This window comes from Mustela putorius, unplaced genomic scaffold (assembly GCF_011764305.1).
Source record: "Mustela putorius furo isolate JIRA1106 unplaced genomic scaffold, ASM1176430v1.1 tig00000095_pilon_pilon_pilon, whole genome shotgun sequence".
NCBI lineage: Eukaryota > Metazoa > Chordata > Mammalia > Carnivora > Mustelidae > Mustela > Mustela putorius.
Window position 1 is genome coordinate 39,401,541 of NW_025421280.1, and position 143,359 is coordinate 39,544,899.

Below are 143,359 nucleotides of genomic sequence, written 5' to 3' on the forward strand. Positions count from 1 at the left end.
TGCTCACATTTACAGGGTCTTTCCCCAGTGTGTGTCCTCCTATGTACTTGCAGGCGTCCAGGAGTCGAGAAGATTTTCCCACACTGCTGACATTTGCGGGGGCTTTCATCATTGTGTGTCCTCATATGTGCTCGAAGGTTTGCAGGAGACTTAAAGGCTTTCCCACACAGCTCACATTTGAAAGGTCTTTCCCCAGTGTGTGTCCTCGTATGTACCTGTACGTCTCTGTGGCACCTGAAGGCTCTTCCACACTCCTTACATTCATAGGGTTTCAGGATACCGTGTGTGGCCATGTGACGTTCGAAAGCTCGATGCTTTCTGAAAGTTTCACCACACTCCTTACATTCCAAGTGTCCACCCTCGGTGTGCCATCTCACAGTATGTACTACAAGAGTGTGGTGACGAATGAAGGCTTTTCCACAGTGCTGACAATTATAGGGTCTCTCTCCACTGTGCTTCCACATGTGTTCTCGCAGGCATGAGTTATACCTGAAGGTCTTCCCACACTGCTGACATTCATACGGTCTCTCCCCCGTGTGTGTTGTCATATGTTCTCGCAGATTTCCAAGATATCTGAAGGTCTTCCCACACTGCTGACATTCATAGGGTCTTTCCCCAGTGTGCGTCCTCATATGGACGCGCAGGTTTGTGTAATCCCGGAAGGATTTGCCACACCGGTTACATTCATAGGGTTTCACGGTACTGTGGGTGATCATGTGGCGTTTAAAATGTTCAGACTTCACGTAAGTTTTCCCACACTCCTTACATTCGTAGGGTCTATCCCCAGTATGTGTCCTCATATGGACTCCATGGGCTGTGTGATATCTAAAGAGCTTGCCACACTCCTTACACTCATAGGGTTTCTTGACATTGTGTGTGGTCAAGTGATGTTCAAAAGGCAGATGCTTCCTCAAACTTGGCCCACACTCCATACATTCCAAGGTTCTGTCCTTCTCATGTCTTCTCATGTGTGCTTCAAGGGAGTCGTCACCAGGGAGGGCTTTCCCACATTGCTGACATTTACAGGGTTTTTCCCGAGTGTGTGTCCTCACGTGTCTTTGTAGACGTGAAGAAGACTCAAAGGCTTCTCCACACTTCACACATTCATAGGGTCTCTCCCTACTGTGAGTTCTCATGTGACGTGTAAGGTAGGACTGATACATGAAGACTTTCCCACACACGTCACATGCATGGACTCTCTGTCCACAGTGATCCTTCACATGACCCCGAAAGGATGACCTGCAAATAAAACTTTTTCCACATTTCTGGCACTCTAAAGATTGTTTACTACTGCGACTCTTCAAGTCTCTCTTCAAAGCTCCCCCAGTGTCCTGAGGTTCATAAGGTTTCTCTCCAAGGCCTGTGTCCACGTGAGGGCTGGGGCTCGAGACACAGCTGCTGGCTGACCCACGTTCCTCACGGGGACTAGGTTTGTGTCCAGGGTGGGATCTTTGTGGATTCTCAGGGAAAGAACCATCTGTGAAGGCTTCTCTACACTTGGCGCAGTGACAGGACTTGTCTCCAGTAGGATAATCCTCATGTACGGTAAGACTTGTCATCTGCCTTCTGGTTTCTCCACATCGATTATCTTCACTGCTTTCACAGACCCGCTTCACCAAATGACCTCTGTTCAAAATGGGAAGGTACACTGTTATGGAATAATGATTTTAATTGATCTCTTTATTAATGATCTACTGATCCATATTAATGATTACTTGATACATAATGGCCGTCTTCAGTGAACGGCTGTGTTTGTGGCACTGTCTCCATGGTTACAGTGAAACAAGCTTAATGTACTGGCTGAAGACTGAAATACTGACAGAACACTCTAGGTTTCTCAGATGTTGTTTTTCTCACCATTATTTCCAAGTGAATTAGTTTTCAGATGTTCAGTATCTAGAATGCATTCATTAAAACTTCTTCATGTGAAAGTCTGGATCATACCATTACTGAGGTGTGCTCTCGGCGATCCTATGATCTCAAGTTAGTCTCACCGTCCGCCCTGAGCCCCTCCTTCTCCTGTATGAGTGTGACTTACCTCAAACACCTTTCCTTGGTTTGGGTCTGATCTCCACTGTTAGGAAATTTCCAGTTTGCTCCAAAAACAGAGCACAAATCATTTCTTGCAAATAAGATGGTCTCGGCTTCACTGGGGAGCTCATTCTGCAGAACATTCTGCTGAGGACTTGATGCACTCCTTTTATCCTGACTTATATCAACTGCAAAAATTAGGAGCAACGTTCAATTTCTTGGGAATGACCTGATGTTTGAAGGTAGGAAAACAGGCTATAAGTTGATTTCTAGTCATTACTGATCCCAAAATGGAAACGAGGTTCATCAGGAAGAATAGACAAGTAACCAAAGAAAAATCCTCAGGACCCTAGTGATTTGGGACTTTGGCAATAAGAGGAAAAGTCTATGTAGGGCAGCCTATTTACTCAGAAATACTTCAAAATCCATGGCGACTAATGTGGAGGGAAGTATTATCAGAAAAGTAGAAAGGAACTGGGCAAGATACATAGCTTCACACCCTACTTCTACAAAGGAACACAGAAAGGCTTGCCCCGTGGGCAAGGATGGATGAAATGTCTGACAGGAGGCCAGGGGAATGACAAAATCACCCTTCTCAGCACAAGGACGGAGTCCCGTTTCTAACGGACATGCACAAATGCTGTTCCCTTCTCCCTTCTCCGACGGAGGGCTGCTGGACCGTTCTGAAGGCACTGAGGCCATCGGGGGAGCCTGCCTGCACTGCCCCAGCTGCCACTGGGAGGTCGGACGGTGGGTGTGGCCGCCGAGAGCTCCCCTTGAACAGCCCAGCAGGGGGTAGGATTTGAAGGGCCACAAGCAGTCTGGAAGATGGGCTCTTTATTCTTCGAGTTCATTGCTGATGGTTAAGTGTGGACTTTTTCTTCTTCTTGCTGGAAGCATAGTGACCACTCATTTTATGGTCAGGTCCCAACACGGTGTTTCAACAATCATCCGCATCACAAAATTCTTGACACATTAAGTGTAATTAAAATCTGTCACTATGGAAAACTAATACAATATTGTGACTGTATTCCCTCTGCTGTACTTTCCATTCCCACATTTAGTTTTGTGTGTGTGTGTGTGTGTGTGTGTGTGTGTGTGTGTTCCAATATTCCCTGTTTCTACCCCACACCCAGTGCCCCACGCAACAGTGCCCTCCTCCATTCATTCGCACCTTCGGTAAGTGCCGCTCTGGACCACTCAATCCCCTTCATCTATTTCTCCTCTCCCTCCGTACCCTCCAGTGGCACAAACACCAATTTCTTCTTGATAGTTTTAAGTCTGTTTCTACTTCCTGTTATTTGTTCATTCACTTTGTTATTTAGATTCCACACATAAGTAAAATATGGTGTTTGTCTCTCTGACTTATTTACTTGGAAGAAAACCCGCTAGTTCCATCCACATATTCACCAACGGGAAGACGTCATCCTTCTTCCATGGCGGGGCAATCGTCCCTTATATGCGTTTTCCACATGTTCATTATCCAGTTCTCCCACTGACGGAGGTGCGGGTCCCTTCCGTATCTTGAGTACTGCAAGTAACGCTACGATGAACGTCAGTGTTTTTGGTGTGGGTAAATGCCCAGAAGCAGAATTGGACGATACGGTCCTTCTGTGGTGTTCTGTAGAAACTCCGTACTGCTTTCCATGTGGGCTGCACCAATTTACCTTCCCACCAGCAAAGATGAGTTTCCTTTTCTCCACATTCTCACCAGCACTTGTTGTCCTGTTATCCTTGTCCTTCTCATACAGCCAACTTGGCTGCCTTGAGGTGGTATCTCACTGCTGATTAGATTTTGACTTCCCTGATTATTTTCTTTTAAAGATTTTATTTATTTATTTGACAGAGAGAGAGATCACACGTAGGCAGAGAGGCAGGCAGGGAGAAAGGGGGAACCAGGCTCCCCGCCGAGCAGAGCCTGATGTGGAACTCGATCCCAGGACACCGAGACCTTGGCCTGAGCCAAAGACAGAGGTTTAACCCACTGATCCCCTCCAGGCACCCAGTCCACATCTCTCTTACCAGCTTGTGCTGCTTGGGACAAAGATGTTCCATCAACCACTCATTGTTCATTGCCTCCGGGTATTTTGTGATTCCTCCCTGACCTTCTCTGTTGACCCACTGGTGTTAGTAGCATGCTGTTTGGCCTCAATATATTTTGCTTATTATTTTTTTTTTTTGGTAAAGATTTTTGAAATTTATCTGTCAGAGTGAGTAGAGAGGGGGCACACACAGGGGAAGCCACAGGCAGAGGGAGAAGCAGGCTCCCCACTGAGCATGGGACCGTGACCCACGTGGGAGGTAGACATTTGACCAACTGAGCCAGCCAGGCATCCCAAGCTGCTTCCTGTTCTTATTACTGACATGTAATTTCATGCTGCCATTCTACAAAAGCATGCCTCCTAAGATCGCAGTCTTCATAAATTTACTGAGACTCATTTCGTGGTCTAACATACGAACTATACTGGACAATGTTCCATGTGTCCTTGAAAAGAACGTGAATTCTGCCATTTGGAATGGAAAGATCACTATGTCCACCTGGTGCGATGTCACTGGAATCTACTCTTTACTGATTTTCAGTCTGGGTGTTCTATGCAGGCACGTTAGTGGAGTGTTAAATCCTCCCACAACTATTTACTATCATCACTTTCTGCCTCTATTTCTCCTAATATTTGCTTTCTATATTTAAGCGTTCCCATTGGTTCCCATTATATTCAACTGTTCAACTGTTCTTGTCTAATATGTCTATCGTCATGTCATGGCAGTCTCTGTCTTGTCACAGTCTTCTTTATGACGCGTACTGTATCTCATGTAAGTATTTGAGCTCTACTTTTTAGCCCACTCCTATTTTCGTGGAGAATCTATTTTAGTCCACTTGACTTTCAGTCCATATTGTGTCTCCCTTTTAGGCAGACAACACATGGGTTCTTTTTTTTTTTTTTTTTTTTTGTCATTCAGTCAATGTATGTCTTTTGATTGGAGCATCTAGTCTGTCTACATTGAAAGTAATTACTGAGAAGCATGTACTTCTTGTAGTTTGTTAAATGCTTCTTTTTAAAATTTAAGATTTACTTATTTGAGAGAGAGTGAGAGAGAGAGCATGAGAGAGCAGGAGCTGGGTGAGGGACAGAGGGAAAAGGAGATGACTGCACTCTGAGCAGAGAGCCCATATGTGGGGCTGGATCCCTGGTCCCTGAAATCATGACCTGAACCAAAAGCAGATGCTTACCTGACTAAGCCACCCAGGTGTCCCTACAGCCTTTCTCGCTTCCTTTCTTTTTTTATAAAAGAAATATGTAAGCCCAATGTGGGGCTCAGACTCATGACCCTAAGACCAAGAGGCCAACGCTCTACCAGCTAAGCCAGCCAGGCTCCCCATATTTCACATTTGGTCCTATCTATGCATAAACCTAAAGATACAAATGATTTCACTACTTTGGTGTTTTAACCATCAGAATAGCTTTCTAAGTGACTTGTCTACTAATCTGATGTTTCCAGTTACCAGCAAACTCTTATATCCTTTCATAATTTTCCCGCTTTTATTTACCGCCTTTTCTTTTCCACTTAAAAAATAAGTTTTCTTTCCCACTAAAAGCAGCACATCATGATTTCTTATAGGGCCGATTTAATGGTGGGACGTCTGGGTGGATCAGTGTTTTGAGCATGCAACTCTTGATTTTGGTTCAGGTCATGATCTCAGGGTCTTGAGATCACGCCGCACATCAGGCTCACACTTGGTGTGGAGCCCACTGAGATTCTCTCCCTTCCTCTCCCTCCACCCGCCACCCTCCTTGTGCGTGTGCGCTCTCTCCTCATATAAATAAGTAAAAGATTTTTTTTTTTTAAGATGGTTGCCTGGTGATGAAGTTCTTTATTTATTGTTTGTTGGGAAACCCTTTTATCTCTTTCAATTCTGAGTGATGGACTTCCTGAGTAGAATATCCTCGGTTCTGGGTTTTTTCCCTTCAGCACTCTGAATGTATGATACCACTTCCCACTGGGTGCCATTTCTCTCCTGAATAATCAGCTAACAGCCTTATGGAGTTTTCCTTGTAGTTTAGAGTTTCTCCAGCTGGTTTCAGATAATCTCTTCATATTTCCTTTTTTCTCCATTTTATTGTAAATGTGGGTGTGCACCTCCTTTTGTTCTTCCCATTTGGCCCTGCTGAACCTCCCAGACCTGAGTATCTGTTCCATGCCCAGATCTGAGAACTCCTCACCCACAGTTTCTTCAAAGAAGTTTCTGCTCTTTCTTCTGTTCTCCTCCATAGACCCCCATGATGCAAATGTTCTCATCACTGCTGTGCTCAACAGGTCCCTGAACTTAATACGTCAGTTACTCATTTCTCACCATTACTGTAATTCTGCTGTTCGGCTTCGTTGCTTCCTACGTTCCCTCACCTTCCAGATCACGGGGAGCTGCTGGGCTAAGGATACCCCTAGGGTATTCCTCACATCAGTTAGGGGGTTTCTTAGCTGTGATTGGTTCTTGTTTGTATTTTCTATCTCCTTGTTGTAGTTCTCACCATGTCTAGCCACTCTTCTCCCAAGCCTGGGCGGTATCTACCACTACCTTGAATTCTTCTATCTGGTAGATGACTTAGCTCTCTATGATTTAGGTCATTTTCAGTGCTTTTATCCTATTATTTTCTTTGCAACAAATTCCTCTGTCTTCTCCCTGTGCTGGCACGTATTAGGTCAGTCAGCTACATCTCCCGGTCCTCAAAGCAATGGCCTTTCCAGAAGACATGCCTCGGTGCCCTCCACCACAGCATACCCCGGCCACCAGGACCAGGTGCTCCAGGAGTGTTCTGCTGTGGGCCCTGTGTGGCCGCCTGTCACGGCTGAGACCCAGCTGCTACATGCACACTGTGTGGGGCTCGCACCCCTGCATGGTTGGCTGAGAAGTCCTGCTGTAGCCTTGCTGGGGCACTGATGGATGGGGGTCACCCTCAATATGTCTGTGTGCAACAATGCGTGGTGACTGCTGTGGGCGCAGAGGTGGGCAGCAGTGGGCAGCTGAGAGGCCAAGGGACCAAAGGCCTGAATGCGGCCAATGCAGGCTCCCTGGTCGCTGTGGTTAGCTTCTTCGATCACGGGACAGGAATCACGCTGGAGAGGCGGCCATCACACTTGGGGTTGCCTGACAGGGGTGGCAGGACAGGAGTCCCAATGGGGAAGACATCAGTCCCAAGGGAGGCTGCCACCAAGGGTGGCTGGACAGGAGCTACTTTGGATGGGTACCTCCAAGACAAGTGGGTTAGACGGGGTGGGTGAGTGGGAACCAGTGCCGAGTGGGGGGAACCAGTATAAGCAATGCACATGTGACCGGTCAGAACTGGCTCCCAGATGCAGCTGGCTATCCGGGGGACGGGCTGCAAGACAAAGGACACCCGTCAACATGTCAGTCCCTAGACGGCTCTCTGGGCCTCCAGTGTGTGCCCTAAAATTAGGCAATGAATCTTCACACATGACGCAGGGACGTTTCAACATGCAGCTGTGTGTTCCGTCTTGTGCCAATGGATAAGAGTGTGCTCTCTGTCCGTTGTCTACAGCGTCCATTCTTCCTGGAGTTGCGCCCCACTGATGTTTTAGCTCCCAAACTTAAGACCCACTGATTTTAGAAGGCAGGTGTCCCAGGCCCTGGTCTTTGCACTGTGGTCCCCAGGGCCAGGACGCCTGGTGTGGGGACTCATTTCCTCACTTCTCTGTACCTGGGAGGTCCCACACACTCCTCCACATAGCCGCACTGGGGCTGGGCTTCCAACCACATCTCTGCCCCACCTACCCTCTCCCATGAGGACTTCTCACAGGGACTAGCTGCAAAAGATCTGTTCTGGCGGCCTTCAGATCATTTTGAGACTGAGTCAGAACACAAGCGATTCTTGCCTCAGTGTGTCCAGAGGAGCTAGTGAGCTCGGGATTCCCCTACTCTGGCATCTTCACTTCCTCATTAAGTGAGGGTTTAACTGGAGTGACGTCACCGAGCCCGACAGGTAGCAACCCCCATGTAACTTTCATAGGAGTGAAAAGTACACAGCAGTGCTCCCTGCCCTAACGGAACCCTGGAGACCACATTCGCGTTTAGAAAATCAGGGAGTCTCAGACCTGGATCAAGAGTAAAGAGGAGCCGATTTAACACAGAAACTCTGTTTTCACCAAAACGTATGTGACCCTCGGTAGATTCCATGAAGGCTTGGGCCACATCTGTCTCTTCCCCATCGTATTTCCATTCCTCGGCTCCAGGAAGATCAGACACTTGTAAGAAACACACATTGGCTACAAGGTTGGAGACGGGGTGGAGCCACGCTTACCCAGGAAGGCCAGGTTCCTGCAGGTCTCCAGCATCACATCTCTGTAGAGCTGCCGCTGACCACGATCCAGCAAAGCCCACTCTTCCCGGGTGAAGTTCACAGCCACATCCGCAAACACCACTGTGTCCTGGAACATCCACATGTTCTTTTGCAGCAATGTTCCCTCCTCACCTGTGTATGTGGGAGGACGCGGGGGCAACAGGCAGGGAACGGCATCCCATCCTAGGACCGAAGTCACACCCATGCGGAAGTGACAACATGCAAACACATCCACGGCACTGCCCTCAGTGATGGGAAGGGCTGGGACCCTGAAGCAGAGGGTGATGACAACAGCTCATACAGACGTACATACACCCCAATATAGGCTATTTGTACTGAAAATGAGCAGATCTGAGCACACTTGCAGTGTAAAGAATGAAAAATCAGACAACACATCTCTGACTTGTTCAAAGACAATTATTGCCTTGTCAGCCCCAAGAAGTGGAACCAGATGTCAGGATGCTGTGAACATACAGATTCCAGTGCTGCTCTCACTGGAAGGCAACAAGATCAAGGAGGCTAGCACAGTCCCCTCTATCCCGGCAGAGGCAGACATCACCCTGTCCCTGGGTTAGGTGGACAGTGAGCAGGAACACAGGGCCTGGGGCCTGGCACACGCAGTGCATAAGAGAAGTTCCAGTTCCTAAAGAGTCACGGAAATCAGCAGGGATTTGACCATATACCCCAGTGCCCAGAATGCAAGCAGAAGCGCGCCAGAAAGAGGAGCCCCTGAGAGACTGATGGCCACAGAGCCCAGGGTGACTTTAACAGAAGGGGGGGAACTTAATGTAGGGCTGCTTTCCAGCAATAAGCTAGACCAACGGGAAGATAAGCATCAAAGCAAAAGGCCCACAGCGACCACAGCTGAATGCTAACCGGCTCATGAAGTCACTACCTGGAAATGGCCAGAGGCCCTAAGCAACCAGCATACTTTTTCCAACCAGGCACAGTTACCAAAACAGGGAAGATTCCATAGGATCACACACTCCCTCACGGTCACCCCTGATTCTCGGCCCTCGGCACCACCTCAAGGCAGACGCTCTCTTCTGCTGTCCTGTGTGCTGCTCCCCTGTGGTGTCTTCAATAAACTTCTATCTCCTTGGTCTGTCTCGGGTGAATTATTTCCCCACCCATGCCACCAGCTCCACGGGATCAGGCTGCCCTATGTTTGGCGTCCTTCAAGGGCGCCACTTTGTTCTGACACTGTATCCCCAGAGTCTTTAAGAATTTTGTGGGAGTTTCCCTCGGTGACGATCTCCAGCTGGGACTGTTCCTTGAGAACATCCAGAGGCCCAAGGAGCGCTCTATGGACTGCCTTTGCCCAAAAGGGTGAGGGATTTCCCCCCTTACCCCTTTCCTCCCTCTTTCTCTTTTTAGTCCTTCGGATGGTCTAACCCTAGTGCTCCACTGACAACAGAACGTCTTGGGCTGTGCGTGCCCGTGTGGGCAAAGGACCCCTTTCCTATTCTCTCCCACTTCATCACCTGAGCCCTCCACTCGCAACACGTGGCGCAGCTGGCAACAGCTGCTCCTGCAAAGTGACCCCGCATGGGGAATGTACTCTCCCAGACCCTCTCCTGAGGCCTGCTGACTCTCAGCAGCCTCGCTTCTTAGAGACCAACCCCTTAATTTCTTTGTTCCCTTATATTCAGCTGCCATTTGATCTATAGCCAAACATGTTCCTATGTGTCCCAACGGTGAGTCCTCTCCTTGTATGACCCGGTTTGGCCACCTGGTGTGTGGCTCTGGCTACTGCCGGAAACGATGCAGCGGGGCTTACTACCCCCATCTGCTGCAACCCCTCCTTGGTGGGACAGGCCAATGGGCATCAGCAGCAGGTCTTTCCCGTTATAGGAAATAAAGCGGCTGCTTCAGGGAGCACAACTGCAGTCATAAGCCTTATGAACAGAATAAAACCCAAAACCCCATGATCACTTCGACGGACCCAGGAAGCCATCTGACGAACCACACGACTCTGTCTTGACAAGAGAACTCAACCAACCAGGAACAAAGGGGACGGCCTCACCCTGGAAAGGGGCAGCGGGGGAAAGCCCACACCTAACACCTGAGCAGCCGCGGCTCCGAGGAGGATCTGCCAGCGGCCGACAGGTTCAGGAGATGCTGGACGGTTGTCCTCAGGGGCACGAACGTGGCCCTGCAAGCAGACACCCCTCAGACCCACTAGAATAGCTACGAGGTCATGCAGGCGCCAGCCGGGGAGGAGGTGAGGCAGGGGCAGCTGTCACGCATCTCTGCTGCTGGGAATGCCAAACGGTGCGGCCACCTGGGAAGAGTCCAAGTGGTGAACGTCGAGTCACCGCGCGCGACAGCGGCCACCACCAGCTCGCGCTCGCCCGCGCTCAGCAGCCGACCCCACAGCCAGCAAGGAAACCCGCGCAGCAGCCCGTCCGCTCCCCAGAAACGAGTAAAGGAGACACGACTAAGATGGAGTCACGAGTCCGCAGAGAAAGCACCCGAACCCTCCCTCAGGGCCAGGTGCGGAGTAACGCGGGGAGATGCGCGCCACCAGGCCGTCCTGCACCGGGGGAAGGAAGATTGTTTTTCTCTGCGTGGCAACAGTCCAGCCAATGAGAGACACTCACGGCTCAGCCAATGAGACACACTCACGGCTCAGCCAATGAGAAGTCACAACACATGGACTCTCCAGCTTGCTCCAATGGATGCTCTGTGTGGCGGCCCCGCCCTGTGCCCCGGCTCCTCCGAGAAGGAACCGCTCCCTTTCTTTCCCAGGCTTGCCTGTGCTTTTGCTGGGGGCTTCCTTGTCCCCTATTACGATTCTCTGATATTCCCACATAAACCCATTTTTCTATAAGACTTTTAAATTTTTTATTTAATTTTTCATTTATTACTAGTTTATTATTTATTTATATTACTATTTATTTATACATTTATTTATCATTATTTCTTAGGTATGTATCTATGAGCGCAGAGGGAATCTCAAGCAGACCGTGTACTAAGCACAGAACAAGGCTCAATTTCGACGTCAAGATCAGGACCTGAGCCAAAATCAAAAGTTGGACACTTAAGAAACTGAACCGCCTACCCTCCCACCACCTCCCAGTCTGTCCGAATCACAAAGAAATGGAAAACAAACAAACATACCAGAATAACAAAAAACAAAAACAAAAACAAAAAACCCTCCTTCCTTAAAAGTTTGACGAGCACAAAGGGAACACAGAGACCAAGTGTCCCCCAGGCCTGGAAAGAGCCAAAGGCGATCAGACACAATGAATCTCTCCTTGCCGCTCAGAAAGTACTCAAAGGCCCGCGTTCCCTCCCCAGGTCCCAGCCCCAGGCCCCCTGCAGGGCGCACAGGCTCTCATATGAGGCCCTTCGCCCCCTCCCCGCTCCCAACAGCGACCTCGGCGGCGCGATCCTGTCCGCGGCTCCGCCCCCGGCCCCCAGGGAAGCCCTGGCTCCGGCACCCGGGACGCCGGAACACGTACGAACTGCTCTGGGCCGCCTCCCGCCGCCTCCGCGGGGAGTGGGTGTCCGGAGCCGACAGGCGGTCCGAGCCGGGTCCCCAGCCGGAAGCCAGGGGCCGGGACGGCGAAGCCAAAACCACACTCGCACCGCCTGTGCTGCCGGCGGGACACGGGGGCACCGGGTGTCACCGCCTCTGCAGAAGGATTTCAGCAAAACGTCCCCAAATCACGCAATGAACTGCAGCGCGTCTGTCACTGTCTCGGCAAAGAGGCGGCTTAGACACACGCCCACGGGTGTCAGCCCCGAACACGGACCGAACCGTGGCCGGATGCGCGGCCGCGGCCCGACGGGCGCCGCTCGGCGCGCCCCGTGCCTGTTCCGACGCACCCGCAGGAGCCCCGGGCCCCGACATGCAGCCAAAGTCCCTAAACCCCCTAACGGTACCCCCGCGCAGCAGCCCGCTCCGGTCCCGCGGCCTCTCGGCGGCTGCACACCCTTCGTCGGGCCCCGTCGTCCCGAAGTGACCGGACCGAGAAGCGCAGGCTCCGCAGCAAGCGAAACCCACCGCGGCCGTCCGGGGCGGCCCAGCCCCGCGCGCGCTCCTCCCGGCCCGAGGGAGAGACCCCCACCCCCACCCCGGGGGAGCGCACGAGGTCCCGCCCGGAGGGTCCTCTGCGCGCCCGCTGCCCGGTCGGCGCCCACCGTCCCCCCGCGGGACCGCACACCGTCCGCAGCCCCAGGCCTGCCCGCCCCGCGCCGGCCTCGCTCCGGCTCCCCCCGCCCAGCACGCAGGTGCGGCCCGACCGGGAGGGGAGCGCCCCGCCGCGGCCGCTCCTGCTTCGCTCTGGCCGGCGGAACCCACGCTGCGGGCCCCGCGCTCACCATCTTGGCGTCCGGCTCCCGAACCTCTCCGCGTCGGTCCTGCGCCGCAGACCCACACGTGCGCCGCTCCGCGCCGGTGAGCTCCGCTCGCTGCCCCCCTGAGCCACACCTACCAGGACGGGGTCCTCCCTCGGGCCTGATTGGACGGGACACAGGCCCCGCGCTCCGATTGGGCGACTCTTCGGGTCCTGCGACCTGATTGCACGGGGATTCGAAGTTACTTCCCCACGACCCTGATTGGACATTCCTCCGGGACATCGGGCTCGCCGCGCCGTGATAGGGCAGCCTGCGGCCCTTTACCTTCTGATTGGGCTGCACTCCCGACACCGCCCCTGGGGACCCACACCAGGCTGCGCTCCCAGGCCCCGCCTCCCGCATCCTGACTGACAGGCCGGCGCTCCACACGTGTCTCCCCTGCCTGCGGGGAGTCGGCTCCCCACCCGGCTGACTCCCGCCGCTGGCCGGCCGGCGCCCTCCCGCCCCCGGAATCCGACGCAGTCTCCCCGCGGAGCCTCCCGCGTGCGGCGCCCGATCCGGACTCGGCGGAACGGAGCTGTCCGTGGTCCCCGCCTGGGCGAGGGGACGGAGCCCCTGTCCCGCGTGCTGGAGCGCAGCCCGGGAGCCGGTGCCATCACGGGGCGCGGAGGTGGGGGTCAGGCCTCCGGGGTCTCGCCCGGCGCCGGGTCCCGGCGTCTGGATTCCAGCCACCCCGGCGGGGAAGGGGCATCTCGTCGTGGTTTGGGCTCGCGTCGCGGTCCTTCGTGACGCCGAGCATCATCGCTGCGTTAGCGGAAGCTGTGATGTCGGTGGGGTCGGCGCGCCTTCAGCCAGGCCCTGTCGGGTCCTGCTCTCCGATCCAAGGGCTGTTTGTGGATTCCGGTGGACACAGTCTCACCGTCTGTGACTTACAAACATGTCCCCCCCTTCTCTGGGTGTCTTATCCCTCCCAGGTAATGTCCTTGGATGGACAACGGATTCATTCTACTGTCACTCGTGACAGGCAGACGTCGGGCCACCTCCTATCCGGTGGTCTGGCGACCTCCTTACCAACTCCTGTCCTTCCTGCGCGCTCAGAGACTGGGTAGGTGGCCTTGCTGCCAGTGGGGAGAAGGACCCGGGTTCAGTTACGATGCCAGCGGGGCAAGGCCCTGGGAGGGCGGGCCTCAGGTCTCGCACCAAGAGGGTTCTTGTCTTTGTGCAAGAAGTTCAAGGACAAGGGCCCCTGGGTGGCTCAGTTGTTAAGCCTCTGCCTTCAGCTCAGGTCATGATCATGGGGTCCTGGGATGGAGCCCCCGCATCGGGCCCCTTGCTCCGCAGGGAGCCTGCTTCTCCCTCTCCAAGTCCCCATGTTGTGTTCCCTCTCTAACTCTCTGTCAAATAAATAAATAAAATCTTTAAAAAAAAAAAATCCAAGGGCAAGCCATTTAGAGAAAGGGACAAGGATTTACTAAGCATACAGGTGAGAAAGGAGGTGGTCTCTCCTCCCAGGGGGGAAGGGGATTCCCTTAGCCTCTAACCAAAGGCTTTATAAGTCGTGGTTTGGGTTTTTTTTGTTGTTGTTGTTGTTGTTGTTGTTGTTTGTTTTTAGATATATTTATTTACTGAGGGAAATGGCAGAAGGAGAGGGAGAGAGACTCTCAAGTGGACTCAATCAAGTGATTGCAGAGGCCTATGTGGGGCTCCATTCCAAGACCCTGAGATCATGACCTGAGGCACAGAGGTCCCCTGTTTTGTGTTTTGTTTTGTTTTGTTTCAATGAGCTAACCCTACAGGGAGGAGCTTCCCCTTTCACTTTGGGTTCATCATTTACATGGAGGTGAGTTTTTCCTTTGTCTTAGAGTTGGGGACATACCTACAGGGAACAACTTGGAGCATGTGCAGGCTCTCTGGCTTTCACTGCTGTAGGGAGTGGGGTCTAGTCCTTCTCCTTGACTCCAGTCTTGTGACTGTTTTCATGACCTGATGACTTTTATATTAAGGGTTAGCCTAAAACCAAAATGGCTTTACGTTGGTCAACTTGTCTTCTGGGTGTCCCTCCCTTACCACTTGCTCAGGTACAGCGGGCCTTCCAAGACCATGCACCCCCCCCAATACCCTGCAGAGCTGGTGGCCTTCTGGTGCCTCGGATGCCATCTGGCCAAGAATTAGGGTGTGGACCCCTGGGGAAAGTGGGGACCTGTCTGGATACCGGGACCCCAACCCCACAGCCAAGGGTGGGAGCTGGGTTGGGGTCCCTAAGGGTATTGGGAGACCAGGTATACAATCCATTCAGGTGGGAACCAGCCCCTCCCAGGCAACTCCCACCCCCACCCCACCCATGTACTCACCATCTCACTGCCTTCCCCCAGGAGGGCCCCAAGTGCAGGTGCACATGAAGGCTAGGCCCACCCAAAGCCACAGAGAGGAGCCTGGGAGCGCTCCCTCTTGGATGGTGCCTGAGCCCCTGCACCCTGACGGATCTGCTCTCCCCTGCTAGAACCTGTGACCCGGCAGAGCTTCGGACCCCAACCTCACATCTCCTGATGGGGCGGCCATCGAGCACGGGAGCTGGGTCCCTCCTCCCAGACTGGGATATCCTGACTCAGTTTCCCCACGGAGCTCCCCCTTGTCCAGAGCTGGGACAGAGGGGACAGGTCTGAACGCGACAGGAGGGCCTGGGGACTTCGGGTGTTGGGAGTCAGTGTGGGAATGAGGTCTTCATGGCTCTGTGTCCTTCCTCTAAGAATAGAGACACTCAGCGGTGACGTCACCGCATGCAAGGCAGGGCCCGGCTGTTTTGACTTGTGACCTTTGATATACTGAGGCCTGGCCCTGCCCCTGCATCTCTGGAGCTTGACCAAGTGTTCCCTGCAACCCATTTCTTACCGCAGAGTTCTCAGGCTCTCTCCACACAGGAGTCCTGAAATTTGGGTCCCCTCCAACACCGAGGAAACACTGGGACTGGGACCCAGCACCGGGTCTGTGAGGTAGGAAAGATGTTAGGTTTCGAAGCCGACAGCCAAGAAAGAATTCTTGAGATGTCTTTGGTGCAAAAAGGTGGTTTTATTAAAGTACAGGGAACAGGACCCTTGGGCAGAAGGAGCTGCACTGGCGCCATGAGGAGCGGCCCATTACATCCATGCAAGTTGGTCCGGTGTTAGGGAGAGCGTATGTCTGGAAGGAATTCTGGAAGCAAGGTCTCCAGAATCTAGAGGGTGTAGCTGTTGTTGGGAAAAGTGCCTCATTACTGTTTTGTAAACCCTGAGTCATGAAACCCTTCAAATGTGCATCAGTGGGTTACTCGGTCGTACGTTTGTGGGATGAATGCCAACATGTATCTTGGGGAATAGAAAGAAAGGAAGTTTCCAAAGGAATTTTTATACCTTCAAGTAGACTTACAGGACCCTGGGGGGTCAGGCTAGGATTGCCTTCTGCCCTTAGCATAGTATCAACATCAAAGCCGTTGAGTCCCTAGAGGAATGTCACCCTGCTTGTTTCAGGGACCTGTCACCGGGCTGTAAGTAGTAAGGAAATGTAATGGTTTCTCTTCCACCTTTGTTTCCCACAGCAGTCCGTTTCTCCCGAGAGTGAGAACACCTTGACCACAGGAGGCCCTGTCCTGTCCAGCCATGCTGGCCCTGTACTCCTCTGGGTGCCCCCATCAGTCCAACTTCCCCTAATACATGGAAGAGGAAAGCCCCTTCCTGTCTGATTTGAGATGCTTGTACCTCTTGGATCGGTTTATTGTCACCTGAGTCACGTTTCTCCTTATACCAAATCCAGATCTGTTCGCTATTAGACAGACATGCATTTACCTCGGAAACCCACTGCCTCTGGAGAGCTTGGTGCTCCTGGGAGTTGGGACTATTTAAGAAGCAAAATTCGGGGCACCTGGGTGGCTCAGTGGGTTAAGTGTCTGCCTTCAGCTCAGGTTCTGGGATCGAGCCCCACAACAGGCCCCTTGCTCGGCGGGGAGCCTGCTTCTCCTTCTACCTGCTGCTCCCCCTGCTTGTGCTCTATCACTCTCTCTGGCAAATAAATAAGCAAAATCTTTTAAAAAGCCGGGGTGAGGGGGGTGGGGCGAATGGGTCGTGGCAGGTCACCTTCCTTTCTGGGATGGCAGGGATCCAGCAGCAGGATAAGAGCAGCTCATTCCTGACAGTTGGGTTTATGATTCCATTTCTGGGAGAGGCCAAAATGGCAATGAAGTCGTGGTTTGGGGACAGGAGCTGAGTGAGTCACTCCATTCTGGTCTTGTCTTAGTTTTAGCAGCACCCAGGCCCGGGAGCAGGAAGTCTTTGGACAACCGCTGTCATGAGATGTACTTAAAACTTTCAAGTGGACACTATATACTGGAAAGAAGTGTATTTCAGATCGCTTTTTGAGCATTTCCCTAAAAGACTTTTAAGTATAAAAGTATGCTCTCCCTGTTAGGTGGGCCGCTGGCACGGGTGGCAATTGTCCAGAGAGGAGAGAAACACTGAAGAGTTGATTCATTCTGCAAGGGAGGAGAGGGGCCCGACATCTCAAGACATGTCCGCCCGAGTTCCTGTCCACCTGGGCCAGGCCCTTCCCGGGTGTGACGGGACCGCAGCTGTGTCCATGCAGGGTTGGGGGGGGGTACGGAGGGGGGTCCCGGGGCAGAGCAGGAGGCGGCAGTTTCCCCGGGGCTCTGTCCAGGGCTCCTCTGGGAAGCAGGTGTGCTCACGTTAGAGAAGAGGTTGTTGTGTAGTTGGGGTCTACTCCCTGAGAATGGCCGGCACCGTGACCTAGGAAAACAGAGTTAGGGACGTGGCAGACCCCTGAGAGTTTGGCCTGTAAGCACGGCTAGGGTGGCAGAGGGGACTTGAGCTGGCTTCCTTTCCCAGCGCCTTCACCACATGTGGTGACATCACCGGCGATGTGTTTCTTCTTAAACAAAGATGTTGGGGGAATCATCATAAAGACATGACCTTAAAAAAAAAAAAAAGACATGACCTCCTGGGGTGCCTGGGGGCTCAGTGGTTAAGCTTCTGCTTTCGGCTCATGTCATGATCTCGGGGTCCTGGGACCTTGGGGCTCCCTGCTCAGCAGGGAGTACGCTTCTCCCTCTCCCTTCGCCCCTCCCCGCTGCTTTGGCACTCTCTCTCTCTCTCCCTCTCTCTCTCAAATAAATGAGTAAAATCTTAAAAAGAAAATGTAAAAAGAAGAGACATGACCTCCAGATGTCCCAAGACCTTGACGCAGGTGCATAGAGCCTCCTCCCCCTTCCTCGGTCCATGCAGTGCGCGCTGTGCTGGCCTTCTGGGCTCCCGGAGGCTGTCCAGAGGACACAGCCTTCAGAGGGTGACGCGCCATGGAGACTGAGCACAGTTAAGGCGTCTCTATAAAGATCTGGAGGGCGGGTGAGGGGACCCACTCAGCTTGCTGCAGCCCCACAGACGCCTGTCTCGTAAGTTCCCTTTACTTGGCAAACAGCCCTCTACCAAGCTGGGGGGACTCGCCTTTCTTGGGGTCTCTCTCTGCCCCTCGACTACGGGGGCTGGTTTCAGATTACAGTTAGGAAGCTCCCAACCAGGCTCCAGAACAACAAGCGCAGTGAACTGGAGGCCTCCCTCCTGGGGCTGATCCCTGACCGGCCCCCGCCCTGCAGGACACCAGGCCCTCCTGTCTCTGCCCCGCTGGCCCAGGTGCCCCTCCACTCTGGACAAAGGGTCACTCCATGGGGAACCGGATTCTGAAATTCCTGTGCTGGCAGTAAGTTTCCAAAGGGCTTTTCATATGTTAGGACTTAAGGATCCTGGAGGTCTGACTAAAGTCAAGCTAAGATTGCTTTTTGCCTCTAGCAAAGCATCAACCGGGGGGGGGGGGGGGGGGGGGGGGGGGGGGGGAGGCTCAGTGGTTTAAGCCTTTGCTTTCGGCTCAGCTCCTGATCTCTGGGTTCTGGCTTCGAGCCTCGCATCGGGCTCTCTGCTCAGCGGGGAGTCTGCTTCTCCCTCTGCGCCTCCACTCCCGCTCTCACTTTCTCAAATAAATAATTTTTTTTTAAGCATTAAGATGAGGGCCGAATTGAGTTCTTTGAGGCACTTCATGCTCCACCCGCCCCGGGCGGCTGCGGGGGACAAGGGGGCGTCACCTTCTCTGCATCTCTTCTGCCTTTGTGTTCCTCATCATTAACCACCGGCCTCAAAAGCTCTTCGGGCCCAGGGGTCCCGCCCCCGTGTTATAATAAAAACTCCATTTTGCACCAAAAATGTCTCAAGAATTCTTTCTTGGCCATTTGCTTATGCCCCCCCCATCCCGGGGGTTTCCCACCCTGAGTCCCTGTCCCCCCCCGCCCCTCCCCCGAGGACTCCCGCGCACTCCTGTCCTGCTGACTTGTGACACCATCACCACCTGAGGACCTGGGTTTCAGGTTGACCGTGAACTCTCAGGAAAAGAGCCCAGTGACACAAGGAAGCCTGTTCCGTGGCCCCTCAGCCTGGTCCGTCTTGCTGGGGTCCCAGGTCCTCCCCCACATCCCACCCCTCCCCCACCCCAACCTCCCACCCCCCCTCGACGCCTCCCCCCAGCTCGTGGCAGCAGTGCACCCTCTCAGCCACTTTCCCTTCTTGCAGCCTCTTGCTGCGACCGTCACGCTTGGTTTCGTCTCCAGGGGCGACCATGGCAAGTCGGCCCCATCCTGGAGGAAAAGTGCTGCGCCGTGGGTGCTGGTGACCGCCGAGGGAGCAGGAGGCAGGTAAGGGCACGAAGCTGACACCCCCACCCCGACCCCTGACTCCCTCCCGGGGAGAAGTGTGACATTCCTCAGGCATTCCTGCCTGCCCCAAAACAAAGGGAGGGGGAAGCCAAGGGTTAACAGGCAGAGATCTCCGTCCTGCAGAGTCCGTTGACCAAGGTCTTAGGGGCTTGCCAGGAGCGAGCCTTCTTACCCGCAGCTCGGTAACTCCCCGAGACCCAGAGATTTGGTTTCCTGGAGCCCTAGCCTCACCCTCCCCTCCGCGGTGATGTGAAACAAAAGCAGAAGGGAATGCAAATAAAATTAAATTTCTCTATAGCCTGCAGCCCCTCGGCACATACCGGAGAGAAGCAGAGTATTACAACCTTCCTCCAGGAAGCTGCCAAGTGCCTTAACGTTCCCGTGTCACTAGAAGGAAAAGCCCCCGCAGCCGGACCCCAGCCAGGCTTCCAGAATCGCCGGAGTCCCCTTTAGCAGATCAAAGTCCGTTGGGAGCCTCCCTTTCTCCTAACCTCCCCCAACGCGCACGTGTGTAATCCTCTCTCCCGCTTACCAATGCGGTTCTTCCTGCCCTTGGGTCCTGTCCTCCAGCTTTAACAAAACACCGGTTTACCCCGAAGACGTCTCAAGAATTCTTTCAGCTCAGGACCCCAACAACACTCCAAGCCACATCAATAATGTTCACATTGACCAAGAAATGCTGATAGAATCTGTGATTTGACCCTCTACCATTATGTGTATGTTTTATTCTGCATAGGTTTTATTAGACAGTAATGAATAGCCAGCCCCCTCAGGGTCCTAGAAACCTTGCTTCCAATTTCCTCAGAGACTCACTCTATCCCTAACCCCTCCCAACTTGAAGTGTATAATGGGCCCCTCCTCAGGACCCCAGTGCCCCTCTTTCTGCCCGCGGGTCCTGTCCCAGGGCTTTAATAAAACCACTTTTCTTTTTAAAGATTTTATTTATTATTTGACAGAGACAGATCACAAGTAGGCAGAGAGGCAGGCGGAGAGAGAGGGGGAAGCGGGACTCGATCCCAGAACCCTGAGAACATAACCTGAGCCGAAGGCAGAGGCTTAACCCACTGAGCCACCCAGGAACCAAAGACGTCTTTGCACCAAAGACGTCTCAAGAATTCTTCCTCGGCTGTGGGCTTCGAATCCTAATCGAGTCCTTCCAACATCATTATGTAAAGTCCCACCACCTTGTTCTTTAGGAACTTCCTGGTATCCTGGGTCCTTGTTCTGCCATGGAAATTTTAAGCCAGTTTTTGTAAAGTACCAAAAATCCCTACTGGCATTTTGCTGAAATTTAATGAAAACTATACATCTATTTGTTTAGAACTGATATCAGGGTGATGAAGTTCAAGAATCTGGGTGAGGTCAGGCGGGGCGAGGTCCAGAGCTGACAGCTAAGAAAGAATTCTTAAGTCTCTGGTGCAAAAAGGTGGTTTATTAAAGCACGGGGACAGCACCTGTGGGCAGGAAGAGCTGCTGCCCGGGAAGCGAGGCGCGCTCTATTAAATACTTGTAAGTCCGGGAGGGGATTAGGGAGGGCGAAAGTCTCTAAGGAATTTTGGAAGCAAGGTTTCTAGGACCTCGAGGGGCCAGCTATTGTCTGGGGAAAAGGTTATTCATTACCAGTAGTAGAACCTTCTCCTGAGACCCTTTAGATGTCTATCAGTGGGTCATACGCTTGGGAATGGTTCTCGGAGGTTTATCTTGGAGGTTTAGAGATGGTTTCCAAAGGAATTGTTAAAGTAGATTTACAGGATTGTGGTTGGGGGTCGGGGGTCGGTCAGGCTAGGATTGCCCTTTGCCCTTAGCAAAGCCTTAAGGTGAGGGTAGTTGAGTCCCTTAAGGTGAGGGTAGGAGAGTCACTCTGCCTGTTTTAAGGGCTTGTCAGTAGGTAAGGAAATTTAATAATCTTTCTTCTGCCTCTGTTTCCCATATCGATGGCAGCACCGAGGTCTCTTTTCTAAGAGCGTTATTCATGTTTCTCTCCCTCTCTCTCTCTCTCTTTTTCAGTTGGCTTTGATGTCAGGCATGATGATGTGGGACACAAAGGCAGAAGAGAAATTATTACTACCTGCAGCCCCTGGACAAGTCCTTGAAACAGGCAGTGACATTCCTCTAGGGACTCAAGAGCCTGGATGTTGACACTTCGCTTAGGACAAAAGGCAATCTTAGCCTGATCTCCAGGATCCTGTAAGTCTACCTTAACATATAAAATTTCCTTTGGGAACTTCTTTATTTCTACTTCCCAAGATACATGTTGGCAATCATCCCCCAAGCATCCGACCCATCACCAATACGCATCTGAAAGGTCTCATGACTCAGGTTTTATTAGTAAGAAATGACCCTTTCCCAGCAACGGCTAGCCCCCTCAAGGTCCTGGAAAACTTGCCTCCAAAATTTCTTCAAGAATTATGCTCTCCCTTGAAACTATAAAAATGGAGCCCCCTCCATGGCCCCCGCGCAGCTCCTTCTGTCCAAGGGTCCTGTTCCCTGTGTTTTAATAGAACCACCTTGTTGCACCAAAGACATCTCAAGAATTCCTCCTTGGCTGTTGGCTTCAAACCCCACCATCTTTCCTATATCATCTGGTGACCATGAAGGCACTTTTGAGTCTTTTCATCTGGACTCTGAGCCTTGGTGCAAACTTGGCGAGTACGTTCTCTCCTCTTCCCTACTTTCATTCCAGGGCATCTTCAAGAAGCACGTTCTTCCTGGAACACACCCGTATGGGCTGCTCAGGCTGCGGTCCTCTAGCCTGTGGCTACCCCACAGGGAGGAGAAAGTCTGCCTTTTGCCTGAAGTTAGTACTTGGCTGGAATGGTAATAAGATACCTGGCACTCTCTTTATTCCTGTCCTTATACAACGTTGTTGTCTTGGGCACGGGACAGCCACCTCAGTCACCAGGATGGTGGGTAATCTTAACTCCCGTGTGAGGTTTCCTCCTGATTGGTTTAGTGTGATCCCCTTCACAGCCCTGGTCTGGCCACATCTCAACAAGGGAAGCCCCTGGGAGCTGGCCAAAACCAGTACCTGATTGACTGACAACCCAACCAGGATATTTCCCACGGAAGTTTGCAGTGAAGACTTCCGAGAATGTCGGGGCGCCTGGGTGGCTCAGTGGGTTAAGCCTCTGCCTTCGGCTCAGGTCATGATCTCAGGGTCCTGGGATGGAGCCCCGCATCGGGCTCTCTGCTCAGCGGGGAGCCTGCTTCCTCCTCTCTCTCTGCCTGCCTCTCTGCCTGCTTGTGATCTCTGTCTGTCAAATACATAAATAAATCTTAAAAAAAATTAGACCATGACAGATTTCTGTCTTTACTATTGTCCATCAACATCCTCTGCCAACTACTTACATTAAGTCTTAAACTTAAATTAAAGTGGGGTCATTTCCCCTTGTAAAACTTTTCTAGTGTTCTCCAGGGGTGAAAAATGCAAGGCAATAGCACAACTTTCAGGGGATGGGACAGCACGACAGTATTTCAGCCCATTTACCAAGCACCCATCTGTAGCCTAGGATGTGGCGGGCAAATGGAGAGACGCCAGCGTCCCTCCTACAGGGTCTTTATGACAGGAATGCCTTCTTGGTAAGGCAGGATGGTGATCAATAGTGACTTTTCATTCGAGGGTCACCTCTGGTTGCTTTTGACACATGGAACATTTGCCATACCCTGCATGGGTGCCACGAGGGAGACACGGGGGAGTGTCTGTTAATTTTTGGTAAAGGACTTTCTCTACTTTCCCAGGAGCATGGCCTCAGTAGGCTTCTTCTTCAGTCCCCAAGGACTGTCCCTTGGGATGCCTTTTTCACCACTGGAAATAATTCAGACTGCGAACTTTAGGAAAGGATTGGTCGGTCACACTGCTGGCCGCAGCGGGATCTGTCCGCTGGATCTCTTCTTCAGGAAACCGGGCAGACTGTGTTTGACCGAATGTGTCTGCAGTAAACTCCGTCCCGACGTCCGGGATGGTGATGAGTCAGCCTCCTCCACACTAACCCAGGGTCCTGGAGGAAACACGGGCCGTCCCCAGCAAAGGGGGCGCTGACTCTCTCACTGTTCCACTTCCCCATAGATGTGGGGGTTTCTCCCTCACTCATTTCCTGGGCTAGTGGCTACAACTGGAGCCAGCCGGTTTGCCTGTCTCAGGGAGGGGACTTGAAGGACTGTTCCCAAGCAGCTGCCGAAACTGCCTTTGTTTCAGGGGAAATTCCTTGTCTTTGGCCCGACGTGGACTGCCTACCCCCTAACCCCCCCTTGTTGGCAGGAAAACATGGCGTCTGCTCCTCTGTTGGGGACGATGAGCTCTAAAACAGGGAACCCTTCCTCTGCCTCTGGCGGCACTTGGCCTCTTCTGCCTTCCTCTCCTCTCCCCTCCTCCAGTTTCTGAACCATTTGGCGTGTGGCCTGCGTCACTGGCTTTGGTGCCATCCTTCGTGCCCTTGCTGTCAAGGGACACCTAAGACCACCCACTCCGGATTTCCCCGCCGGTGTCTCAGGTAAGAATTCATAATGGGGAGGATCCAGGTGGAACATAATTCAATATTTAAACCAAGTTACATTTGTTGGCTTAATTTCTGTTATCAGCCATACGTGTGAAACTTTTATTCTGTTGAGGTTTGTGGAGGGTCAAATAAGCTTACATAAGAGGGGAGAAGTTTAGAGGGAGAAGCAGACTCCCTCGGAGCTGGGATCCTGATGTGGGACTCCATTCCCGGACTCCCGGATCATGACCTGAGCTGAAGGCAGTTGTTTAACCAACTGAGCCGTCCAGGCGCCCTTCTGATTGTCTTTAAATGTTTGTTGTTCATCTAAGCTAGACAACTTCAGGTAAACTTCAGAGAAATTGCCACAATAGCTCATAAAAGCAGTCTTTGTGCTTTTTGTTCTGTGGGGATAGTAACAGGACCCCATGGGCATAGGATTGTTTAAAAAACTAGGAAATGGAATTGATTCCCCCAACAACTGTGTAAGTCAGCTTTTATCTTGACCGATTCTGTGTGGCTGGGATGACAAGATTGTTCTCTAAAAGCCAGACCATACCCCACTCCATAGGGCTCCCTGTGGACTTGTGGGGATAATGGATGACACCACTTTTCTGATGACTGGAGTTGATGTACTTGGGGAAGCCATTATCTCTTGAGACAAATCTCCCATTTGTCAGCGATTCCTTATAATTATTATTATAATATTAGGACATTGTTAATATGGTTAATATTATAATATTAGGATATTGTTATGGCTGGACCTCAGGCAAAAAGGCTTCCTGATGGTTTCATCCCGCATACTCATATTTATCCTAGAAGCCACCCCCATGGAGGTACAATTACAAACACAGGATTTAGCCAAGCGCACAGCAGCCCTGCTGGTTCAAGGAGCCTCCAAGCTCACTACGGGACAGTCAGGTTCAGAGTGTCTGACCAAAAGCCAACAACAGATGAGGGGAGGCTGACTTATTAAGTACCAGACTATGCTTACAGTTATGACTGAAATAGACTTGACACCTGTCAAACTTTAAACCCAGCTACCCTATACCTAGACCCGACCATCGCACTTCTATAGAGTGTGACCTCTCAGTCTTTTGTGATCTTGTTTATTCTAATCAACCAGATTTAAAAGAATTCCCTATTGAGAGACGCCTGGGTGGCTCAGTCGGTTGAGCATCTGCCTTCAACTCAGGTCATAATCCCATGGTCGTGGGATCGAGCCCCTCATTGGGCTCCTTGCTCAGCAGGAAGCCTGCTTCTCCCTCTCTCTGCTTGTGCTCTTTCTCTCTGTGTCAAATAAATAAATAAAATCTTAAAAAAAAAAAAACCCTATTGAAAACACAGATGACAGTTGGTTTACTGATGACAACAGTTTCATGTAAAAAGGAATAAGAAAAACTGGGTATGCTACAGTGTGCGTTTGTGTTTGGCAATTGCCAAAGCCTTAAAAACTAGTATTTGTACTGACCCCAAACATGCTTTCCTAGTCTCACATGCCCACAGAACAATCTGAGAGAAAAGAGGATTATTATCAAGCCATAACTCCCCCATCAAATATGGGCCTGAAATTAAGGAGAGAGCTATAATTCACCTCAAAGGACATCGAAGAATATGACCTTAGATCGAAAGGAAACAATTTGGTAGACCAGGCGGCCAAGCAGGCAGCACAAAATAAACTAGTATTAAAACTTTTACCAGTCTTAACTCTAATAAAATCCATCAGTCCAGTAAACTCAGACCAAGAAATGCACAAGACTGGCTTGTTAATGATGAGGGAAAAAAACTTTATATCCAAAAATAACCAATGAAAGGTAATATAGGGTTTACACCAGGTTACTGATCAGGGTAACAAGGCCATCGAGGCGACAGAAAAACAAAAAACACTTTGGTAAGAGAAATCATCCCTAGATTTGGATTCCCTTGGTCCCTACAAAGTGACAACAGACCGTCTTTCATTACAGGAATTCAAAAGATGGTCCTCCAAAACTGAACCACCCTGGATATCTTTTTTTTTTTTTCTTAAAGATTTTATTTATTTACTTGACAGAGATCACAAGCAGGCAGAGAGGCAGGCAGATAGATGGGGAAGCAGGGTCCCCGCCGAGCAGAGAGCCTGATGCAGGGCTCCATCCCAGGACCCTAGGATCATGACCTGAGCCGAAGGCAGAGGCTTCAACCCACTGAGCCACCCAGGCACCCCCCTGGACATCTTTAATTTAGTTAAAGGGGACCCAGAATTAAATGACTGTCTCCTCAGGGGCGCCTGGGCGGCTCAGTGGGATAAAGCCTCTGCCTTCGGCTCAGGTCATGATCCCAGGGTCCTGGGATGGAGCCCCACATCGGGCTCTCTGGTCAATGGGGAGCCTGCCTCCCCCTCTCTCTCTGCCTGCCTCTTTGCCTACGTGTGATCTCTGTCTGTCAAATAAATAAAATCTTTAAAAAAAAAATGACTATCTCCTCAATGACCCAGTGGCTGGGTGGCTCTAACTTGTGTGCCTGGTTTCCCCCAGGCTGGAGAGGCCGTTGTACTCTGGGTTTTGCCTGGATGCATGGATGCATTATTAAAACCAGAACCAAACCAGCCAACCTACAAAATTAAAACTGTAGAGTTATTCTTAGAAAATGCATCGTAGGGGCGCTTGGGTGGCTCAGTGGGTTGAGCCTACACCTTTGGCTCAGGTCATGATCTCAGGGTTCTGGGATCGAGCCCCGCATCAGGTTCTCTGCTTTCCCCCTCTCTCTCTGCCTGCCTCTCTGCCTCCTTGTGATCTTTCTTTCTCTCTGTCAAATAAGTAAGTAAAATCTTTTTTACGAAAATGCATTGTAAACCCTAGCGTTCCTGTTTCAGGCCGTTAAACTCAATGGCCTAGCAGGAGCAGGATCCCGTGATTCCCAGGGGCCGGCCCGGGTTTAGAGCTAGGAGAGAATGTAACCCTCAGTCGCCCTCCCCGCACCTGGCGATCGCCAGCACAGACTTCCCAGTCCTCCCGTATCCCATGACTGCCTCCCTGCGGGGCGAAGTAGGCAGGGCAGAGTGCAGTCCCACTAGGCGGCACCGAGGAAGCTGCCATCCCTTCGTGGACCTTTCCCATGCTTCGGTGCCTCTATCCTTGCTTTCCTGATAAAACATAAAACAAAACCTATGTGCGGAATTCAGCGGCTGCTGCTCTCCCTTGCAGAGGCAGGCCCCGCATGGCTGCTCAGATCCGTGTCTGAAAACTTGATTTCAGTGCATGACAGCCAAAACCACGGTGGATATGTTCCATGTCTCATTGGCATGGCCACCGAACATTCCTTCTTGTTCCCTCTCTGGGACTGGAAGATGTTGTTTGGTACATGGAAGGTCTTAATAATTACGTGGTCAACGCCCTAAGCGATACTCTACAACAGAGAAGGGCATTAGATGCTGGAACAGCTGCACACGGGAGAGCTTACGCTAGCGCAGAAACAGAAGGCTGTACACACATGCCAGATGACCACAAAATATTTCTGGTTAAACTCCTGGACTGGGAGATTTTCTTCAGCTACCAAAGGACTCTTGTTTGGGCTTCTTTTTCTTTTTGTTACACTCGTCATGTTTTGCTGTTTTCTCCCTTGTCTCTCTACCTGGTACCGAGCCTGCCTCACTGCCCCGACTTCAAGCCAACAGACGATCCTGTCCGCTCCGGAAGATCCACACGTGCAGTCTCCCTTGGATTCATCTGCCTCCGCCTTTCGCAACTCCTCTATCTATACAAGTCCCAAATGACAATGTTCACCCACAGGCAGGGGCACCTCCATCCCCCTATTCAGCAGGAAGACATCACAGAAGATAAAACCTTCCACCCCCAACAACCTTAAAGATTTAAGGGTCAAAACTGTTCAAGGGCGAATGACATGGGAAACAAAGCCAGAAGGGAAATTATTACATTTCCTTACTACTTACAGCTCCTAGACAAGTCTCTGAAACAGGCAGAGTGACATTCCTCAAGGGACTCCGCCGCCTCGATGTTGACACTTTGCTAAGGGCAAAAGGCAGTCTTAGCTCAATCTCCAGGGTTCTCCTGTAAGTCCATTTTAACATACAAAAATTCCTTTGGAAGCTTCCTTTACTTCTGTTCCCTAAATACATGTTGGCAATCATCCCCCAAGCATATGGCCCACCGATATACATCTGTAGGGTCTCATGACTAAGGTTTTAATAGACAGTAATAAATGACCCTTTCCCAGCAACAGCTAGCTCCCTCAAGGTCCTAGAAACCTTGCCTCCAAAATTTCTTAGTGACTCATGCTATCCCCAGCCCCCTCCCAAGCGGAAACTATGTAATCGGCCCCTCCTCGTGGCCCCAGTGCAGCTCTTTCTGCCCGAGGGTCCTGTCCCCGAGCTTCAACAGAACCACCGTGTCGCACCAAAGACATCTCAACATACTTTCTTGGCTGTTGGCTTCAAACCCTAACATCTCTCCTACATCAAAGAAAATCTTTATTATCCCATTATGCTTTTTTTACATGACTCTTTAGAATATGTTATGGATTTAATTGTGTTCACCCCCAAAATTTGAAGCTCTGTTCCCCAGGCCCTTGGGATGTGCGTGTATTTGGAGAGAGGGCCTTGAATGCGGGGATTACATTAAAACAGGCCATTAGGGTGGGCCCTAATCCAATGTGACTTGTGTACTTATAAAAAGAGGAGATAAGGGCAGACCCACACAGAAAGATGACCACGTAATAGCCGTCTCCAAGCCAAGGACAGGTCTCAGAAGAAACTAGCCCTATGGATACCTTGATCTCGGGCTTCCAGACCCCAGGACTGTGAAGAGATCAATTTCTGCCCTTACGCCACTATGACTGTTATTTTGCTACTGAAGGAACCCTGACAAGCTGAGACAGAGTACGTCTAGCATGTCATTATACACAGGCATACCTTATTGTATTTTCCTTTGCTTTATTGCACTTTACGGATACTATGTTTTTACAAATGCAAGTTTTGTGGCAACCCTGTGTCCAGCACTTCTGCTGGTGCCATTTTTCTTTTATTTTTTTTAAAAGATTTTATTTATTACAAATAGGCAGAGAGGCAGGCAGAGAGTGAGAGAGAGGAGGAAGCAGGCTCCCCGCGGAGCAGAGAGCCCGACGCGGGGCTCGATCCCAGGACCCTGGGATCATGACCTGAGCCGAAGGCAGAGGCTTTAACCCACTGAGCCACCCAGGCACCCCTGGTGCCATTTTTCTAACAGCATTTGGTCCCTTCGTGTCTCCGTGTCACATTTTGGCGATTCTCACTATTTCAAACCTTCCCACTACTCTTAACGTTTGAACTGTGCAATCTCATGATACAAATGGAATGGATGAGGAGCTGCTTCTTATGGATGAGCAAAGAAGGTTCTTGAGATGGAAACTGCTCCCGGGAAGATGCTACAAAGGCTGAAGAGACAACAGAGGACTTAGAACATTACGTAAGCTTGGTGGCTAAAGCAGCACCTGGGTTTGAGAGGACTGACTCCAATTCTGGAGGGTCTACTGTGGGTAAAAGGCTACCGAACTGCATTGTATGCTACACAGAATCATTCGAGAGAGGAAGAGTCCATCGATGTGGCAAACGTCATTGTATTATTATACTAAACTGCCACACCCACACCTATCTTCAGCAGTCGCCACTCTGATCAGTCAGCAGCCAACCACACCAAGAAAAGACCCTCTGGGGATGTTGGCGAGGGGTGGGGGTGCTCAGTCAGTTAAGCGGCTGCCTTCAGCTCAGGTCATGGCCCCAGGGCTCTGGAATCGAGTGCCACATCTGGCTCCTTGCTCAGCGGGGAGCCTGATTCTCTCTCTGCCTCTGCCTACTGCTCTGCCTCCTTGTGCTTTCTCTCTCTCTCCTGCCAGATAAATAAATAAATAAATAAATAAATAAATAAATAAACGAACTTTAAAAAAAAACAAAGAAAGCCCCTCTGGCTCAAAAAGATAATGACTTGCTGAATGCTCAGATTATGGTTAACATTTTTAGTAGTAAGGTATTTTGAATTAACATATATATATATTTAGACATAATACTATTGCACACTTAACAGTACAGTCAGGTGTAACTGCTATATGTACTGGGAAACCAAAAATTAACTCACTTTATTGCAATATTTGCTTTATTGGGGTGGTCTGGAACTGAACCTGGAATATGTTTGAGGTATTAATTTTTTTAAATAAAGCCCATGCCCAGTGTAGGGCTTAAATTCACAACCCCAAGATCAAGAGGCACATGCTCTACCAACTGAGCCATTCATGTACCCCAGGTATAAAAACTATTTTGAAAGGGTTTCCACTGGGAAGATCTGCAAAATTTTGAGTATCAAAACCAACAATGAAAGCAAAAGCCTATTGAGTAATGCAAGAAACCAGGAGCCAAACACCAATGGGAATACATAAATAAATAAAGGTGAAAAGGGAAAATTTGTTTTCTGTATACACACTAGAAAGCAAATTAAAGAATGGAAAAAAATAATGGTGTTAGAAAAATCCCTTCACACACATCATACTCATACTCATAATGGATTCAGATAAGTGCCATCAACAAATATTGAAAAGTTTGAAAAGAGGCATCCGACAGAATCAGTCGATGGAGCGTGGGACTCTTGATCTCAGAATGTCACGCTGAAGCTCCATGTTGGGTGTAGAGACAACTTAAAAATAAAATCTTAAAAAAAAAAGTTTGAGGTGCGCCTGGGTGGCTCAGTGGGTTATAGCCTCTGCCTTAAGCTCAGGTCATGATCTCAGGGTCCTGGGATTGAGCCCCACATCGGGCTCTGGGCTGGGTGGGGAGCCTGATTCCCCTCGCTGCCTCTCTGCCTACTTGTGATCTCCGTCTGTCAAATAAATAAATAAGTAAAATCTCAGATTATTAAAATCTTTAAAAATAAGAAAAAAAAAAGGCATGAGATTATGGTCGGAGAATCGTATCTTCCTTTTTAAACAAACTTAAGGCCGGAACAGCCAGGAAACCATGCCTCGTGGCTGCCGCCGAGCAACTTTGTTTCTATAGATTAGACTCCTTTGTATCTTCACGGAAACGGACTCTCACCCCGGCCGGCTGTCTCTGGTGTTTCCGTGGCATCATGTACTTCTGGGATGCCCTCACAGCACATCACGTGTCCCTGCTTCGTTCCTTTTTGTGGGTGACAATCCTTGGTCTGTGTCCGCGCTACACTCTGTTCGTCTGTCCGCGCCGATGGGCCTGGAGCGGTAACCCACGTCGGCGGGTGTTGAACAGCTTCTCACCTCGCGTTCATGCACACGTGTCTGCTTCCATTTAGGTAGGACGGGGATACTTGGGTCACATTTAATTTCCCAGAACAGCTTCTGTAGGGCTGGGGATACTCCTCAGAGTTGTCTAAGGCCTGGAACTGAGATGCATTTGATAACGCACATGTCCCTAGATAATCATTCATCGTGAAAGGCCAGGAACTTAAAGACAAAGGAGTTTCTATTTTAACTGATGACCTTCGATTTCTATGTGAATATACTTCTACGCTCCCACCCTTTCATCATTATCTTACAACATGGTGAGTGTTTAATGCTTGATCATATTAGGGTAAGTCCCTTCACTTCATTATTCAAAAAGAATGGCTATTTTCTCACATTTGTTCTTATTTATAGAATTATACAATGGGATTTATGAAGTTCCAGGGGGAAAATTGGTTATAATGGTGGAATTCTATTAAAATGATTCAGCTCTCTGGTAATTATACACATCATGGCAACATTGATTAATCGTTTCTTAGAATATGCACCAGATTTGCATTTGTTTTTGTCTTTTTCGATGTCGGTGAATATAAAACCACACAATGTTCACATTAGGTTCTCTCCCTTCATAAGATTTACTTCGATACCTGAATAACTTATTTTAACTTTTATACATGTCACCCTTTAAATACTATCTTTTTCATAGTGATTAGAAATGGAAGGACATCCTGAGCACATTCTGGAAACCTGTTAATTATCTTTTCTCTTTGATGACTATGAAAGCTTGAGGTTCTATGTACACATTGGCTTTGTCTATGAAACAGGATAAGGTCCTTTCCTTCACTGCAATTTTACATCCACATGTCCTGGTTTTGGCTGGGAGATCTACGATCCTGCTGAAGGGGACTGGAGTGATGGGTATTCATGATGTACATACAATTCAACTGAGCAAGTGACTCTAAGCACATTTACGTATGCAGTCTTGCACACTGCATTTTGGAGATGCCCTTCAAGAGGACTGGAGAGTTGTCATGCGTTCCTAAATTGATAAGTGTATTTGTCATAGTATGAACACTGAATACTATCAGATACTTTTCTTCTGCCTACTGAGATAATTTTAGATAGATTATTTGAAGTGTGGCATTGGGGAGCACCTGGGTGGCTCAGTCAGTGGACACTCAATCAAGTGTCCAACTCTTGATTTCGGCTCAGGTCACAATCTCAGGTCTGTGAGACTGAGCCCGGTGTTGGGTTCCAAGCTCCTTGTGGAGTCTTTTAGAGATTCTCTCTTTTTCTCTCTCATCCTGCCCCTCCCCCCTCATAATAAAGAACTTTTAAACATACATTAAAATTACAAAAATAATATAAAATGGAGCATGGAGGTAAGTTAGATTCATTCATCCCATAACATGCTCCTGTAAATTCAACACACAGGGAAATCCACGAAATGTACATCTGACAGAAATATAACAAAAGAAACATCCATGACATCACAACACGAACAAGAACGAGGCAACGACACCCCCATCCTACATGGGCTGATGTCCTGTCAGAAGACACGCCCTGCCCCCTGCAGAATCCAGTAACTCAGCGGCAATCACGTCCTTTCCCTTTGGTTCCTTATTTTCAACACCTGTGTGCACACTGGTTCTGTTCTCTACTGCATGTAAAAAGGAGTCAAAAGGTTCATATCACTTTCACCAACTGAGCCACCCAGGCGCCCCTCCTATCATTTTGTATCAAAACTCCTTTGTTCAAATACGCTTGGTCTTCCCTACCTTACCCTCCACTCAATTGTATTCAGCTGCCCTTCTAAGACCCAACTCTTTTCCTGGGTTGATTCAGCTGCTTGCAGCTGGGATGCCTGGGTGGCTCAGTGGGTTAAGCCTCTGCCTTTGGCTCAGGTCATGGTCTCAGGGTCCTGGGATGGTGCCCCGAATCGGGCTCTCTGCTCAGCGGGGAGCCTGCTTCCCCCCCATCTCTCTGCCTACTTGTGATCTCTGTCAAATAAATAAAATCTTTTAAAAAAATTGCTCGCAGCAGCTATCTTAACGACTCCACATTTTTTTGCTTGTAAAAGCAATGTTGGTAGTAAGTTACTTCTCAAATTAGTTTTGAATTGGAGTGAAATCAATTAGCGTTGTGAAGAGCTTATCCTCTCCTTTGATGTGCATATCTCATTGCTATCTCAGCGGGCTCCAAGGTGCTCTCCTGCCACTCCACTGAAACCTTCTCAATGTGTGAAGACCTCCATCGCAGCTGATGCCTCTCCATCGTGGCAGTTTTTCTCCAAGAAAATAATGGGGTCTCCCTTGACTCACTCTCTCTCTCTCTCAGCCCCACCTCCACGCAAGGATATTCTGACGGCTCTAACTTCAAATTGTACCTGGGGTCCAACCTCCACATCAACGCCACTCCTAACAACTCAGTCTGATCCACCGCCATGGCTAACATCACCATCCTAGTCCCTGTTGTCACGGTAACAGAGGGATCCCGTGAGGCTGCCTCCTCAGCTCATCTTGAGAGTCCAGGCCACCCACCACCAAAGTCAGTCTTCTTGGCCTCTGCTGTTCCTCCTCCCCCTCTCATTGTGCTCCCATTGTCCTTTGGATAACCAAGGCACCTTCCCTCCTTGAGGACCGCATTTATCTCCCGGGGCTGCCATAACCAAGTGCCACATACTGGGTGGCAGAAATGACAGATGTTTGTTGTTTCGCAACTGAGGAATCTGCAAGCCAGAGATCAAGTTGTCTGCAAGGTTGGTTCCTGCTGGAGGCTCTGTCGCAGCTTCTAGTGGTTGCCGACAATCCTTTGCACTCTCAGGCAGGTGGACGCATCATGCCCCTCCCTGCTTCTGTCTCACGTGGTCTGACCCTGTCTTCAGTGCAGATTTCTGTGTCTAAATTTCCCACTTTTATAAGGATACCCGTCACTGGCTCTAGACCTACCCTAATCCCATATGGTCTCATCTGCATTACCTGTGTGTTCACTTTATTTCTAGGTAAGGGTGTATTCTGAGGTTCCACTGGACACGAAATGTGGGGGGTACAATACTGAACCCAGAGCATGTGTATGCCTGTACTTCATATGTCTCATCAATTTAGGTGTCACGCGGCCGTGTTAACTGAAATCGTTCCTGTTTTGCTCTCCTCATCCTTCCAACGTTATCTGCACGTGTGTCTGACATACACACGCATATTTTGGACTATATACACATGTGTATTTCTGAAATAGATATATTATCTCCAAGTACATTTCCCTTTCATCTCTTCACTGGACTCCATATTTTCAGGCTACCTTGAAAGATCAACGATAATTACAGTTCTGCTGAATTGTGCTATTTCATGGTCAGGAAGGCCCGCAGGCACATTTCCGAGAATTCCCATCTTGATGATTCTAGGTTGACCATTCACCGGTGGCCTAACTTGCATGAGTATTTAAAGTACAGCGACGATACCCTAGACTCTGGCTGGCGTCGCCATCCACATGGCCTGATCCACAGGAGCTGGCTGGGTAAGAGTGTAGTCCACTGTTCTGATGAACAGCCTGTCAATCAGGCTTGTACCCGAACCAGACGCCAACCTTTTCCCTTCTGTCTTCTTTGCTGTCCTGCCTTCCACGTCCATCTCCAAAATCTCCCCATCGAGGATGGGATTCTAGAGTCTATCATCAGCAATCCACAGCACTGGGTTCCCAACTCCCGCCCCACTTTGGCCACCAACCAGGCCACCAATTTAGGCTGTCATGCTTGTGGATTTCTTCTGGGAACTCAACTGCCTCAATGTTAATACTCTGCCAAGAACAAAAGGCAAGCTTGGCTTAACGTTAGTCCAACCTCCCAGATCCCATAGGTCTGCTTTAATATACAAAAACTCCTCAGGAAACTTCCTTTATCTCTACTCTCCCCTACCCTAAGATACATGTGAACAATTAGCCTCCAAGAAAATGGCTCACTGATACACACTTCAGCGTCTCTTAACTAAGGTTTTACTAGACGGTAATAAATGACTTTTTCCTTACCACAGCTAGCCCCTCAAGGACCTGGGAAACCTGGTAACAAATTCCTTAGACAGATGTGCTATCCCTAAGTCCCTCCCAACTTGAAAGTCTATCATCAGGCAGTCCTCACAACCCTAGGGCAGCTCTTTCTGCCCACAGCTCCTATCACCATGCTTTATAAACCACTCTCTGCACTGAAGACATCTCAAGAACTCTCTCGACCACTAGCTTCCAGATCCTAACAGTTCATATCTTTCTGGCACTGAAATATGGGGCTTGATTCTTCTCACCTGGACTCCAAGGCTCAGAGCAAACTTGGCTTGCAAATCCCTTCCCTTTCTTTACTTCCATTTCAGCGACTTTTCAAGGAGTTGGTCCATTGCTCAGGCTGCAATCCTGTAGCCCACGGCTACTGCTGGGGCGGGGAAAGCCTGCCTCTTGACTAGAAGTTAGTGCCAGGGCTGGAATGGTTTGATGCCCTCTCTTTATTACTGTCCTTAAACAAAGTTGTCTGTCTTGGGCACCAGACGGCCAAGTAAGTCACCATGACAGTTGCCAATCTTAAGACTCCCGTGTGAGGTTTCCTCCTCGTTGGTCTACTGTGATCCCTTCACATACTTCGTCTAGCTGCTTTTGGCCATGAGACCTTTGCTCAGAACTGGACAAAACCAGTAACTGATTGAATTCAAACCCAACCAGGAGGTTTCCTAGGGAAGTTTGCTGTAAAGACTAAGTGTGCTGAAAGGTCGCTTAGAACATCATGGATTTGTGTCTTCTGTTTTTCGCAACATCCCCTACTGCTTCTGTGAGGGTAATACCAGTATCCAAGCAACACATGATTGCTTGAACAGCTGGCAATAGGAATGGGTCCCCCAACAATTTTGTAACTCAAGGAACACCATGACCTATTCTGCGTGGATGAGATGGTAAAATCACTCCTGAAGCTAGGGGGTGCCCCCCTCCATGCAGCTGACTGCGGACTGATGGACATAATGGGTGGCCTCACTACGCTTATGATGGGACTGGCTGATGCACTTGGGGATGCCCTGTGTCTGGGACAAGTCTTCTACCACTGCCCAGTAACTCCTCATTATTAGGATATTGTTAAGGCTAGACCTCAAACAAAGAGGGCTTTGATGGTTTTAACCCTTAGCCACAATTTGCCCCAGGAACTGCCTCTAGTGATAGAAAATGGCAAGTAGAGCCTTTAGCCAAGCCGACAGCAGCCACGTTAAGCAAACTAGATGGAATACACCGAACCGGGATTAATAGCCATGGCTTACCCCACAATGGGACAGTTAAGCCAAAGGGAATTTTACGATGGGGAAAAAAGGAAACAGTGACAACACATGAACCAATAGCACATAGCCGTTACAGAGGCTACTATCAGAAGTTTGCTCACAAGTCAGTGTTCTTTAGGCCACGGGATGGGTTCACTACTGAGTGGACAAGGAGGCCCAGAATTACATGGCTGGCTCCTAACAGAGCCCGATGGCTCTGTGGCTCTAACCTTAACCATGGCTTCCCCCAGGCCGGATAGACCATTGCACTCTGGGTTTTGCCTGGATGGACAGACCCAGTATTAAAACCATGATCAACCCAGCCAACCTTTCACGCTGAAAACAATGGTGGACACATTCTGTGTTTCACTGGTATGACCACCTAGCATCCACCTTTACTCCTCTTTAGGATGAAGGGTTTTGTTTGCACAAGGAAGCTCTTCATAAGCAGTCAAAGCCCTAAATTACACTCAAATTGCATTTCCCTATTAAAGACTGAAGTAACACAACTGTGCAGAGCACGTGTGTGACACAGAATGCAGGAGATGTCTTAGCTACTGCACAAGGTGGATCTTGTGCTGTGACAGAAACAGAATGCTGTGTACACATGCCGGCATGTCCCAGTAGTATTTCTGGGATCCCACCTGACCTGAATATTCAACTAGGCCCTTGAACCATCTGTCTCTTTCTTTTAGCGACGGTTGAACCTGTGACTATACGATTTTTGGTCAACAATAAAACCACTCTTATTTGGGCTTCTGCCTCTTCTTCCTTTTGTTACAATAAGTACACTTTGCTCTTTTGTGCCACGTCTCTCCACCTGGTGCCAAGACCCCTTCAGCACTGTAAGGTCAAGCCAGCAGATGATCCTCTCCACTAGGGCAGATCCGTACTTGTGGTCTCCCTCAGATGCAGCTGCCACTGCCTTCTTAAATGCTCTCTCTATATGTAAGTCCCTGGCCAACTGAATGGTGTCCACAGGTGGGGACACCTCTACAACCCCACGGAACAGGAAGACGTTACAGAAGACCTTCCATCATCGGCAACTGTAAGATTTAAGGGTCACAACTGCTCAGGAGGAAGTGATGTGGAGAATTAATGCAAAAGAAAAATCCAATTTCCTGGCAACCTACAAACAAGTCCTTGAGACGGCCAGCGTGACATTCCTCTAGGAACTCACTGCCTCGATGTTCATGCTTTGCTACGAGAAAAAAGCAACCTTAGCTCAACGTTAGCCCTACTTCCATGATCCTGTTAACCTCCTTGAAGATATAAATATTCTTCAGAAACTCCCTTCAACTCTACCCCCCAAGATGTATATTAACAATCATCCTCCAAACCAAAAGGTCTCAAGACTAAGCTTTTACTAGATAGCAATAAATGGATTTTGCTAGTAACAGCCAGTCCCTCAAGGTCCTTAAAATGTTGATACCAAATTTCTTAGAGAATGATGCTAGCCATAAGTGCTCCTCAACTTGAAAATATATAACCGGCCAACTCCTGCCAACCACAGGGCAGACTGCCCCATCCCTGGTTCCTGTACCCGTGCTTTGATAAAACTACCCTCTTTGCACCAAAGACGATTCCAAGTTCATTCTTGACCATCAGCCTCCAGACCCCATCTCTCTGGACCTGAGATGGCCTTCAGAACAACTGCTTTTGAACCTGACCTGCTCTTGTTGAAAAAGTGGGTTTTAGGAATTTCTTTTTGTTTTAAAAATAGGCTTAGAGGGCGCCTGGGTGGCTCAGTGGGTTAAGCCGCTGCCTTCGGCTCAGGTCATGATCTCAGGGTCCTGGGATCGAGTCCCACATTGGGCTCTCTGCTCAGCAGGGAGCCTGTTTCCTCCTCTCTCTCTCTGCTTGCCTCTCTGCCTACTTGTAATCACTCTCTGTCAAATAAATAAATAAAGTCTAAAAAAAAAAAAAGGCTTAGAAATGGGATCCCAGACATCAAAATGCTTTGAGGATATCCCTCTGTCCCCATCTTGTGCATCTTCAGGTGTTATATTTAAAAACTACCTCACCTCACATGCGCTTTGAACTAAATGGACTAACTTCACAGGAACTTAGAACATCAATAGTCCTTATGGAGAACTTTTGATCTCCCCAAATTGACCCTTATCAAAATTCAATTTAACAGCCATGACTACAGCTGTCAAAACCAGATACAATGCCTGCTTCACTGGCTATTTGGGAGATTTCCAAACGCTATCAGGACCTAATGGTGCTTCTCTGCAAAACACCATTTCTAAATTCACAGAGGTGAGCCACTGAAAGGTATCAAAATGGCTTTTGATCCTCTTGTCCCGTCCCCATCTTCTTGGTCTCTGGAGCTGCCACCACCTGGTGTTCAGACCAGGCCTCCAGTGGCCTCCTCCTCTTTTCCCTCTACCCAATCCTCATCTCCTGTAACCCACCTCCCACTTCTAATTCTTTCTCTGAAGGTCCCTTTTCCTCAAATTCTCTCCCCAATCCTTCCTCTCCTGAATCTGTCAAAACAGGCCCATTTGGGGTTCCAAGTAACCTCAATTCCCTGCATTCAACTGAACCATAAGCCACAGTTAGCATTTCCCAATGTGGCTGAGGATCCCCAGAGGTGTGGTGAACAGTTATTCAAATTTATTTCTAGGAATTACTTCACGTGCTTGTTGGTGAGGGCCAGGCCAAACACTGGGTGACTCTGGCCCGACAGGAACATCTTAAGAAGTATTAAGGGAACAGCATGTTTCTGCAGGAACACTAGAACACTTGCTGGAAATACTACTGAGCAATTCTACTATCTTCCCTCAAGCCTGCTGAGTGGAACAAAATTCAGACTTCCACACAAAAACCTGATGGGCCTTTTCAGGATGATTAAAACTGACTTCAAATTGTTTTTAAAGAAAATTTTAAAAAAATGTATTCGCCAGAGAGAGATCACAAGTAGGTAGAAAGAGAGGAGGAAGCAGGCTCCCTGCAGAGCAGAGTGCCGGATGTGGGACTTGACCCCAGGACCCCGAGATCATGACCTGAGCCAAGGCAGAGAGAGACCAAACACACTGAGCCACCCAGGAACCCCTTTCTTTTTTTCCCCTCAATTTTCAGTTGCGATGTGTGAAACAGTTATGAAACCAGTACTTTCTGCAATTACTATAAAGAGCCAGGATACTGGAGAAAGCCTGTTACACACGTAAGGGCCGCAGACACCCGTATCCTTCCAGCTGGCCGCCCCAACATTCTCTGCATTCCCAAACCAGGGCTCTAAGGACTATGGGGCTGTTCCCAGGGGTCCCTTTTAAACAACTGGTGGGACCATCTGCACATTGGGAATGAGTCTCTGCTCTTGACACCAGAACTACCCTCCTGGGGGCCAACTCCCTCACACAAAACCCCGGCCTACAAGGACTGAAACAGCTCCAACAGTGGGCCCTCTTCAAAACATCTCCACAGGTCGCTTCCTGCCTCTCAGCCTCTTCTTTTCTGGGCCCTTGGAGAGATACTCACCTTCTTCCCCTCTGTTGCTTCTTCTCTCTTCATGTGTGCACCTGACGTTCCTTAGAAAAATAAATGCCAGAGTCTGGTTCCCTCAAAATGGGCCCATAATTCCAGAACTGGGCAGCAGTGATCAAAACGATCAACCAGGAGAAGTGAACGACCTCCTGGCCTCTTCTGCACGTTCCGGCTCTGATGGCGCCATGGGGTCTGTTCCTACTGGATCTGCTACCTTATTTTTTATGGGCGACACGGTCAGCTGAGATTGGCAGAACCCACAGTATGCCTCATAAAGATAAAACTGTATTTTTCAAAATCTCTTGGGAGAATGAGACAATAGTCTATAAAGATGCACTTCAGGCATCAAGCCCATGATAGAAGATTAAAAGCGTTAGTGTCTCATGATCTCCCAGCACTACTCCATGTAACACGGTCTTCCTGGTGAGAAAACCCAATGGTTGGCAACGGACATCTATCCAGGACCTCTCAGCAATTAAGTAACATGTTCCTGCCTCCACACTATTGTTTCTAACCCCATGGACCACGGACATCTATTGCCACTAGAGGAAATTTTCCATTGTAACTCACCTATGCACTGGATTTGGGATTCCAGCTGGTAAGTGTAGCAAGTTTTTGCTTCCACTTGGATAATACCCACAGACAGTCATGCTGCAGGGAACTGCAGAGTCTTCTGTACTTTCCATGGACCCTAAGGAAGCTCTGGATGGCGGACAATCTTCTGCATCTCTACTTTGTCACACTATGGAGACAATTTCATTCTCTGCCTTTCAATGGAAGGCATCATCTACTTGTTGAAACTTTTAGTTTTAAAGGCACATAAAGTCTCAAAAAATTAAAGTTTTCTCAAACTCAAGATAAACACGTAGGGTATCTGATCTTGGAACCAGACCACACTGGGATCCAGACAAAACCCCTCATCCTTAATGCAGACACATCATGTTTTGCGTCCCGGTGGCATTACGGGTCACTCTTCTAAGGAAAAAAGACTTTTCATAGTTTACTGGTGGGTATTTTAAAAAGCATGAACGTAGTAAACATTATCTCGGGTGTGCTTCTGGGAATCCTTTCTCTTTGTAAGATGTTATTTGATGACTACTTATTTTACATGATCTCTACACACAATGTGGGGCTCTAAACCACAATGGCAAGACTCAGAGTTCCAGGATCCACTGACCTAGTCGTCCAAGCACCCTGCAAATTCTTTTGAAGGTCTGAGACAGTAATACTATTCCGTTTGATGTCCAACCCAACAGGGTGCGTTACACTCTCTCTTTTTGCCAAGGGTAAAAGCACAAACACTAGTCCAATTGGTATGCAACTGGGGTACTTCAGGACTGTGGAATATTATGGAAATCATGAAATGTTGTTACATCCAATGTCAATAAAACGAAGAGGCTCCCATGCCTAAAATGTATGTTATGCTGTATTTTGGCAGGAGTTCTGGCTGCTATTACTGGCACTGTGCACACCAGACTGGCTCTGAGGTTAAGAAGATAGCACTTCACAGATATTCCCACCACCATCACTAGTGGCGGGGAAAAAAAAAACAAGCAATCCTGAGCATTGGTCAAAAAGCACATTCCTCCAAGTCATATTGGAACAAAATAAACCAAAGACACCAAAAATAACTCTCAGAAGAGATAAAAACAACACAAAAAATTTAACAATAATTTTTATTTCTCCTCAATAAAAGGAGAAAATTTAGGTGAAAATATGTTTCAATAATGAAGACTGAAAATACAGAGGTGATTCAGAGTCAGGAAATTCCACTATTAGCAATAGAAAACAGAAAAGAACTTTCAACAATCAAAAAGTCTCATGTGATGATCACAGATTGGGAAAGTTTTGGAATATGAACTTCAAGTTTTTTTCTTTTTCTTTTTTCTAAAATTATATAAAGTTGTACACATACACACCCCTCCCACAAACACATTCTTATCAACCTGAGTCTAAAAGACATTGTAATGGGAGGAAAAAAAAATGTGTTTTACATAACCAGGTGATTACTTCAAGTCTGACACAACAAAATGTATGTTGTACAGATGTAGAGGAGAAAGGTCACTCACCACCATTAGTGTTCGTATCAGCAACAGGAACTAGAAATTAAGACACTTCACATCTCTATCATGGAAGAGGCACTTGCAAAAAAAAAAAACAAAAAAAAAAAAAAAACAAAGCCATGTTTGTAACAATGAAATGATTTCTTTTTTTTTTTTTTTTTTTTAAAGATTTTATTTATTTATCAGAGAGAGAGGGGGGAGAGAGCAAGCACAGGCAGACAGAATGGCAGGCAGAGGCAGAGGGAGAAGCAGGCTCCCTGCCGAGCAAGGAGCCCGATGTGGGACTCGATCCCAGGACGCCGGGATCATGACCTGAGCCGAAGGCAGCTGCTTAACCAACTGAGCCACTCAGGCGTCCCAATGAAATGATTTCTTTCCTGCCACAACTGTCACGAACAAAATACATGACGTTCTGTACGGGAAGTGTTCCCCAAACTGTGTCCATTCGGGTTTGTCTCCAGTATATTGGCTCTCATTTAAAAATGATTTTAGGGAGATTAAATGCTTTCCTGCAGTGTCTGTGGTCCCAGATTGAGGAAATACTGGAAGGTTTTCCATGGTTCTTAACTTCACAGGATTTCATATCACTGTGCTCTCACAAGCATCCCCGAAGATTAGAGGGGCACCTGAAGGCTTTCCCACAGCGTGGACATTCACACAATTCCCGTCTAGTGAGTGTCATCACAGATACTTGCAGTTCTGTGTGATACTAGAATGTCTTACCAGAGACTGTAGATTCACAAAAGGTCACTGTCCACTGTGATTCCTCACATGTTCCTGAAGGGAGTCGTGACCGGTGAAGTTCTCTCCCCAGTGTGTGTCTTCATATGCCCTCGAAGGGATGAGGGAAACTTGTATGCTTTCCCACACTCCTTGCATTCATAGGATTTAACTGTGTTGTGCGTTTTCAAATGATCTTGAAAACACTGAGGCCGACTGAAAGCTTTCCCACTCTCTGTGCTTACGAGGTCTCTCCCCTGTGTCCACGTGTGTGCTTCTAGGCACAAAGGACTCCTGAAGGCTTTGCCACAGTGGTGACACTTGTAGGTTTCCAGGAGAGGTGAAGACTTTCCCACACTGCTGACATTTTCAAGGTCGTTCTCCACTGTGTGTCCTCATATGAGCTCGCAGGTTTCCAGGAGTCGAGAAGGTTTTCCCACACTGCTCACACTTGCAAGGGCTTTCACCAGTGTGTGTCCTCATATGTGCTCGAAGGTTTGCAGGAGACTTAAAGGCTTTCCCACACAGCTCACATTTGAAGGGTCTTTCCCCAGTGTGTATCCTCGTATGTACCTGTAGGTCTCTGTGGCGCCTGAAGGCTGAGCCACACTCCTTACATTCATAGGGTTTCAGGATATCGTGTGTGGCCATGTGATGTTCAAAAGGTCGATGCTTTCTGAAATTTTCACCACACTCCTTACATTCCAAGTGCCCACCCTCAGTGTGCCTTCTCGCAGTATGTACTACAAGTGTGTAGTGACGAATGAAGGTTCTTTCACAGTGCTGACACTTATAGGGTCTCTCTCCAGTGTGCTTCCGCATGTGTTCTCGCAGGCCTGAGTTATACTTGAAGGCCACCCCACACTGCTGACATTCATACCGTCTCTCGCCCGTGTGTGTTGGCATATGTTCCCGCAGATTTCCCATATATCTGAAGGCCTTCCCACACTGCTGACATTCATAGGGTCTTTCCCCAGTGTGCGTCCTCATATGGATTCGCAGGTCTGCGTTATCCCGGAAGGATCTGCCACACCGGTTACATTCATAAGGTTTCACGGTACTGTGGGTGGCCATGTGACGATTAAAATGTCCACACTTCTGGAAAGTTTTCCCACACTCTACACATTCATAGGGTCTCTCCCCAGTGTGAGTAATCATGTGACGTGTAAGGTAAGACTGATACGTGAAGACTTTCCCACACACGTCACACGCATACACTCTCTGTCCACAGTGATCCTTCACATGACCCCGAAAAGCCGACCTGCAAGTGAAAGTTTTTCCACATTTCTTGCATTCTAAAGATTGTTTACTACCGCGACTCTTCAAGTCTCTCTTCGAAGCTCCCCCAGTGTCCTGAGGTTCATAAGGTTTCTCTCCAAGGCCTGGGTCCACGTGAGGGCTGGGGCTCGAGACACAGCTGCAGGCCGACCCACGTTCCTCACGGGGACTAGGTTTGTGTCCAGGGTAGGATCTTTGTGGATTCTCAGGGAAAGAACCATCTGTGAAGGCTTCTCTACACTTGGCGTAGCAACAGGACTTGTCTCCACGAGGACGATCCTCACGCACGGTAAGACTTGTCATCTGCCTTCTGGTTTCTCTACGTCGATTATCTTCACTGCTTTCACAGACCCGCTCCACCAAATGACCTCTGCTCAAAATGGGAAGGCACACTGTTATGGAATAATCATTTTAACTGATCTCTTTATTAATTATCTACTGATCCATATTAATGACTACTTGACTACATAATGGCCGTCTTCAGTGAATGGCTGTTTGTGGCACTATCTCCATGGTAACAGTGAAACAAGCTTAATGTACTGGCTGAAGACTGAAATACTGTCAGAACACTCTAGGTTTCTCAGATGTTGGTTTTCTCACCATTATTTCCAACTGAATTAGTTTTCAGATGTTCAGTATCTAGAATGCATTCATTAAAACTATTTCATGTGAAAGTTTGGATCATACCATTACTGAGGTGTGCTCTCAGCGATGCTATGATCTCAAGTTACTCTCACTGTCTGCCCTGAGCCCCTCCTTCTCCTGTATGAGTGTGACTTACCTCAAACACCTTTCCTCGGTTTGGGTCTGATTTTCACCATTAGGAAATTTCCAGTTTGCTCCAAAAACAGAACACGAATCATTTCTTGCAAATAAGATGGTCTTGCCTTCACTGGGGAGCTCATTCTGCAGAACATTCCGCTGAGGCCTTGATGCACTCCTTTTATTCTGACTTGTATCCACTGCAAAAATTAGGAGCAAAATTCAATTTTGGGGGAATGACCTGATGTTTGAAGGTAAGAAAACAGGCCATAAGTTGATTTCTAGTCATACACTGATCCCGAAATGGAAACGAGGTTCATCAGGAAGAATAGACAAGTAACCAAAGAAAAATCCTCAGGACCCTAGTGATTTGGGACTTTGGCAGTAAGAGGAAAAGTCTATGTAGGGCAGCCTGTTTACTCAGAAATACTTCAAAATCCATGGCGACTAATGTGGAGGGAAGTATTATCAGAAAAGTAGAAAGGAACTGGGCAAAATACATAGCTTCACACCCTACTTCTACAAAGGAACACAGAAAGGCTTGCCCCGTGGGCAAGGATGGATGAAATGTCTGACAGGAGGCCAGGGGAATGACAAAATCACCCTTCTCAGCACAAGGACGGAGTCCCGTTTCTAACGGACATGCACAAATGCCGTTCCCTTCTCCCTTCTCCGACGGAGGGCTGCTGGACCGTTCTGAAGGCACCGAGGCCATCGGGGGAGCCTGCCTGCACTGCCCCAGCTGCCACTGGGAGGTCGGACGTGGGTGTGGCTGCCAAGAGCTCCCCTTGAACAGCCCAGCAGGGGGTAGGATTTGAAGGGCCACAAGCAGTCTGGAAGATGGGCTCTTTATTCTTCGAGTTCATTGCTGATGGTTAAGTGTGGACTTTTTCTTCTTCTTGCTGGAAGCATAGTGACCACTCATTTTATGGTCAGGTCCCAACACGGTGTTTCAACAATCATCCGCATCACAAAATTCTTGACACATTAAGTGTAATTAAAATCTGTCACTATGGAAAACTAATACAATATTGTGACTGTATTCCCTCTGCTGTACTTTCCATTCCCACATTTAGTTTTGTGTGTGTCTGTGTTCCAACATTCCCTGTTTCTACCCCACACCCAGTGCCCCACGCAACAGTGCCCTCCTCCATTCATTCGCACCTTCGGTAAGTGCCGCTCTGGACCACTCAATCCCCTTCATCTATTTCTCCTCTCCCTCCGTACCCTCCAGTGGCACAAACACCAATTTCTTCTTGATAGTTTTAAGGCTGTTTCTATTTCCTGTTATTTGTTCATTCACTTTGTTATTTAGATCCCACACATAAGTAAAATATGGTGTTTGTCTCTCTGACTTATTTACTTGGAAGAAAACCCGCTAGTTCCATCCACATATTCACAAACGGGAAGACATCATCCTTCTTCCATGGCGGGGCAATCGTCCCTTATATGCGTTTTCCACATGTTCATTATCCAGTTCTCCCACTGACGGATGTGCGGGTCCCTTCCGTATCTTGAGTACTGCAAGTAACGCTACGATGAACGTCAGTATTTTTGGTATGGGTAAATGCCCAGAAGTAGAATTGGACGATATGGTCCTTCTGTGGTGTTCTGTAGAAACTCCGTACTGCTTTCCATGTGGACTGCACCAATTTACCTTCCCACCAGCAAAGATGAGTTTCCTTTTCTCCACATTCTCACCAGCACTTGTTGTCCTGTTATCCTTGTCCTTCTCATACAGCCAACTTGGCTGCCTTGAGGTGGTATCTCACTGCTGATTTGATTTTGACTTCCCTGATTATTTTCTTTTAAAGATTTTATTTATTTATTTGACAGAGAGAGAGATCACAAGTAGGCAGAGAGGCAGGCAGGGAGAAAGGGGGAAGCAGGCTCCCCGCCGAGCAGAGCCTGATGTGGAACTCGATCCCAGGACCCTGAGACCATAACCTGAGCTGAAGGCAAAGGTTTAACCCACTGATCCCCCCAGGCACCCAGTCCACATCTCTCTTACCAGTTTGTGCTGCTCGGGACAAAGATGTTCCATCATCCACTCATTGTTCTTTGGCTCCAAGTATTTTGTGATTCCTCCCTGACCTTCTCTGTTGACCCACTGGTATAAGTAGCATGCTGTTTGGCCTCAACATGTATTTGCTTATTTTTATTTTTTTGGTAAAGATTTTTGTTAAAAGATTTTATTTATTTATTTGACAGAGAGAGATCACAAGTAGACAGAAAGGCAGTCAGAGTGAGAGGGAGGAAGCAGGCTCACCGCTGAACAGTGAGCCCCACGTGGGACTTGATCTCAGGACCCCGGGATCATGACCTGAGCCGAAGGCAGAGGCTTCAACCCACTGAGCCAACCAGGCACCCCTGATAAACATTTTTTAAATTTATCTGTCAGAGTGAGTAGAGAGGGGGCACAAGCAGGGGAAGCCACAGGCAGAGGAAGAAGCAGGCTCCCCACTGAGCATGGGACCGTGACCCACGTGGGAGGCAGACCTTTCACCAACTGAGCCAGCCAGGCATCCCAAGCTGCTTCCTGTTCTTATTATTGACTTGTAATTTCATGCTGCCATTCTTCAAAAACATGCCTCATAGGATCACAGTCTTCATAAATTTACTGAGACTCGTTTTGTGGTCTAACACACAAACTATCCTGGAGAATGTTCTGTGTGTCCTTGAAAAGAACATGAATTCTGCCATTTGGAATGGAAAGTTCACTATGTCCACCTGGTGCGATGTCACTGGAATCCACTCTTTACTGATTTTCAGTCTGGGCGTTCTATGCCGGCACGTTAGTGGAGTGTTAAATCCTCCTACAATTATTTACTATCGTCACTTTCTGCCTCTATTTCTCCTAATATTTGCTTTCTATATTTAAGCGTTCCCATTGGTTCCCATTATATTTAACTGTCCAACTGCTCGTGTCTAATCTGTCTATCATCATGTCATGGCAGTCTCTGTCTTGTCACAGTCTTCGTTGTGACCTCTACTGTATCTCATGTAAGTACTCTAGCTCTACCTTTTACCCCTCTTCTATTTGCGTGGAGAATCTATTTTAGTCCACTTGACTTTCAGTTCATATTGTGTCTCACTTTTAGGCAGACGACACAGGGTTCATTTTTTTTTTTTTATCATTCAGTCAATGTATGTCTTTTGATTGGAGCGTCTAGTCTGTCTACATTGAAAGTAATTACTGAGAAGCATGTACTTCTTCCTAGTTTGTTAAATGTTTTTTGTTTGGTTTTGTTTTATTTAAGATTTACTTATTTGAGAGAGAATGGGAGAGAGAGCACCAGAGAGCAGCAGCTGGGTGAGGGACAGAGGAAAAAGGAGTTGACTACACTCTGAGCAGAGAGCCGACCTGAGCCAGAAGCTCTGAGCCACTTCCTACTGGCCCTGGGACTTCTCCTGAATAATCAGCTAACAGCCTTATGGCATTTCCCTTGTAGTTGAGAGTTTCTCCAGCTGGTTTCAGATAATCTCTTCATATTTCCTTTTTTCTCCATTTTATTGTAAATGTGGGTGTGCACCTCCTTTTGTTCTTCCCATTTGGCCCTGCTGAACTTCCCAGACTTGAGTATCTGTTCCATGCCCAGATCTGAGAACCCCTCACCCACAGTTTCTTCAAAGAAGTTTCTGCTCTTTCTTCTGTTCTCCTCCGTAGACCCCCATGATGCAAATGTTCTCATCACTGCTGTGCTCAACAGGTCCCTGAACTTAATACGTCAGTTACTCATTTCTCACCATTACTGTAATTCTGCTGTTCAGCTTGGTTGCTTCCTACGTTCCCTCACCTTCCAGATCACGGGGAGCTGCTGGGCGTCCTCCAATGTGCTATGGATCCCCCTAGGGTATTCCTCACGTCAGTTAGGCGGTTTCTTAGCTGTGATTGGTTCTTGTTTATATTTTCTATCTCCTTGTTGTAGTTCTCACCGTGTCTAGCCACTCTTCTCTCAAGCCTGGGCGGTATCTACATGACCACTACCTTGAATTCTTCTATCTGGTAGATGACTTAGCTCTCTATGATTTAGGTCATTTTCAGTGCTTTTATCCTGTTATTTTCTTTGCAACAAATTCCTCTGTCTTCTCCCTGTGCTGGCACGTATTAAGTCAGTCAGCTACATCTCCCGGTCCTCAGAGTAGTGGCCTTTCCAGAAGACATGCTACAGTGCCCTCCACCATAGCATACTCCGGCCACCAGGACCAGGTGCTCCAGGAGTGTTCTGCTGTGGGCCCTGTGTGGCCGCCTGTCACGGCTGAGACCCAGCTGCTACATGCACACTGTGTGGGGCTCGCACCCCTGCATGGCTGGCTGAGAAGTCCTGCTGTAGCCTTGCTGGGGCACTGATGGATGGGGGTCACCCTCAATATGTCTGTGTGCAACAATGCGTGGTGACTGCTGTGGGCGCAGAGGTGGGCAGCAGTCGGCAGCTGAGAGGCCAAGGGACCAAAGGCCTGAATGTGGACAATACAGGCTCCCTGGTCGCTGTGGTTATCTCCTTCGATCACGGGACAGGAATCATGCTGGAGAGGCGGCCATCACACTTGGGGTTGCCTGACAGGGGTGGCAGGACAGGAGTCCCAATGGGGAAGACATCAGTCCCAAGGGAGGCTGCCACCAAGGGTGGCTGGACAGGAGCTACTTTGGATGGGTTCCTCCAGGACAGGTGGGTTAGATGGGGTGAGTGAGTGGGAACCAGTGCCGAGTGGGGGGAACCAGTATAAGCAATGCACATGTGACCGGTCAGAACTGGCTCCCAGATACAGCTGACTATCCGGGGGACGGGCTGCAAGACAAAAGACACCCGTCAACATGTCAGTCCCTAGACGGCTCTCTGGGCCTCCAGTGTGTGCCCTAAAATTAGGCAATGAATCTTCACACATAACGCAGGGACATTTCAACATGCAGGTCTGTGCTCCGTCCTGAGCCAACTGTAAGAGTGTGCTCTCTGTCGGTTGTCTATAGTCCTCCATCCTTCCTGCATGGGCCAGCCAAAGGACTAAAAAGAGAAAGAGGCAGGAAAGGTGTAAAGGGGCAAACGTAGTCCATAGGGCTCCCCTTTGATCTCTGGACGTTCTCAAGGAACAGTCCCATCGCCCCACTGATGGTTTAGCTCCCAAACTTAAGACCCACTGATTTTCGAAGGCAGGTGTCCCAGGCCCTGGTCTTTGCACTGTGGTCCCCAGGGCCAAGAAGCCTGGTGTAGGGACTCATTTCCTTGCGTCTATCTACCTGGGAGGGCCCATCCAGTTTTCCACGTAGCCGCACTGGGGCTGGGTTTCCAACCACATCTCTGCCCCACCTACCCTCTCCCATGAGGATTTCTCACAGGGACTAGCTGCAAAAGATCTGTTCTGGCGGCCTTCAGATCATTTTGAGACTGAGTCAGAACACAAGCAGTTCTTGCCTCAGTATGTCCAGCAGAGCTAGTGAGCTCGGGATTCCCCTACTCTGGCATCTTCCCTCTCATTAAGGGAGGGTTTAACTGGAGTGACGTCACCGAGCCTGACAGATAGCAACCCCCATGTAACTTTCATAGGAGTGAAAAGTACACTCCCTGCCCTAACGGGACCCTGGAGACCACATTCGCGTTTAGAAAAGCAGGGAGTCTCAGACTTGGATCAAGATTAAAGAAGAGTCGATTTAACACATGAAACTCTGTTTTCACCAAAAGGTATGTGACCCTCCGTAGTTTCCAAGAAGGCTTGGACCACGTCTGTCTCTCCTCCGGCATATTCCCATTCCTCGGCACAAGGAAGATCAGACACTTCTAAGAAAAACTCGTTCCCTACAACTCTAGAGACAGGGCGGAGCCATGCTTACCCAGGGAGGCCAGGTTCCTGCAGGTCTCCAGCATCACATCTCTGTAGAGCTGCCTCTGACCATGATCCAGCAAAGCCCACTCTTCCCGGGAGAAGTTCACAGCCACATCCTCAAAGACCACCACGTCCTGGAACATCCACATGTTCTGTTGTAGCAGCGCTCCCTCCTCACCCGTGTGTGAGGGAGGATGTGGGGGCGACACATGGGGAACCGCATCCCACCCTAGGACCCAAGTCACACCCATGCGGGAAGTGACAACACGCAAACACATCCACGGCACTGCCCTCAGTGATGGGAAGGGCTGGGACCCCAAAGCAGAGGGCGACGACGATAGCTCATACAGACGTACATACACCCCAATATAGGCTATTTGTACTGAAAATGAGCAGATCTGAGCACAGTTGTATGCGAAAGAATGAAAAGTGAAATACTCGTTCAGACCACCCTGAAACTGGACGGCACATCTTTGACTTGCTCAAGGACGGTTACTGCCTTGTCAGCCCCAAAACTGGAACCAGATGTCAGGATGCTGTGAACACACAGATTCCAGTGCTGCTCTCACTGGAAGGCAACAAGGTGAAGGAGCCTAGCACAGTCCCCTCTATCCCGGCAGAGGCAGACACCACCCTGTCCCTGGGTTAGGTGGACAGTGAGCAGGGACACAGGGCCCAGGGGCCTGGCACACGCAGTGCATAAGAGGAGTTCCAGTTCCTGAAGAGTCATCGGAAATCAGCAGGGCCTCGACCATATACCCCGGTGCCCAGAATGCAAGCAGAAGCGCGCCAGAAAGAGGAGCCCCTGAGAGACTGATGGCCACAGAGCCCAGGGTGACTTTAAACAGAGGGCAGGAACATAATGTAGGGGCCGCTTTCCAGCAATAAGCTCGAGCAACGGGAAAATAAGCATCAAAGCAAACGGCCCACAGCGACCACAGCTGAATGCTAACCGGCTCATGAAGTCACTACCTGCAAATGGCCAGAGCCCCTAAGTAACCAGCAGACTTCCTCCAACCAGGCACAGTTACCAAAACAGGGAAAAGTCCATAGGATCACACACTCCCTCACGGTCACCCCATTTCTCGCTCCTTGGTACCACCTCAAGGCAGACACTGTCCTCCGCTGTCCTGTGTGCTGCTCCCCTGTGGTTTCTTCAATAAACTTATATCTTCTTGGTCTGTCTTGGGTGAATTCTTTCCCTGTCGGGGTCACGCCCCCAAGATGGCACAGGTCGCGCCCCTAAGATGGCACTGGAGCAGTCCGGACAACCTAAAAAACATCCGCCCTGGCCACACGTGACCTCGTGCTCGTCACATGAGGACCGTATGCCACCACTGCCTACCAGCCCCAGATACCTCCTGTTCACGTGAAAACCTCTGTGATTGGCTGTATACTCCCTGTTCATGTGAACACCCCTGTGATTGGCTGTTATGCCCTATATAAGGCAAGGGAACTTCCCCGCAAGGGGAGGCACCAGGGAATAAACAAGAGCTTGTGCATCCACCTGTGTGTGTGTTGCGTCGTCTCTGCAGGCAGGGAGAGCGCGACATTCCCCCACCCATGCCACCAGCTCCATGGGATCAGGCCGCCCCATGTTTGGCGTCCGTCATGGGCGCCACATTGCTCTGACACTGCATCCCCAGATTCTTTAAGAATTTTGTGGGAGTTTCCCTCGGTGACGATCTCCAGATGGGACTGTTCCATGAGAACACCCAGAGTCCCAAGGAGCGCCCTATGGACTGCGTTGGGCCAAATAGGTGAGGGATTTCCCCCCTTACCCCTTTCCTCCTTGCTCTTTTTAGTCCTTCGGATGGTCTAACCCTAGTGCTCCACTGACAACAGAAGGTCCTGGGCTGTGCGTGCCCGTGTGGGCAAAGGACCCCTTTCCTATTCTCTCCCACTTCATCACCTGAGCCCTCCACTCCCAACACGTGGCGCAGCTGGCAACAGCAGCTCCTGCAAAGTGACCCCGCATGGGGAATGTACTCTCCCAGACCCTCTCCTGAGGCCTGCTGACTCTCAGCAGCCTCGCTTCTTAGAGACCAACCCCTTAATTTCTTTGTTTCCTTATATTCAGCTGCCATTTGATCTATTCCTATTTGACACGTTCCTATGTGTCCCAACGGTGAGTCCTCTCCTTGTATGACCCGGTTTGGCCACCTGGTGTGTGGCTCTGGCTACTGCCGGAAACGATGCAGCGGGGCTTACTACCCCATCTGCTGCAACCCCTCCTTGGTGGGACAGGCCAATGGGCATCAGCAGCAGGTCTTTCCCGTTATAGGAAATAAAGCGGCTGGTTCAGGGAGCACAACTGCAGTCATAAGCCTTATGAACAGAATAAAAACCAAAACCCCATGATCACTTCGACGGACCCAGGAAGCCATCTGACGAACCACACGACCCTGTCTTGACAAGAGAACTCAACCAACCAGAAACAAAGGGGACGGCCTCACCCTGGTAAAGGGCAGCGGGGAAAAGCCCACACCTAACACCTGAGCAGCCGCGGCTCCGAGGAGGATCTGCCAGCGGCCGACAGGTTCAGGAGATGCTGGACGGTTGTCATCAGGGGCACGGACGTGGCCCTGCAAGCAGACACCCCTCAGACCCACTAGAATAGCTCCGAGGTCATGCAGGCGCCAGCCGGGGAGGAGGCGAGGCAGGGCGAGCTGTCACGCATCTCTGCTGCTGGGAATGCCAAACGGTGCGGCCACCTGGGAAGAGTCCAAGTGGTGAACGTCGAGTCACCGCGCACGACAGCGGCCACCACCAGCTCGCGCTCGCCCGCGCTCAGCAGCCGACCCCACAGCCAGCAAGGAAACCCGCGCAGCAGCCCGTCCGCTCCCCGGAAACGAGTAAAGGAGACACGACTAAGATGGAGTCACGAGTCCGCAGAGAAAGCACCCGAACCCTCCCTCAGGGCCAGGTGCGGAGTAACGCGGGGAGATGCGCGCCGCCAGGCCGTCCTGCACCGGGGGAAGGAAGATTGTTTCTCCGCGTGGCAACAGTCCAGCCAATGAGAGACACTCAGGGCTCAGCCAATGAGAAGTCACATGGACTCTCCAGCTTGCTCCAATGGATGCTCTGTGTGGCGGCCCCGCCCTGTGCCCCGGCTCCTCCAAGAAGGAACCGCTCCCTTTCTTTCCCAGCCTTGCCTGTGCTTTTGCTGGGGGCTTTCTTGTCCCCTATTACGATTCTCTGATATTCCCAGATAAACCCATTTTTCTTCAAGATTTAAAAAAATTTTTTAAAATATTTTATTTATGTATTCATTTGACAGAGATCACAAGCAGGCAGAGAGGCAGGCAGAGAGAGAGAGAGGAGGAAGCAGGCTCCCCGCCAAGCAGAGAGCCTGATGGGGGACTTGATCCCAGGACCCTGAGACAATGACTTGAGTCAAAGGCCAAGGCTTAACCCACTGAGCCACCCAGGCGCCCTGAGATTTTTAAAATTTTTTATTTAATTTGTTTTTCATTTAATATGTTTTTATTTATTACTAATTATTTATTCATATTGTTAATATTTATTAATACATTTATTTGTCATTATTTCTTATGCATGGATCTATGCGCGCAGAGGGAATCTCAAGCAGACCGTGTACTAAGCACAGAACAAGGCTCAATTTCAAGATGTCAAGATCATGACCTGAGCCAAAATCAAGAGTCGGACACTTAAGAAACTAAACCGCCTACTTCCCCCCACCCCATAACTCAATTTTTCCTGTAAAAAGAAGTGACAGTTTTATTGTTAATGTCAGTGTGACTTGCTGATCACAAATGGACCCAAGAAGACACTGACCACTGAGCACGCAAGTGTGGGTCCCACAGAGCCCACGGTGCTGCTTTCTCTCAGACCCCGGGCTGGAGGCTGAAGGGTCAGTTTTGTCCTGGGATCATAGGTCGGCGCCCTGTCTGCGCCAGGCAGGGCCTGCTGGGGACCTGTGGGGGGGGGGGCTTGCTCATTCTCAGAAGACTCATTTGGCTTTGGTTCAGCTCCTTTTCAGTACTGGGCTCTTCCTCTTGGATCAGTGCCGGATGGAAACAGGCTGGTCTTCCGTCTGATTTCTTCTATAACAAGCCTACTCCTATGTAGAAGCCATGTTTAGAAATTCCGTATTCTAGGGACGTCTGGGTGGCTCACTTGGTTAAGCAGCTGCCTTCGGCTCAGGTCATGATCCCAGCGTCCTGGGATCGAGTCCCACATCCGGCTCATTGCTCCGCAGGGAGCCTGCTTCTCCCTCTGACTCTGCCTTCCACTCTGTCTGTGCTAGCTCTCGCTCGCTCTCTCTCTGACAAATAAATAAATAAAATCTTTAAAAAAAAAAAGAAATTCCGTAGTCTAGAGAAAACCACCAGGAAATAGATTCCAGTCATCAAAGCGCCATGACAGGGCAACTAAGGGGGACCCTGGCCAGTTTGTTTTCAATACTGCCATTCCCCCAGGGGCGCCGGGGTGGCTCAGTGGATTAAGCCTCTGCCTTCGGCTCAGGTCATGATCTTAGGGTCCTGGGATCCAGCCCCAAATCGGGCTCTCTGCTCAGCAAGGAGCCTGCATCCCCCCCTCTCTCTGCCTGCCTCTCTGCCTCCTTGTGATCTCTGTCTGTCAAATAAATAAATAAAATCTTTAAAACAAACAAACCAACAAGTAAAAACAACCAAAAAAAAAACCCCACAGTCCCTCCACACATGCATTTCTTTCTTTCTTTCTTTCCTTTTTTAAAATATTTGTCTCTATTTCTGAAGTGCTTTCAGATTTCTGATAGGATTTTCGGTGGGATTATTTTTTCTTTCTTCTTCTTCTTCTTCTTCTTTTTTTTTTTTTAAGGTTTTATTTATTTATTTGACAGATCACAAGTAGGCAGAGAGACACGCAGAGAGAGAGAGGAGGAAGCAGGTTCTCCGCTGTGCAGAGAGCCCAATGTGGGGCTCGATCCCTGGATCCTGATCATGACCTGAGCTGAAGGCAGAGGCTTAACCTCCTGAGCCACCCAGATGCCCCCACACATGCATTTTTAACAAGATGAGCCAATTGAACCAAATGTAATTCAGAACTAAAATGGCCTTAGGGTGTTTGGGTGGCCCATTGGTTAAGGGTCATACTCTAGGTTTTGGCTCAGGTCAGGACTTCATGCCTCTTGAGATGCAGCATATTCCCCCCTCCCCCCACTCAGTACGTGGCCGGATTGTGGATTCTAACCTCTGCCCTACCTTAATCCATTGCTCTCTCAAATAATAAATAAATTTAAAAAAAAAAAAAAAAAAGAAAGGAAAGAGGAAGAAGAGGAAGGAAGAAAAAAAGGAAGGAAGGGAGAGAGAGAGTAAGTGAGAACTACCACGGCCCTTACAGGGAACTTCCGATCTCAATCTCCCCAACTGGTCTCACTGGTCACTAAATCTGCAGGTCATGATTCCAAAACACAGAATCTGATGCGCATGGTACGGGTCCCTTGAGCCTCCCGGGTCTTCAGGGAGCCGAGGGACCGTCCTTACCCAAGAGCGCTTGGAATGACCTGAGGCCAACGACGAAGGAAGACAAATGGCCTCGGACGCGTCTTCTCGGTGGCGTCGGGGGCACAGACCCGCGCAGCCCCCCCCCCGCACCGCGCCCCGCCCCAACCACCGGCTGCAAACGCCGCCGACCTTCGCTGCGCTGACCCGGTCCCGGCTCCCGCTGACCGCGGCGCAGACGCCTCCTGTCCCCTGCGCTGCGGGACAGTGTCCCGAGGACGGAGACCCCCGCGAGCCTGCCGAAGCACGGGACGCGGCTTTTCGACTGGCCAGCGGGTCCCCAGACTCACACCAAGTCTCCCGTGGGTGCGGGCGCGTGGGCGCGGGCCAGGCCACGCGTGGGGCGACCCCGACCGGGGAGAGGGACAGACGCCTCACGTCGGCAACGACACCGCCACACGCGCCCGAAACCCCTTCCGAGCAGCCACAGCCGCGGCCCTGGCGCTGCGGGACCCGCGGCCGGTCGCCCCCGGGAGCCGGGCCCCTGCGGGCCGAGCACAGGGGACCGCGGCGAGTGCGCGGGACTCGGGTCTCCCTCCCGCGCGGCCCCCAGCCGGGCGGGGCGGACGGCTGAGCCGGGTCGCCCGGGGACTGAGCGCACGGGGAGGCGACGGGACCCCGCGGCCCGCGCCGGCGGCTCCTCTGGCGTCCAGCTCGCTCCGGCCCGCGAGGAGGACGGACAGCGGAGGCGCCACCCAAGGCCCGAGATCGCCAGCGGCCCGCGGGTCCGCACGTCGCCGCCGAGGGCCGGAACCGCTGAGAAAGGCTGAGGCCGCCTGGACGCCCGAGCCCCGGAGCCTCCTTCCAGCCGTCCCATCCCCCATTCCCACGGGGGCCCTCGGCCGCGGGGCTGTCCCCCAAGTCCCTCCTGACGGGCTTGGAGGAAGCGCTCTGCAGATGGGGACCGGCCCCTCCGTCCTCCGGGACCCCGAGCCCTGTCTGTCAAATAAATAAATAAAATGCGAGGAAAACAAACAAACAAATAAATAAATAATAAAAACTAAAGAAATAATTCATTAAAAAAAAGAAGAAAGAAGATGAAGACTAAATAACTGAACGTTGCAAACGGCACAGATCGTGCTGGGCACGTGGCGACTCGTCCCCGGAAGGCCCTGAGCAGCTCCTTCGGCTCAACCTGGGGCGTCATCTGCACTTACCCCGGGCTCTGTCCCCTCACCGCGTGCAAGAGCAGAAGTGTTCCCACCGGGGGTCCGCACGCCCGCCAGGGAGCTCATGACCTTGGATACCACCGAGACCTCGAGGTGTTTCTGCCTCCAGTGGGATCCACTGAAAATGGCGCCGGTGTCCCACACTCCCCAGATGCTGAGCTTGAACTGTCTGCTCTGCCATCAGGACGGGTCCCGCCTCCAGGGGCACCTGGGGGGCTCAGCCTGACGCGTCCCAACTCCTGATGGCAGCTCAGGTCAGGTCTGCGCGTCGGGCTCTGTGCTGAGCGTGGCATGAGCTCCAGCCTCTCCCTCCCCCTCCTCCTGCCGCTCCCCACACCCCACACGCGCAGGCACCCGCTCGCACACGCGCAGGCACCCGCTCGCTCTCCCCTCTCTGAAACACACAAACGAAAACCAACAGAAAATGAGACGCTGCTCTAGGAAACCACAGGCAAACATCGGTTTTCCCCCAGTGACGTGTGAGAACACGGGCGAGGGACACCCAACGGCCGCTCGGGGAAGGACAAGTAATGCTGAAATCGAGTGTCCCTTAGTCCAGGCTGGTTTGGACGTAAAATCCATCTGCCCCAGCAGGGACTCCCCAGTCCCCGAGTCACCGCTGGACGTTGTGGACCCACTGGCCTGGAACAACACGGTTGCTGCTCCGTAACCAATCTTAGTGCCGAATGTTCCCCAAGCCACGAAGAACGCACCTGCCAGGTCCCACCCGCGTGCCTGGTCCCCGGACGCCTGTCTGCGTGGACGGAGGTCACAGGGCTCCCTCCGCCGGGACAGGAGTAGGTCTTAGCCACGGCTTACACGCTTCCTCACTGCACCCAGCCTTCTGGTGTAGACAGGCCAGCGCGTGTCCTGGGCCTGCAGTTCTGAGGAAACACTGTCCCTCCCGGGGGGACAGCTCTGTCATCGGGATCGGGGTGCCCACGGGACCAGCCAGGGGCCTCACCAGCTCTGCTGAGTTTCGCCGGGTCCACGCAGTCACTGTGCAACACCCCCAGTCCCGGGGCTCCGTGGAACGCACTCGTGTCACTACGGAGAAGCAGCGGACACACCGTGGCGAGATCCCCCACACCCCGAGTCCGCAAGGCCAGCGGTCGGTCGTTCTGAACCTCACGCCCTGCCCCGGAGCCCCTGCACTCCCAGCACCGAGACCTCACAGGACGGTCAGGCCGCTTGGCCTCCCTCCTTACACCCTTGGCTGGAAGGGCTGCCGGCTTCTCCTGCCAGACCCTCCGTGCTCTGGGAGACCGTCTCCGCAGCACCTGCCCAGGGGCAAGACTGCAGGGAGACCCGGGCATCGGGAGATTCTGTCCCCCGAGAAGACACCTCCAGGTGCTCTCCAATCTCACGGGCAGGGCCCCCTTCAGGATCTACTGTCCAGGGCGGATGCCCCAGGGGCCCGGAGATCCGTCAACCGCAGAGCTTTGCAAAACGGCGCCTGGTGATTTGCCAGAAGGTGTGTCTAGAGCGACTGATCGTAGACAGGAAGCACTACCTATTGGCTGCTGAACTATTGCTAGGCTGTGGGTACTTGGTAACAAGCTTAAGATTGGTGGATGCATATCGCTGTCTATGCTGATTGGCTTAGCTCCCCTATATAAGCGATGGCCATATGAAATAAAGGGTTTTTTTGAAACCCAACCCGATGGAGGGTCGTTATTATCGCTGCTGGACGGCGATAAATGGTGGCCCGTCCGGGGAACCCCCTTTCTCCGTTTCTAACAGTGCACTGAGGTAAGTGACGAATTTATTTAGAAGAAAATTCTGGCCAGAGAAGTTTTAGGAAAGTTCACTGATTATAGTGATGATTGCAACGTAAGCTGACTGGTGTTAGTGATGATCTTGAGAAAGCTCACTGTTTTAGTGACGATAGCCGACTAGTCTTTTCTTTGCTTCTTGACTATTTCTGAAATACTATGGGTTCAGAGGTCAAGAATACGTATGGAAGGGCCTCTGCGGGAGTTGCTAAAAGCAAATGGAACTCCTTTGAAAATGAAAACTGCTCGAGCGTTCTTGCACACAGTAGAAGGAGTCAGCCCTTGGTTCCTAGATGAAGGATTATTAAACATTCCACAATGGGAACATTTAGGGGAGGACCTTAGGAAGGTTGATGAAGAGAAACCCCTTCCATCTGGCACACTCGCTATATGGGCTCTCATACGATCCTGTTTGCTTAGCCCCAAACCCCCTGAGATTATAAAAGAAAGCCTACAAGCAGGGGAACAGGTCTTGGAGGAAGTAAAAGAGGAACAATTGAAGGCCTCAACTATAGGGGCCTCTTCAGAAGAGGAAGAAGAGCTTTGGGGGGATGAATTAGCAAAAAAATTAAGCAACTTATCTTGTGAGCCGTTGCAGCCTTCAGCTCCCCCACCTTATAATCCTGAAATAAATTGTAGCTGCCCAGGAGCCTGCTCGCACGGTAGACATGACGTCACTGATTGGAATTCAATAGGACAACAGTTAGGCTTAGCCCTACCAGTCTTTCTTTCTTTCTTTTTTTTTTTTAAAGATTTTATTTATTTGTCAGAGAGAGAGAGCGCGAGCACAGGCAGACAGAGTGGAAGGCAGAGTCAGAGGGAGAAGCAGGCTCCCTGTGGAGCAGAAGCCCGATGTGGGACTCGATCCCAGGACTCTGGGATCATGACCTGAGCCGAAGGCAGCTGCTCAACCAACTGAGCCACCCAGGCGTCCCCCTACCAGTCTTTCAAGATCAGCAAGGGAATCGCATGCACCAGCCATTAGATATTAAACAAGTAAAACAGCTAAAAGAGGCAGTCATGTCTTATGGCCCTCAGGCTGCTTATACCATTACCTTACTCGAGACTCGAGACTCTCGCAGAACAAAACCTAACACCTTTAGACTGGAGTAATCTAGCGCGAGCTTGCTTGTCTGGAGGGCAATATCTTATGTGGAAAATAGCAAATCAGGATAACTGTACGGAAACTGCTCGCCGTAATGCGGGAGCTGGGAATGGAGCTTGGAATTTAGAAATGCTTACTGGTACAGGACAGTTTTCGGGAAATCAAAATCAGATCTATTTTCCACCTGCAGCATATTTGCAAATTGCTACTGCTGCCGCTAGGGCGTGGAAAACCATACAAGGCACGGTGATTAACAGGGTCAATTGTCAAAAGTTATCCAGGGAAATAATGAACCATATGCAGATTTTGTAGATAGACTTATCCAAATGGCATCTAGAATTTTGGGGGATGTTGATTAGGCTATGCCTCTGGTCAAGCAATTAGCCTATGAGCAAGCCAATAAATGGTGCAAAGAAGCAATACGACCCTGGAAAAACAAAGACCTAGCCTCCTATTTAAAGGCCTGTAGAGACATAAACGAATCAGTTATCCAAGCTAATGTCATGGCAGAGGCTTACGCTAATTTTACTGGTACAAAGGTTACCAAATCCCCTGGTCTCTGCTTCCAATGTAATAAACCAGGTCATAAAAAACGGGACTGTCCTCAGGTCAATAAAAAACCTGGCCTATGTCCTCGATGCAAAAAGGGAAATCACTGGGCTAGCGACTGTAGATCCACCCAAGATATCCAAGGGAATCCCCTGCCAGAAAACGGAAAATAGGGCCCACAGTTCCGGGGCCCACAAATATACGGGGCCATACAGACAATCCCTCAGAGCTACTATCCCCTTTCCAGCTCCGTAGAGCAACAAAGGAAGCGCAGGACTGGATCTCTGTGCCTCCGCCAGAGCAATATTAACTCCTGCTATGGGAGTTCATCGAATCCCTACTACTGTCTGTGGACCACGACCCGAGGGAACTGTAGGATTACTACTGGGTAGAAGTTCTAGTGCACTGAAAGGATTACAAATTACACCCAGAGTCATTGATCCTGACTTTACAGGTGAGATTAAAATTCTTGCCTCATCCCCATGGGGTATTGTTTCTATTTCCCCTGGAGACCGCATAGTGCAATTGCTAATTCTGCCCAGCCAACATTCACATTTCCCGGCCAGCAATAAAGAGAGAGGTAATCAAGGCCTAGGATCTATTGGGACTCCATGTGCCTTCCTTATGCTAAATCTAAGAGAAAGCCCAATGACCGCTTTACATATTAATGGTAAAGCATCCACAGGGCTCTTAGACACAGGTGCAGATAAGAGTATCATCAAAAGGGAAGATTGGCCAAAAGCATGGCCAATACAAAAGGCTGACCAAGCTTTGCGTGGCTTAGGTATTGCCTCTAATCCTGATAGGAGTGCTACTTTACTAAATTGGAGAGATGATGAAGGACACCAAGGTTTAGTTTAACCATATATATTAGATCACTTGCCTGTAAACTTATGGGGTAGAGATGTCATGGAAGGCATGGATCTAAAATTAACATCGGACATACCATTTAGCAGCCCGCAAGCTAATACAATTATGCTTGCTCAGGGACACATCTGGGGAAAAGGTTTAGGGAATAATCAACAAGGAATCACCAACCCGATTGAACCCCAGAAAAAGGAGAACTGGACGGGTCTGGGTTTTCATTAGGGGCCACTGACTATATCAAATTAACTTGGATATCCAATAAACCTGCCTGGGTCCCTCAGGGGCCCCTCTCTCGAGAAAAATTACAAGCGGCCCAGCAACTAGTCTTGGAACAATTAGCTGCAGGACATATAAGACCATCCACGTCTCCTTTTAATACACCCATATTTATCATCAAAAAGAAATCTGGAGAATGGAGACTACTACATGACCTTAGAGCGATAAATGCTACCATACAACCCATGGGACCTATACAGTGAGGCTTACCATTACTGACCACCCTACCAAAAAATTGGCCAACCATCATTATAGACATAAAGGACTGCTTCTTCTCTATTCCCCTACATCCTGAAGGTACCTTTAGATTTGCCTTCACAGTCCCATCTATCAATCATGCCCACCCAGATCAAGGATATGAATGGACTGTGTTACCACAGGGCATGACCAACAGTCCTACTATATGCCAAATCTTTGTATGGACGACCATCAAACCGCTTCAGGAACAAAACCCCGATCTAATAATATATCATTATATGGATGATGTTTTACTTGCCCATCCTGATGGCGATCGACTCAAGGCTCTTTATGAGGAATTAACTATTCTCTTGGAATATAGAGGGTTACATATCGCCACAGAAAAGGTTCAATTAGGTACTACACGAGAATTTCTGGGTTCAAAATTGACACCCACAATTATCCAACCATTAAAAATTACGTTGAGACTAGATCATCTCCAAACCTTGAATGACTTTCAGAAATTATTAGGGGACCTAAATTGGATCAGGAGTTTTCTCAGGATCCCCACTTCTCAATTATCACCCTTATTTGATATCCTAAAGGGAGATCCTCATCCAAATTCACCCAGAACCTTAACTCTTGCTGCTAGACAAGCCATCGGAATCATTGAAAAAGCTATGGAGGCTGCTCAACTCGATCGATTCCACCTTGACAAACCTTTGAGCTTTATTATTCTAGTGGACCATAACTCCCCCACTGGGGTCATCTGGCAAGAAGGACCATTGCTATGGGTCCATTGTGCTCACTCCCCAGCTAAGGTTTTGAGTAGCTACCCAGAGGCCATAGCTGAACTAATTCTGAAAGCCATCAAAATAGCTACCATTTCCTTTGGGACGTCACCCGCGTTGATCATCACACCCTACACCTCTGCCCAACTTCAGTTCTTTTTTTTTTTTTTTAAGATTTTATTTATTTATTTGATAGAGAGAAATCACAAGTAGATGGAGAGGCAGGCAGAGAGAGAGAGAGGGAAGCAGGCTCTCTGCTGCAGAGAGCCCGATGCGGGACTCGATCCCAGGACTCTGAGATCATGACCTGAGCCGAAGGCAGCGGCTTAACCCACTGAGCCACCCAGGTGCCCCCCCAACTTCAATTCTTGAGTAACTCCTCCTCTAATTGGGCCATTATCATGACTAGTACTACTGCTAAATTTGACAATCATTATCCCTCCCACCCTTTATTACAATTCTGGAAAGAACATCCCATAATTTTCCCAAGGATAACCAGCCAAAAACCTATTGATAATGCCCCTGTGGTGTTTTCTGATGGTTCCAATAATGGAACTGGCGCCTTTATGGCAGATGGGAAAATTAATACATTTTTGTTTCCCACTACCTCTGCTCAACGTGTGGAATTATTAGCAGTCACTGAGGTCTTCAAGGCATTCTCCTTTTGCCCCTTCAATTTATTTTCTGATAGTAAATATGTAGTATATGCACTATCTCTGTTAGAAACAGCAGGAACTATATCTACTAGTCTTCTGTACATACCTACTTAAGAGCATTACAAGTTCTTATTTGGAACAGAAAGCATCCTTTTTTTATAGGGCATTTAAGAGCACATTCTAACTTACCTGGGCCCCTCTCGTTGGGAAATGCCCTGGTCGATTCTGCTACTAAAGATCCACATATATTTAACTCTATAGAAGCAGCAAAAACCTTTCATGAGAAATTCCATGTGAACGCTTCTACCTTAAAATTAAAATTCAAACTTACTAAAGCTGTAGCTCGCAATATAGTTAAATCCTGTGAACGCTGTGTCTCCTTACTCCCTCAACCTTCTTTGGGAGTCAATCCAAAGCGGTTACTCCCTAATCACATATGGCAAATGGACGTAACACATATGCCCGAATTCGGACTCTTAAAATACGTTCATGTTTCCATTGACACTTTCTCTGGATTTATTACGGCCTCCTTGCATTCTGGAGAAAAAACTAAAGATGTTATCGCACATTGTTTGCATTCCTTCTCTGTTCTAGGGATACTAAAACAATTAAAAACAGACAATGGCCCTGGATGTACCTCTACTACATTTAAACAATTTTGTGCTACATTTGGAATCACTCATGTCACTGGTATTCCCTACAATCCCCAGGGTCAAAGCATAGTGGAACGTGCCCACCTAACTATTAAAAATACCTTATTTAAACAAAAAGGGGGAATCGGAGATACATTCCGATCCCCAAGAGACAAACTATCCACTATCCTCTACATTTTAAATTTCTTGAATGTGGATAAAAACCAGCATACTGCCGCCGAAAGACATTGGTGCACACTAGGCAATTCTCAACCTAAGGTTCTTTGGAGGGACCTTCTGTCGGGTCAATGGAAGGGCCCAGACCAAGCCGAGGCTCTGTTTGTGTCTTTCCAGAGAACGCTCCATCCCCTATTTGGGTCCCTGAACGGCTAGTCAAGCCAGTCTTACACTCGGCACCAAAAGAGGCAGAAGCCCAAAAGGACGACAGCCATGGTGACGATAATCCGGTTGATGATGATCTATGCACTCCTGACCATGACATCAGGACAGACCCTTTGGGCCATTGTTAAAGCCTGGCCCTATCCACTCCCTTTAACGTCTTCCTCTTCCTCTGCTACTTACCCCGCACTCGTAACTACTAATTTATTATGTAACTCCTCTTAAAAGCACAACTTTTCCCAAACGTTTGAAACAAGTGTTGAAGTGCAAACTTGTTCTAAAAATATCACGTTTTTGCCTATTCCTGTTTGTATTCGCCCCCCTTTTATGTTTCTTGTCAGTAACAGTACAACCATTTCTAATAAGTTGAACTGTACGTTGAACACTTGCTTCCTTACACAATGTTGGAATGCTACAGGCTTTTCATTTGCTATGATAATGCGTATTCCAGTGTTTTTGCCTATGCCCGTATCTGTCCCAGAGGGAGACCTTCCAGTTTTGCTGAGACATAAAAGAGACTTTGGTATCACCGCTGCCGTGGTGACAGCTGTTGCCGCCTCCGCCGCTGCTACTGCACTTGCCGTTGCTATTCCTGCAGCCAAGGAGATTAATCAACTGTCTACGAATACTGCAGAAGCTCTACAAACCCAGAGTGAAATTAATGATCATCTTGCTGCGGGTATTCTTTTTGCTAATCAACGGATTGACTTGCTACAAGAACAAATGGACACTGTAATACAACTACTGACTGTAGGATGCCTTCGCTCAGATACTGGACTCTGCATTACTCCAGTTGCATATGATAACCTCACTCGAGCAGCTAATTATTCCAGGGAACTATCCAAGATGCTTACAGGCAACTGGAGTGCCAGATTCGAGAATCTGACAATACAGCTTCGTGCTAATATTGTTAATGTTAATGCCAGTAAGGTAGAAGTAGCTTCAGTATCTCAATTTGTTGCCTTTATGAAAAATGTTGTAGGATGGGGGAAGCAATGGTTTGGGTTCATATCCATGGGTGGATTGCTGATATTCGCTGTGGTGTGTTGCTTATGGTGCATTTGCCCCACGATGAGGATTCGTAAAAGAGACACCATTGCCATCAAACAAGCTCTGTTATCCATCGAGTCCAGACAGTCGCCCCAGGTATGGCTCAGTATGCTGGATCGGTAGTCAAAGACGGGTAAGATCGTAGGCGGAATATACCAACCTAAGACAGGACATGATCCTATAAGCATCATGATCCAATGACGGGTAAGGATATTCTTGGCCTTGCGACAACCTAAGACAGGCACAACCCCTGCTGAGTCTTTCCTTCTACCATAAAACAAAAAGGGGGGAACTGTCAAGGGCGGATGCTCCAGGGGCCCGGAGATCCGTCAACCGCAGAGCTTTGCTAAATGGCGCCTGGCGATTTGCCAGAAGGTGTGTCTAGAGCGACTGATCGTAAACAGGAAGCACTACCTATTGGCTGCTGAACTATTGCTAGGCTGTGGGTACTTGGTAACAAGCTTAAGATTGGTGGATGCATATCGCTGTCTATGCTGATTGGCTTAGCTCCCCTATATAAGCGATGGCCATATGAAATAAAGGGCTTTTTTGAAACCCAACCGGACGGAGGGTCGTTATTATCGCTGCTGGACGGCGATAATCTACCCTGACCCTCAAGCAGCCACATTGCAGGGAAGGGGTCCTGGATGCGAGGGACACATGGGGACTCACTGCACCCCTGCCCAGACCTGCATACCACGTGCGAAGATGACAGTAATGGGGCCAACAGGGGCGCCCTCGGGTTGGGCCCTCATCTGCACCGGGGACCCAGGAGGAAGCTCAGCACCCTGTACCTCCACACAACTTTCCCTCAGATCCACGACTGTCCCTGGGATCCAAAGAGGAGACCCGCCTCCACCTCCCAGCGCCACCCAGCCGATGAGCCCACCCCCCACACTGGGCTTCCCACTCCCAGTTTCCTCCCAGATCTCTCTTTCCACAGCCACCCCTCCCCCTCTCCTCTGCACAGAGCCCTCTGCCTGTGGTTTTGTGACCTTACATGCTCCCAAGTGCAGTTCCCGCAACGAGAGTAAATCCAGTTTGGGGATAAAGTAACCGACAGCTTCATTTTTAATGAGTGATCAGAACTGTTGGCACTGACAGAGGACGGACACACGGCCTGTCGGAAAACAGCGGAACATATGCATAGGCCCTGGATTTGAGGAAGGGGTATCAGGTGGGGTGGGGCTGGGGCAGCCACGGGGAGGCGTGGACACGGGGCATTGAAGACTGCTTATGTGCAGGGGAACGAGGGATGGTTTCCCTTGACACATACACGAACCAGAGCCCGGTCCTGCGCATTCCACGTCCCCGAAACAAGGGGACCACAGTGGGGGAAGCGCCCGCAGGGGTGCGTGTGACCGCAGCGACAGAAGGGGTTTCTCACAGCACAGAAGGGTGGTCTGCGCGCGGGGGGGGGGGGGACGTGCAAGTGTACTGAACACACGAGGAGCCCATTCATGCAGACACAGAGAGACACGCGAACCCCTGAGCATGACAGAACACAGGCAACACACGGAAATGAGACTGCACGGACGTCCACAGAGCTTGAAGGAAGCAGAAGAAACCCACAGATGCACAGGTCAAAGGTGACACTGCCCTAGAAGGGTAACCCCACGATGACAGTGTCCACCCCAGCAGGGATCAAAGCGACCGCCGTGTGATTCCCCAGCAGATCCCAGGTCCGCCCCGAGCTGGACAGAGCCTAGCCAGAGAGCTCCCGGGGCCGGGTGACAGGCATCTGTCCCGACGGGTGACATATGCACCACACTGGCATTTGCTCATCAATTTTAATGTCCCGCCACTGACAGCGCCAGCCCCTCCTCCCCCAGCACCCGCATGTCAGTGTTTACTCCGGTTTACGCTTAGACTGACTGCAGCTGCGGTGCCCACATTGACCCGGGATGAATGTGGGGACCACCTGACCCCCAAGGCCCCAACTCGCCCACAATCGAGAATGGACACACGGCAAGGACAGAAGTCGTGTCACCCACGCTGGCCTCACTGGGCAGCAAGAGCCTCCCCAGAACACACTCGGGAGGAGCAGCAAGGGTGAGTGGCTCAGAGCAGGGGCTGCTGCCCCCATGAGGCACTGGAAACCCACCTCAGCCCACCTCTACAGAGGAGGACAAGGCGCCCCAAGGGAAAGATCCATCCACCCTGCCTCCAGGATCAGACGCTTTGGAAGCCCTTCCCTGAGACCTTGCCTCTGCCAATCCATAGTTCTCTCAGGGGACATCTCAACCTGGTGTCAATTCTGACTCACCAAGGAGTGACACCAGTTTGGATGAGTTACAGGTCCATGGTGAGTCCCTCTGTGAGCTCAGAGGGTTGGTGGTGACCAGAAAGAGGTCATTTTTAGGCCCCCAGCTACTTTTGTTAGGGCTGATTTAATGTTAAAACCGGTTTAATTGTAGGGCCTGCTTAGCCAGAGCAACTCCATATTGCCTAGGTAGCCATGTTATTGTTTATACCCACAGATTTCATTCCAGGAATAAATGCCCCAGTACTTCCTAGTATTGGTTCTGGGTATCGATTCCAAGACTAAACACCCTAATAATAGGAGCCACGTACCTTGAGGTCTGTGGTTCTGCTCTATAAAACCAGCCTGTGAGATCGGGACGGGGTCGCTCTCTTCGGAAGCGGCCCTGGCTGGTCAATCTGACTTCTAATGCTTGGCATAGAACAAAGCTTTGTGTAACTTTCACTTTGTCTCGTTCCTTTGATAACGGACCCCAACATCTGGGGGCTCGTCCGAGATCAAACGACGAGTACTGAGCCAGCATCAGAATATCTGGGAAAAGCCTCCAGAGGTAAGATCTCAAGACCCCATTCTTCAGGATCCTGTCTGTCTGGTTGTGGAGCTCCAGGGGTGTAGCCCACCAGGGAGAAGCTGGACGCACCATTGCTTCCCAGGGCTGGAGTGGATGCGGGGATGCCACATCCTTCCACTGGTAGATCGCCAGGGGATTCGAGTCCCCCTAGGCAGTCAGGTGACCTGCTAGGGGGTTCAAGTCCCCCTAGGTGTTCAGGGGACCAAGAAAATCCCCATCAGCTGCAGGTTGTAGGTTTTGAGTTAGGATTACATCTTGCACACCCTTAGACTTGATACTGGTCAGGCTGCTTGGTCTGTCTTGTCTTTTGTTGTCTGTTCTGTTATTTGTTCTGTTTAAAGAAATGGGACTCCCTTTGTTTCCAGCAAAGTCCCTGTCTTCTCTGGCCAGACATGGACTGCCTAAACCCTCCCCCCCATTGCTGGCAGGAAAGCATGGCATCTGCTCCTCTGTTGAAGCTGATGAGCTCTGAAACTGGAAACCCTTCCTCTGCCTTCTGGCGGCACTTTGTTCTTCTGTCTCCCCCTTCTGTTTCTGCACCAACTTGGGTGCGGCCTGCATGACTGGCCTCTAGACCATCCTCGGTGCTTCCTGCACCACGGCTCCTTCCCTCTTCACTATCAAGGAGCAAGAAGAGCAGCCCCTGGACTTAATACCTCCCACTCCAGATCTTCCCACCTGTGTCTCAGGTAAACATTCAAAGTGGAGTGGGTCCACGGGGAATGTAAATCAGTATTTAAACTAAGTTAAGTTTGTTGGTTTAATTAAGATACCCATGTCTTTAAAGTTAACAGCAGTAGGGTGCCTGGGTGGCTCAGTGGGTTAAGCCACTGCCTTTGGCTTAGGTCATGATCTCAGGGTCCTGGGATCGAGTCCTGCATCGGCTCTCTGCTCAGCAGGGAGCCTGCTTCCTCCTCTCTCTCTCTCTCTCTGCCTGCCTCTCTGCCTACTTGTGATCTCTCTCTGTCAAATAAATAAATAAAATCTTTAAAAAAAAAGTTAACAGTAGTAAACGTGAAACTTCAAAGTTTACTGAAAGTCAAGTAAGCTCATGTTGTTAAAATCTGTTAGCAAAGAAATAACTGAACTGATGGTTAATTGTCTGTCTCAAAGTTTTAATGAGTAATTGTTAAAATAGCCTTCAAAGTCTTTGGTAACCTGAAAGTTTAAAGCTTTGGTTGGATGACAAATGAAATTAAAGTATGGATATCTACAATCTTAATCAAATGGGACAAAATACTAAATCATTAATTACTGGAACTAGGTTTGTGCTTTTGACTTCTTACTGCAAAAAAAACTAAGAATATTGGGGCGCCTGGGTGGCTCAGTGGGTTAAGCTGCTGCCTTCGGCTCAGGTCATGATCTCGGGGTCCTGGGATCGAGCCCCACATCGGGCTCTCTGCTCAGCGGGGAGCCTGCTTCCCTCTCTCTCTCTCTCTGCCTGCCTCTCCATCTACTTGTGATTTCTCTCTGTCAAATAAATAAATAAAATATTTTTTTTTAAAAACTAAGAATATTTAAATCTGTTGGTAAACATGTTTTGTGCTTATCTGATTCATAAATTTGCCATATAAAAAATTCTGTTATAACAGTTCACAATTGGTTAATACTTAGCTATCACTAGAGACTGAAGTGTTTCTAAGGGTACAAAATTCTGCTAACTGTAAGACTGATGGAAATAAAGGAAGCAACTCTGTATGTAAAAAAGTAGTAGATACATAAAAAAGATAAGAAATGGGAAGACATTTTGTTAAAGATAAAAGGTAATTTTGTCCTAAATGAGATGGGTGTTTGAAAGAAGATGGCTTTGGACAAAACCTAAATGCAAAAAAAGTTACACAAGGTTTGTGAAGAAAATCTTCAGAAAAGAAATTTTAGGTATGGTCAGGACGGACTAAGATTAAAATGAATTTTAAAATGTAGCACATCAGAGTGGCAAATACACATGAAATGACTCCATGTATTCTAGACTACCAAAAGAGAAATGCCGTAAGATTTTTATTAAAAATTTTAATGTTGTCTGAAAAACCAGAGGGAAGGCAGTTGACTGATGACTGATAGTAAGTTTAGAAAAACTGTACACACACAAAAAAAGAGGACCTAAGATAGTAGTAGTTTTGTCTTAAAGTGAAAATGTCTGGTTACACCAGAACATGAAAAGAGATAATAAAAATGAAACTTGAGGGTATACAGTAAGTTTTAGAAGGCTTGGGGAAAGTTACTTTTATTTGCCATGGTTTACGGGTTTGAAAGAAAGCAATGAAATATGTTGAAAATTTGACCATATTAGATCGGTTTTGATGGTTTTATTCACAAGAAGGAAAAAAAGACTAATAAATATTTTCCTGTAAAATGTTTCTGCTCAAATAAGGCATAATATTTTAAAAAGGAAGACTAAAGCCCTGTGTCATGGCAAATCTACATTGGTAATCCACTCAAGTAAAAGTTGACTATTATGTGAATTAAAAAGACACTGGTATAAAAAGTCTGCTTTCTCTCTCTTCAAAAAAACAAAGTTTTCTTAGAGTAACTGATCTGCTGTTAAGAAGAGAATGTAAATGGTTTGCTCTTTGCCTGTGCAGAGAAACCAGTTTCTATGTTTTGTTTTATCGGATCTTAAACATCCGTAATCCTATTTAAGCATTGCTTTAAAAAACTTAGATTTTAGGGGCACCTGGGTGGCTCAGTGGTTTAAAGCCTCTTCTTTCGGCTCAGGTCATGATCCCAGAGTCTTGGGATCGAGCCCCACATCGGGCTCTCTGCTTGGCAGGGAGCCTGCTTCCCCCTCTCTCTCTGCCTGCCTCTCTCCCTACTTGTGATCTCTGTCAAATAAATAAATAAAATCTTTTTTAAAAAAAACTTAGATTTTAGCAATTGTCAATAAGGTTTAAATTATAAATGAGATCTCTTTGACTCCTAAGGCTTTTCCTTGGTATGTTAAATTACTCATGAAGTACTACTAAACCAATGATAAACCTTGGGTTACATTTAGGTAAATGCTATAACTATTATAGAAATGCTATGCATTTCCTAAAGTTTTAACCTTTTAATAAGGTCATCGCTTGATATTGTAATTATTGAAATATTGTGTGCCACAGAAGTCACCTGATTTTCTTGCCGGTTACACTGTAAACTCTCGATCTCCTCAGCTCTTTAACCATATCTATTCTGAGTGTTTTTCACTTATAATTGTTTTAAATCTCTTGTAAAAGAAGTTTTACCTTAAAGGAGATTCATATAAAGGACTTCCAGGACAAATACAGGTATTTTTTTTTTGTTTAAAAAAATCCTAAAACTGAAATGGATAAAAAATTCCAGAACTAAGTAAAACCTGCATTCAGACTAAACCAGAATTAGTAATGGAAGTAAATGAACCAAAAGATGATAATGTTGTATCTGTTATTTTAAACATTGCTGGTTCTCTAATGTTTGCTCTTCCAGACTAAGAAAACTTTTTTCTTAAGTTATCTGTGACTTACAGAAATGTAAAAATATTTACTTGTAAACAAATCAAAGTATTTGACTTTTCTCTCTATCGGAACCCTCTGAAGCTCCAAAGGTCTCAGCAAGTATTCTTTCTTCCATGGCAATCGGTCATTTGCATAAGTTCAATAAGAATCTGTTCTCCCTGTAACAGGACACCACTGGAAACACTGCTTATTTTACCAAGGCTTTGACTGGAATGTCAGATATACCCAGACAGCTTAAAGGAACTAAGGTTGACTTTATAAAACCTGGAGTCATAAAGCCCCTTGAAACTGTTGGCCTGATACCTTGATTACAGAGTTCCCAGCAGCCTCCCCAGGTGAGTAAAGTATGTCACTTCCTGGCAGGTGCAGGAATCTCGGGATGCTTTGGGTTTTTTCAGAAGAGGAATTCGCCCAAACTGACAGGTATTACAGGCATGTCTGATGGCAAGTATGTGCCTTCACTTCTGGCCTGGAAAGGCTACTAAAAAGTTCAACCTAGAGATTCCTTATAAAAAGTCCCAGCAAAGCAGATTCTAAAAGATCTGTATCATCACTCACCGTTCTTGCTGAGCTTATGTAAATAATTAGGCCAAGTTTGTTAAACTGGACTTGTTTTTCAAATAAATTAGTCCTGATTTGGCTATCTCTGGAAATGAGGGTTATTTTAGAAAGAAAAATTATATTTCAGTAACACACCTCTGTGGATATTAAGTTCTAGATTTTATTGTCTTTAAATGTTTGTTTACCTAAGCCAAACAACTTGAGGGAAACTTCAGAGAAGTTGCACAATAGCTCGTTTAGACGACCTTGCCTAATATTCTGTAGGAATAATAACAGAACCCGTTGGACACAAACATATGTTAGTTTTTATGCATACCTTTTCAGGCTGGGTAGAGGCTTTTTTCCCACCAAACATGAGATGGCAGGAATAGTAGCCAAAAAGCTGCTAAAAAAAGAATTCCTAGGTTTGGGCTGCCTCCCACAATTGGGTCAGACGATGGCCCTGCATTTGTGAGTTCAGACTCACAGGCACTGGCCAAGGCCGTGGGCACTGATTGGAAACTACACTGTGTGTACCGGCCCCAGAGCTCCGGACAAGTAAAAAAAATAAAACGGACTTCTAGAAAAACCTTGACAAAGTTAACTGTGCAGAGTGGTGGTGGATGGGTGGCTCTCCTTCCCATCACCCTCCTCGGGGCGCGATGCACCCCCTACTTAAACAAGGTGACCCCATTTGAAATAATGTTCGGGAGACACCCCCCCCCTCCACTCTGCTCACAGCTACAAGAGGCTGCCCTAGTGGAAATGACTGATCAGTCCGTACTCCAGTCACTGCAGGCGCTACAGTCTGTCTTAAAAAGAGCCACGCAGGGATCCGGACTGCCCACACCGAGATGGAGATGGAGATAACACCGCATCCTTACGAACCCAGAGACTTGGTTTGGATGCACCGCCACCACGTGAAAAACTTGGAACCTCGCTGGAAGGGACCATTCCCTGTCATCCTGACCACCCCCATGGCAGTAAAAGTAGAAGACATCAGGGCCTGGATTCACACATGTCACGTCAAACGAGCCAAAAGCAAGGAAGGACACCCCCCAGAAATGGGAACCACTGCCAGTGGACCCCACCTCAAAAGGGTTTCATAACTTGGTCACTTTTAACCCTGTTCCTACTCAGCAGCAGCCAGGGGACACCTCATCGGCCTAAAACAGCCCAAAGGACCGGAACAGTCCGGACCGTCTTCACTAACTTCCTTAAGGCCCCCACCAAGCCTGCTTTGCTTGCAGTTCAGGAGGAGTGAAGGAATTGACGAACCTCCAAAGAAAAGGGGGGAAATGTTATGGTTGATTTAATGTTAAAACCTGTTTAACTAGCAGGGCCTGCTTGGCCAGAGCGACTCCATATTGCCTGGGTAGCCATGGTGCTGTTTATACCCACAGATTTCATTCCAGAATAAACGCCCCAGTACTTCCTGGAATCGGTTCCAGGCATGATTCCGGGGGTAAGCGCCCTAACAATAGAAGCCACGGACTTCGAGGTCTGCGGTTCTGCTCTATAAAACCAGCCTGTGGGATCGGGATGGGGTCGCTCTCTCCGGAGGAGGCCCTGACCGGTCAGTCTGACTTCTAATGCTTGACAGAGAGCAAAGTTTTGCATAACTTTCACTTCATCTCAGGCTCTTCCTTAGAAGGCGGACCCCAACACTTTCTCCCCTCGAAGCAGGGCCGCCTCCAACCACCCTCCCACCACCTCCCAGTCTGCTGGAATCCCAAAGAAACGGAAAACAAACAAACAAACAAACCAGAACAACAACAATAAAAAAAACCCGTCCTTCCGTAAAAGTTGTAGGGGCACAAAGGGCACACAGAGACCAAGTGTCCCCCAGGCCTGGAAAGAGCCAAAGGCGATCAGAGACAATGAATCTCTCCTTGCGGCTCAGAAAGTACTCAAAGGCCCGCGTTCCGTCCCCAGGTCCCAGCCCCAGGCCCCTGCAGGGCGCACCTGCTCTCAGATGAGGCCCTTCGCCCCCTCCCCGCTCCCAACAGCGACCTCCGCGGCGCGATCCTGTCCGCGGCTCCGCCCCCGGCCCCCAGGGAAGCCCTGGCTCCGGCACCCGGGACGCCGGAACACGTACGAACTGCTCTGGGCCACCTCCCGCCGCCTCCGCGGGGAGTGGGTGTCCGGAGCCGACAGGCGGTCCGAGCCGGGTCCCCAGCCGGAAGCCAGGGGCCGGGACGGCGAAGCCAAAACCACACTCGCACCGCCTGTGCTGCCGGCGGGACACGGGGGCACCGGGTGTCACCGCCTCTGCAGAAGGATTTCAGCAAAACGTCCCCAAATCACGCAATGAACTGCAGCGCGTCTGTCACTGTCTCGGCAAAGAGGCGGCTTAGACACACGCCCACGGGTGTCAGCCCCGAACACGGACCGAACCGTGGCCGGATGCGCGGCCGCGGCCCGACGGGCGCCGCTCGGCGCGCCCCGTGCCTGTTCCGACGCACCCGCAGGAGCCCCGGGCCCCGACATGCAGCCAAAGTCCCTAAACCCCTAACGGTACCCCCGCGCAGCAGCCCGCTCCGGTCCCGCGGCCTCTCGGCGGCTGCACACCCTTCGTCGGGCCCCGTCGTCCCGAAGTGACCGGACCGAGAAGCGCAGGCTCCGCAGCAAGCGAAACCCACCGCGGCCGTCCGGGGCGGCCCAGCCCAGCGCGCGCTCGTCCCGGCCCGAGGGAGAGATCCCCACCCCCAGCCCGGGGGAGCGCACGAGGTCCCGCCCGGAGGGTCCTCTGCGCGCCCGCGGCCCGGTCGGCGCCCACCGTCCCCCCGCGGGGCCGCACACCGTCCGCAGCCCCAGGCCTGCCCGCCCCGCGCCGGCCTCGCTCCGGCTCCCCCCGCCCGTGCTGCAGGTGCGGCCCGACCGGGAGGGGAGCGCCCCGCCGCGGCCGCTCCTGCTTCGCTCTGGCCGGCGGGACCCACGCTGCGGGCCCCGCGCTCACCATCTCGGCGTCCGGCTCCCGAACCTCTCCGCGTCCGTCCTGCGCCGCAGACCCACGCGTGCGCCGCTCCGCGCCGGTGAGCTCCGCCCGCTGCGCCCCTGAGCCACACCTACCAGGACCTCCCTCAGGCCTGATTGGGCGAGTTACAGCCGCGCTCCGATTGGGCGATACTTCCGGTTCTACGACCTGATTGCACGAGGATTCGGAGTTACCTCCCCCAACTCTGATTGGACATTCCTCCGGGACCGGAGCTCGTCACGCCGTGATAGGACAGCCTGCGGCCCTTTACCTTCTGATTGGGCGGCACTCCAAGCACCGCCCCTGGGATCCAAGACCGCGACGCGCTCGAGGCCCCGCCTCCCGCATCCTGACTGACAGGCCGGCGCTCCACACGTGTCTCACCTGCCTACCGGAAGTCGGCTCCCAACCCGGCTGACTCCCGCAGCCGACCCGCCCGCGCCCTCCTCCCGCCCCCGGAATCCGACGCAGTCTCCCCGCGGAGCCTCCCGCGTGCGGCGCCCGATCCGGACGCGGCGGAACGGAGCTGTCCGTGGTCCCCGCCTGGGCGAGGGGACGGAGCCCCTGTCCCGCGTGCTGGAGCGCAGCCCGGGAGCCGGTGCCATCACGGGGCGCGGAGGTGGGGGTCAGGCCTCCGGGTTCTCCGCCCGGCGCCGGGTCCCCGCGTCTGGATTCCAGCCACCCGGCGGGGAAGGGGCATCTCGTCGTGGTTTGGGCTCGCGTCGCGGTCCTTCGTGACGCCGAGCATCATCGCTGCGTTAGGTGGGGTCGGCGCGCCTTCAGCCAGGCCGTGTCGGGTCCTGCTCTCCGATCCAAGGGCTGTTTGTGGATTCCGGGGGACACAGTCTCACCGTCTGTGACTTACAAACATGTCCCCCCCTTCTCTGGGTGTCTTATCCCTCCCAGGTAATGTCCTTGGATGGACAACGGATTCATTCTACTGTCACTGGTGACAGGCAGACGTCGGGCCACCTCCTTACCAACTCCTGTCCTTCCTGCGCGCTCCGAGACTGGGTAGGTGGCCTTGCTGCCAGTGGGGAGAAGGACCCGGGTTCAGTTACGATGCCAGAGGGGCAAGGCCCTGGGAGGGCGGGCCTCAGGTCTCTCACCAAGAGGGTTCTTGTCTTTGTGCAAGAAGTTCAAGGACAAGGGCCCCTGGGTGGCTCAGTTGTTAAGCCTCTGCCTTCAGCTCAGGTCATGATCATGGGGTCCTGGGATGGAGCCCCCGCATCGGGCCCCTTGCTCCGCAGGGAGCCTGCTTCTCCCTCTCCAAGTCCCCATGTTGTGTTCCCTCTCTAACTCTCTGTCAAATAAATAAATAAAATCTTAAAAAAAAAAATCCAAGGGCAAGCCATTTAGAGAAAGGGACAAGGATTTACTAAGCATACAGGTGAGAAAGGAGGTGGTCTCTCCTCGCAGGGGGGAAGGGGATTCCCTTAGCCTCTAACCAAAGGCTTTATAAGTCGTGGTTTTGGGTTTTTTGTTGTTGTTGTTGTTTGTTTTTAGATACATTTATTTACTGAGGGAAAGGGCAGAAGGAGAGGGAGAGAGACTCTCAAGTGGACTCAATCAAGTGATTGCAGAGGCCTCCATGGGGCTCCATCCCAAGACCCTGAGATCATGACCTGAGGAACCCAGGTCCCCTGTTTTCTGTTTTGTTTCAATGAGCTAACCCTACAGAGAGGAGCTTCCCCTTTCACTTTAGGTTCATCATTTACATTGAGGTGAGTTTTTCCTTTGTCTTAGAGTTGGGGACATACCTACAGGGAACGACTTGGAGCATGTGTAGCCTTTCTGGCTTTCACTGCTGTAGGGAGTGGGGTCCAGTCGTTCTCCTTGAGTCCGATCTTGTGACTGTTTTCATGACCGGATGACTTTTATATTAAGGGTTAGCCTTAAACCTAAATGGCTTTACGTTGGTCAACTTGTCTTCTCGGTGTCCCTCCCTCACCTCTTGCTCAGGTACAGCGGGCCTTCCAAGACCGCCCCCCCCCCCCACCAAGCCATGGCTGCAGATTCCCCGGGGCTCTGTCCAGGGCTCCTCTGGGAAGCAGGTGTGCTCACGTTAGAGAAGAGGTTGTTGTGTAGTTGGGGTCTACTCCCTGAGAATGGCGGGCACCGTGACCTAGGAAAACAGAGTTAGGGACGTGGCAGACCCCTGAAAGTTTGGCCTGTAAGCACGGCTAGGCTGGCAGAGGGGACTTGAGCTGGATTCCTTTCCCAGCGCCTTCACCACATGTGGTGACATCACCAGCGATGTGTTTCTTCTTAAACAAAGATGTTAGGGGAATCATCATAAAGACATGACCTTAAAAAAAAAAAGACATGACCTCCTGGGGTGCCTGGGGGCTCAGTGGTTAAGCTTCTGCTTTCGGCTCATGTCATGATCTCGGGGTCCTGGACCTTGGGGCTCCCTGCTCAGCGGGGAGTACGCTTCTCCCTCTCCCTTCGCCCCTCCCCGCTGCTTTGGCACTCTCTCTCTCTCTCCCTCTCTCTCTCTCAAATAAATGAGTAAAATCTTAAAAATAAAATGTAAAAAGAAGAGACATGACCTCCAGAGGTCCCAAGACCTTGACGCAGGTGCGTAGAGCCTCCTCCCCCTTCCTCGGTCCTTGCAGTGCGCGCTGTGCTGGCTTTCTGGGCTCCCGGAGGCTGTCCAGAGGACACAGCCTTGAGAGGGTGACGCGCCATGGAGACTGAGCACAGTTAAGGCGTCTCTATAAAGATCTGGAGGGCGGGTGAGGGGACCCACTCAGCTTGCTGCAGCCCCACAGACGCCTTTCTCATAAGTTCCCTTTACTTTGGCAAACAGCCCTCTACCAAGCTGGGGGGACCCGCCTTTCTTGGGGTCTCTCTCTGCCCCTCGACTACGGGGGCTGGTTTCAGATTACAGTTAGGAAGCTCCCAACCAGGCTCCAGAACAACAAGCGCAGTGAACTGGAGGCCTCCCTCCGGGGCTGATCCCTGACCGCCCCGCCCTGCAGGACACCAGGCCCTCCTGTCTCTGCCCCGCTGGCCCAGGTGCCCCTCCGCTCTGGACAAAGGGTCACTCCATGGGGAACCGGATTCTGAAATTCCTGTGCCCATGGAGTAAGGCTTCCTAAACCCAGGTGGACCACTACCCCTCTCCCAAACCTGTTTTCAGCTCTTTTCGGGTATAAGATTCGGAGTGTAAGTGCGGGGCCGTGGGATGCAAACCTGCTTCTGTAGTGCGCTCAGGGTGCTATGACGGATGGGTCCCACTCAGAAATGTAGTAGATACTTCGTTTAGTTTCATAAAAGTGGGTAACATCCTTCAGACTGGGCCCCCACATCCGTGAATGGACGCAGGCTGGCGTCAGTGTCCGGGCAGTGAGACAGAAGCAGAACCACGTTCTCACGCAGCCCAGAAGCCTGCCCCTTGTATAGCCCACGTCGTTCCGATAAGGATCAAACACGAGCTCGTTGCTACATTTTTTTATAATATTTTATTCATTTATTTGACAGACACAGATCACAAGCAGGCAGACAGGCAGGCAGAGAGAGAGAGGGCAGGAAGCAGGCTCCCTGCCGAGCAGAAAGCCTGATGCGGGGCTCGATCCCAGGACCCTGAGACCATGACCCGAGCCGAAGGCAGAGGCTTCAACCCACTGAGCCACCCAGGAGCCCCTCGTTGCTACATTTTTAAAGGGTCTCCTGATGACCTGTGCGTCTCCAACTGACCCCTAAGCACCACGGTTAACATCCAACTGAGTGATAAGCACCAGCGAAATCTTACGAAAGCAGTTTTAGGAGTAGAAATTCCCAGAAGGCATTCAGGATCTGAGAGTCCCTGCACATCCCCTGCCCCTCCACTAAGCTGATAACCAGCAGCTTCCTGCAGCTCAGGCAGCGCTTTCTGCCCACGGATCCTGTCCCTGTGCTAATATGGAAGCTCCTTTAGCACCAAACATTCCTTAAGAATTCTTTCTCTTTTTAAAAAGATTTTATTTGTTTATTTGACAGACAGAGAGAGAGATCATAAGCAAGCAGAGCAGCAGGTGGAGGTTGGGGGGTGGGAGGAAGCAGGCTCCCTGCCAAGCAGAGAGCCTGATGCGGGGCTCGATCCCAGGACCCTGAGACCATGACCCGAGCTGAAGGCAGAGGCTTAACCCACTGAGCCACCCAGATGCCTCTCAAGAATTCTTTCTTGACCGTCGGCTCACGGCCCCACATCATTCTGGCACCCGACGTGGGGCTTGTCCTCTCACTAGACTTGGAGCCCTGGTGCAAACTTGGTGAGCTGCTCCCTCTTTTCTTTTACTTTCGTTCCGGGGGCTCTTCCGAGAGTAGGGGCTTACGGAAACATGCAGTCCTCTACGGGGAGGAGAAAGCCCACCTTCTGGCTGGGAGTTAGTACCCTGCCTGGGAATGAGAAGACCGAGACACTTGATGCCTTCTCTGTATGCCTCCTGTCCTCACACAGAGCTGTCTTGAGCACAGGACAGCCACCTAGGCCACCAGGACACCGCCCATCTTAAGACTCCCGTGGCAGGTGGTTTCCTCATTGGGCTCCTGTGATCCCCTCCACGTCTCGGGTCTAGCGGCTTCTGGCCATGGGACCTCCACTGAGGGGCAGCCGAAACCAGCACCGACTGAACTAAAAGCCCAGTGGGGGCGGCCTCCTAGGGAAGACGGCTGTCCGGACGACCCGCGTCGGAGCGCTGCATAGACGCGATGGTCTCCTTCCTACTTTTCGCCAGTGCCCGCTGCTGGCTACCCAAATGCCAACCCTGGGTAATTTCCCATTGTAGAACTTTTCTGGGTTTTCCCATGGGTTCAAAATGGCAGGTTCCCGGGGGCAGCGTTTTCAGTGTGTTCACGGGCCCCAGGCTGCGGAGCAGAATGCGCCGGAGAAGCAGAGACGCGTCTGGCCCGTTGGTGAGCAGGGAGCGCGGGGCCTGTCTTGCACCGGACGCCGCCGGGAACTCGGGGGTCTTCCCGATAACGGCCCTTCTCTCAGTCCCCACACGGCGCCCTTGGGACGCCTTTTAACCCGCGGGAAACGCTCGGATGGCAAGGGCTGGTCGGCGCCCACTGCAGGGCCGCACGCGCAGACGCTGGTCTGTCGGAGCGGAGGGGCTTGAGACTCTGCCCTCTGGGCTTTTGGGCGCCTCACCCCTCCGGCCCCTCCCACGGGGACGCCCCCCGGGTACAGCCCGCAGGACCGGCTCCACACCAGGCTGTGCCTCCGACCCCTTCCCTCGCCTTGGAGAAGCCTAGAGCACCCCTTCCTGGGCTCACGTTCCCCAAATTCAGCTTTCCCCTCTGGGGCCGCAGGTAAGAACGGACCATGGGGAGCACACTGGTCGACGCCGAGGTCAGGTTCCTAGTTTCATTAAGGCGCACATGTCTGTGGAGTCCTCGGCATTAGAAAACTCAGGCTCCCAAGGTTTACGGACACTCCCCGAAGCGCACATCACTGCTGGGATGAGTCAGCGGAAAGATGACTCGACAGCACGCGCAATTTCGTCCGTCCCATAAAGTTCTCATGGGTGACTGTTCAGGTAGACTTCAAAGTCTTTGGTAACCTGAAGGCTTGAAGTTTTGCCACATTAGATGTCAAATTGGGTTAAGTTGACGGGATATCGGCCTTTTCCAAATAAAATACAATACTAAAGCACTGATTATTCGAATGTAGGTTTGTATTTGGCTTCTTATCATAGAGAACCCGAATGTACTCAGGTCTGTAAGTAAATACGCTTTGTGCTTGACTGAAAGATTGTACTATGGAAAACATATGTTTTTATGAGACTGACCCACTGCGTACTGCGCTAAGAAGGCACTAAACTGTATGTTTCTAGAAATTAGTGAGTGTGTTTATAAATTTGCCATCTAAAGAATTCTGGTGTGACTCGCTGCTCACAACTGGTTAGTTTTCACCAGAACTAAGGTTTCCAAGAGATAAAATTCTAAAACATGTCATTAAGCCTGATGGAAATGATGAGGAAAACAATGCTGTACGTAGGAAAGCGGATGTGTAGGAAAGGTATAGGCAATCGGAATCCACTTTATTGAGGGGAAAAAGGAAGTAACTTGGTCCTAAAATGAGCTGGTTGTTTGAAGAGAAAATACACAGGACAAAATCCAATTGAAAAAGAAAGTTGTGGGGCGCCTGGGTGGCTCAGTGGTTTGGGCTGCTGCCTTCGGCTCGGGTAGTGATCTCAGGGTCCTGGGATCGAGCCCCGCATCAGGCTCTCTGCTCCGCAGGAAGCCTGCTTCCCTCTTTCTCTCTCTCTGCTTTGCCTGCCTCTCTGCCTACTTGTGATCTCTGTCTGTCAAATAAATAAATAAAATCTTTTAAAAAAATAAAAAAAGAAAAAGAAAGTTGTAGAAGGTTTGTGAAGGGAAAGCTTTGGAAAAGAATTGTAAATAAAGAAGATGTGGTCCATAGATACAATGGAATAGTAGGCCTCCTTCAGATAGGATGAACACCCAGCTTTTGCATCATCATGGATGGGACTGGAGGAGATCACTCTGGGTGAGGTAAGTCAAGCAGAGAGAGTCAGTTCTCATATGGTGTCACTGACTTGTGGAGCACAGGGAATAGCGTGGAGGACAGAAGGAAGGGAAAAATGAAGGGGGGGAAATCGGTGGGGAGACGAACCACGAGAGACTGTGGACTCCAAGAAACAAACTGAGGGTTTTAGAAAGGAGGGGGTGGGGGGTTGGGTGAGCCTGGTGGTGGGTACTAAGGAAGGCACGGTTTGCATGGAGCACTGGGTGTTCTGTGTAAACAATGAACCTTGGGACACCGCATCAAAAACGAACGATGAGCTGGATGGTGACGAATGCAACATTATAAGAAATAAAAGCAACAAAAAAAGAATTTTATGTGTGGTCAGGACTAAGGTTGAAATGAATGGATATTAAAAGTACACTGGTCTAGGGACACCTGAGTGGTTCAGTGGGTTAAGGGACTGCCTTCTGCTCGGGTCCTGATCCCAGGTCCTGGGATTGAATCTCACATCAGGATCGTCTCCCTGCAGCTCCCCCTGCTTGTGTGCTCTCCCTCTCCCTCTCTCTGATGAGCAAATAAAATCCTTAAAAAAAAAAAGAATGAAAATTAGTAACATAGGACTGAATGAAATGAGGAAGATGATAAAATATTCCTTTGTGAATAAATTGAAACATTCAATTTTCTCCCTGCCTGAGCTCTCCAGAACTCAGAAACGCTCAGTATTATCTCTGTCTGTCAAATAAATAAATAAAATCTTTAAAAAAAAAAAAAAAAGTTCCAGCAGAGCAAGTTTTTTTTTTAAAAAACTCATATGATCGGGCGACTGGGTGGCTCAGTCAGTGAAGCCTCAGGGTCATGACCCCAGGATCCTGGGATCGAGCCCAGCATCGGGCTCCCTGCTCCATGGGGAGTCTGCTTCTTCTGCCTGCCGCTCCCCCTGCTGGAGCTCTCTCTCTCTCTGACAAATAAAATCTTTTTTTAAAAAATCATTAAATGGGGCACCTGGGTGGCTCAGTGGGTTAAGCCGCTGCCTTCGGCTCAGGTCATGATCTCAAGGTCCTGGGATCGAGTCCTGCATTGGGCTCTCTGCTCAGCAGGGAGCCTGCTTCCTCCTCTCTCTCTGCCTGCTTGTGATCTCTGTCTGTCAAATAAATAAATTAGTTAATTAATTTTAAAAATCATTAAAAACTAAAACCTCCCTTTTACCTAAAGTCCTGGACTTTATTTATTTTTTTTTTTTAAAGGTTTTCTTTATTCATTTAACAGAAAGGGAGAGCACAAGCAGGGAGAGCAGCAGGCAGAGTGGGAGGGAGAAGCAGGCTCCCTGCTGAGCCAGGAGCCAGATGTGGGACTCGATCCCAGGACCCCGGGATCACGACCTGAGCCGAAGGCAGCTGCTTAAGGAACTAAGTCACCCAGGCGTCCCTAAAGTCCTGGACTTTAGAGATGGAAAGCCTGAGGTCAGCTTCAGACAGACTGCCCCAACAGATCCTGTGTAGACAGTCTCCATGCTTTCTACTCTGTAGGGATAAAAACAGGACCCCAGGGGCACAGGGTTCCTTCAACAGCTGGAACATGGGCAGGACTCCCCAAAAAGTGCTAACTCAGCTGTCACCTTGACCAGTTTTGTGCGGCTGGCATGACCAAATCACAAGCAGAGGGCTTCTTAATGGTTTTATCCCGTAGCCATGTTTGTCCTGGGAGGTGCCTCGATTGGTGTAAAACCACGAGCCAAGCAAACTATAGCTACCCTTAACCAAACCCCCCACACGGTCACCCACAAATTTGGAAAGTGGCCCCCCAAGAGCTAACGACCTTGGATATCCCGACTGCAAGTCAAAGAGAAAGTCATTAGGCTCCGAGGAGGATGAAAGTTGGGTGCATTTCCCGGATGGTAGCTACGGCCTCCGACGTTCTAGCAGACGCGTGCACGGTACCTAGAGCGTGACTCGTTTTCACAAGGGCGCAACATCACGCGGCGCTACAGCACCAGCATTCACGTTGGACTTGTGGCTTAGTTCCCCCTTTAACGGTTCTCTACTACAAGGCACAGACCGCATTATTTGTGCCAATACATGGCCCATAGGATACGTTACGTCAATGTCGGCACATACAGAAATAGCATTTCTATTACTAAAAAAGAATGTTTCTTGGTGGCCCATGGTAAATGTTACATGGGACTCTTGTGTCGTAAGAAGCCTTTCTCTTATTCTCAAGCCATCAGAATCTTAACTTAGTATGCCACGCCACCGATGGACTCATAACAATGGACGAGATCGTGTTCCACTGCTACGACCATCTCACATCTTTCTTCATCAGCGGGTTTAGAGAAGATTGCATATGGCACACAGAGGCCCTCGATACATACACAAATGAAGACTTGAAAGTCTCTCAAAATAGCATTACATTATTAAACATTAACATTACCCAAGTGCATAAAGCAATTCTGCAAAATAGAATGACATTAGGTGTCTTAACAGCAACGCAAGGAGGAGCATGTGGCATTGTTGAAGCTGTGTGTTGGGGCCTGGGTGGCTCAGTGGTTAAGCATCTGCCTTTGGCTCAGGTCATGATCCCAGGGTCCTGGGACGGAGCCCCGCATCGGGCTCTCTGCTCAGCAGGGAGACTGCTTCTCCCTCTCCCACTCCCACTCCCCCTGCTGTATTCCCTCTCTTGCTGGCTCTCTCTCTCTCTGTCAAATAAATATAATCTTTTAAAAAAAAATAAGTAAAGCTGTACGTTTCATCTACATTCCAGATTATAACAAAATTATAACAAAAATGTAACTTACAGATACGAATAATCAAATTGCTGCTCTTACAGACCCTACAGTGTCTCTTACTAACTGGTTATATTGCTGGTCAGGAGGCGGACGCCACCCACTCTAAAGGGTCTTCTTACCACCCCTCCTGTTTTTATTACAATGTTAATCCTATATATATGTTGTCTCTTTCCCTTTGTTCTCGCCAAGGGTCAGATACCTGCAGGCAGCCCCCAACTCCTTTGCCAACCAGCAGACCTTCTACTGGAAAGGAGCTCGCGCCCGTGTTTACTCTGCACTCTCCAGCAGTGGCTTTCCCTAGTAGTAGGGACAGACAGTGACCAATTTTGACTCAGAGGTAGAAGATGTCGTTTTTGAATGCAGGTGAGGTTCGATGGGGTGAGATCCAGAGCTGACGGCCAAGGAAAGAATTCTTGAGATGCCTTTGGTGCAAAATGGTGGTTGATGAAAGCTCGGGGACAGGACCCGTGGGTAGACAGAGCTGCTGCCTGGGGCTCCGAGGGGTGACTGATTCTACACTTGGGAGCTGGGGGCAAGGAAAAAGGGAGGTTTTCAAAAGAATCTCTGTAAGCTGGGGCGCCTTGGGGGGCTCAGTGGGTTAAAGCCTCTGCCTTCGGCTCAAGTCATGATCTCAGGGTCCTGGGATCGAGCCCCGAGTCGGGCTCTCTGCTCAGCAGGGTGCCTGCTTCCTCCCCTCTCTCTCTCTCTGCCTCTGCCTATCTGCCTACTTGTGATCTCTCTCTCTGTGTCAAATAAATTTAAAAAATTTTTAAAAAAGAATTTCTGTAAGCTAAAGAGGACCTATGAGATATTGGGGGCCTTGCCATGATCAAGTTAAGATGGTTTTTCCCTCTAGTAAAGCATTAACAGTAAGATGGTTGGGAATGTCCTTCTAGAAGTTAGGTTATTGGTAAGAATGCTTTTTCCTTGTAAATCACTGAGACATTTGTAAACTGAGGGAGACACCTGTGGTGCAGGACGGTGATCTCTGTTAGTTAACCATTTGGTTTTCCTTCCGTTAGTTTCAGGGCAGCCGGCGTGCCTGAAGGAAGTCACAGAGATCTTCCCTGCAAAGGGAAGATGGTTTGTGGGGTGCTGGTTTGTGGGATGTTGGCTTGTGCCTTGTTCTCAGTTCACCTCTGTTCCCTCATCAAAGGGACATCTCTATACCCCATTGGCCTGAAGAAGTTATAAACGATGAACCCTTAACCCTTCAACACCCTTAAAGATTTAAGGACTAAAAATTGGTCAGGGGGGGAAATGATGAGGGATAGAAGCAAAAACGGGTTTGCCTTCACCCAGGAGGCTGACCGAGAGCCTGCATCATTCTGATAAGGATCAGAGACACAGTGGTTGCCCCATTCTCGTGTGATGTAAGTAACTGCCTGCACATCTCACCTAGAGTTAATACTGAACTGAGAATCTCGCAAAGTAGGTTTGAGTAGAAATTCAAAGAGGACATACACGATCTAACATTCCCTGAACACCCCACCCCCCGCATCCTTGAGCACTAAGCATGTAACTGATATGATTTGGGGTCTGGGAGTGAAAGGGGAAGAAAGAGTTCTTGAGATGTTTCTGGTGCAGAAAGGTGTTTTTATTAAAGCACAGAGATAGGACCCGTGGGCAGGAAGAGCTGCACTGAGATTTTCAGGAGTGACTGATTATGCACTTTATCTTTTTATTTTAAAAGATTTTATTTACTTATTTGAGAGAAAGAGCACGACAGAGAGAGGATGAGCAAGGGAAGCGACAGAGGGAGAAGCAGCATCCACACCGAGCAGGGAGCCCAATGTGGGACTTGATTCCAGGACCCTGAGATCAGGACCTGAGCCAAAGACAGACACTTAACCCACTGAGCCCCGCAGGCGCCCTGATTATGTACTTTTTAGTTAGTGGGGTTTAGGGATAGTGTAGGTCTCTACAAAATTTGGAAGAAAGTCTTCCAGGATGTTGGGAGGCTAGCTGATATTAAGGTAAGGTTATTTACTATGATCTAGTAAAACATGAGTTACCAGGCCCTTCAGATGTTCAAAAGTGGGCTGTATGTTTGGAGGATGACTGCTAACATATATGTTTTGAGGGGCATAGGGGGGTCATACAGAGTACAGATAAAGTAAGTTTCCAAAGGGCTTTTCATATGTTAGGACTCACAGGATCCTGGAATCTGACTAATGTCAAGCTAAGATTGCTTTTTGCCTCTAGCAAAGCATCAACACTGGGGCGCCTGGGGGGGCTCAGTGGGTTAAGCCTCTGCCTTCGGCTCAGGTCGTGATCTCGGGGTCCTGGGTTCAAGCCCCGCATCGGGCTCTCTGCTCAGCAGGGAGTCTGCTTCTCCCTCTGCCCCTCCGCTCACACTCTCACTTTCTCAAATAAATACTTTTTTTAAAAGCATTAATGTGAAGGTAGTTGTGAGTTCCTTGAGGAATGTCATACTCCACCCGCCTCAGGTATTTCTGGATGGCTGCAGGGTGCACGTGATGAAGTGCTAGAACACAGGTGAGATTCGGTGGGGTGAGGTCCGGAGCCAATGATCAAGAAAGAATTCTTGAGACATCATTGGTACAAAATGGTGATTCATTAAAGCACGGGGACAGGACCCATGGGCAGGAAGAGCTGCAGCCCTGGGGATGTGAGGCATGCTCTATTAGATACTTGTAAGTTGGGGAGGGGATTAGGGATGATTTAAGTCTCTAAGGAATTTTGGCAGCAAGGTTTCTAGGACCTTGAGGGGCTAGCGGTTGTCTGGGCAAAAGGTTATTCATTACCAGTAACAAAACCTTCTCCTGAGACTCTTTAGATGTCTATCTGTGGGCCATATGCTTGGGAATGATTGTCAACACTATCTTGGAGGTTTAGAGATAAAGTTTCCTAAAGGAATTGTTAATGTAGACTTACTGGATCCTGGCTGGGGATAGGGGGTTGGTCAGGCTAGGATTGTCCTTTGCCCTTAGCAAAGCCTTAAGGTGGTGGTCACTCTGCCTGTCTTAAGGGCTTGTCAGTAGGTAAGGAAATTTAATAATTATTCTTCTGCCTCTGTGTCCCACATCATTCCCCCCTGAACAATTTTTTTAAGATTTTATTTATTTATTTGACAGTGAGAGATCACAAGTAGGCACAGAGGCAGACAGAGAGAGAGGAAGGAAAGCAGGCTCCCTGATGCGCAGAGAATCCAATGCAGAGCTGGATCCCAGGATTCTGGGATCATGACCTGAGCCAAAAGCAGAGGCCTTAACCCCCTGAGCCACCCAAGCGCCCCTCCCCCTGAACAATTTTGACCTTTAAATCTTTAAGGTAGTTGAAGGTGGAAGGTCTCATCTTCTGTAACTTCTTCCTGCTGAATAGGGGCATAGAGTTGTCCCTACCTACTCGGGTCAACATCGATCAGTCGAGGAATGTGTACGGGAGTTACAAAAGATGTGTGGTAAGGATCATCTGTCATCGTGATGTCATTGCAGCAACGGAGTATCGGCAGCAAGTACAGAAACACTGAACAAGGCAACACATTAAGATTAATAAGGTTATAAGAATGAGAAGTCCAAAAGTGGGATTTTTAATTGTTGGCCATGGTCCTCCTTTAAACCAGGAACTTAACCAATCACTGAGAGAGAGAGAATGATCCTGTAGAGCCTCAATCTGGGTATTCATATATTTTATTAGTCTTGTGACATTTTTGTGATATTCTGGGATGTTCACACAACATTCTGCTTTGATAATTGCACATGTGCCACCCTGTGCTGCTGTCCGGACATCTAAGGCCATCTTATTTTGTAGGATTGCCTTGTGCATCTGTGTGACTTTGATATTAAGTAAGGAGATGCTATTTAGTGAATCAGAGTGCCTTTGCAGTATATTTATTAAAGGCTTCTACATGCCAAATGACATCTTCTAGTTCCACAGATAGAGCAAAAATGGATGTTAAGTGATTATACCATTTAAAAACAGATCATGTCCATCTTTGCTTTAAATTGGGGAGATTAGCTGGAGTAGTGACGGTTTTAGTAATGCGTCCATGAATCCAGACAAATCCTAAGGTACAGTGACCTATCCACCCTGGAGGTAGCCAGGGCCACAGGTTAGATCCACATATCCAGTGGGTTCCGTTTGGAGCTGGCCATCTAATGCCAGGTTACCTTACCCAATCAGTAGCAAACTAGTCAGTAGCCTGGAGTACTATTATTTGAGAACACATTTCTAATGATAGCTGTCCTAGATGTCGTGTGTTATTTGCCCAAGTATCATATGTATGACCTCTTTGTTCCCAGCATAAGACTGCCTTTTGACTGAGCTGTCCAACAGTGGGTGTGAGCCACAAATACGTATCCCAGATTTGATATATGCCATCCTCAGTATAGCGATAAGGAGGGTTTTGTAGCTTAGGCCCTAGTTGCTGGGTATTAATTTGTGAGCTTGTAAGGTCAATTAGGATTTTCATAGTTTGAGAGTATGAAAAAGTTTGGTTATGTCCTGGTGAACTCCATGTTTCACTGATCATGGGCCACGAAGAAACATCTTGATTAGTGATAGATTTATCCTGGTACATAATGTCTCCATATATTATATCTGAAATATAATCCTGCAGAGAAAGCCAATCAGTACCCTATAAAGGGGAAACCCACCAGGGTAACCTGGACATACTTGACATAGGCAAAATTCCACATATCCAACAATCTGCTTGATTTTGTAGACCAGCATACTGCTGTGCCCACTATAGAAAGGAACTGTCAGTTAAGATAGGTGAAAGGAAGATAAAGAAGATATATACAACCTTCATTTTTGTTTGAAGAGAAGTTTGAGATCTTCTGTGGGCTCAGAGGAGTTAAGAAGGCACGTTAATTTGCTCACTGGGTTCCTTTTCCTGCTTCCTTAGCTGTATGGTCTGCTAAATTGTTTCCTTTAGATTCTAAGGTCATATCCTTTCAATGTCCTTTGATGTGAGTCACAGCTACCTCCTTGGGCAGGTGTACAGGCTCAAGAAGAGTTATGATCTCAGGCCCATATTTGATTGGGGAGTTATGGCTTGACAGCAATCCCCTTTTCCTTCCAAATAGCTCCATGGGCATGTAGTACCAGGAAGGCATATTTGGAGTCAGTATTAATGTGTATTTTTAAGGATTTGGCAATTGCAAAGTGCTAGTGAGCACTATGGCATACATAGCTTTTCTCATTCTTTTTATGAAAACTATTGTCATCAGTAAACCAACTGTCATTTGTATTTTTCATAAGAGCAACTTAAATCTGGCCAACTAGAGTAAACAAGACCAATAACCTCTGAACAGTTTTGCCCTATAGAGAAAGAAGCACCATGGTCAAGTTGAGGCATACGGGTAACTAGTTTTAAAGTTTGACAAGTTTTAAGTATTATTTCTGGCATATCTGTAAGTGTAGCCCAGTATTTAATAAGTCTGCCTCCCTCATCCATTGGTGGCCTTTGGTTTCTAAGACAAATCTGGACCTGATGTGAAGTCATTACAGTCAGGGACTGTCCCATAGTGAGCTCTGAGGCTCTTTCTATGAAGAGGACTATTCTATGCTTCGCTAAAGTATTTGTGTGCAATTACACCTCAACAGAGGTAGCTTCTAGGATAAATATGACTAAGGGATGAAACCACTAAGAAGCCCTTCGAGTGGTCCAGCCTTAACAGTATCCTGAATACAGGGGATCACTGGCAAGTGGGAGAAAACTTGTCAAGAGATAAGTGGAGTCCCACACGCATCATCCGATCCAATCATGAAGAAAGTGGGGTCAACCATTATCTCCACAAGTCCATAGTTAATCCTATGGAGTGCGGTATGCTGGCTTTTAGGCAATTTCATTATTCCATCTACACACAAGGTGATAGTTAAGTTATACAATTGTTGGGGAATCAATCCCATTTTTCCAGTTGTTTAATCATATGCCATGGGGTCTTGTTATTATCTCCACAGAATAAAAAGCAAGAAGTGTAAGGGCCTATTTAGCCAGAGCGATTTCATCTTGGTTAAACAGTCATTTTGTTGTTTATGCAGTAGAACTTAAACTGACCCTGTCCCCCTCCCCCCAGGGGAACTTACTTAAAAGCAAGACCGGGAAACCAGTAGAATGTGGTCAACCAGTCCCTGATAACAGAGCCCAAATACAAGGGCGGGTCAGGTCAGGTGGAGATAACAGCCCAAATGCAGGGATGACTCGGGTCAGGTGGAAACATCCAATCAGTGGGGCACCCATACTCTCTCCATAGCTACCAAGGAGTGTGGGTCCCGCCTTTTGGGCGCCTTTTGGGCCAATTCTGACCAAGGTGATAGGCTAGTTCAAATAGCTCCTATGGGGTGAATTGTAACTCAATTGGCCACCCATGTGTGACCTAGCATGACTGTGCAGCTTTCTCTGTGTGTTGCAATCTCTTTGGCCATCTGTGTGTGGCCAGGCTCAACCACATGGCCTTTGCTCTATAAAAGTTATAGTCTGTGAGGCTGGGAGGGGTCGCCCTCTCTGTAAGAGGTGGCCCCAAACGGTCGGTTTGATTCTCAATGCTTGGCACAAAATAAAGCTTTGCTTGACCTTTGCTTTGTATCAGTCTTGCTTCTTTGATAACAGACCTATCATATGGGGGCTCCTCTGGGATCAAACAACGAGATCTCGGCCAGCATCAGAATTTCTGGGAAAAGGCTCCAGAGGTAAGATCTCAAGATTTTATACTGTGAGATCTGGTCTGTCTGTCTGGGGTTGAGGAGCTCCAGGGTATAGCCCACTGGGGAGAAGCTGGACACAGCATTGTTCCCCAGGGCTGGAGTGGATGTGTGAATGCCCTGTCCTTCTTCTGGTAGGTCGCCAGGGGGTTCAAGTCCCCCTAGGCGGTCAGGGGACTGAGAAAATTCCCACCAACAAGTGTTTATAGGGGACTGAGAAAACCCCCACCGGCCAGTGGGTCTGCGGTTGGCTTTGTCTTGTCTTTTTGTTGTCTGTTGTGTTGTTTGTTCTGTTTGAAGAAATGGGGCAAGGAGAGAGTAAGGGAATCTGACTTTCATCTCTCTGTTCCTCCTAATAGATGTGGGGCTTCTCCCTTACTCATTTCGTGTGTTAAGGGCTATAACTGGAGCCAACTGTGGTTAGTCTAACTTGAGACAGAGTCTTTAAGGAATATTCCCAAGAAGCTGCCCAAACTCCCTTTGTTTCAGGGAAATTCCTTGCCTTCTTTGGTCCAACATGGACTGCCAGCCCCTCCCTCTTGCTGGTGGGAAAGCATGGCATCTGCTCCTCTGTTGTAGCTGATGAGCTCTAAAACTGGGAACATTTTCTTTGCCTTATGGTGGCACTTTGTTCTTCTGTCTCCCCATTCTGTTTATGCACTGACTTGGGTGCAGCCTGCATAACTGGCCTCTAAACCATCCTTGGTGCTTCCTACACCATGGCTCCTTCTCTCTTCACTGTCGGGAAACAAGAAGAGCACCCCCTGGACCTAACACGCTCCTGCTCCAGACCTTCCCACCTGTATCAAAGGTAAACATTCAATGTGGAGCGGGCCCAGGTGGAATGTAAATCAGTATTTGAACAGTTACGTTTGTTGGTTTAATTAGGATGAACATGTCTTTTGAGTTAGCAGCAATTAATGTGAAACTTCAAAGTTTACTGAGGTTCAAATAAGCTCGTATTATTTGCTGAAATCTGTTAGCAAAGAGATGACTAAAACTGATGGTTAATTGTCTGTTTCAAAGTTTTAATGGGTGATAAAGTAGTTTTCGAAGTTTTTGGTAATCTGAAACTTTAAAGTTTTGCTTGGATAACACATGGAATTAAATTTCTTGGACATCTAGGTCTTAACCAAATGGGATATAATGCTAGAGCACTGGTTGCCGGAACTAGTTTTGTGCTTTTGAAATCTGTTGGTAAATATGTTTTGTGCTTAACTGATTTATAAATTTGCCTTCTAAGAATTCTGTTGTAACAGTTCACAATTGATTAATATTTAGTCTTCACTAGAGATTGAGATGTTTCTAAGAAAATGTAAATGGGGGGCACTTCGGTGACTCGGTGACTTAAAGCCTCTGCTTCAGCTCAGGTCATGATCCCAGGGTCCTGGGATCGAGCCCCTCATCGGGCTCTCTGCTCAGAAAGGAGTCTGCTTACCCCCCTCTCTCTGCCTGCCTCTCTGCTTGCTTGTGATCTCTGTCTGTCAAATAAATAAAGTCTTAAAAAAGAAAATGTAAATGGTTTTCTCTTTGCTTGCCCAGAATTGTAAATGAGATCTCTTTGACTCATAAGGCTTTTACTTGATATGCTAAGTTACCCAGGAAGTACTACTAAACCACTGATAAACCTTGGGTTACATTTGGGTAAATGCTGTAACTACTCTAGAGGTTCTATTCATTTCTTAAAGCTTGAATGTTTTGCTACGGTCATCACTTGATATTTAACCATATCTATTCTGAGTTCTTGTCATTTGTAATTGTTTTAATTCTCTTGTAAAATGAATTCTGCCAAAAGGAAATTCATATGGGAGACTTTCAGGACAAATACAGGTCTTTGATATGTTGAAATCCTGGAACTGAAATGGGTAAGAATTTCCAGAAGTAAAGGCTGCATTCGGACTAAACCAGATTAGCAACATGGGACTACATGAACTGAAAGATTGTAATGTCATGCCTCTTAATGTTTTGTCTTATTTTAAACATTATTGGTTCTGTAATGTTTGCTCTTCCAGACTAGGAAAACTTTTTCTTAAGGTATCTGTAACTTACAGAGATGTAAAAGTATTCATTTGTAAACAAATCAAGGCATTCAACTTTTCTATCTGAACCCTCTGAAACTCAGAAGGTCTCAGCAAATATTCTTTCTTCCACGGCAACCAGTCATTTGCATAAGTTCAATAAGAATCTGTTCTCCTTGTAACAGGATACCATTGGAAACACTGCTTATTTTACCAAGGCTTTGAATGGAATGTCATATTTGAAAAAGACTCAGATATGACCGGACAGCTTAAAGGAACTAAGGTTGACTTTGTAAAACCTGGAGCCGTAAAGCCCTTTGGAACTGTTGGCCTGATACCTTGCTTGCAGAGTTCGCAGCAGCCTCAATAGGTGAGTAAAGAATGTCACTTCCTGGCAGGTGCAGGAACCTCAGGAAGAGGAATTCACCCAAATCAACAGGTATTGCAGGCATGTCTGATGGCAAGTATGTGGCTTGGCTTCTGGCCTGGAGAGCCTACTAAAAGTTCAATCTAGAGATTCCTTATAAGAAGTTCCAGCAAAGCAGATTCTAAAAGATCTGTATAATCACTCACTGTTCTTGCTGAGCTGATGCAGGTAATTAGGCCAAGTTTAAATGAATTAGTACTGATTTGGCTATCTCTACAAATGAGGGTTATTTTAGAGAGAAAAAATTATGTTTTAATAACACAGCTTTATGGATGTTAAATTCTAGATTTGGTTGTCCTTAAATGTTTGTTTACCTAAGCTAGTCAACTTGAGATAAACTTCAGAGAAGTTGCACAATAGCTCCTTTAGACGATCTTGCCTTTGCCAGTCAGTCAGCCCCAGATATAGGAGGAAACTTCAGAAAATTGAAGGATTTTAAGGAGAGAATCTGACTGAGTTAGTGGGAATAGCAGAAATAGCCACTGAGGACTATGAGTCATGCTTGCAGGGGACGAGAGCTCTCTTACAGACTCTGCAGGGAAAGGGGTATCGGGTGTCAACAAAGAAAGCACAGCTCTGTCAGAGCCACACAACTTATTTAGGGTTTGATCTCCACGAGAGATTTTCTTGAGACAGTGGGCCACTATAGGCTGTGGATACCGCAGTTCATGGAGATGGCCTGACCTCTCTATGAACTAAGGGAGGGCTCGCTAGAGCAGACAGCTGAGGCAGAAGGAGCATTTCGAGAATTGCAAACAGCCTTACTGAGTGCCCCAGCATTCGTCATCTCAGATGTTACCAAGCCCTTCCTCTTGTATGTGGATGAAAAGGCAGGGGTGGCCAAAGGAGTTTTGACTCAGACTATGGGGCCTTGGCAAAGGCCAGTAGCCTATCTTAGCAAGGAACTAGATCCAGTAGCAGCTGGGATCCCCCCTTGCCTCCACATAATTGCTGCCACAGCCCTCCTGGTCAAGGATGCAAGTAAATTGATTTTGGGTCAAAATCTCATCTTGACCACCACTCACACTATCGAAGGCCTTCTCCAACTCCACCAGACCGGTGGATGACAAACGCCCGAGTGATGGGGTATCAGGCCCTCCTCCTCAATGAACCGAAAGTGACTTTCTGGCCCCCGGTGGTGCTAAATCCAGCCACGTTGCTGCCAGAGGAGCTGGCTGACCACCCACACGACTGCAGGAAGGTACCTAACCCAGGTCACAGGAATAAGGCCGGATCTCGGAGACACTCCCCTCCCAGATGTGGAGATGACTCTGTTCACAGAGGGGAGTAGCTACATGGTCAATGGAAAGACGTATGCGGGGGCTGGGGTGGTTTTTCCTGAGCAGGAACTCTGGACAGCGGCCCTGCCACATGGAACCTCGGAGCAAAAAATGGAGCTGACTGCACTCACCAAGACACTGCAGATGGCCAAGGGTAAGACTGCCAACATCTATACAGACAGCAGGTGCGCCTTTGCTACTCTCCATATACATGGGGCTATTTATAAAGAAAAGGGCCTATTAACAGCAGAAGGAAGCCAATTAGCAGATCGAGCCACGAAGCAAGCAGCCCAAGAAACAGCACAAGAGCTGGTCACATTCCCTCTCCAGTCCTACCAGAAAAACCAGATTATTCAGAGGAAGACTTAAGATATTTACAGAAATGGACTAAATTAGACTATAAAGAGGACTGGGCTAACACTAGAACAGGAAAGTTAATTTTTCTTTGAAGTCTAGGAAAAAATTGGTAAGCCAAATACATCAGGGCACTCATTTGCAGACACGTAAGCTTAAGGAGCTTATGGACAAGCAATTCCAGGTTTCTAAATTAGGGCGTATGGCTCAGGATGTGGTTGATAGATGTGTTCAATGTCAGGCGGTCAATGCAGGAGGAACTAGAATGGGAAGAGGGAAAAGAGAAAGAGGTAAGGAACCAGGAATTTATTGGGAAATAGACTTTACAGAGATGAAACTGGGAAAATATGGATGTGGATACCTGTTCAGGCTGGGTAGAGGCTTTTTCCGCCAAACATGAGACATCAGGAGAGGTAGCCAAAAAGCCAGTAGAAGAAATAATTCTTAGGTTTGGGCTGCCTCTCGCGATCGGGTCAGACAATGGCCCTGCATTTGTGAGTTCAGTCTCGCAAGCATTGACCAAGGCTGTGAACACTAGTTGGAGGCTACATTGTGCCTACTGGCCCCAGAGCTCTGGGCAAGTAGAGAGAATGAAATGGACTCTTAAAGAGACCTTAGCAGGGCTAATTCTGGAGACTGGCAATGGATGGGTGGATCTCCTTCCTTTTGCCCTCCTCGGGGCACGATGTACACCCTGCTTAAACAAGGTGGCCCCATTTGAAATACTGTTCGGGAGACACACCCCCCCGCCCCCACTCTGCCCTCAGCTACCAGAGGTTGCCTAGCAGAAATGACTGATCAGTCTGTACTCCAGTCACTGCAGGCATTGCAGTCTGTCTTGGAAGGAGCCTTCGAGGGATCTGAACTGCCTACACTGGGACGGAGACAGAGGTGGAGCCACATCCTTGCCAACTCGGGAACTTGGTTTGGATGAGCCACCACCAAATGGTAGGCTTGGAGCCTCGCAGGGAGGGACCATTTGCTGTCATCCTGACCACCCCGATGGCGGTGGAAGTTAACGGCGTTGGGGCCTGGATTCACACAGCTTGCATCAAGCAAGCTGAGGACGAGGACACCCCCCCAGGGATGGATGCCGCTACCAGCGAACCCCCCCAATCGTGGACTAAAGCTAAGACTTGAAAACAATGAGTTCATTGAGTCATTGTTGCTCCTATTGGTAAAGTATAGGTGGGAAATAAAGACAATTACAAAATAAAGGAGGGCTTGACATACTATCTCTAGAAAAGGGGGGCTTTGCGTAGCCCAAGAAGAGGAATGCTGTTTCTGGGTAAATCACACTGGAGTCATTAAAGACAGTTAGGCAGATTTGGCTGAAAAGTCAAGGATTTGACTAATCTCCAAAGAAAAAGGGGGAATGTAAGGGCCTATTTAGCCAGAGCAATTCCATCCAGTTAAACAGTGATTTTCTGTTTATGCAGTAAAACTTAAAGTGACCCTGCCCCCACGTCCCCACTCAGGGAACTTACATAAAAGCAAGTCTGGGAAACCAGTCCCAGGTAATAAAGCCCAAATACAAGGGTGGGTCAGGTCAGGTGGAGATAACAGCCCAAATGCAGGGATGACTCGGGTCAGGTGGAAACATCCAATCAGTGGGGCGCCCATACTCTCTCCATAGCTACCAAGGAGTGTGGGTCCCGCCTTTTGGGCGCCTTTTGGGCCAATTCTGACCAAGGTGATAGGCTAGTTCAAATAGCTCCTATGGGGTGAATTGTAACTCAATTGGCCACCCATGTGTGACCTAGCATGACTGTGCAGCTTTCTCTGTGTGTTGCAACTCTTTGGCCATCTGTGTGTGGCCAGGCTCAACCACATGGCCTTTGCTCTATAAAAGTTAGTCTGTGGGGCTGGGAGGGGTCGCCCCCTCTGTAAGAAGTGGCCCTGAACGGTTGGTTTGATTCTTGATGCTTAACATGAAATAAAGCTTTGCTTGACCTTTGCTTTCTATCAGTCTTGCTTCTTTGATCATGACCTATCATTGGGGGACCTTTCAGGCAGAAAGGCAGGCAGAGAGAGAGGGGGAAGCAGGGCTCAATCCCAGAACCCTGAGAACATAACCTGAGCCGAAGTCAGAGGCTTAACCCACTGAGCCAAGCGGGAGCCCCTTCTGCATCAAAGATGTCTCAAGAATTCTTCCTCGGCTGTGGGCTTCAAATCCTAATAATGTCCTTCCAACATCATTATGTAAAGTCCCACCACCTTGTTCTTTAGGAACTTCCTGGTATTCCTAGGTACTTGTTCTGCCATGGAAATTTTAGAGAGTTTTTGTAAAGTACCAAAAATCCCTACTGGCATTTTATTTAGCATTTTGCTGAAATTTAATGAAAACTATACATCTATTTGTTTAGAACTGATATCATGGTGATGAAGTTCAAGAATCTAGGTGAGGTCAGGCAGGGCGAGATCCGGAGCCGATGCCTAAGAAAGAATCCTTAACTCTCTGGTGCAAAAAAAGTGGTTTATTAAAGCACGGGGACAGGACCTGTGGCAGGAAGAGCTGCTGCCCCGGGGATGTGAGCAGTGGTCTATTATATACTTGTAAGTTGGGGAGGGGATTAGGGATGGCGTAAGTCTCTAAGGAGTTTTGGAAGCAAGGTTTCTAGGACCTTGAGGGGCTAGCGGTTGTCTGGGCAAAAGGTTATTCATTACCAGTAATAAAACCTTTTCGTAAGACCCTTTAGATGTCTATCCGTGGGCCTTATGCTCAGGAATGATAGTCAACATTATCTTGGAGGTTTAGAGATAGTTTCCAAAGGAATTGTTAAAGTAGACTTACTGGATCCTGCTTGGGGGTAGGGGGTCGGTCAGGCTAGGACTGTCCTTTGCCCTTAGTAAAGCCATAACTCTGCCTATTTTAAGGGCTTCTCAGTAGGTAAGGAAATTTAATAATCTTTCTTCTGCCTCTGTTTCCCATGTCGATGGCAGCACCGAGGTCTCTTTTCTAAGAGCGTTATTCATGTTTCTCTCTCTCTCTTTTTTCAGCTGGCTTTGATGTCAGGCATGATGATGTGGGACACAAAGGCAGAAGAGAAATTATTACGTTTCCTTACTACCTGCAGCCCCTGGACAAGTCCTTGAAACAGGAGAGTGACATTCCTCTAGGGACTCAACAGCCTTGACATTGACACTTTGCTTAGGGCAAAAGGCAATCTTAGCCTGATCTCCAGGATCCTGTAAGTCTACCTTAACATATAAAATTTCCTTTGGGAACTTCCTTTATTTCTGCCCCTTGGGAATGTTGGTCTGATACCTTGCTTACAGAACTCCCAGGAGTCTCCCCAAGGGAGTGAAGAATGTCCCCTCCTGGCAGGTGCAGGAACCTCGGGATACAGAGGGGACCTTGAGATGCAGAATTCACACAAATCTACAGGTATTTACAGGGATTTCTGATGGCAAGTACCTGGCCTGGTTTCTGGCGTAAAAGGATACTAAAACTTCAACCTAGAATTCCCCTATAAAAGTTCCAGCAAAGTGGATTTTAAAGACCTATATGGCCAATCACCATTCTTACTGAGAGTAATAATCAGGCCAAACTTGTTAAAACTGGAGTTTTGCAAGGAAGTTAGTCTTGATTTGGCTAATCATCAATCTGGAAATACAGCCGATTTTACAGAGTAAAGAAAAACTGTGTTTTAATAACACACCTTTACAGATGTTAAATTCTAGTTCTGCCTCTGAATGCTTGTTATTTGCCTAAGCTAGACAACTTGACATGAATTTAAGGAAAAAACCCACAACAGTGCATGACCAGACTATCTTCTTGCTATTCTGTGAGGGTAATACCAGTACCCGAGCAATATATGATTGTTTGAACAGCTGGAAATTGGAATGGGCCCCCAACAATCGTGTAATTCAAGGAACACCATGACCTATTCCATGTGGTTGGGATGGCAAAATCACTCCTGAAGTGTGCCCTGCTCCACGTGGCTGACTGCGGACTGATGGACATAATGGGTGGCCTCACTATGCGTATGATGGGACTGGTGCCCTCTATCTGGGACAAGTCTTCTCCACTTCCCAGTGACTCCTCATTATTAGGATACTGTTAAGGCAAGACCTCAACCAAAGAGGGCTTCTTAGTTGTTTAACCCTTAGCCATGATTTGCCCCAGGAACTGCCTCTAGTGATAGAAAATGGCAAGTAGAGCCTTTAGCCAAGCCGACAGCAGCCACGTTACACAAACCCGGGTACACACTAGATGGAATGCACCGATCTGGGATTAATAGCTATGGCTTACCCCACAATGGGACTGTTAAGCCAAAAGGCAACTCTACCGGGGAAAAAAGGAAACAGTGATAACATGTGTACCAGCAGCACACAGCAGGTACAGAGGCTACCATCAGAAGTTTGCTCGCTCACAAGTCCGTGTTCCCTAGGCCACGGATGGGTTCGCTACTGACTGGACAAGGAGGCCCAGAATTACACGGCTGGCTCCTAACAGGGCCCAATGGCTGGGTTGCTATAACCTTAGCCATGGCTTCCCCCAGGCCGGATAGACCATTGCACTCTGGATTTGGCCTGGATGCACGAACCCAGTATTAACACCATTACCAAACCAGACAACCTTCCACCATGAAAACAACGGTGGACACGTGCTGTGTTTCACCGGTGACCACCTAGCGTCCACCTTTACTCCTCTTTAGTACGAAGGGTTTTGTTTGCACAAGGAAGCTCTTCATAGCAGTCAAAGCCCTAAATGACACTCAAAATAGCATTTCCCTATTAAAGACTGAAGTAACACAACTGTGCAGAGCACATGTGCGATACAGAATGCAGGGAATGTTTTAGCTGCTGCACAAGGTGGATCTTGTGCTGTGACAGAAACAGAATGCTGTGTACACATGCCGGTGTGTCCCAGTAGTATTTCTGGGATCCCACCTGACCTGAATATTCAACTAGGCCCTTGAACAATCCCTCTCTTTCCTTCAGCGATGGCTGAACTCGGGAGTGTAACATTTTTGGTCACCGATGAAACCACTCCTATTTGGGCTTCTGCCTTTTCTTCATTTTGTTACAGTAAGTATGCTTTCCTCTTTTCTACCACGACTCTCCACCTGGTGCCAAGACCCCTTCAATGATGTTAGGTCAAGCCAGCAGATGATCCTCTCCACTAGGGCAGATCCGTACTTGTTGTCTCCCTCCAATGCAGCTGTCTCTGCCTTCTTAAAAGCTCTCTCTATATGTAAGTCCCTGGCCAACTGAATGGGGTCCACAGGTGGGGACACCTCTAGAACCCCACAGAGCGGGAAGAAGTTACGGAAGACCTTCCATCATCGGCAACTGTAAGATTTAAGGGTCACAACTGCTCAGGGGGAAGTGATGTGGAGAATTAATGCAAAAGAAAAATCCAATTTCCTGGCAACCTACAAACAAGTCCTTGAGACGGCCAGCATGACATTCCTCTAGGAACTCACTGCCTCGATGTTCATACTTTGATAAGGGCAAAAGGCAACCTTAGCTCAACGTTAGCCCTACTTCCATGATCCTGGTAACCTCCTTTAAGATATAAAAATTCCTCAGGAAACTCCCTTCAACTCTACCCCCGAAGACATGTATTAACAATCACCCTCCAACGTATGGCTAACTGATACACTTAAAGGTCTCAAGACCAAGCTTTTACTACACAGCAATAAATGCCTTTTACTACTAAAAGTCAGTCTCTCAAGGTCCTTAAAACGTTGGTAACAAACTCCTTAGAGACTGATGCTATCTGTAAGTGTCCTTCAACTTGAAAATATATAACTGGCCACTCCTCCCAACCCCAGGGCAGCTTGCCCCATCCCTGGCTCCTGTCCCCATGCTTTGATAAAACTACCCTCTTTGCACCAAAGATGATTCCAAATTCATTCCTGACCATCAGCTTCCAGACCCCATCTCTCTGGACGTGAGCTGGCCTTCAGACCAACTCCTTTTGAAACTGACCCATTCCTGTTGAAATTCCTGTTAGGAATTTCTTTTTGTTCTAAAGAAAAGGCTTAGAAATGGGATCCCAGACATCAAAATGCTTTGAGGATATCCCTCTATCCGATTTGTGGCATCCTCTGGTGTTACACTTAACAAAAACTACCTCTCCTCACATGCGCTTCTAACTAAATGGACTAACTTCACAAGAACTTAGAACATCAATGGTATTTATGGGGAACTTTTGATCTCTCCAAATTGACCCTTATCAAAATTCAATTTAACAGTCACGACTACAGTGGTCAAAACCAGATCCAATGCCTGCTTCACTGGCTATTTTGGAGATTTCCAAACGCTATCAGGACCTAATGGTGCTTCTCTGCAAAACACCATTTCTAAATTCACAGAGGCGAGCCACTGAAAGGTATCAAAATAGCTTTTGATCCCCTTTGCCCCTCCCCCATCTTCTTGGTCTCCTGAGCTGCCACCACCTGGTGTTCAGACCAGGCCTCCAGTGGTCTCCTCTTTTCCCCCTGCCCCATTCCCTTCTCCTGTGAAACCATCCCCCAACTTCTTTCTCTGAAGATCCCTTTTCCTCAGATTCTCTACCCAATCCTTCCTCTCCTGAATCTGTTAAAACAGGCCCATTTGGGGTTCCAAGTAACCTCAATTCCCTGCATTCGAGACTGAACCATGAGCCACAGTTAGCATTTCCCAATGTGGCTGAGGATCCCCAGAGGTGTGGTGAACAGTTAATCAAATTTATTTCTAGGAATTACTTCACATAAGCATGGTGAGGGCCAGGCCAAACACTGGGTGACTCTGGCCCGACAGGAACATCTTAAGAAGTATTAAGGGAACAGCATGTTGTCTGCAGGGACACTAGAACACTTGCTGGAAATACTACTGAGCAATTCTACTATCTTCCCTCAAGCCTGCTGAGTAGAACAAAATTCAGACTTGCACACAAAAACCTGATGGGCCTTTCAGGATGACTAAAACTGACTCCAAATTGTCTCTAAGAAAAGAATTTTTTAAAAATTTATTTGATAGAGAGAGATCACAAGTAGGTAGAAAGAGAGGAGGAAGCAGGCTCCCTGCTAAGCAGAGAGCCCAATGCAGGACTCCATGCCAGGACCCTGAGATCATGACCTGAGCCAAAGGCAGAGGCCCAACCCACTGAGCCACCCAGGCACCCTTTTCTTTTCCACTCAATTTTCAGTTGTGACGTGTGAAACAGTTATGAAACCAGTACTTTCTGCGATTACAACAAAGAGCCAGGATACTGGAGAAAGCCTGTTACACACGTAAGGGCTGCAGACACCTGTATCCTTCTAGCTGGCCGCCCCAACATTCTCTGCATTCCCAAACCAGGGCTCTAAGTACTATGGGGCTGTTCCCAGGGGTCCCTTTTAAATGTGCAACTGGTGGGACCACATTCCCAATGTGCAACTGGTGGGACCATCTGCACATTGGGAATGAGTCTCTGCCCTTGACACCAGAACTACCCTCCTGGGGGCCAACTCCCTCACACAAAACCCCGGCCTACAAGGACTGAAACAGCTCCAACAGTGGGCCCTCTTCAAAACATCTCCACAGGTCGCTTCCTGCCTCTCAGCCTCTTCTTTTCTGGGCCCTTGGAGAGATACTCACCTTCTTCCCCTCTGTTGCTTCTCCTCTCTTCATGTGTGCACCTGACGTTCCTTAGAAAAATAAATGCCAGAATCTGGTTCCCTCAAAATGGGCCCATAATTCCAGAACTGGGCAGCAGTGATCAAAACGATCAACCAGGAGAAGTGAACAACCTCCTGGCCTCTTCTGCACATTCCGTCTCTGGTGGCGCCATGGGGTCTGTTCCTACTGGATCTGCTACCTTGTTCTTTACGGGCAACACGTTCAGCTGAGATTGGCAGAACCCACAGTATGCCTCATAAAGATAAAACTGTATTTTTCAAAATCTCTTGGGAGAATGAGACAATAGTCTATAAAGATGCACTTCAGGAAACAAGCCCATGATAGAAGATTAAAAGCGTTAGTGTCTCATGATCTCCCAGCACTACTCCATGTAACACTGTCTTCCTGGTGAGAAAACCCAATGGTTGGCAATGGACATCTATCCAGGACCTCTCAGCAATTAAGTAACATGTTCCTGCCTCCACACTGTTGTTTCTAACCCCACGGACCACAGACATCTATTGCCACTAGAGGGAATTTTCCATCGTAACTCACCTATGCACTGGATTTGGGATTCCAGCTGGTAAGTGTAGCGAGTTTTTACTTTCCCTTGGATAATAACCAGAGACAGTCATGCCCCAGGGAACTGCAGAGTCTTCTGTACTTTCCATGGACCCCTAAGGCAGTTCTGGATGGCAGATAATCTTCTGCATCTCTACTTTGTCACACTATGGAGACAATTTCATTCTGTGCCTTTCAATGGAAGGCATCATCTACTTGTTGAAACTTTTAGTTTTAAAGGCACATAAAGTCTCCAAAAATTAAACTTTGCTCAAACTCAAGATAAACATGTAGGGTATCTGACCTTGGAACCAGACCACACTGGGATCCAGACAAAACCCCTCATCCTTAATGCAGACACATCATGTTTTGCGTCCCGGTGGCATTACGGGTCACTCTTCTAAGGAAAAAAGACTGTTTTCATAGTTTACTGGTGGGTATTTTAAAAAACATGAACATAGTAAACATTATCTTGGGTGTGCTTCTGGGAATCCTTTCTCTTTGTAAGATGTTATTTGATGACTACTTATTTTACATGATCTCTACACAGAATCTGGGGCTCTAACCCACAATGGCAAGACTCAGAGTTCCAAGATCCACCGACCTAGTCGTCCAAGCACCCTGCAAATTCTTTTGAAGGTCTGAGACAGCAATACTAACCCGTTTGATGTCCAACCCAACAGGGTGAATTACACTCTCTCCTTTTGCCAAGGGTAAAACCACAAACACTAGTCCAATTGGTATGCGACTCGGGTACTTCAGGACTGTGGAATATTATGGAGACCATGAAATGTTGTTACATCCAATGTCAATAAAACGAAGAGGCTCCCATGCCTAAAATGAATGTTATGCTGTATTTTGGCAGGAGTTCTGGCTGCTATTACTGGCACTGTGCATGCCAGACTTTGGCTCCTGAGGGTAAGAAGAAAGCACTTCATAGATATTCCCACCACCATCGCTAGTTGCGGGGAAAATAAACAAGCAATCCTGAACAATGGTCAAAAGGCACATTCTTCCAAGTCATATTGGAACAAAATCAACCAAAGACACCAACAATAACTCTCAGAAGACATAAAAACAACATAAAAAATTTAACAACTGCTCAATAAAAGGAGAAAACTTATGTGAAAACATGTGTTTCAATAATGAAGACTGAAAATACAGAGTTGATTCAGAGTCAGGAAATTCCAGTATCAGCAACAGAAAAGAACTTTCAACAATCAAAAAGTCTTATATGATGATCAGAGATTGGGAAATTTTTGGAATATGAACTTCAAGTTTTTTTTCTAAAATTATGTGAAGTTGTACGCACACACCCCTCCCACAGACACGTTCTTATCAACCTGAGTCTAAGACATCGTAATGGAAAAGAAATGTGTTTTACCTAACCAGGTGATTACTTCAAGTCTGAGACAACAAAGTGTATGTCCTAGAGATGTAGAGGACAAAGGACACTTAGGATCATGAGTGTTCATATCAGCAACAGGAACTAGAAATTAAGACACTTCGCATCTCTATCATGGAGGAGGCACTTGCAAAAACAAAGCCATGTTTGTAACAATGAAATTATTTCTGTCCTGCCACAACTGTCATGAACAAAATACATGACGTTCTATACGGGAAGTATTCCCCAAATTGTGTCCATTCGGGTTTGTCTCCAGTAAATTGGTTCTCATTTAACAAACGATTTTAGGGAGATTAAATGCTTTCCCGCAGTGTCTGTGGTCCCAGATTGAGGAAATACTGGAATGTTTTCCATGGTTCTTAACTTCACAGGGTTTCACATCACTGTGCTCTCACAAGCATCCCCGAAGATTAGAGGGGCACCTGAAGGCTTTCCCACATGGTGGACATTCACACAATTCTCGTCTACTGTCATCACATATACTTGCAGTTCTACGCAATATTGGAAGGTCTTACCAGAGACCGCAGATTCACAAAAGTTCACTGTCCAATGTGATTCCTCACGTGTTCCTGAAGGGAGTCGTGACCAGTGAAGTTCTCTCCCCAGTGTGTTTCTTCATATGCCCTCGAAGGGATGAGGGAAACTTGTATGCTTTCCCACACTCCTTGCATTCATAGGATTTAACTGTGTTGTGCGTTTTCAAATGATCTTGAAAACACTGAGGCCGACTGAACGCTTTCCGACACTCTGTACACTTAAAAGGTCTCTCCCCAGTGTGTGTCCGCATGTGTGCTTCCAGGTGCGATGGACTCCTGAAGACTTTGCCACAGTGGTGACATTCATAAAGTCTCTTCCTAGTGTGTCTTCATATGTACCCGCAAGGATGCAGCACGGGTAAAGGCTTTCCCACACTGCTGGCATTTACAGGGTCTTTCCCCAGTGTGTGTCCTCATATGAGCTCGTAGGTTTCCAGGAGTGGTGAAGGCTTTCCCACACTGCTCACATTTACAAGGTCGTTCTCCACTGTGTGTCCTCCTATGAGCTCGCAGGTTTCCAGGACTTAGGAAAGCCTTCCCACACTGCTCACATTTACAGGGTCTTTCCCCAGTGTGTGTCCTCATATGTACTTGCAGGTTTCCATGAGTCGAGAAGGTTTTCCCACACTGCTGACACTTGCAGGGCCTTTCACCAGTGTGTGTCCTTGTATGTCCTCGAAGGTTTGCGAGAGACTTAAAGGCTTTTCCACACAGCTCACATATGAAGGGTCTTTCCCCAGTGTGTGTCCTCGTATGTACCTGTAGGTCTCTGTGCCACTTGAAGGCTCTTCCACACTCCTTACATTCATAGGGTTTCAGGATACCATGTGTGGCCATGTGACGTTCGAAAGGTTGATGCTTTCTGAAAGTTTCACCACACTCCTTACATTCCAAGTGTCCACCTTCAGTGTGCCATCTCACAGTATGTACTACAAGAGTGTGGTGACGAATGAAGGCTTTTTCACACTGCTGACACTTATAGGGTCTCTCTCCACTGTGCTTCCACATGTGTTGTCGCAGGCATGAGTTATACCTGAAGGTCTTCCCACACTGCTGACATTCATACAGTCTCTCCCCCGTGTGTGTTGTCATATGTTCCCGCAGATTTCCAAGATATCTGAAGGTCTTCCCACACTGCTGACATTCATAGGGTCTTTCCCCAGTGTGCGTCCTCATATGGACGCGCAGGTTTGTGTAATCCCGGAAGGATCTGCCACACCAGTTACATTCATAGGGTTTCACGGTACTGTGGGTGGCCATGTTAAGATTAAAATGTTCACATTTCTGGAAAGTTTTCCCACACTCCTTACATTCGTAGGGTCTATCCCCAGTATGTGTCCTCATATGGACTCCAAGGGCTGTGTGATATCTAAAGAGTCTGCCACACTCCTTACACTCATAGGGTTTCTTGACATTGTGTGTGGCCATGTGATGTTCAAAAGGCAGATGCTTCCTGAAACTTTGCCCACACTCCTTACATTCCAAGGTTCTGTCCTTTTCATGTCTTCTCATGTGTGCTTCAAGGGAGTCGTCACCAGGGAAGGCTTTCCCACATTGCTGACATTTACAGGGTTTTTCCCGAGTGTGTGTCCTCACGTGTCTTTGCAGACTTGAAGCAGACCCAAAGGCTTCTCCACACTTCACACATTCATAGGGTCTCTCCCCACTGTGAGTTCTCATGTGACGTGTAAGGTAGGACTGATACATGAAGACTTTCCCACACACGTCACACGCATGGACTCTCTGTCCACAGTGACCCCTCACGTGACCCCGAAAGGACGACCTGCAAGGGAAACTTTTTCCACATTTCTTGCATTCTAAAGATTGTTTACTACCGCGACTCTTCAAGTCTCTCTTCGAAGCTCCCCCAGTGTCCTGAGGTTCATAAGGTTTCTCTCCAAAGCCTGGGTCCACGTGAGGGCTGGGGCTCGAGACACAGCTGCAGGCTGGCCTACATTCCTCACGGGGTTTGTGTCCAGGGTGGGATCTTTGTGGATTCTCAGGGAAAGAACCATCTGAGAAGGCTTCTCTACACTTGGCGCAGTGACAGGACTTGTCTCCAGTAGGACGATCCTCACGCACGGTAAGACTTGTCATCTGCCTTCTGGTTTCTCTACGTCGATTATCTTCACTGCTATCACAGACCCGCTCCACCAAATGACCTCTGTTCAAAATGGGAAGGCACACTGTTATGGAATAGTGATTTTAACTGATCTCTATATTAATTATCTACTGATCCATATTAATGATTACTTGATACATAATGGCCATCTTCAGTGAACGGCTGTGTTTGTGGCACTGTCTTCATGGTAACAAAGTGAAACAAGCTTAACGTACTGGCTGAAGACTGAAATACTGTCAGAACACTCTAGGTTTCTCAGATGTTGGTTTTCTCACCATTATTTCCAACTGAATTAGTTTTCAGATGTTCAGTATCTAGAATGCATTCATCAAAACTTCGTCATGTGAAAGTTTGGATCATACAATTATTGAAGTGTGCTCTCAGCGATCCTTTGATTTCAAGTTAGTCTCATCGTCTGCCTTGAGCCCCTCCTTCTCCTGTATGAGTGTTACTCACCTCAAACGCCTTTCCTCGGTTTGGGTCTGATCTCCACTGTTAGGAAATTTCCAGTTTTCTCCAAAAACAGAACACAAATCATTTCTTGCACATAAGATGGTCTTGCCTTCACTGGGGAGCTCATTCTGCAAAACATTCTGCTGAGTCCTTGATGCAGTCCTTTTATCCTGATTTGTACCAACTGCAAAAATTAGGATCATAATTTAATTTCTTGGGAATGATCTGTTGTTTGAAGGTAAAAAAATAGACCGTATGTCGATTTCTAGTCATACACTGATCCCGAAATGGAAATGAGGTTCATCAGGAAGAACAGACAAGTAACCAAAGATAAATCCTCAGAACCCTAGTGATTTGGGACTTCGGCAATAAGAGGAAAAGTGTATGCAGGGCAGCCTGTTTACTCAGAAATACTTCAAAATCGATGGTGACTAATGTGGAGGTAAGTATTATCAGAAAAGTAGAAAGGTAGAAAAGTAGAAAGGAACTGGACAAGATACATACATCCACACCCTACTTCTAAAAGAATAGAAAAAGGCTTGCCATGTGGATGAGGATGGATGAAATGTCTGACAGGGAGAGCAGGTGAATGACAAAATCACCCTTCTCAGAACAAGGACGGAGTCAGGTTTCTAACAAACATGTGCAAATGCTATTCCCTTCCCTAGAACCTGGTCCGACTGAGGGCTGCTGGACTGTTCTGAAGGCACTGAGGCCATTGGGGGAGCCTGCCTGACTGCCCGAGCTGCCACTGGGTGGTCAGATGGTGGGTGTGGCTGCTGCCCAGCTCCCCGAGAAGAGCCCAGCAGGAGGGAGGATTTGAAGGGTCACAAGCAGTCTGGAAGATGGGCTCTTTATTCTTCGAGTTCATTGCTGATGGTTAAGTGTGGACTTTTTCTTCTTCTTCTTGTTGGAAGCATAGTGACCGTTCATTTTATTGTCAGGTGCCCACCACGGTGTTTCAACAACCATACATGTTACAAAATGCTCGCCACATTAAGTATAATTAAAATCTGTCAGTATGGAATACTAATACAATATTATGACCATATTCTACTTCCTGAACTTTCCATTCCCACATTTGGTTTTGTGTGTGTCTGTGTCTGTGTGTGTGTGTTCCAACATTCACTGTTTCTACCCCACACCCAGTGCCCCACGCAACAGTGCCCTCCTCCATTCATTCGCACCTTCGGTAAGTGCCGCTCTAGACCACTCAATCCCCTTCATCTATTTCTCCTCTCCCTCCGTACCCTCCAGTGGCAAAAACACCAATTTCTTCTTGATAGTTTTAAGTCTGTTTCTACTTCCTGTTATTTGTTCATTCACTTTGTTATTTAGATTCCACACACAAGTAAAATATGGTGTTTGTCTCTCTGACTTATTTACGTGGAAGAAAACCCGCTAGTTCCATCCACATATTCACCAACGGGAAGACGTCATCCTTCTTCCATGGCGGGGCAATCGTCCCTTATATGCGTTTTCCACATGTTCATTATCCAGTTCTCCCACTGACGGATGTGCGGGTCCCTTCCGTATCTTGAGTACTGCAAGTAACGTTACGATGAACGTCAGTGTTTTTGGTATGGGTAAATGCCCAGAAGCAGAATTACGGACGATATGGTCCTTCTGTGGTGTTCTGTAGAAACTCCGTACTGCTTTCCATGTGGGCTGCACCAATTTACCTTCCCACCAGCAAAGATGAGTTTCCTTTTCTCCACATTCTCACCAGCACTTGTTATCCTGTTGTCCTTGTCATTCTGATACAGCCAACCTGGCTGCCTTGAGGTGGTATCTCACTGCTGATTCAGTTTGGACTTCCCTTTTATTTATTTATTTGACAGAGAGAGAGATCACAAGTAGGCAGAGAGAAAGGGGGAAGCAGGTTCCCCACTGAACAGAGAGCCCAATGTAGGGCTCAATCCCAGGAACCTGAGACCATGACCTGAGCTGAAGGCAGAGGCTTAACCCACTGATCTCCCCAGGTGCCCCGTCCACATCTCTCACCCAGCTTGTGCTACTCGGGACAAAGATGTTCCATCATCCACTCATTATTCTTTGGCTCCAAGTATTTTGTGATTCCTCCCTGACCTTCTCTGTTGACCCACTGGTGTTAGTAGCGTGCTGTTTGGCCTCAGCATGTTTGAGCTTATTTTTATTTTTTTGGTAAAGTTTTCTTTTTAAGTTATCTGTCAGAGAGAGTAGAGAGGGGGCACAAGCAGGGGAAGCCACAGGCAGAGGGAGAAGCAGGCTCCCCACTGAGCATGGGACCGTGACCCACATGCGAAGCAGACATTTCACCAACTGAGCCAGCCAGGCATCCCAAGCTTCTTGCTTTTCTTATTATTGACTTGTAATTTCATGCTGCCATTCTTCAAAAACATGCCTCCTAAGATCACAGTCTTCATAAATTTACTGAGACTTGTTTTGTGGTCTAACATATAAACTATCCTAGAGAATGTTCTGTGTGCCCTTGAAAAGAATGCATGTTCTGCCATTTGGAATGGAAAGTTCACTATGTCCCCCTGGTGCAATGTCACTGGAATCCACTCTTTACTGATTTTCAGTCTGGGCGTTCTATGCAGGCACATTAGTGGAATGTTAAATCTTCTTGCAATTATTTACTACTCTCATTTTATGCCTCTATTTCTCTTAAGATATGCTTTCTATATTTAGGTGTTCCAATTGGGTGCAAAGATATATTCTATGCACACATATATACACACAATTAAATATGTATCACAATTAAATCTGTGATATATATATAACAGATATATACTGCTCTTGTCCAATTTGCTTATCATCATGTCATGGCAGTCTCTGTCGCGTCACAGTCTCTGTTGTGACCTCCACTGTATCTCATGTAAGTATTCGAGCTCTACTCTTCACCCCCCTTCTATTTGCATGGAGAATCTATTTTAGTCCACTTGCCTTTCAGTCCATATTGTGTCTCCCTTTTAGGCAGACTACAGATGGGTTTTTATAATCATTCAGTCAATACATGTCTTTTGATTGGAGCATTTAGTTAATCTACATTGAAAGTAATTAATGAGAAGCATGTGCTTCTTTCTAGTTTGTTAAATGCCTTTTTTATAAGTTTAAGATTTATTTATTTGAGAGAGAGAGCATGAGAGCGGAGCTCGGTGAGGCACAGAGGGAAAAGGAGATGACTGCACTGAGCAGAGAGCCTGATGTGGGACTGGAGCCCTGGACCTTGAAATCATGACCTAAGCGAAAAGCAGATGCTAACCTGACCAAGCCACCCAGGTGTCCCCACAGCCTACCTGTCTTTCTTTCTTTCTTTCTTTTTTAAAAGAAATATGTACACCCAATGTGGGGCTCAGACTCATGACCCTGAGACCAGAAGACCAACGCTCACCAGCTAAAAATAAGCCAGCCAGGCTCCCTATATTTCACATCTGGTCCTCTGTGTCTATGGATAAATTTCAAGATACAAATGATTTCACTACTTGTGTGTTTTAACCATCATAATAGCTTTCTAAGTGACTTGTCTACTAATCTTATGTTTCCAACTACCAGCAAATTCTTATATCCTTTCAAAATTTTCATGCTTTTACTTATCGCCTTTTCTTTCCTACTTAAAAAAGTTTTCTTTCCCACTAAAAGCAGCACATCATGATTTCTTGTAGGGCCGATTTAATGGTGGGACGTCTGGGTGGATCAGTGTTTTGAGCATGCAACTCTTGATTTTGGTTCAGGTCATGATCTCAGGGTCTTGAGATCATGCCGCACATCAGGCTCACACTTGGTGTGGAGCCCACTGAGATTCTCTCCCTTCCTCGCCCTCTGCCCGCCACCCTCCTTGTGCGTGTGCGCTCTCTCTCCTCATATAAATAAGTAAAAGATTTTTTTTTTAAAAGATGGTTGCCTGGTGATGAAATTCTTTAAATGTTGTTTCTTGGGAAACTTTTTTATTTCTTTCAATTCTGAGTGATGGACTTCCTGAGTAGAATATCCTCGGTTGTGGGTTTTTTCCCTTCAGCACTCTGAATGTATGATACCACTTCCCACTGGGTGCCATTTCTCTCCTGAATAATCAGCTAACAGCCTTATGGAGTTTTCCTTGTAGTTGAGAGTTTCTCCAGCTGGTTTCAGATAATCTCTTCATATTTCCTTTTTTCTCCATTTTATTGTAAATGTGGGTGTGCACCTCCTTTTGTTCTTCCCATTTGGCCCTGCTGAACCTCCCAGACCTGAGTATCTGTTCCATGCCCAGATCTGAGAACCCCTCACCCACAGTTTCTTCAAAGAAGTTTCCGTTCTTTCTTCTATTCTCCTCCGTAGACCCCCATGATGCAAATGATCTCATCACTGCTGTGCTCAACAGGTCCCTGAACTTAATACGTCAGTTACTCATTTCTCACCATTACTGTAATTCTGCTGTTCGGCTTGGTTGCTTCCTACATTCCCTCACCTTCCAGATCACGGGGAGCTGCTGGGCGTCCTCCAATGTGCTATGGATCCCCCTAGGGTATTCCTCACGTCAGTTAGGGGGTTTCTTAGCTGTGATTGGTTCTTGTTTATATTTTCTATCTCCTTGTTGTAGTTCTCACCGTGTCTAGCCACTCTTCTCTCAAGCCTGGGCGGTATCTACATGACCACTACCTTGAATTCTTCTATCTGGTAGATGACTTAGCTCTCTATGATTTAGGTCATTTTCCGTGCTTTTATCCTGTTATTTTCTTTGCAACAAATTCCTCTGTCTTCTTCCCTATGCTGGCACATATTAAGTCTGTCAGCTCTATCTTCCGGTCCTCAGAGTAGTGGCCTTTCCAGAAGACATGCTACGGTGCCCTCCACCACAGCATACCCTGGCCACCAGGACCAGGTGCTCCAGGAGTGTTCTGCTGTGGGCCCTGTGTGGCCGCCTGTCACGGCTGAGACCCAGCTGCTACATGCACACTGTGTTGGGCTCGCACCCCTGCATGGCTGGCTGAGAAGTCCTGCTGTAGCCTTGCTGGGGCACTGATGAATGGGGGTCACTCTCAATATGTCCGTGTGCAACAATGTGTGGTGACTGCTGTGGGCGCAGAGGTGGGCAGCAGTGGGCAGCTGAGAGGCCAAGGGACCAAAGGCCTGAATGTGGACAATATAGGCTCCCTGGTCGCTGTGGTTAGCTCCTTCAATCACAGGACAGGAATCATGCTGGAGAGGTGGCCATCATACCTGGTGTTGCCTGACAGGGGTGGCAGGACAGGAGTCCCAATGGGGAAGACATCAGTCCCAAGGGAGGCTGCCACCAAGGGTGGCTGGACAGGAGCTACTTTGGACAGGTACCTCCAAGACAGGTGGGTTAGACGGGGTGGGTGAGTGGGAACCAGTGCCAAGTGGGGGGAACCAGTATAAGCAATGCACATGTGACGGTCCGAACTGGCTCCCAGATGCAGCTGGCTACCCCAGGGGATGGGCTGCAAGACAAAGGACACCCGTCAACATGTCAGTCCCCAGACGGCTCTCTGGGCCTCCAGCGTGAGCCCTAATATTAGGCAATGAATCTTCACACATAACCCAGGGACATTTCAACATGCAGCTGTGTGTTCCGTCTTGTGCCAATGGATAAGAGTGTGCTCTCTGTCCGTTGTCTACAGCCTGCATCCTTCCTGGAGTTGCGCCCCACTGATGTTTTAGCTCCCAAACTTAAGACACACTGATTTTCAAAGGCAGGTGTGCCAGGCCCTGGTCTTTGCACTGTGGTCCCCAGGGCCAGGGTGCCTCACTTCTCTGTACCTGGGAGGGCCCACCCACTCCTCCACGTAGCCGCACTGGGGCTGGGCTTCCAACCACATCTCTGCCCCACCTACCCTCTCCCATGAGGACTTCTCATGGGGACTAGCTGCAAAAGATCTGTTCTGGCAGCCTTCAGATCATTTTCAGACTGAGAACGCAAGCGATTCTTGCCTCAGTGTGTCCAGCAGAGCTGGTGATCTCAGGATTCACGTACTCTGTCATCTTCCCTACTCATTAAGTGAGGGTTTAACTGGAGTGACGTCACCGAGCCCAACAGGTAGCAACTGCGTGTAACTTTCATAGGAGTGAAAAGTACACAGCAGCGCTCCCTGCCCTAACGGGACCCTGGAGACCACATTCGCGTTTAGAAAAGCAGGGAGTCTCAGACTTAGCTCAAGACTAATGAAGAATCAATTTAACACATGAAACTGTTTTCACAGAAAAGGTATATGACCCTCAATAGTTTCTCTGAAGGCCTGGACCACGTCTGTCTCCTTTGCAGCGTATTCCCAGTCCTCAGACCAAGGAAGATCAGACACTCATTCCCTACAACTCTAGAGACGGGTTGGAACCACACTTACCCAGCGAGGCCAGGTTCCTGCAGGTCTCCAGCATCACGTCCCGGTAGAGCTGCCTCTGACCAAGATCCAGTAAAGCCCACTCTTCCCGGGAGAAGTTCACAGCTACATCCGCAAAGACCACCGCGTCCTGGAACATCCACATGTTCTGTTGTGCAGCGCTCCCTCCTCACCCGTGTGTGTGGGAGGATGCGGGGGCGACACTCAGGGAACCGCATCCCACCCTAGGACCCAAGACACACCCATGCAGGAAGTGACAACACGCAAACACAACCACGGCAGTGCCCTCAGTGAAGGGAAGGGCTGGGACCCCAAAGCAGAGGGCGATGACGACAGCTCATACAGACATACATACACCCCAATATAGGCTATTTGTACTGAAAATGAGCAGATCTGAGCACACTTGTATGGTTAAGAATGAAAAGTGAAATACTCGTTCAGACCACACTGAAATTGGACGGCACATCTTTGACTTGCTCAAGGACGGTTACTGCCTTGTCAGCCCCAAGAACTGGAACCAGATGTCAGGATGCTGTGAACACACAGATTCCAGTGCTGCTCTCACTGGAAAGCAACAAGATCAAGGAGCCTAGCACAGTCCCCTCTATCCCGGCAGAGGCAGACACCACCCTGTCCCTGGGTTAGGTGGACAGTGAGCAGGGACACAGGGCCCAGGGGCCTGGCACATGCAGTACATAAGAGAAGTTCCAGTTCCTGAAGAGTCACGGAAATCAGCAGGGCCTTGACCATATACCCCAGTGTCCAGAATGCAAGCAGAAGCGCGCCAGAAAGAGGAGCCCCTGAGAGACTGATGGCCACAGAGCCCAGGGTGACTTTAACAGAGGGCGGGAACATAATGTAGGGGCCGCTTTCCAGCAATAAGCTCGGGCAATGGAAAGATAAGCATCAAAGCAAAAGGCCCACAGTGACCACACCTGAATGCTAACCGGCTCATGAAGTCACTACCTGGAAATGGCCAGAGGCCCTAAGTAACCAGCAGACTTCTTCCAACCAGGCACAGTTACCAAAACAGGAAAGATTCCATAGGATCACATACTGCCCCACAGTCACCCCATTTCTCGCCCCTCGGCACTACCTCAAAGCAGACACTGTCCCCCGCTGTCCTGTGTGCTGCTCCCTGTGGTGTCTTCAATAAACTTCTATGTCCTTGGTTTGTCTAGGGTGCTTTCACCACCCATGCCACCAGCTCCACGGGATCAGGCCGCCCTAGTTTGACGTCCTTCATGGCACCACTTTGCTCTGACACTGCATCCCCAGAGTCTTTAAGAATTTTGTGAGAGTTTCCCTCGGTGACGATCTCCAGCTGGGACTGTTCCATGAGAACACCCAGAGGCCCAAGGAGCGCTCTATGGACTGCCTTTGCCCAAACGGGTGAGAGATTTCCCCCCTTACCCCTTTCCTCCCTCTTTCTCTTTTTAGTCCTTCGGCTGGTCTAACCCTAGTGCTCCACAGACAACAGAACGTCTTGGGCTGTGCATGCCCCTGTGGGCAAAGGACCCCTTTCCTATTCTCTCCCACTTCATCACCTGAGCCCTCCACTCCCAACACGTGGCGCAGCTGGCAACAGCAGCTCCTGCAAAGTGACCCCGCATGGGGAATGTACTCTCCCAGACCCTCTCCTGAGGCCTGCTGACTCTCAGCAGCCTCGCTTCTTAGAGACCAACCCCTTAATTTCTTTGTTCCCTTATATTCAGCCGCCATTTGATCTATAGCCAAACACGTTCCTATGTGTCCCAACGGTGAGTCCTCTCCTTGTATGACCCGGTTTGGCCACCTGGTGTGTGGCTCTGGCTACTGCCGGAAACGATGCAGCGGGGCTTACTACCCCCATCTGCTGCAACCCCTCCTTGGTGGGACAGGCCTCTGGGCATCAGCAGCAGGTCTTTCCCGTTATAGGAAATAAAGCAGCTGGTTCAGGGAGCACAACTGCAGTCATAAGCCTTATGAACAGAATAAAAACCAAAACCCCATGATCACTTCGACGGACCCAGGAAGCCATCTGACGAACCACACGACCCTGTCTTGACAAGAGAACTCAACCAACCAGAAACAAAGGGGACGGCCTCACCCTGGTAAGGGGCAGCGGGGGAAAGCCCACACCTAACACCTGAGCAGCCGCGGCTCCGAGGAGGATCTGCCAGCGGCCGACAGGTTCAGGAGATGCTGGACGGTTGTCATCAGGGGCACGGACGTGGCCCTGCAAGCAGACACCCCTCAGACCCACTAGAATAGCTCCGAGGTCATGCAGGCGCCAGCCGGGGAGGAGGCGAGGCAGGGCGAGCTGTCACGCATCTCTGCTGCTGGGAATGCCAAACGGTGCGGCCACCTGGGAAGAGTCCAAGTGGTGAACGTCGAGTCACCGCGCACGACAGCGGCCACCACCAGCTCGCGCTCGCCCGCGCTCAGCAGCCGACCCCACAGCCAGCAAGGAAACCTGCGCAGCAGCCCGTCCGCTCCCCGGAAACGAGTAAAGGAGACACGACTAAGATGGAGTCACGAGTCCGCAGAGAAAGCACCCGAACCCTCCCTCAGGGCCAGGTGCGGAGTAACGCGGGGAGATGCGCGCCGCCAGGCCGTCCTGCACCGGGGGAAGGAAGATTGTTTTTCCGCGTGGCAACAGTCCAGCCAATGAGAGACACGCACGGCTCAGCCAATGAGACACACTCACGGCTCAGCCAATGAGAGACACTCAGGGCTCAGCCAATGAGAAGTCACAACACATGGACTCTCCAGCTTGCTCCAATGGATGCTCTGTGTGGCGGCCCCGCCCTGTGCCCCGGCTCCTCCGAGAAGGAACCGCTCCCTTTCTTTCCCAGGCTTGCCTGTGCTTTTGCTGGGGGCTTCCTTGTCCCCTATTACGATTCTCTGATATTCCCACATAAACCCATTTTTCTATAAGACTTTTAAATTTTTTTATTTAATTTGTTTTTCATTTATTACTAATTTATCATTTATTAATATTCATATTCATATTTACTTATACATTTATTTGTCATTATTTCTTACGTATGGATCTATGAGCGCAGAGGGAATCTCAAGCAGACCGTGTACTAAGCACAGAACAAGGCTCAATTTCAAGACGTCAAGATCATGACCTGAGCCAAAATCAAGAGTCGGACACTTAAGCTACTGAACTACCTACTTACCCCCACCCCATAACTCAATTTTTCCTGTAAAAAGAAGTGACGGTTTTATTGTTAATGTCAGTGTGACTTGCTGATCACAAATGGACCCAAGAAGACACCGACCACTGAGAACATGCAAGTGTGGGTCCCACAGAGCCCACAGTGCTGCTTTCTCTCCGACCCCGGGCTGGAGGCTGTGCGGATCAGAGGTCGGCGCCCTGTCTGCGCCAGGCAGGGCCTGCTGGGGACCTGTGCCGGGGGCTTGTTCCTTCTCAGAAGACTCATTCGGCTTTGGTTCAGCTCCTTTTCAGAACTGGGCTCTTCCTCTTGGATCAGTGCCGGATGGAAACAGGCTGGTCTTCTGTCTGATTTCTTCTGTAACAAGCCTACTCCTACATAGAAACCATGTTTAGAAATTCCATAGTCTAGAGAAAACCACCAGGAAATGGATTCCAGTCATCAAAGCGCCATGACAGGGCAACTAAGGGGGACCCTGGCCAGTTTGTTTTCAACACCACCATTCCCCCAGGGGCACTGGGGTGGCTCAGTGGTTTAAGCCTCTGCCTTCGACTCAGGTCATGATCTCAGGGTCCTGGGATCAAGCCCCACATCGGTCTCTCTGCTCAGCAGGGGGCCTGCTTCCCCCCTACCCTGCCTGCCCCTCTGCCTGCTTGTGATCTCTGTAAAATAAACAAATAATATCTTTAAAACAAACAAACCAACAAGTAAAAACAACAACAAAAAAAGCCCCAGAGTCTCTCCACACATGCATTTCTAACAAAATGAACCAAATAACCAAATGTAATTCAGAACTAAAATGGCCTTAGGGTGTTTGGGTGGCCCATCCGTTAAGGGTCCTACTCTTGGTTTCAGCTCAGGTCACGACCTCATGGGTCCTGAGACCCTGTGCTCTGCGCTCAGCAGGTGGCCGCTTGCAGATTCTCACCTCTGCCCCTCCTTGATTCATTGCTCTCTCAAATAATAAATAAAATTTTAAAAAGGAAAGGAAGGAAGAAAAAAGGAAGGAAGGGAGAGAGAGAGTGGGAGGGGCTGCAGGGGCTTTGACGGGGAACTTCGGAACTCAATCACCCCAACTGGTCTCAGTGATCATTAAATCTGCAGTTTGCCTCCCAGATCTCTGTTTCCACAGCGGAGCCCTCCACCGCTCTGCCCTCCAAACGGCCTGTGGTTTTGCGACCTTACACGCTCCCAAGGGCAATTCCCGCAGCTGCAGAGTAAATCCAGTTTGGGGGTAAAGTAACCGACAGCTTTATTTTTAATGAGTGATCAGACGGTTGGCACGGACAGAGGATGGACACACGGCCTGTCGGAAAACCGCGCAACGCAGGAACAGGCCCCAGACTAGGGGAAGGGGCGGCAGGTGGGGCGGGGCGGGGCGGGGGCTGGGGCAGCCCGTGGACACCGCGCATTGCAGACTGCTTCTGTGCGGGGGAACGAGGGATGGTTTCCCTTGACCCGTGCATGGAGCAGAGCCCAGTCCTGCGGATCCCACGTCCGCACGGAAACACCCGCAGGGGTCCGAGGGACCGCAGCGACGGAAGGGGTTTCTCACGGCGCAGAAGGAGGTTGGTTTGCGCCGGGGGGATGGGGACGCGCAAGTGTACTGAACACGCGAGGAGCCCAACCGCGCAGACACGGAGAGACACGCGAACCCCTGAGCTGGACAGAAGACAAGCAACACACGGAAAGGACACCGCACGGATGTCCACAGAGCGTGAAGGAAGCAGACGCGCGGGTGACAGATGACAGCATGTGGGAAATGCTGCCCTAGAAGGGGAACCCCAGGATGACAGTGTCCACCCCAGCGCGGATCAGAGCGACCTCCGTGTGATGCCCAGCAGATCCCTGGTCCTCCCCGAGCTGGACAGAGCCAAGCCGGAGAGCTCTCGGGGCCAGGTGACAAGCATCCGCCAGGATGGACGCCGCAGCCGCATTCACTGGCCAATTTTAATGTCCCGCCACCGACACCGCCACCACCCTCCCCCCACCGTGTGTCAGTGTTTACTCCGGTTTACACTTAGAATGACTGCAGCTGCGGTGCCCACACCGGCCAGGGATGAACGTGAGGACCGCCCACCCCCAAGGCCCCGACTCGCCCACAGTCGAGAACGTGAGCCCACTGCGCACACCGCAAGGACAGAAGTCGTGTCGCCCACGCTGGCCCCACTAGTCAGCAAGAGCCTCCCCAGGACACACTCGGGAGGAGCAGCACAGGTGAGCGGCTCAGAGCAGGGGCTGCTGCCCCGACGCGGCACCGGAAACCCACCTCAGCCCGCCCTCTGCAGAGGAGGACAAGCTGTCCCCAGGGAAAGATCCATGCACCCTGCCTCCCGGAGCTGTCGCTTTGGAAGCCCTTCCATGAGACCTTGCCTCGGCCAATCCACAGTTCCCTCAAGGGAGAGGGGGGCATCTCAACCAGGTGTCCTTTCTGATTCACCAAGGAGTGACACTAGGTTGGATGGTGTTAAGGGCCTACTTAATCAGAGAAAGCCCTTTTCTTGTTTCTGCAGTAAACTTAGATTGACCCCGCCCCTCCCAGAGGAACTTACTTGCAAAGCCCAGATACAAGGGCGGGTCAGCCAGGTAGAGATGGGCAATCACTGGGGCACACACATATCTACTAGGGTGAATTGTAATTCAATTGGCCGCCCGTGTGTGAGGTAAGGTGACTGTGCAGTTTTCTCCGTGTTTTGCAATCTCATTGGCCACCTGTGCAAGGCCGGGCTAAAGTACCTCTATAGAAGTCAGTCTGTGAAGCAGGAATGGGTCGCCTCTTTGCAAGAGTCATACTGATGAGGGAGCAGGAGGCTGGCTGAGGACAAAGCAAGAGCTGGCGCCTTGCACCCCCCCTCATCCGCTCCCCTCCATAGGTGTAGCATTCCTCAGGCACCCCTGACTGCCATAAAATGATAAATAGTTAACTTGCTGAGCTCACAATCCTGCAAGACAGGAGTCTCCCTTGGTTTGCAAATGTCCTTGAGATTACAACAAAGAAGTTACCTTATCAATAGCCCAATTTCCAGGGACACAGAACTCAGTTCCTCAAGCCTAATGTCACCCTCCCCTCCATGAAAACGGAAGGAGGCGGAGGTAGAAGGAAAAGTAAATAAAGTTAAATTTCTTCTAAACCTAAATCTCATTAACAAGGATGCTTGATAGCAGGAATGTAACATTCCACCAGACTTCCAATTGTCTTTACTTCATAGCAACGAAGCCTTCAATATCCTGATAGTATTCTTTGCCCCAATAGCCCTTCTGAACACCCCTTTGTCCTCACCTACGCAACTCCTGTGTATATAACCAACCACTCCTAACAACCCGGGGCAGCCGCATCTCTGCCTGCCCACGGGCCCTGTCCCCGTGCTTTAAAAAACCACCATTTTGCACCAACGACGTCTTAAGAATTCTTTCTTTAGTCGTCGGCTCCGAACCTCCTCACCCCACCAAACCTGACTTAGGTTCTGGGACTTCATCAGTTTGACGAGCACAAAGGGCACACAGAGACCAACAGTGTCCCCCAGGCCTGGAAAGAGCCAAAGGCTATCAGAGACAATGAATCTCTCCTGGCAGCTTGGAAAGTACTCAAAGGCCCGCGTTCCGTCCCCAAGTCCCAGCCCCAGGCCCCCTGCAGGGCGCACCTGCTCTCCGATGAGGCCCTTCGCCCCCTCCCCGCTCCCAACAGCGACCTCGGCGGCGCGATCCTGTCCGCGGCTCCGCCCCCGGCCCCCAGGGAAGCCCTGGCTCCGGCACCCGGGACGCAGGAACACGTACGAACTGCTCTGGGCCACCTCCCGCCGCCTCCGCGGGGAGTGGGTGTCCGGAGCCGACAGGCGGTCCGAGACGGGTCCCCAGCCGGAAGCCAGGGGCCGGGACGGCGAAGCCAAAACCACACTCGCACCGCCTTGTGCTGCCGGCGGGACACGGGGGCACCGGGTGTCACCGCCTCTGCAGAAGGATTTCAGCAAAACGTCCCCAAATCACGCAATGAACTGCAGCGCGTCTGTCACTGTCTCGGCAAAGAGGCGGCTTAGACACACGCCCACGGGTGTCAGCCCCGAACACGGACCGAACCGTGGCCGGACGCGCGGCCGCGGCCCGACGGGCGCCGCTCGGCGCGCCCCGTGCCTGTTCCGACGGACCCGCAGGAGCCCCGGGCCCCGACATGCAGCCAAAGTCCCTAAACCCCCTAACGGTACCCCCGCGCAGCAGCCCGCTCCGGTCCCGCGGCCTCTCGGCGGCTGCACACCCTTCGTCGGGCCCCGTCGTCCCGAAGTGACCGGACCGAGAAGCGCAGGCTCCGCAGCAAGCGAAACCCACCGCGGCCGTCCGGGGCCGCCCAGCCCCGCGCGCGCTCGTCCCGGCCCGAGGGAGAGACCCCCACCCCCACCCCGGGGGAGCGCACGAGGTCCCGCCCGGAGGGTCGCAGCCCCAGGCCTGCCCGCCCCGCGCCGGCATCGCTCCAGCTCCCCCCGCCCAGCACGCAGGTGCGGCCCGACCGGGAGGGGAGCGCCCCGCCGCGGCCGCTCCTGCTTCGCTCTGGCCGGCGGGACCCACGCTGCGGGCCCCGCGCTCACCATCTCGGCGTCCGGCTCCGGAGCCTCCCGGCGACCTGCGCCGCAGACCCACACGTGCGCCGCTCCGCGCCGGTGAGCTCCGCCCGCTGCCCCCCTGAGCCACACCTACCAGGACGGGGTCCTCCCTCGGGCCTGATTGGACGGGTTACAGGCCCCGCGCTCCGATTGGGCGATACTTCTGGTCCTGCGACCTGATTGCACGAGGATTCGGGGTTACCTCCCCCGACCCTGATTGGACATTCCTCCGGGACCCGAAGCGCTCCCAGGCCCCGCCTCCCGCATCCTGACTGACAGGCCGGCGCTCCACACGTGTCTCACCTGCCTGCGGGGAGTCGGCTCCCAACCCGGAGGACTCCGGCCCGCCGACCCGCCTGCGCCCTCCTTCCGCCCCCGGAATCCGACGCAGTCTCCCCGCGGAGCCTCCCCCGTGCGGAGCCCGATCCGGACGCGGCGGAACGGAGCTGTCCGTGGTCCCCGCCTGGGCGAAGGGACGGAGCCCCTGTCCCGCGTGCTGGAGCGCAGCCCGGGAGCCGGTGCCATCACGGGGCGCGGAGGTGGGGGTCAGGCCTCCGGGGTCTCCGCCCGGCGCCGGTTCCCCGCGTCTGGATTCCAGCCACCCGGCGGGGAAGGGGCATCTCGACGTGGTTTGGGCTCGCGTCGCGGTCCTTCGTGACGCCGAGCATCATCGCTGCGTTAGCGGAAGCTGTGATGTCGGTGGGGTCGGCGCGCCTTCAGCCAGGCCTTGTCGGGTCCTGCTCTCCGATCCAAGGGCTGTTTGTGGATTCCGGTGGACACAGTCTCACCGTCTCTGTGATTTACAACATGTTCCCCCCCTTCTCTGGGTGTCTTATCCCTCCCAGGTAATGTCCTTGGATGGACAACGGATTCATTCTACTGTCACTCGTGATAGGCAGACGTCAGGCCACCTCCTTACCAACTCCTGTCCTTGCTGCGCGCTCCGAGACTGGGTAGGTGGCCTTGCTGCCAGTGGGGAGAAGGACCCAGGTTCAGTTACGATGCCAGAGGGGCAAGGCCCTGGGAGGGCTGGCCTCAGGTCTCGCACCAATAGGGTTCTTGTCTTTGTGCAAGAAATTGGAGGGCAAAGGTGCCTGGGTGGCTCAGTTGTTAAGCCTCTGCCTTCAGCTCAGGTCATGATCTCGGGGTTCTGGGATTGAGCCCCACATCAGGCCCCTTGCTCCACGGGGAGCCTGCTTATCCCTCTCCAAGTCCCCATGTTTGTGTTCCCTCTCTATCAAATAAATAAATAAAATCTTTTCAAAAAAAATTCAAGGGCGGGGCGCCTGGGTGGCTCAGTGGGTTAAAGCCTCTGCCTTCAGCTCAGGTCATGATCTCAGGGTCCTGGGATCGAGCCCCACATCAGGCTCTCTCCTCAGCAGGGAGCCTGCTTCCCCCTCTCTCTCTGCCTGCCTCTCTGCCTACTTGTGATCTCTCTCTGTCAAATAAATAAATAAAATCTTTAAAAAAAAAATTCAAGGGCAAGCCATTTAGAGAAAGGGACAAGGATTTACCAAGTATACAAGTAAGAAAGGAGATGGTCTCTCCTCACAGGGGGGAAACGGAACCTCTAACCAAAGGCTTTATAAGTGTTTTTTTTTTTTTTAAGATTTATTTATTTATTGGGGGAGGGGCAGAGGGAGAGGGAGAGAGACTCTCAAGCAGACTCCCCGCTGATTTTAGAGGCCCACATGGGGCTCTAGCTGAAGACCCCGAGATCATGACCTGAGCCACCCAGGTGCCCCTGTTGTGTTTTGTTTTGTTTCAATGAGCTAACCCTACAGGGAGGAGCTTCCCCTTTAACTTTGGGTTCATCATTTACATTGAGGTGAGTTTTTCCTTTGTCTTAGAGTTGGAGACATACCTACAGGGAACGACTTTGAGCATGTGCAAGCTTTCTGGCTTTCACTGCTGTAGGGAGTGGGGTCCAGTTGTTCTTGAGTCTGATCTTGTGACTCTTTGCATGACCTGATGACTTTTATATTGAGGGTTAGCCTAAAACCAAAATGGCTTTACGTTGGTCAACTTGTCTTCTGGGTGTCCCTCCCTCACCTCTTGCTCAGGTACAGCGGGTCCTACCAAGACCTCCCCCCTCATACCCTGGCTGCAGAACTGATGGCCTTGTGGTCCCTTGGATGCCATCTGGCCAAGGATTAGGGTGGCCAGGACCCCTCTGGCCAGGGATTCCTGGGGAAAGTGGGGACCTGTCTGGATTCTGGGACCCCAACCCCACAGCCAAGGGTGGGAGCTGGGTTGGGGGCCCCTAAGGGTATTGGGAGAACCAGTATACAACCCATTCAGGTGGGAACCAGCCCCCACCCAGGCAACCCCCACCCCCACCATGCACTCACTATCTCAATGCCTTTCCCCAGGAGGGCCCTAAGGGCAGGAGCACATGAAGGCGAGGCCCACCCAAAGCCACAGAGAGGAGCCTGGGAGTGCTCCCTCTTGGATGGTGCCTGAGCCCCTGCACCCTGAGGGATCTGCTCTCCCCTGCTAGAACCTGTGACCTGGCAGAGCTTCTGACCACAACCTCACATCTCCTGATGGGGCGGCCATCGAGCACTGGAGCTGGGTCCCTCCTCCCAGACTGGGATATCCTGACTCAGTTTCCCCACGGAGCTCCCCCTTGTCCAGAGCTGGGACAGAGGGGACAGGTATGAACGGGACAGGAGGGCCTGGGGACTTCAGGTGTTGGGAATCAGTGTGGGAATGAGGTCCTCATGGCTCTGTGTCCTTCCTCTAAGAACAGAGACCCTGCACCTCTGGAGCTTGACCAAGTGTTCCCTGCAACCCATTTCTTACCACACAGTTCTCAGGCTCTCTCCACACAGGAGTCCTGAAATTTGGGTCCCCTCCAACACCTAGAAAACACTGGGACTGGGACCCAGCTCCGGGTCTGTGATGTAGGAAAGATGTTGGGTTTCGAAGCCGACAGCCAAGAAAGAATTCTTGAGATGTCTTTGGTGCAGAAAGGTGGTTTTATTCAAGTACAGGGAACAGGACCCTTGGGCAGAAGGAGCTGCACTGGGGCCATGAGGAGTGGCCCATTACATCCATGCAAGTTGGTCCGGTGTTAGGGAGAGCGTATGTCTGGAAGGAATTCTGGAAGCAAGGTTTCCAGAATCTAGAGGGTGTAGCTGTTGTTGGGAAAAGTGCCTCATTACTGTTTTGTAAACCCTGAGTCATGAAACCCTTCAAATGTGTATCAGTGGGTTGGTCAATTATATGCTTGTGGGATGATTGCCAACATGTATCTTGGGGAATAGAAAGAAAGGAAGTTTCCAAAGGAATTTTTATACCTTCAAGTAGACTTACAGGACCCTGGGGGGTCAGGCTAGGATTGCCTTCTGCCCTTAGCATAGTATCAACATCAAAGCCGTTGAGTCCCTAGAGGAATGTCACTCTGCTTGTTTCAGGGACCTGTCATTGGGCTGTAAGTAGTAAGGAAATGTAATGGTTTCTCTTCCACCTTTGTTTCCCACAGCAGTCCGTTTCTCCCGAGAGTGAGAACACCTTGACCACAGGAGGCCCTGTCCAGTCCAGCCACGCTGGCCCTGTACTCCTCTGGGTGCCCCCATCAGTCTGACTTCCCCTTCTACGTGGAAGAGAAAAGCCCCTTCCTGTCTGATTTGAGATGCTTGTACCTCTTGGATCAGTTTATTGTCACCTGAGTCAAGTTTCTCCTTATACCAAATCCAGATCTGTTCGCTATTAGACAGACATGCATTTACCTCGGGAACCCACTGCCTCTGGAGAGCTTGGTGCTCCTGGGAGTTGGAACTATTTAAGAAGCAAATTTCGGGGTGTCTGGGTGGCTCAGTTGGTTAAGTGTCTGCCTTCAGCGCAGGTCATGATCCCAGAGTCCTGGGATGGAGCCCCACAACAGGCTCCTTGCTCGGCGGGGAGCCTGCTTCTCCTTCTGCCTGCCACTCCCCCTGCTTGTGCTCTATCACTCTCTCTGACAAATAAATAAAATCTTTTAAAAAGCCGGGAGTTGGGGGGGAGGCGAATGGGTCGTGGAAGGTCACCTTCCTTTCTGGGATGGCAGGGATCTAGCAGCTGGATATGACGAGCTCATTCCTGATGGATGGGTTTAAGATTCCATTTCTGGAAGAGGCCGAAATGGCAATGAAGTCATGGTTTGGGGACAGGGAGCTGAGTGAGTGACTCCATTTTGGTCTGGTCTTATTTTTAGCAGCACCCAGGCCTGGGAGCAGGAACTTTTTGGACTACCGCCATCATGAGATGTACTTAAGGCTTTCAAGTGGTCGTTTTATACTGGAAAGACATGTATTTTATTTTTTTTTTAAAGATTTTTATTTATTTATTTGTCAGAGAGAGAGCGAGCGAGAGCGAGCACAGGCAGACAGAGTGGAAGGCAGAGTCAGAGGGAGAAGCAGGCTCCCTGCGGAGCAACGAGCCTGATGTGGGACTCGATCCCAGGACGCTGGGATCATGACCTAAGCCGAAGGCAGCTGCTTAACCAACTGAGCCACCCAGGCGTCCCAGAAAGACATGTATTTTAGATCGCTTTTTGAACATGTACCTAAAAGACTTTTAAGTATAAAAGTATGCTATCCCTCTTAGGTGGGCCGTCACCATGGGTGGCAATTGTCTAGAGAGGAGAGAACACGGAAGAGTTGATTCATTCTGCAAGGGAGGAGAGGGGCCAGACATCTTGAGAAATGTCGGCCCGAGTTCCTGTCCACCTGGGCCAGGCCCTTTCTGGGTGTGACAGGACTGCAGCTGTGTCCATGGGAGGGGAGGGGCGGGTGTGGATGGGGGTCATGGGTAGAGCAGGAAGCGACGGGTTTCCCCGGGGCTCTGTCCAGAGTGTTTTGTAGTTGGGGTCTACTCCCTGAGAATGGCAGACACCGTGACCTAGGAAAAGAGAGTTAGGAACTATAAGGGCCTATTTAGCCAGAGCAATTCCATCTGGTTAAACAGTGATTTTGTTGTTTATGCAGTAAAACTTAAACTGACACTGCCCCCTCACCCATGGGAACTTACTTAAAAGCAAATCGTCACTGTTCTTGCTGAGCTTATGTAAATAATTAGGCCAAATTTGTTAAAACTAGACTCATTTTTCAAATAAATTATTCCTGACTTGGCTATCTCTGGAAATGAGGGTTATTTTAGAGGGAAAAGTTATGTTTTAATAGCACACCCTTATGGATGTTAAATTCTAGATTTGGTTGTCTTTAAATGTTTGTTTACCTAGCTAGACAACTTGAGGTAAACTTCAAAGAAGTTGCACAATAGCTCCTTTAGACGATCTTGCCTTTGCCAGTCAGCCCCAGATATAAGAAGGAAACTTCAGAAAGTTGAAGGATTTGAAGGGAAGAATCTGACTGAGTTAGTGGGAATAGCAGAAATAGCCGCTGAGGACTATGAGTCATGCTGGCAGGGGACCAGAGTTCTCTTACAGACTCTGCAGGGAAAAGGGTATCAGGTGTCAGCAAAGAAAGCACAGCTCTGTCAGAGCCACAACACTTATTTAGGCTCTGATCTCCATGAGAGAGTGTGTTCGCTGTCTGAGTCCAGGAAACAGGTGATCACCCCATACCCCCGGCTCCACCACGCCCCGAGGGAGTTTCTTGGGACAGTGGGCTACTGCAGGCCATGGATGCCACGGTTCACGGAGAGTGCCTGACCTCTCTACGAACTAAGGGAGGACTCACTATGGTAGAGTGGACAGCTGAGGCAGAAGGAGCATTTTGAAAATTACATACAGCCTTACTGTGTGCCCAACATTGGTTATCCCAGATGTTACCAAGCCCTTCCTCTTGTATGTGGATGAAAAGGTAGGGGTGGCCAAAGGAGTTTTGACTTAGACTCTGGGGCCTTGGCAAAGGCCAGTAGCCTATCTAAGCAAGAAACTAGATCCAGTAGTGGCTGGGTTCCTCCCTTACCTCCACATAATTGCTGCCACGGCCCTCCTGGTCAAGGATGCAAGTAATTGATTTTGGGTCAAAATCTCATCTTGACCACCATCCACGCTATCGAGTTCTCTGGACTCTACCAGACCAGTGGATGACGAACGCCCAAGTGACAGGTTATTAGGCCCTTCTCCTCAAAGAACTGAAAGTGACTTTCTGGCCCTCAGTGGTGCTAAATCCAGCCACGTTGCTGCCAGAGGAGCTGGCTGACCACCCACAAGACTGCGGGAACCCAGGTCGCAGGAATAAGGCCGGATCTCGGAGACACTCCCCTCCCAGATGTGGAGATGACTCTGTTCACAGACAGGAGTAGCTACATGGTCGATGGAAAGAGGTATGTGGGGGCTGCAGTGGTTTCTCCTGAGCAGAAACTCTGGATGGCAGCCCTGCCACACGGAACCTCGGCGCAAAAAATGGAGCTGATTGCACTCACCAAGACACTGCAGATGGCCAAGGGTAAGACCGCCAACATCTGTATGGATGATAGGCTGGGTAGAGGCTTTTTCTGCAAAACATGAGATGGCAGGAATGGTAGCCAAAAAGCTACTAGAGGTTTGGGTTACCTCTCGTGATTGGGTCAGACAATGGCCCTGCATTTGTGAGTTCAGTCTCGCAGGCATTGGCCAAGGCCATGGGCATGAATTGGAAACTACATTGTGCCTACTGGCCCCAGAGCTCTGGGCAAGTAGAGAGAATGAACCAGACTCTCAAAGAGACCTTGGCAGAGCTAATTCTGGAGATTGGCGATGGATGGGTGGCTCTCCTTCCTTTCACCCTCCTCAGGGCACAATGTACACCCTGCTTAAACAAGGTGACCCCATTTGAAATAATGTTTGGGAGGCCCCACTCCCCCACTCTGCCCTCGGCTACAAGAGGCTGCTCTAGCAGATATGACTGATCAGTCTGTAGTCCAGTCACTGCAGGCATTACAGTCTGTCTTAAAAAGAACCCATGTGTGGGGCACCTGGGTGGCTCAGTGGGTTAAAGCCTCTGCCTTCAGCTCAGGTCATGATCCCAGGGTCCTGGGATCGAGCCCTACATCGGGCTCTCTGCTCAGCAGGGAGCCTTCTTCCCCCCCCACCCCCCGCCTGCCTCTCTGCCTACTTGTGATCTCTGTCAAATAAATAAATAAAATCTAAAAAAAAAAAAAAAACCCACACAGGGATCCGAACTGCCCACACTGAGACAGAGACAGAGGTGGAACCACATCCTTACCAACCCAGGGACTTGGTTTGGATACATCACCATCAAGTGGGAAACGGAGCCTCGCTGGGAGGGACCATTTACTGTCATCCTGACTACCCCCACAGCGGTGGAAGTTGAGGGCATCAGGGCCTGGATTCGCACAAATCACGTCAAATGAGTCAAGGACAAGGATGCCCCCAGAGATGGATACCGCTGCTGATGGACCCCGCCAATAGTGGACTAAAGCTAAGACTCAGAACAATGAGTTCACTGAGTTTATTGTTGTGCTTATTATTAAAGTATAGGTGGGAAATACAGACAATTAGGGCTTCACATACTATTTCTAGAAAAAGGGGGGCTCTGCATAGCCCTAGGAGAGGAATGCTGTTTCTGGGTAAATCACACTGGAGTCATTAAAAAGAGTCTGACAGCCATTAAAAAGAGGACATAGAATTGGCTGAAAAGTCAAAAATTTGACTAATCTCCAAAGAAAGGGGGGGAATGTAAGGGCCTATTTAGCCAGAGCGATTCCATCCAGTTAAACAGTGATTTTGTAGTTTATGCAGTAAAACTTAAACTGACCCTGCCCCCCCTCAGGGAACTTACTTAAAAACAAGTCCCAGAAACCAGTCCCAGGTAACCAAGCCCAAATACAAGAGTGGGTCAGGCCAGGTGGAGGTATCCAATCAGTGGGGGCACATACTGTCTCCCTAGCTACCAAGGACTATGGGCCCCACCCTTTGGGGGCCTTTTGGGCGCCAACTCTGACCAAGGTGATAGGCTAGTTCAAATATCTACTATAGGGCAAATTGTAATTCAATTGGTCACTTATGCGTGACCTAGCAGGACTGTGCAGCTTTCTCTGTGTGACAATCTCATTGGCCACCTGTGTGTGACCAGGCCCAACCACATGGCCTTTGCCCTTAAAAGCTAGTCTGTAGGGGCGCCTGGGTGGCTCAGTGGGTTAAGCCTCTGCCTTCAGCTCGGGTCATGATCTCAGGGTCCTGGGATCGAGCCCCACATCGGGCTCTCTGCTCCGCGGGGAGCCTGCTCCCTCCTCTCTGCTTGCCTCTCTGCCTACTTGTAATCTGTCTGTCAAATAAATAAATGAAATCTTAAAAAAAAAAAAAAAAGCTAGTCTGTAAGGCAGAGAGGAGTCGTCTCTTTGAAGAGATGGCCCCAAACAGCCAGTTTGATTCTCGATGCTTGGCTCAAAATAAAGCTTTGCTTGACCTTCATTGTATCAGTCTCGCTCTTTTAATCACAGACTCAGTATTTCAATCCCAGCACTCAGGGCTCACACGCATCTGACCCGCCCTGGAAAGGGTCAAGTGCCCACAGCAAGCAGCCCAGGGTGCCCCCGCTGCCCCCGTAAGGAATTCCCAAGGAGCATCCGGCAGACTTGCTGGAAAGAGGCGATCACACTGCAGAACTCTGATGGCGCACGGGCCCGCCTGCACCGACCTGAGCTCATGTCCATGACCCTCTGGTACCCAAGAGCCTGCGACCCGACAGCCAAGCGGGCAGTGTCCACGGTCACGCTGTGCAGTAGGCTTCTGCCGGGAGAGGGCTCCTCACCCCCTCACACTTGGGGGGGGTTCCTGCATGGTTCCCCCAATTTCCACCAGGTGCCTGGAGGCAAAAGGCTGCCCCTGCACTCCCACTCAGTCGGAGGGTTCTCTGCCAGGCTCCTAGGTGGGCTCCCGCCACCGAGCCTGCGTCCTCTCCCGCCCGCGTTCGCAGCCCACCGCACTCACCGCATCCCGCTGCTGAGAGCCAAGGTCCCTCCATCTCCGGCATTCCGGTTTCCGGGCTATGCGCGAGGACTTCTGGGACCCGGGAGCCAACCGGAAGCTGGTAGCCTGGCGGCGGGACTCGCGGGCGGGCTCCTCCGGCACCTGCGCCCACCCAGACATCGACTGCGCATTCTCTGCTTCCCCGAAGCCGGAAGTCGGGTCTCAGCTCCACCACAGCCAGGGGGGGAGCCTGCGCCTGCGTACTCCAGCCAACCCGGAACTCCCAGGTGTCTCCGCGGCCCCAATGCGAGGGCTTCCGCGCTGCATGTCGGGAACTCCGAGGAGGCTCTTACTCTGCACTACATTTCCCCGGAGGACGTGGGATCCGCCGTGGCTCGCGGTCAGGAAGTGAATACCGTCTGCAGCGGGAAGGGTTTTGCAGATTCTGCCTGGAGCTGAGGTTTGGAGCCCAAGAAACCCGTGGCGTTCACGGCGCATGCGCGACGTGGCTGGGCTAGTAGGTGAGAACAGGCGGGAGACAGTGGGACTGCGGGCGTGAGGGCGTGCGCATGCGCATGGCTGTGGGCGTGGCGTCCTCCTGGGTATGGTGCGCACGTGCTAGGCATTGAGGCTCTGACCAGTTCGAAGGCGAGGATGCCAGGCTGGCGGTAGGGTGCTGAGTTCCCTGGAGAGCCGTTGCTCCGGAGAAAGAATATGAGTCGCCGCGTCTCGCTCTTTCCTCGGACTCTCGTTGCAGCCATGTGGAGTTTCTGCGGGGATGAACGGGGGAGCACCTCCAGTGTACATCAGGAGCGAAAATTTGCAGCAGCGCGGATCAGGGTCGGGTTTGATCCCTGGATGTCAGGTGCTCTGAATTGAGTTGCAGATGGCTTCAGGACAGGACCGAATGTGTATGCCCACCGCCAGGCCAAATGCCTCCACCCCTGCACCCCCTGAGGATCCGTGAGAATGCTCTGGAATTACTTTTTAATCTTAAACCACAGCATTCCCTGAGTTTGGGCCCCCCAGAGCATGGTGTGAATCCAGAGACATATTGCTGGTTCCCTCTCACTTCCCTCAGGTAGTGTGACTCAGATGCGGACAGTGTGACCCTGCAGTGTGTTCTAACTTCAGGCGAGTCCCAAGAAAGGCCTGATGGGTCACAAGTCTCTAGGAGGTGGAGAGCACTGTTATTACTTACCGAAAAATAAAGATGTGGGTGGGTTTAAATTTTCCTTTAGTTAATAAGAAAATTTTGCTTCTTTGTTTTCTAATAATTTATTTAAAAAGAATAAAACTGGCCATTTTAAGTATAGTTCTGTGGTTTTTCATAAATTCATACTTTTACTACATAGTCAAAATACAGAACACTCCATTCTCCCAAGAAAACAACTATAGTGCCCATTTGTAGACAAACTTCCCCCCATTCTTACTCCTCTGATCTATTTTAGTTCCTTATACCTTTACTTTTTCCAGAATGTCATAAAAATGTAGTATTTTGAATACTGTATTCGTTTAGAAAAGATTTTATATATTTATTTTGAGAGAGAGAAGGAGCAGCAGGAGGGGCAGAAGGAGTCTCCTCACTGAGCAGGGAGCCCAAGCTGGGGATCGATCCAGGACCCTGGGATTATGACCTGAGCTGAAGGCAGACACTTAACCAACTGAGCCATCCGCATGCCCCTTCAATCCTCTGTTTAAAATTTAATGTTACATTTTGAAAATTGTGTACTCGTCCTCCAGAATTGGGAGATTTCAAATTTCCAACAGTGCCCAGTACAGGTGATAGCACACATTAGGCCTAAAAAATAGAGAGGCTCCATTATCATTGTGCACCATTATTGGGTGCATAAGCTTACACAGGACCCTGCTTACATGCCTGACTTCTGTCACTTGTACTACTGGAAGGACATTGGGAGAAGTGACCAAATGAGGTAATAAGGATCATGCAATAACACTAATCTCTGCTGTGCTGTGAAAACAAGAGTTAACATGAGAAACGGATGAAGACTGGACTTCATTTGCCTCTTAACTAAATGCAGTGCTGTTATGTTTTTCTTTTCTAATATGTATTGGAAGTCTAAGCATGTGGAAAGAATACCTGTAACAAGCAAAATGGACATTTTGGGCTTTGTGGATTATTAAAACAAAAGCTTACAAGTTCTCCTGCTATAGATGGTTATTAAAACTTTCCCTAGGGGGTGCCTGGGTGGCTCAGTTGGTTGAGTCTGCCTTCGGCTCAGATCTTGATCCCAGCGTCCTAGAATCGAGCTTTGAGTTGGGCTCCCTGCTCAGCAGGGCGTCTGCTTCCTCCTGTCTCTGCTTTTGCATGCACACTAGTGCTTTTGCTCTCTCTCTTTCTCAAATAAATAAAATCCTTTTAAAAGTTCCCTATGTGAGGTTGTCTAATAAATTGGGATGTCACTCAAAAGGATATCCATAGTCTGCAGCTTACTTCATTTATTCTTTGGGTAGTTTTCCCTTTTACCACGCATACCTCTTCTCCTTGCTTCTGTTAGGAAATCACAGTGGACCTGCATAGATATCGCTCTGCTCATAGAGGGGTTAGAACTGTATGGATAATATAAGTTTCCCTAAACTATGAGGAACTCTGATTTTCTGCAGAACTAATGTCAGTCAATGTGTAGGAGCCCCAAAATGATATTACCAAATATATGAGGCCATTTCAAAATATTTCACAAGGATGTTAAATACAAACATCTATACACTGTACTTCCAATTCATAGGAACTGTCTGATCCCAAATATCCATGTCCAGTCTCGTAAACATATATGACATGCCTAAATCTTAAACCATTGCAAAGTTGTGGCTAAACTGTATCTTCACTTTTATGGGAAATAATTACTATTAACTCCACGAGTGGGGAATTACTTCTATATCACGACCCACTATTTATGAACACTTTTGAATAGTTCCAGAAAGGATCTAAGGCATATTAGGTGGGGTAAGTATACATGAATCAATGATATTCCCATTCACTGAGGCCTCTATCCTTCATTCTTATCCCCTTTTATCTGCCTTGTCATGGTTTATATTTTACTTCACTCCACTTTTATATTATCTAATGGACTTTTTAAAATACTGTCTCATCAGAATATTTTTTATCATTTGCTAGACTTATTTACTACTTAATTGCTTAAACTATTGAGTTTTTACTATTATGAATAAGAAATTATATTGACAAAACTGCAGCAGTATACAAAATAAAATTTTCTAGCATGAAAAATGTCTAGATTTGAATGCACCTGGTAATATTGACTCAGAATGTGTAATTCCTAAATTCACAGCTACAAAGTTGATTTGACAGGGGATAGTTACAATATTTTAATAACTTTCCATAATTTTAAAGGATTTTATTTATTTATTTGACAAACAGAGATCACAAGTAGGGAGAGAGGCAGGCAGAGAGAGAGGGAGAAGCGGGCTCCCTGCTGAGCAGAGAGCCTGATGCAGGGCTTGATCCCAGGACCTGAGATCATGACCTGAGCCAAAGGCAATGGCTTAACCTACTGAGCCACCCAGGCACCCCAAGTTTCCGTAAATTAAAGAGTAAAGTAAATTAGTATACATTTGAAAACACAGTTAATAGGATATTTTTCAGAAACATTTTATACATTTATAAAGTACATAACTCATATGAAAACAGTTAATAGACTATTTCTCAGAAACACAGCATTTGTTCAACCAAAAAAGTACACATTGTGTCCAACCACACATACTCAATCTTAATAACAACATATCCTGAGGGGTTGTATTCAGTGCTGAGTAACAGAAAACCCACACTGTCTGCCCAATATGTCAGTAATGCTTATTTATTTCACAGAAATACTGGGTAAGTGTAGCTGCTCAATGACGCTACAGGGAAACACCGCCCCATATGTTGTTATGGATGCTCCATTGCATCTGTTCTAGTTGGAATCAGAAACACAGAAGCATAAGAAATAATAAGCGAATGAGGTGTTCACCATATGAATCAGACGTTATTCAAATATGTTAAGATCTAGAGAAAAGAGCTCAGAGCATTAGATAATATCAACAGCCGTGACATCCTAACCAGTGGCCTGGTGGACAGTATAGGGCTTTTGGGAAAATATAAGCTGTGGACATCTAACAACGGAGGTACCTCCGTGATGGGAAAGCTGGTAGGGTGTCTGTGAAAGGCCACCCCTCTGACAAAATGGAATTCATGCAGTTGCTATGTATTTTGAGGATACTTTTGATTGGCAAGACTAGCAATCAGAAAAATATGCTGCAGATGGTGCCCACCAAGTCCCCATGCATCTCTCTATCTCCTTATGTGGTGGTGGCTCAATAAACTGAAAATTGCTTCTTCCAAATCTCATGCAAGCTAGGCTCTTACGGAATTCTATCATGGAACCATATAGAGAAGGCCTCTTCAGAAATGTAGTTTCTAGCCTTACCTATGTTGACAGAACACAATCCAGCAGAACCATCTACACCTCTAAATTTCCTTCTCTTCTTAACTGAAACATATTGTCAACTTCCTAACCAGAAGCCAGGACAAAGAGCATATAGCAACAGATGGAAATAATAGTTCATATGACATATATATATATATATATATATATATATATATTCTTTCAAGACCACTGCATACCTACAAATTTCTGCCAATTTACATAATTACAAAATTGGAACCAAGCAAAATGGAATAATGAAACTCTGGCAAAAAAAAAAAAGGGGTGTTGAGAATACATACCTTATGTAAACAAAAGTGCCAACTTTAAAAGTCATAGTTTCTCTCAGGATGAGAATATGATGGAATATATGTAATGGGAAAGTGATACCCAATTTGGAACACACTGGGCCAGTAAGAAAATCTAAACAAATATCAATGTTACATTAGTCTAAAGGCCCCACACTTACAGAACAATTTAAAAATATAGTATAAAATTAGAGGTCCCATTAAGGATGAGATACTGAGTCATACCATCTTTGTAACTTTTGCATGATTTTTCTTCTGGTGTGGATTTTCCACTGTGTTAGGCGAGTTAATTTGCATCAGGTTTTCTCACGTTACTTACAAGTTTTCTTTTGTTGACTGTGAGTTCTCACATGACTATGAAAGGATTGGGGGCAACTGAAGGCTTTTCCACATTGCTTACAATGTTTTCCCACATTTTTCACAGGTATGAGGTCTCTCTCCAGTCTGCATCCTTACTGTTTTAGAAGGATGAGGGCCATTTGAAGGCTTTTCCACATTGCTTACAATTACAGGCTTCTCTCCACTGTGTTTTTTGACATGTTTGTGTAAAGATGAGGACCAACCAAATGCTTTCCCACATTTTTCACACTTAAAGGGTTTTTCTTTCGTCCACATTCTTATATTTTTGGAAGAATGAGGGCCAACTGAAAGTTTTCCCACATGGCTTGCATTTATGGGTTGCTCTCCATTGTGTTTTTTGACATGTTTGTGTAAAGATGAGGACCAACCAAATGTTTTCCCACACTTTTCACACTTATAGGGTTTCTCTCCAGTCTGCCTTCTTACATTTTTGGGAGGATGGGGGCCAGCTGAAGAACTTCTCACAGTGTTTGCATTTACAGGTTTCTCCTCGGTGTGCATTCTGACATGTTTATGTAAGGATGAGGGCCAACCAAATGCTTTCCCACACTTGTCACATTTATAGGGTTTCTCTCCATTGTGAATTCTCACATGTCTCTGAAAGGATGTGAGCCAACAGTAGCCTTTCCCACACTGCTTACATTCATAAGGTTTCTCTCCAGTGTGCATTATCATATGTACTCGAAAGGATTTGGGACAGCTAAAGCCTTTTCCACACTGTTTACATTCATAGGGCTTCCCACCATTATGCATCATCACATGTACTCGAAAGGATTTAGGGCAACTGAAGGCTTTTCCACATTGCTTACACACATAGGGTTTCTCTCCAGTGTGACTCCTTATATGTCCAGTGAGGGAATGGGAACGAATAAATGTTTTCCCACAAAGCTGACATGCATAAGGTTTCTCTCCACTGTGAGTTTTCACATGATTTCTTAGGTATGAAGAACAACTGAATGCTTTCCCACATTCCTCACATTGATAAAGTTTGCATCCAGTGTGACTCCTTTTGTGCCTCTTAAGGGATGAACGATGCCTGAAGACTTTTCCACACTGACTGCATTCATACAGTTTTACTCCACTGGAAGTTTTCTTGTACAGCTTAATATTTGGAGTATGGCTGACAATTTCTCCACATGTATCACCTTTGCTACTTTCATAGAGTCTCTCCACTATATGACTTCTGCTAAAAAAAAAAATGGGGGTGACATTGTTAATGGTTTGTATATTCATAATTATTAATATTTGTTAATGAGTACTAGGATTATATTTCTACCATTTATATGTGTGTGTGTGTGTGTGTGTGTGTGTGTGTGTGTGTGTGTAGGCTTTCTTTTTTTAAGAGTTTATTGGCTTATTAGAGAGAGAGAGTACCATAGCAGGGAGGGGCCGAGAGAAAAGGAGAAGGAGACTCCCCATTGAGCAGGGAGCCTGATGCAAGGCTCAATCCCAGGACCCTGGGATTATGATCTGAGTTGAGGGCAGATGCTTAACCCACTGAGCCACCCAGGTACCCCATAAATACAGGTCTTCTGTCATGTTTGAATTATTTCAAAGTGGAAAAAACTAGCTGCTTTGGGAATGGGATTAAGCACAGCCTAGTACTACAAGTGTTTCTCACATACAGTTCCCTGATCATTGTTTCCCACTGAATTCTCTTTCCAGTGCTCAATGTCTGAGTCACATGAAGAAAAAAAAGGAAGGAATGATTTGTGAATAAACAAATCTGGAAGAAGGTTTATCAGTTTTTTGGTGTTTTTTTTTTAATTTCATGAAATAGTAAGATTCTCTACTGGACTATTGTGTTTTCTCCAAAGTGCAACTCACCTCAAATATCTTCCCTCATTGTTGTGTTTATCTTCAATGCACTGGTCTTCCCAATTTTCTCCAAAAAGGGAGGTCCAGAAATCATTTTTTGTGAATCTTGCTATTTTCTGTTCATTGGATAATTTTTCTCCAAAACTATCCTGCTGAGAAATGGACCCAGTGGTTTTAAATTGAGTCTCATCATCTAAAACAAAACAGTGAACAAATATTATCAGGAAGGCACCTGTGAGCAAAGAAATACATTCAGTTTAGCTGTTTCAAAACTTCATTATTAAGAGGCATCAGAGGGGGGCACCTGGCTGGCTCAGCGGGTTAAGTCTCTGCCTTCGGCTCAGGTCATGATCCCAGGGTCCTGGGATTGAGCCCCGCATCAGGCTCTCTGCTCAGCAAGGAGCCTGCTTCCCTCTCTCTCTCTGCCTGCCTCTCTGCCTACTTACAATCTCTCTCTCTGTCAAATAAATAAAGTCTTTTTTTAAAAAATGAGGCACAAATGGAGGCAATTTATATCTTAATTTTTTAAGAGATTTTATTTATTTATTTGACAGAGAAAGCACACATGCACAAGCAAGGGGAGCAGCAGGTAGAGGAAAAGAGAGAAGCAGGTCCCTGCAGATCAGAGAGCCTGAGGCGGGGCTTGATCCCAGGGCCATAACATGACCTGAGTCGAAAGCAGACATGTAACCAAGTGAGCCACCTGGGTGCCCCTGGAGGCAATTTAATATGCACAGAAAAACCACAAGATTTCAAACAACAAACTTCTCCACACCCACAAAGTGACTCATGAATATATACCCAGACTGACGACACTGAAGGACCCTAAGTATTTCAAAGAAGATAGATAGAAAAATACAGGTTAATATGTAGATTTTTACTGTCACAGAGAAACAGTTAGATTCTAGATCCATGATAGCTGTGATCATGCCTGTTTTATTTATCAATGTGTACTCCTTCTTTAGTCCAAATCTTGAAATGGGCTTAATGAATACATACTTAGTCTCTAAATAATTAAGTGAAGGATGAATACCTCCTTACCTACTGAGACCAGGTTCCTGAAGGTCTCCAGCATCACATCTCTGTAGATCTTCCTCTGAGAAGGATTCAGCAGAGCCCACTCCTCTTGGGTGAAGTCCACAACCACATCCTCAAAAACCACTGAGTCCTACAACAAACCACATAATCGTAGGAAAGCGGGTGACATGGACAACACAGGGAAAGTGGACTCAAATTCACCAGAAGTTCAAACAAGATTCACTGGTCTCCCCACATCTAATCTATGTCCACACTCATTTTCTGTATCATAATCTTTTCTTTTTAAATATTTTATTTATTTACTTATTTGAGAGAGAGAGTGCATGCAAGAGAGCATGAGCGGGGCAGCGGGGGCGGGGGGGGGGAGCAGCAGAGGGAGAGGGAGAAGCAGACTCCCAGCTAGCAGGGAGCCCAACGTGGTACTTGATCCTAGGACCCCGTGATCATAACCTGAGCCAATGGCAGACACTTAACTGACCTGAGCCACCCAGGTACCCTCTGTATCATACTCCTTTTTTTTTTTAAAGATTTTATTTATTTATTTGACAGAGAAAGACACAGCAAGAGAAGGAACACAACCAGGAGGAATGGGAGAGGGAGAAGCAGGCTTCACGCTGATTGAGCCTGATGTGGGGCTAGATCCCAGGACTCTGGAATCATGACCTGAGCCAAAGAAAGACAGTTAACGACTGAGCCCCCTAGGCGCCCTCTTTTGTATCTTCGTCTTAACACACCATTAATACATTGAACTTATCTCTCTCTCCATTTTTACTGTGGCCTTCCTGTGTGGTCCCTGCCTTTTCACAGAGTACTACTTAGCCAGAGCGAGCCATTTTGTTGTTTATGCAGTAAACTTGGATTGAACCTGCCCCTTCCCCTCAAGAGGAAAGCGCTTAGAAACAGAACTGGTGAAATATGACTGACCAGCCCCGTTATCAACGGAGCCCACCTACAAGGACTTGTCCGGCCAGATGGAAACGTCCAATCAGTGAAAGCGCACGTATTACCTCCCTACCCGCCAAGGATGAGCCAGGCCAGCTGGAAACGTCCAATCAAGGGAAAGCGCAGGTATGACCCGCCAAGGAGTGTGAGCCCCACCTTTTGAGCACCAGGCAAAGGTGCCAATTCCAGCCAAGGTCATAGGCTGAATTACATGACTATTATGGGGTGAATTGTAATTCAATTGGCCACCTGTGTGTGGCCAGGCTCAACCACATGGCCTTTACTCTATAAAAGTTAGTCTGTGAGACTGGGAGGGGTCCCCTCTTTGCAAGAGATGGCCCTGGCCAGTCAGTTTGATTCTCGATGCTTGGCGTGAAATAAAGCTTTGCTTGACCTTTGCTTTGTATCAGTCTCGCTCCTTTTGTCACGGGCCCTTTCAGCTGGGCCACCCAGATGCCCCTCAAATAATAGATCTTTAAAAAAATAAAATTAAGAAAATGAAAAGGCAAACCACAATTTGAGATAAAGATGTTTACAACATATACAAATATAAAAATGTGTGCAGAGTAAAAATGAAGGGTCAAACAAATGAATAAAAAATAGGAAAATGACAAAACAGGTACCACAAAAGATGCAAGACCATATATGAAAAAAGAGTCGGGGCTCCTGGGTGGCTCAGTGGGTTGAGTCTCTGCCTTTGGCTCAGGTCATGATCTCAGGGTCCTGGGATCAAGCCCCGCATCGGGCTCTCTGCTCAGCGGGGAGCCTGCTTCCTCCTCTCTCTCTGCCTGCCTCTCTGCCTGCTTGTGATCTCCATCTTTCAAATAAAAAAATAAAATCTTTAAAAAAAAAAAAGAGTCAACTTCATTGGTAATGAGCAAAATAAAATCTCAAACAGATCCCATTTCAGGCCAAGAAGGGCAGAAATCACGAAACTGGATAATCTCAGGTGTTAAAGGTCACATGGAAGGAGTAAGCAGTTATGCGTGCATGTTTTCAGAGTTAACTGATACACTTAATTGGATGTGGCATAAATTTGAGCTTGGCTATGACCTACAATGCAGAGATTTTCCTCCAGTATGGGGCAAATGTACTACACATATGACCTTGGGCACTGAAACAGACTCCATAGAAGTGGCATTTTTCACAAAAGCCAAAGACAAACTTGAAAAACCCAAGCCCCGCAAGCACTGCAATGGAAGAACAAATTGAAAGAATACGGCTTTCGGAGAGAAGCACGCACGAAACAGACCGAGGCACAGAACCATAGGGAAGCCTTTTCGGTGCAATTCTGTTAATTTCCCAAAGAAGTAAAATGAAGCAGAACACTGCTTAGTAAAAAAAAAAAAAAAAAAAAAAAAAAAAAAAAAAAAAAAAAAAAAAAAATCACAATAGGTAAAGGTATGAAGATCAAGCAAAGAAACAACCAGTGGTCATCGGTGGGACAAGACGGTGGTGTGTTCGGGGAGGGTCGTGTCGGGAGACTTACAGCTACCCACGGCCTATTTAGGAATCCAGGTGGCGAATTCACAGATGTTCACACTGTGGCTGGGGTTTGGATGTCCCACACACCTGTATATGCTCTCTAAATGTGGCAGATTTCACCATAAAAGTAAAAGCATTAATCAAGGTTGGAAAATAACACTTGTATGTTTGCTTACCATGTAATATGAGAAAAAGTCAGTCCTGATTAACAAACCTGGGTAGAATATTCAGTGCAGATCGAGTGCCTAATTAGAGAGAACTGGTTGCTTAAACTTGAAAATCAAAGATATCTGATGTTATATGAAAAGGTCTGCAGGACCATCACATGAGCAAAAGTACATTGCCTCGTGTACATATTACTTTCCTATAACAAAATAAAACATTTGCACTTCTGTTTTATTTTGCAGAAAGGAACACTGATAAAAATGCACAAGAAAGGGACACCTGGGTGGCTCACTTGGTTAAGCAGCTGTCTTCGGCTCAGGTCATGATCCCAGCATCCTGGGATCGAGTCCCACATCGGGCTCCTTGCTCCGCAGGGAGCCAGCTTCTCCCTCTGCCTCTGCCTGCCTCTCTGTCTGCCTGTGCGCTCACTCTCTCTATATATATATCTGACAAATAAATACAATCTTTAAAAAAAATGCACAAGAAATTATTCAAACTGGTTGTCTGAGGGTGGCTGGGGTAGGGCTGGCACGGGCCAGGATATGCTGGTAGGAAGTTGTCCTCTGTTAGATTTTCAATGTTTTGCAGGGTTTTTAAACCTTTATGTACATTATTCAACTTCACATAAAGAGAAATCTATATACATTATATTTTTGCTTTTTTAAAAAACCACTTATTTATTTATTTTTATTTTAGAGACAGAGGGACAGCACTCAAAGGGGACGGAGAGAGGGAACTGCAAGCACACTCCACACTGAGCACAGAGCCCAACACAGGACTCAATCCCACGACCCTAAGATCATGACCTGAGCCAAAATCTAGAGTTTGACGTTCAACTGACGGAGCCCACCACCCTCCCCCCGTACCACACTCCTGTATTTTGCTTTTTAACACTTTTTATTTTTATTTGGGAACCACTTTTCCCTGTGGTTTTAAGATTTAATCCTGTGAGGGGCACCTGGGTGGCTCAGTGGGTTAAGCCTCTGCCTTTGGCTCAGGTCATGATCTCAGGGTCCTGGGATCGAGCCCCGCATCGGGCTTTCTGCTCAGCAGGGAGCCCGCTTCCCCCTCTCTCTCTCCCTGCCTCTCTGCCTACTTGTGATCTCTGTCTGTCAAATAAACAAAATCTTTTTTTAAAAATTTAATCCTGTGAAAATGAATAAAGGTAAGCCTCACTAACACGGAGTTGGAAGAAAAGATAATAATAATGAATGAAAAAAGAAAGAAGGAAAACCCAAAAGGGAAAAAAGAAAATCAGATGGAGTTGGCCGGCCCAAAGGGGGAGCCCATTCCACCTCGAATCCAAGAAGGACTTCCTGTTACACACTCGGGCAGCAGACCCTGTGGGGAAGAGCGGTCAGTCACAGCGCCTGGCAGGAAGAGATGTCCGAGGCGTCCCCCAGAAGAAGCCGACTACCCTCAGGCTGTCTGGCGGGCTCAGTCAGTACAGCCTGACACTCTGGATCTCAGGGTTATGTGCCCAAGCCCCACATTGGGCGTAGAGCCTACTATCAAACATTTTTTTTAAAGATTTTATTTATTTATTTGACAGACAGAGATCACAGGTAGGCAGAGAGGCAGGCAGAGAGAGAGGAGGAAGCAGGCTCCCCACTGAGCAGAGAGCCCAATGTGGGACTCGATCCCAAGACTCTGGGATCATGACCTGAGCTGAAGGCAGCGGCTTAACCCACTGAGCCACCCAGGCGCCCCTTTTTAAAAGATTTTATTTATTTATTTGACAGAGAGACACACAGTGAGACCAAATACACAAGCAGGGGGAGTGGGAGAGGGGGAAGAAGCCTCCCCACTGAGCAGGAAGCCTGACATGGGGATCAATCCCAGGACCCTGGGATCACAAACCCAGCCAAAGGCAGACAC

The 143,359-nt window shown here is 48.9% G+C and overlaps 3 protein-coding genes and 3 long non-coding RNA genes across 7 annotated transcripts in view; 3 read left to right on the forward strand and 3 right to left on the reverse strand.

Annotated features, from left to right (window-relative positions):
• Positions 1 to 3,848, reverse strand: part of LOC106003693 (zinc finger protein 709-like) — a 7,027-nt gene extending 3,179 nt beyond the window's left edge. Inside the window, exon 1 of the mRNA XM_045087000.1 lies at positions 1 to 3,848. This exon is cut by the window's left edge and continues 3,179 nt beyond it. Within this exon, the coding sequence (XP_044942935.1) occupies positions 1 to 1,559 (1,559 nt within the window). The 5' untranslated portion in view covers positions 1,560 to 3,848.
• A 15,436-nt stretch (positions 3,849 to 19,284) lies between these two features.
• LOC106004254 lies at positions 19,285 to 22,581 on the forward strand. The gene is made up of 3 exons (XR_001177186.2): positions 19,285 to 19,410; positions 21,439 to 21,618; positions 22,115 to 22,581. It is a non-coding gene; the product is annotated as an uncharacterized LOC106004254 (long non-coding RNA).
• A 19,605-nt stretch (positions 22,582 to 42,186) lies between these two features.
• On the reverse strand, positions 42,187 to 75,402 carry LOC101670926 (zinc finger protein 77). Its single transcript, XM_045087012.1, has 4 exons — positions 75,289 to 75,402; positions 50,540 to 50,666; positions 44,732 to 44,912; positions 42,187 to 44,320 (listed from the first exon to the last, which is right to left on the reverse strand). Exons 1-4 carry the CDS (start codon positions 75,289 to 75,291, stop codon positions 43,042 to 43,044), a joined length of 1,590 nt encoding a protein of 529 aa, XP_044942947.1. The 5' UTR covers positions 75,292 to 75,402; the 3' UTR covers positions 42,187 to 43,041.
• A 277-nt stretch (positions 75,403 to 75,679) lies between these two features.
• Positions 75,680 to 81,167, forward strand: LOC106004258. 2 transcript variants are annotated; one of them, XR_006608623.1, is made up of 3 exons: positions 75,683 to 76,068; positions 76,213 to 76,320; positions 79,397 to 81,167. It is a non-coding gene; the product is annotated as an uncharacterized LOC106004258 (long non-coding RNA). The 2 variants fall into 2 exon arrangements; XR_001177191.2 differs by having other exon boundaries at positions 75,680 to 76,320.
• Positions 81,168 to 103,527: 22,360 nt separating this feature from the next.
• On the reverse strand, positions 103,528 to 122,122 carry LOC101674134 (zinc finger protein 77-like). The gene is made up of 4 exons (XM_004777961.3): positions 122,049 to 122,122; positions 114,311 to 114,437; positions 107,988 to 108,168; positions 103,528 to 107,573 (listed from the first exon to the last, which is right to left on the reverse strand). The coding sequence occupies exons 1-4, from the start codon at positions 122,049 to 122,051 to the stop codon at positions 105,728 to 105,730; spliced, it is 2,157 nt and encodes a 718-aa protein (XP_004778018.2). The 5' UTR covers positions 122,052 to 122,122; the 3' UTR covers positions 103,528 to 105,727.
• Positions 122,123 to 122,343: 221 nt separating this feature from the next.
• Positions 122,344 to 125,940, forward strand: LOC101671227. The gene is made up of 3 exons (XR_001177173.2): positions 122,344 to 123,016; positions 124,436 to 124,720; positions 125,551 to 125,940. It is a non-coding gene; the product is annotated as an uncharacterized LOC101671227 (long non-coding RNA).
• Positions 125,941 to 143,359: the final 17,419 nt, after the last annotated feature.

Bases quoted from the DNA above. Each gene is read 5' to 3' on its own strand.
- LOC101674134 (XM_004777961.3), bottom strand. The intron at 108,169-114,310 runs GTAAGTGTGGTT...TAATTTTTGCAG, and splicing joins CAGGAACCTGGCCTCGCTGG to TTGGTACAAATCAGGATAAA. The intron at 107,574-107,987 runs GTGAGTAACACT...CATTTTGAACAG, and splicing joins ACCGAGGAAAGGCGTTTGAG to AGGTCATTTGGTGGAGCGGG.
- LOC101670926 (XM_045087012.1), bottom strand. The intron at 44,913-50,539 runs GTAAGCATGGCT...TAATTTTTGCAG, and splicing joins CAGGAACCTGGCCTCCCTGG to TGGATACAAGTCAGAATAAA. The intron at 44,321-44,731 runs GTAAGTCACACT...CATTTTGAGCAG, and splicing joins ACCGAGGAAAGGTGTTTGAG to AGGTCATTTGGTGGAGCGGG.